Consider the following 144,179-nt stretch of genomic DNA (forward strand, 5'->3'; position numbering starts at 1 on the left):
TGCATTTCTGTCAATGTGCCGCCTGCAGTCTCATCCAGGGGAACATTGTCTTGTGAATCTTTAACAATATGCAGACCGTCTTTCATCTGCCCGTCCTGCAGTCTACAGAGGCACTCCTTTTAAAAGCTTGGACCAGAATCACACGCAGCACATCGAAGCCGTGATGATTAAACGCTGTGCAGCCGTGTTTGGGTAGTAATGCGTGTATCCATGTTCCCTGTGTATCCCTCATCCTGAACATTAAATCCTTCCTCCTTCCATTCACCCCCCCCCCCCCCCCCATCATGTGAGAAGGGAATACCATCAGCTTTGTCAGAGCCACAGAGAAACGGGTGCAATTTGCAAAGTAATGAAAGACAATAAGCAGGTAAAGGCAACTGAATAAGCTGAGCAATGTTGAAAAACACCAGAGGCTTCTGGCAACATTAGGAGCTCTCAACGTAATCAGAAGTGACAAAACAACAGTAGACTTAAGGATATTTGGTCATGGCCGCAGATGTAATACGCAAATACTCGCAAGCATGCGCAGTCACACACAAGCTGTTGACTTTACCATAAATACTATTTCAAGCACGTTGTATATCCAACAGCAGTCACCTCAGAATCAACTGAATTTGGTGAGGGGGGGATATTTTTGAGACATCGTGATACATATTTTTATGTAGTGTCAGCAGTATTCCATCTTCCTCTAATCAGAATATGTCAAAATGTAACTCTCCTCAGCGTGTCAAGGGAACCTTGAGTTGTATTCTTCCTGCTAGAAAATAGCACAACAAAAAAAATAAATAAATAAAATCTTGTGACATTTTCCCTTGCAAGCCATCAAGCCTTTGTGGCCCTAAAAATATCCGCTAGCTATGGAGTATTCACAGGCACATTTTCACCCGTCTCCAGCACCAGGAAAAGAAACCTGAAAACAAAATCCAATATGGTTGCTGGTGCCAGCGTCAAATCGGAACTGGGCCATATATCTTCATTACGAAATCCCAGGGGAGTGGGTAAAAAAAAAAAAAAAAAAAAAAAAAAAGAAGCAAAATATAAGCGTTTGAATAATGAAAATTCTTTTTGCACTTTGCACTGGAAAACACCATTATAAATAACACCCAAGTCTTCATGAGATCGCTCATTTCAACTCTAATTCTCTGCTCCTCCCCGGAGAGTCGGGGGCACAGTAATGTAGATATAAAATCCTGGAGATGCCAAGGGTGTTGTTTTGACAGTGTAAGGAAACGGGTGAGAACAGGGGGAGGGGTGCACGGGCTTCTGACACGGGGATGATAAATGTATGGCAGAGGTGGAAATGACTTCCACCTGATTTGATATGGAACACTCTGCCTGTCCCTCTTAATCTCACAGACCTGGTAACATATTCATTGGTACTGTCAGACACACGGCGTTACAGGCTAAAGGTGAGGAGTGTTGCCACATGCTCATCTGGGAAAAATTTCCCCAAGAACAACAAGTGGAACTTTCGGCATTGTAATGCAACACCAACAGGACGATATTGAACCATGCTGAGGGTTTTAATGCATGCAGGAGATGATCATTTTATTTGAATTCAAGCATTAATGCTGTTTATTCTTTTTTCTCGAGTCCAGTTAAGAATGTGACGAAACCAGAGTTGAAAATGAACACCCAGGACATAAAGAGGTGGCAGGCGGGGAAAGGTCAATACAATCTGATAACACAGATGCATACAAAATGCAACTTTGACCAAGAAAATGTTTCCTAAAATGTGAAAAGGTGATCCACAGTTGAGAGAAAAAAAACTTGGATTGGGTAAATAAGTCTGAATAGTAGCGTCGACTTGGGTAAGGCTCTATTCACTGAGGTTTTTTCCTCACTGTTCTCTTATCCTTACCTGTGGTCTTTTCAAGTCAACAGTTGTCTATGAGGTACTTTGAGATTATTTGCACGACCATTGATTGATCCCTTATTCATCTCACAAACTGAGCAAATGACCACTGCTAACGGAGAAAAATTAGATAACCGTCATCATAGAGCACTGCAGAGATAAAATCAGAAAAACCCTTGTTTATGTTATTTTATCTATTAGCAGTTTCCTTTTGGAGTACATGTGTACAGATGTTTCTTTTGTAAAATGACACCTACAGTCAGGTTTTTGTGTAAAACAACAAAACACAGACGAGCATACATGAAGTCATTTTGGGTGTTGAGGATGAATGTAAGTGTGCTTCATCAAATTATGGGCAACCGATCGAACACATCACATCAAGCTTTTTACACGATCGCCTCAGTAATTGAATAACTCAAGAAATTGAATCACGTTCACACATCTAGTGTTCATTCACTCATTGCTTTACAGTTTTTTTATAAGCTGCAGAATATTTTGTGTTTTATGGAGTGACAAAAGCCTTTGCCATTCACTCTTCATTCTGCCACCTGCGTGAATGCAAACACCACTAAACTAGAAAGCCACCAGACTTGATGCATCAGTCATGATTCACTTACTTTACATAAGTTTAGGACCATTACTTTTAACTGGACTTCAATACGTTTAGTGTGATGTGATCACAAATGTCAGAGCTCGCCAAACTTGTACAGTTGGATTAAGGAGTGTTCTAATGAATTTGTAGTTTTCTGTAAGAGAGACTGCAGGTGCTGTTTGGTAGGTTGCAAGCAGACTGGAGGTTTGAAAACAAAACCAAAGGCTCTATTTTAACGGTCTAACACACAGCGTTAAGGCCAATGCACGAGTGCATTCAAACAGACCGACTGTTTAAGGTCCAATGATGTGGAAGAGAAGGTTTTCAGTTACTTTCTGGACATAAAACTGCCGGGCGCTGTATAAATACTGTGGGAGTATCAAAACACTCAGCCCTTAGAGAAATGCATACAGCCACTTTTTGGTAACTGTGCGATGTAGATCGGCTAGTTGGACCTCTGTGACGTCACAGAGATTTACTCATATACAACCCACCATATAACCTTTGATAGAAATGGAAACAGTCATGAAGCCAGCAACAGAACAAGACCAAAAGTAACCTGCTCTTGGTCCAAGCGTGCAGTGCTCACAAAGCAGACTGCTGCACACAAGAAAAAGCTTCTTTGATAGCAATGTGCCTGTAAGCTACAGATACAAAACAGTGTGTTCTTAGCAGAGCTCTAGAGACGGGCTTAAGAAAGGAGATGTAAAACTATATTGGGATCGTTTTTTGCTACTTGAAACCACAGAAATATCTTCTGATGTGTATCAAGACTGAAAACAACAGAAAAGTGCGGAATGTGGGAACTTTACAGCCAATCAAACTATGTGGTTATAAAAAGTCGGGCATAAAGAAAGACTGTCAGCCAGAGAGTCCCTATTTTTATATCTATGCCTGCGACTGCATAGATTACTTACATGGACACATGCACAAACACAAACCCTCTGCATCGTGCGAGCTGGGAAAGCTCCTGCTGCCAGTGAGAGAGAGAAAGAGAGAGAGGGAAGCTGTAGAGGCCCCAGCTGACCTGGGCACCGCTGTGCTATGAATATTTTATCACATCAGACCTGCAATTGTTACTTTATCCTCTCTCCCCTCCCCGCCGTCTTTCCCCACCCCTCGCTTTCTCATCATCGTCACACTGCATAGAGACCCAGCTTTAGACATGGTTGCTGTTGACGATACTTTAGAAGAAACAAGGAGTTGTACGCGTAATTTCCAGAAGTGGATCAAACTCCATAAGCTCTTTTACCGCGTCTAATCCAAAACTCAAATATATTGATGGCAATCCTACTCCTGGAGGAATGGTGTCCTGCAGATTTTCTGAACGCAATAGACGGATCGTAATGAAGCTCTGCAGAAAGCCTGATAACGAACCTCTCATTGCAGGTTGGGGTGTTGACACAGGAATATGATGAAAGTGTTCAAGGCTGTCTGTGACCCACCAGGACCCATTACTGCTGCTCTCATCTTACAGTATTTGCTTTACACAATAATCTGACATGCCTCCTTTCAACCTACACAAATTATGAATTAAAAGTGTAGCAGTATTTGCTAACTTGATTCCATTTCAGAAAAATCTTTTCTTGACAGACGAATAAAGCATATCTGTTGGAAATATTTACTCATGAATGTTTCGAGGCCATCTTGTATATTATATATATCATTGTATAATACAAAAGACTATGATTTCATATGTATTAATACAGAACCGTACTCCGACAATGAGCAAGTGCAGATGTATGTCACACTGCAAGGCAAATAGTTTTAATTCAAACGGGCTCAAGGTAAATGTACATAACTCCTGTTAAACTCCACCATATGTCTCACAACACCCCCAATGTCTGCAAAGGATGAATGTATGTAATGCACCTAAAAGAGAAGGGAACCTTAGTGTATTGTCTATGGGAATGTGATTGGGTACGACATATTTGGAAAAAAGTCCTAAAATGTTTGTCAGTCATGTTTCATGCAAAGAATACTGGCAATTCAAAAATATGTGCTTCAAAAAAATTCTCCAAAATTCATGTATTTTTGCAACAGTATCAAGCGGTGGACTTTGGACTCCTTCAGGCTGTGAGAGCTATTGAACTTTGTTGGAAGAGTATGGCCCTCCCACATGTGGACGAGAGAACTTTCCAGAAGCACTGGACTTCAACAACCGACGCACATTAGAAAGGAAAAGGTTTTTTTGTTTTTTTTTAAATTTTGAACATCATTGTAGAAAGATGATAAAGAAGTCATCATTATGAGCAACTGCGAGACAATTTCTTCTTTTTCTTTTTATCTAATCTGAACATAGTAGTCTTTGGAATCCTTCTGAATCAGATTAGAATGAGCTCTGCCACCTTCAGCAACAGCTACAGGTCCTTCCTGTTCTCTGTACGCAGTAGTAGGTTGGACGAATTCCTACGGCTGACTGTTCAAGAACAAATCAAGAGGTGATGAATGAGACGAGGCTGTTTCAGCTTCCTCTCCGAATGGCCTTCACCTCATGTCAGATGTTTGTAGTTCAGCTGAGGTCAGCTGAGACGTGAACACAAAGGAATACAAAACTCTCTTGCCTTCTCCATTTCCTCATGATGTATGCAGAGGGCAGAGTTAAGCAAAGAAACGAAAAATGGATGCGAGAAAAAGAAGGGATTGGTCTGAGGAGAAAAAAGACCAGTTGGATTTCCAAGCCTCTGCTTGTTTTCTGTGTCTCCAGGGCTGGATGGAAAGAGGAGAAACAGAAACGGAGAACGGGGGGGAGTTGACAAGCACAATAAAGAGTCACCCTGCACCCAGGCATAAACAGCATAAACACTCCGGCACCATCAACACAACCTGGGAGCTGCTTTCAAATTCAAACGCCTCACTTCTTAACCTGCAGTCATTCCCCAATCGCCGTCAGCCGGCACCGTGGCAGTCCGGAGAGGTGTGCCGTTCAATTATCCCTCCCTTTACAGGACGAGTGCAGCGACCTTGGCCACCCCGGCTTAACTTTAAATGAATAACAGAGGGGACTTTTATGTGAAATGTGAAACAGTACGGCACATGACAGGCAATTACTCTTGGTGATGTCAAGTCTGTCGAGAGGTCACTCCTGCCGCCATTGTTGTTATGCGCTGCTCCTCCTGTTCACCCGACTTTTGATGGACATTTCTTTAGACTTTAGACCAAGTGTTCCTGGCAGTTTGTGGCTCTGACTGGACAGAAACTCAATATGGGCCAGAGCTTGTATGAATGAACTAGGTAGGAAGAGATTGGGAGGAGGACGAAGAGGAAGAGGAAGGCAGTGACACACCAAGAGAGAGATTTCATAAAATTAGACTGAGAATAAGCTTTTTTTTGGGGGGGGGGGGGCTTGTAGCAAAAACAAAATCATGATTTATTCATGCACAGTGTCGTAATTTCTATTTACATGCATAACATGTTTTTCTCACATTTGCTACATCCAAGTCCTCTGAGAACTTGAGTGACAGTGGAAGACGATGGATAATTTCATAAGCGTCTCATCACTTTGGGAGAGAAAACACAAATAAATACAAACAAGTCAAAATATAATCTAATAAGTGCACAGCATCCTTTGTGAAATCTAGTCAACGTAACCTCAACTCATTTCTCTATTGGCCATCAGATTGGTGTTCACCACTTCTATAAAGAGCTGAGAGAATGTCGAGAAAAAAAAGAAAAGCAAAAGAAAAAAAGGGAGGGGTCGTATTCCCCTGGGCCCCAATTAGAACTTCCTTTGGCAAAGTGGCAGCTTTTTATCCTTTGCCGTCCCAATGATCCCCCCCCCACCACCACCACCACATCGCTTATAAAACTGCAGGAAAGAAGCTGTGAAAGCAGGCTTTTAGGCACCAAGAGCCAACTGAGGGAAGAAGGAGGCGACAAGATAGGCAAGACGACGGAAAGAGCAAGAAAGCTATTAGTCACACATTAGTCAGAAATTATGGAATTATTCCAAATGCTAAAACTCCATATCTGGTATTCAGAGACATTATTATACAGTTTCCTTGAATCTTGGGGACTGACTGGACTGCTTATGTAGAACAAGAATGACAACTTTTGAATTGGGAGGGTGTTATAATGCGGAGAAATTAAGAGGCCTCTTAAGTTGAACTTCAATTAAGTATTAGGAGTATACGGTTAATGTGGGATGCAAATGGAAAATGTGCACACGGTTGTGGTGAAGTTCTGTGTTTATTGCTGATCCTGGCAGATATGAGACAATATTTATATTCACAGTTGGAGTTGAAATGTCTTGCCCAGTGTGCTTCACAGTGTGGGGTGGGCTTCCAATGGGGGGGTTGACGGAGGGCCGCAAAAAAAATTTAATTAAAGAAAAATCAAGGAGTCCTTTTCACAGCATGACTTTTCCCTTTTATCTTTAAAAATAGAGCAACAATTAAAAAAAAAAAAAACATTTGTGATATAGCATTTAATGGAAAGAATGGATACCACTTAAAGCTAAAGAACAGACTTCACATAACTTCCCAGATATTTAAATTGAAGGCATCTTACCAGGACCAGAAATGTTACATCAACTGTTAATAAATCCTTCAATGTGAATAACATCAGGAAGTTCAGTATTCAACATTCATGACACGGTTTAAGTGGAAATGGATATTTTCTGTTGTGCATTGGGTGTCCAGTTGGAGTCAATTAAACACGCCGCTTTTTCAAAACCAAGGTGGAACTTTTTGAAAACGCTTTGACTCTGTAAAACGGAGGGGGGGGAAAAATTCCCACGACTTTGTGGAAAGGGGAAAACACAGCTTTTACGAAACACTGCTACTGTGCATGCACACCACAGCCATAGTAAATGTTCTTCTGCATGTAGACCAATAATTCAGAACAACATTTTCTTCTAGAGTATCGTGACTCCTGCTGCAGTGTACTTGGAAAAACTTTTCACAAAAGATTATTCGTTTTCACTCAAAACGTGATTGCATAAACCGGGGCTTTAGAAATAGTACTTTATTTACTCTGCCACACTTTGAAACGCCCCCCTTCTCTTGCAGGTGTCTGCACGCTGGCCTGCATTTGGACGCACACACTAAAGCTGGATAATCTTCCACAGTTACACATCAAGCACAGTCACAGGCAAAAAATCCCATCATGTCTCTGGTGCTTTGATGAAGTGCAGTGCACTGTGCGGTGATTAGTTATGCTTGTGGGGTGTGGATGGAGAGATGTTTCTGCTTTTGGTCCCCCCCCCCCCCACACACACACACACACACACACACACACACACACACACACACACACACACACACACACACACACACACACACACACACACACACACACACACACACACACACACACACACACACACACACACACACACACACACACACACACACACACACACACACTATCTCTGTAAGCCAACAGCTCAGCTTGTTGTTTCTCAGAACACAAAGTTTCCATCTGGAGTGCGCCATTGGATTCAATTAACTGAGCACAAAGCACAAAACAGTACAAAACCCTCAGCATTGAGTAACAGAAAATTAAATATGAATATTTAAAAAGCAAAAAGGGAGGAGGGGGTGGAGGGGTAAAAAATCAGTAAAAATACTGATTGATTGCGTCCTATCCTGCTTTTTAGTTTTGTGTGCAGCAGTCTAAAGACCTGAATGAATACAGACCCATCCGCAGTCATGTCGTCATCCAGGTAATATTTTGTCCCTGTGAACCTGCTGGAATTGGCCATAACTTTAATCAAGGGAATTACAAATGGGGTTAGAAAGGTTAAACATGTTGTTACAAGCCTTGTTTATGGCTATGGTCATTAACTTCATGCCAATGTGCATCTATTGTGAAATAATTAAATCCTTCCAATTTTTAGGCAGTAGCATCTCAAGCAGGATTTAATACGAGAGATTTAATACCGTTTTGTTTTTTTTCATTTAAACATTTTTTCCCTTGTGCACATTTCTGTTCACATTGAATATTTTCATGCACTTGATGCAAATATCATCCATCTAGCTTGTATACTGCTTTGTCCAATTGTGTTTACTCTCTGGACAGGCCATCAATCCATCATGCAGCTAACGCAGAAGGAGACATGCTCAAACACTCAAAATGACATGTACAGGCCTTTGAGGGTCAATAATTGACCACGGATGCATATTTTTAGAGTGTGGGGGAAAACTGGACTACCAGTACAATTGATGCGCGCTATAGTTTGTCTGGGCTCCCAGATTAACATTGCTCATGTCACCCAACTTGGTCATTACACATCTTAGTTTTTTGTTGGGTTTGTTTGTTTAATTTTCTCTTGCATTTCCCCTGCATAAACCTCAGTAAAACGTAAACCGTTTTAAAAAGATTGTGTGAAATTAAAAGGCTCCAGCATTGAGAAATGCCACAGAGCGACGCACCAAGGTGAAAGGAGTCCTCATAACCAGAGTGATTCAGCCGTCATGCCGTTGCATCATCCTTTGTGCCACAAACGAGGAGACGTCCTGGACAAACCCATCAATCAACGCAGAGAAAAGGTCAAGCACAATGTAGATGAGCTTCCACAAGTAATATTCTACGATTAATGGTCATGTACGTGAAATATCAATCACCAGTTACATTTTTTTTTTCACGCTCGGCTTGGACACATGGATTTCAAAATAACCCAGAGTTACTGAACTTTCCTTCATCCATATCGCAGCTTCCAAATGGTCCCGAGTAGCGACGGACAGCATGTAAGCACTATCAGTGAGAGACTGACGTAGTAACGACATTGATCCACAACTATTTCATTGCAGCACAGATAAGACAGCCACTGCTGCTACACATAAATGAAATCAGGGACCATATCTCACGCTGGGACATGACGCGTTATGAAATATAGAGGCAACCATGCAAACTGGTTAGTTGCGTTGCCAGCGAGGGTTTGTGTATATGTGTGTGAGGGTGTGTGATGCAGGGGTAGTGACAGCAGGGATCAGATAGCAGTGAATGCACCCCAGACTGGATTTAGAGTCTGTCTGATATCGGGGTGAAAAGGGGAGATTGTCTCAGATATTTATTGACTGCAGTGCTTGGGCAAGCTGTGGCAGTGCTGCGAGGAGCAAAGGGAACTTTCGTGTTGCGTTTCTTCATCTCCAACACACATTTCACACAATTCGATGAAATGAAGATAGCATAGCGATAGTGAAGATGGCCGTGTAAAGCCCGGGCCGCAACACAGCGCCCTGCTGTATTGAATTTTCCAAACAAAAACATGTAATCATATTTGAAGCTTGAATTGACTATTCTCTTTCAAAGTCTGTCCCTTCGAGCTGCTGATTTGCAACCTGTCAGCACGTAATTACTGTTGTCAGAGCCACACTCGATCATGTCAACAGCAGTGCCACCCATTTGCCAAGGTTGACCAAAGGGCGTTTAAGGACGTACGGACTCTGAATCCTGCCACTTCAGATTAATCCACGCTACTTCAGTTTGGCTCATGAAGGAACAAGTGCACAGACAGTGTGGCACGGAGAGATGGTCAGATAAGTAAAACGGAGAACATGATTATCAAAGGATTAGGTTAAGTCCGTTTATATGGAAACTGAAAACAATGACAATAATGTAGTTTTCATAGAGGCCGCCATTGTTGTTATTGTTCAACTAATCATGAATGTGCAGAAGAACTATTTGCTACAGCCGGTTCCCCAGAGACTGAGTAAGTCGAAGTTGCGTTTTCATTGGCGTCGAGTATCGTTGTGTAAACAGACACCCACAACCCAACTTAAGTTTTCCATTTTCAGTAGAAAACATTGTCGTTTAAACAGGGCCTCAATCTGTGCTTGCCAAGAGTTATAAGGCAGTTCAGGGGAATTTATGTCCCCAACAAGTCTTTGTCTGGAGTGAGACAGAGGCAAAGGCCTTGCATGGAGCAGCAGCCTCGAGAGAGTGATTAGCAACAAAAGGCCAAGCCCTTTGCAAACCTTTCTCAAGACGTTCTTTCCCATCTTGCTCAGTCCCTTTGCTGAAGAGCCTCAGGTGTTCACTTTCAATGTAGAATAGTCCTCTCACACTGAACACCATGGAACGTTGCAGCTTCATTTAGAAAACACATTGCATCACACTCACCCATACATATATGTATGCATACAAACAGCCCTGCAGGCATGCATTTCCTGATTTGCCATCCCTCCTTGGTTTATTTCCACATCCTGCCGTTTGTTAGCTAGGAAAATTGCCTCCAAGTCTAAGTGTGGCCTGTTCATATTACCATCAAGGTGCTTCTCTGCAAACACACTTGAGGAAGCACATGCAGTGCAGTGCTCCACTGCATTTGCATGAGGACAAGTTCATCCGTTCGCAACCTCTCGTCACCCCCTGATTTCCTCCCCGGCTGCTCCTATTACCTCCACCAACAGGAAACCCGCTACACGTCTTGACAGTGGTGGGTGTTTTCCGATGTGCTGTGCAGTAAATCGCCAGAATACTAAGCAGGTTTATGCGATGCTTCGATATGGGCTTGGCTGCAGAAATAGGACTGAATTATACATGCATTTGGAGATCACTGCGAGTATGCGTGGGGAGAGGAAGAGGCGGGAAGGAAAACAAAACTGCAAAGGTTGGAGTTCCACTGTGTGGAATCAGCTGTCAGTTACGATAGCCTCCTATTCATCTGCTCTTCAAGTCATCTTGGGTGCTTTTTGTCAACTGCACTTGTTGAATTTGGATCTATTATAGTTTGCCTCCCCTCCACCACCACAACCACCACCACCTCCCGCACTCACTCAGTCCCTCTGATTGCAATCGCAACTCCAGCCTTCCAGCATTAACTATGCAAGCCTTGCACCATGCTGTGCATCCACTATCAGCAATCAGCCAATGCCCATGTCTTACTTTTTTTTTTGTCAAAAAAAAAATTTTTTTTTCCTCTCACCACATCTAAAAACCTTGAACTCTCACTCGTGAAGTTACAGGTGGTCTCTGTTCATTAGCATTTAATTCTGCTCAGCCCTTTTTCCACAAACAATTGGGATTTTGGGTCTCTCCACACCATCTCGCATGATTACAGAAGTGCAGCACCGTGTTCCTTGATGAGATCAGAAGGTTCCTGTCTAAACCTCTTAAAGAAGAGTAATGCACCCGGAGAGATTCTGCTGGTTTGCCGAGATTAAAGCTTCAGACAGATGCATGTCGTCTGTCACTTCATGAAAACATCAGTGCCTGTAGCCTGCTTTTATCTTGAGAACAGGTCGACGTCACTAATGATCACAGCTACATACCAGAACAAGCTGTAGAGTTCTCATATATACACACACAACTGTCAGTGCTACAGTCAAACCTATATTTCAACAATGATGTTTCAAAGTAGCACGGATAAGTACAGGTTGTTTATTTGTTAAAAACAACTCAACTGTATGGCAAATACACAGCATGAGTGGTTTCAAAGTAAATAGATACTTTGATATTATCAGGGATGGATAATACTGCTGGTGACAGGCTATCTGATGTTAACCATGAGAGAGAGACACAATTGAGTGAGACAGAAATTAGATATCCATGTGTCTGATGTAATTTGAGATTTTCTAAATTGACAACAGAAGAAAGTAATTCAAGAATATGTTGACAACAGAAAAGTTATAATATTTGAGTAATTATCCACATCTAACCTTGTATCAAATGGTAAGCATTACATCATGACCTTTCTTCACAGTGACATTTTAAATCACTGTGTACTCACCATTGTTCACGCTCATACTGTATATTTCTCTTCATTCCATAAGCAAACATTAGCACCAGTGCCTGGCCTAGTCAACAGGGCTTAAAGCTGATAGTAGAAACTCACAGAAATCTGTGCCACTGCACAGAAATGGCTAAATGTACAATCACCTCATCTAATTGTCAGACAAAACGCAAGTAATAGCATTCGCAAATGCTCAAGAGCGCTCCTTTAAAACAAAACAGCATACACTCCAACTCCAATGACAGTATTGCGTTGGATTGACCCGATTAGTTCTTTTGAACTTCTATCTGACAATCTGTGCCGACAACCTTTCATCTGTGGAAAGGTTTCCCTGTTACATCTGAGTATCCTCCTCTGCAGCATGTGTGAGTAGCATGCAGAGGCCTGGCGTGGCTCCCACTTTGATCTGCCCACAATGGTGGAGTAGCTTAGGGATAATGGTGAGTTCACCTCTCCAAACCCCCTCTCATCTACGTCCTGGAACATAACTGGCTGTAGTCAATGAGCAAAGCATTGTGCTCAGAGTCAATAGTGGAAAAGGGCAGCACAGAAAAGAAAGCCTTATTGAGTCAATGACTTGACCATTACTGTGGGATTAGCATTACTTGAATTGCACGGTTCAATGTCGAGTTGAAACGAGGACCGTCGCGGAGAAAACAAGGTTGTAAGTCAGCGGGAGGAGCATTTGTTGTATGATGCAAAAGAATTGCTAATGCCTTTGTTTTGATTAGCAGCTTGACCCCAGAGATGGACTTGGCTTGTGTGTTGTCAGCGAGAGACTAGAGGGGAGTGTTGGCATTCAGTCCAGATTCTTTGGCAGCCGTTTCACTCAGCGGGGATCAGCTGCCTGCCAGAATAGATTACACTGGGGACACTGACACCGTCTCCAGAGAGTGTTTTGACAGCTGACCCTAAAAAAGGTGATCTCACATGGAAAGCATGGCATACCAGAAAGGAGTGTGGTTAAATCTAAGCATTTTTAACCATGTTTAGTGGAACTCATGAATGAAACCATTGTGAAAGGAGTTTTAATATTAAACAGACATAATTGAAGTTAAGGTATCGTGAATATATTGAGTTACCTTAATATAGTTCAAAACTTTCTAATGTCAATATCATATTGACTTTTCTCTCGGCAATCATGTCCTTCTGAAGTCCAACAATAAACTAAAGATTTGAAGCCACCAGTGTTTGCCTAACCTTTTTTAGCTCTTGTAAGAGAAGCTTCAGGCCCCCTCTACTACCTGAGATTGTTTGCATTTGGCTTCTACATAGTGTTTTCGCCAGATGCATGTTCTGTCATCCAACATTCAAAATTGGGAGATGTCAAATTCAAAGCAGTTTCCCAGATCTGCATGAAAATTTGTCGTCAGAGCAGGCAAATCCTTGGGCCCCAATGCCCCAACGACTCGAGCAAAAGAGGATTCACTTTGTCGTATATTTTAGGATATCCTATGAGTCTAGCATGCAACCAATGATAAAAAACGATTGAGATCACTTGTAAAAATTACTTTTTTGGTTGATTATGCAGGCATAATATGATATTTGGCTAGAGTCCTGATTGATCAAAACATAATGCAACAAGAGAAATGCACATTGAATAACTTGCCTCATTAAAAATCAGATTCTAAATATCCTTCAATGAGTCCATCCAAGTTTGAGAGTATTCATATCCACATTACTGTTGTCTCATGAGTACCGTTAGCTGCTACTTGGCCGTTTCATCACTCGGCATGGCTACAGAGCTGAATTCGAACAGCCAAACACAGACTGAGAGAGATGTAACAAAGAATGAAAAACAAAGTGCTGGACACACCTGTCTACTTAAAAGGCGTGATGCAAACTGCTAATGAATAGACAGCTCAAACACTGCCAATTAGTTGCAGTGCTTGTTAAAACAGCCACTTAATACATGCTGTGTCAGGATAGATTGGCCTTTCATGGCTGCTTTGGGGCTATTGACATGGTTGCTTGACAAGTGCATTAAAAAAAAAAAAGAAGAGAAAAAGCCCGGGGCGTAAGAAAGCCCCCTTCTTCCACTGTAGTATTCTCATTTCTGGGGGCAAATAAATGAGGGTCAGACAGATAAACAATAAGAAAAATAAACAAGGACAAAATCGTCCATCTGCCACTTGTTCTGCTTTGAATTCTTGTCTTGATTTGAGTTTTATGAGAGAAAGAGGGGCCAGAGATGGGGAAGAAGGAGGAGGGAGGACAGAGAGAGAAGTAGACCAGTGAATGAGAGATCGGTGGGGTTCGAGGGTGAAGCTGTGAAGCACTGCAGAGCTGCAAATCCACGGGAAGGTAGGGGGGGAAGATGGTAAAGAAGCAGCTGAAGTGGAAGATGAAAGCTGGGCTGAAAAAGAAACAAAAAACAAGGGAGAGAAAAGAAAAGAGGCGAGCCAGAGGGTGTGATCACTGAAGGCAAACTCGCATGCAAACAACAGAGTGACGTTGGGCAGATTTGGCACGGTGAAGGCAGTGCTGTGCCGAGGTGCCTTTTGGGAAGATGACACATATCTTATCCCCTGGAGAGTGATGGAGAAGGGCCAGACAAACCCCGTTGACTGACTGGCGGTGCCTCCGCCTGTCATTCACCTGCTCACACTCATCAACACTGGCCAAGCTCCCAGCGATGACGCCAAGGGCAGAGCGCGAGCACTGCACAATAAACTTCAGCCATATAAAGCCCTTCAATGCCCAACAACTGCGCCGCATAAAAGGAGCTTTTTAAAATATGCAACTCCCCGTTCGCCAGCGCTTCTTCTTTCTACCAGTAAACATGGACATTTTTCTGGCAAGACGTGAGCGCTCCGTCAACCGCTTCTGATATAAACAAACAAGATTAAAGTCACTGGCATTGCAGCAAAGGTGTAAGAAAGAAAGATGCACCGTGGAGAGAAAAAAACAACAACCAAAAAACAATTCTACACGCCAAGCCAAGTTGCAGTCACAATCACCTTTTCACAAGTTAGGTGGGGTCGAGTCAGAAAGAAGTTGGCCAGGCTCCATTTTCTGTCTTTGTCTCGAATGTGTGGTTATTCATTACTGCGTGGCCTCTGCTGCTGAATCCCAACATCCTGAGTACAGTGGCAGAATGACTCACCAGACTGGCGCTGTCCGAGGTGCTGCCAGAAAGAATACATCACTCTTCTCAACACCGCAACCCAGCAGTGGCACGCGAGAGGAGGGTGGATCAGTGCTGCACTCTGGTGGAGATGGAAGGTACTCCTGACATATTCCTATAGGTCTCCAGCATCATCTGGTGGGGAAAACGGAGAATGCATGTTCATTGTTTCTTTTTAAAGGTCTGGTGATGAGGTTCAGTGGTTAACACACAGGGGCACAGAGGCTTTGTCTTCTTTAATTCAATATGGTTCAATTTTATTTATACAGTGCCAAATACAACACACTCACCTCAAGGCACTTTTACAGAGAAACCCAATCAATTCCATATGTGTGTGATGTTTGGGGTATCTGAGATTGCAGATTTTACTTTAGTCAATTTGCACGGCTTAAACTCAGCTCTACTACACATTCAGTCCCTGAGCATCACCTTTAAACAGCAATGTCCTAGAAAGAGGATGGGTCAATGTGGAAAAATATATTTATAAAGATTAATAACGTGTGACTAGTTTAGTAACAATCACAAGTGCTGTATTAAAATAAATGTCAAAAACTCAAAGAAAATATAAAATATAAAAACACAAAATTAAGAGCAAAGTGTGCAGCTGGGTCAGCAGTTAAGGAGTAAAAATTGATTTCTTGAGTAGTTTTATAAAGGCAAAATGTGCAGAAGTGAATGGACTTTTCTTCTCTTATGCTTCAACAGTGTGAGCAGTCCCAAAGTACTTTACATTATTAATCCCATTCACAAATAAGAAGGTTGCAGGCGAGGCGCAGTCACTTCATTGGGGTTCAGAGGACACTTCGGCAAGTAGAGATGGGAATTGAACCTGCAAACAAGCGCTCTACCAAGCAAGCCATGCCGCTCTAAGAACAACAGAGAGGTCTCTGTCCACTCTGAACTTCATGTTGGTTCGTCTTTGTTCCTCCAGGATGACATGATCAGCATGAGGCACCGAGCAGGAGTGTGTGAACAGAGCAGCTCAGGGAGGTTAGACAAGGGAAGAGAGTCTTAAAATGTACTCCAAAGTTCACAGGCAGCCAATGGAGCAAAGCCAGAGTAGGCCTGGTGTGCTCCAGTTAAGAGACCAGCAGCTGCAGCCTGACCCAGACAGGAAGATTGACTGACTTTCAAAACAAAATGCATTACAGTAATCCAGCTGAGACGCGATGAAGGCATGGATTATCGATTCAAAGAGCAAGAGAGGGATTCACCTTTACAAGCTGCCTGAGCTTAAAAAAGCTTGAGTTGAGCACAGATTTAAAACCCAGGTTCCAATATGTTGACTAGTTCACATACTGCGCCAAGGAGCCGGTGTCAAGGGGTGGTTAGACAAAAATACAGACTTGGGTTTTTTTTCTCCCCTTTTTGTTAAATTTTAACATTTTAAAGCCGTCCAGACTTTAATGTCATTGAGACCGAACAGAAGACGTGTGATGAAGACAGCGTCTTTCTTTATCAGCCGTATTAAAAAAAAAATCTCACGGTCAGCAGAATAGCAGTGAAAAGATGTATCATGTATTCTAAAAATGGAATGAAGAGGGTGTTAATGATGGCAAGAACAGACATCACTGTACTGAGGAAGACTCTTCAAAAAGTGACCTCAACTACATTGTCCAAGAGCGAAAATGTCATGAGATCCAACTTGTCAAGTACAGTCTGGCAAAGGGCAGAGCTGGAGGCTCCAAGGCAGCAGCTCCAGTGGAACAAACCTTAGAAATGAAAAACTACTTGAAGTCATTGTACTTTTCAGCTTCCAAACACAAAGACTGGATTATTTATGAGGGCATTACAGTTCTAACAATAACATGTGTTATGACGGTTTGTCTGTTCATCTTTAACGGGTGTTTTATTTTGTCTTATTTCAACATTACTTTGGTCAAACTTCCAGGAATCCTTGAAGATTTGAAGAGACACATGGAGCTAAACAACAAACGTGTTTTAAAACCCACACAAGACACAAAACATGTCTATTCTACTAAATTCAAAATCTAAGATTACTGTGATGGAAGTTCAGAAACAAAAAAAATAAATTGATAAACTAAAAGGCAATCCATCAAGTTTTGGCTGAAGTATCACTTCAAGTAAGAAAAAATATATTAAAATAAAAAATATATGACAATAAATCTGAACTTCATGCATTTCATGAAGAAATCGAATGACTCGTCAAGATGCAGACTAAACTTTTACTAAATGAGTCTGATTTTGCTCGTTTTTGATTTAAAAATTACACATTTAATCAAAAAAAATGTTATGCAAGTGGTTTGAATTCCAGAAAAATGTCCAATCCAAATAAAATAGTGTCATATAAAGACTTGTGATTAGATTTGCAGAGGTAAATCAGAACAGGAAAGTTGGCACAATCCAGTTTAGAATCCGATTCGAGCCAGCGTGAACAGCACATCGATTGGTTTCTACTGACGGAGCTTTGTTGATATCCAACACCAACATGCTACACTTTGCAGTGTTACACACATACACACACATTATATTGGACAAATATGTACACGACAATAGTAATATTGTCCATTCTGGATGTAATGAAGTCGATAATGTAATAAATAGTAAACAATCTTTTACAACCATGACAGAGTGTGGATTAGCATGTGTGCTCAATGAATCTGATAAATTACTGTAAACTATGCCTGCAAACTGTAGAAATCCTGCCAAAAAAGTAGACAATATTTCCAAGAATTTGAGCCCTGGTGATGAATTATAACATTTATAACTTTACTGGCTGCTATAATCAAATTTTAATCAGATATTTGAAAGCTACTTAAATCATGTAAGAACTTATAAGAATATTGGTCAAATGTTGTGATAATGGATCCAATATTGTTCTGAAGTTATGGGCTTTATCACATTAAAAAAGGTCAAAATGTATATATTACTGGTTGTTAAGAGAGACTCTGCTGACGCTGGCGTAAAGGTTTGCAACAGTCCATGTCAAGAAGAAAGAGTTCAATCAGACAGGTATTGAAAGAAAGTTGTGTGTGTAAAGACATTACACCCCAGATTTCAGAGTCAAGTTTAACTCCCCCCCCCCCCCCCCCCCCCCACCCCCATTTGTAGCACTTCCCTCCTCACGCTCACCATTTGTCATCTTCACATTCATCATTCCCAGAAGACGACACTTTCAATGTGACAAATATCCTACTTGCAAATCCCCCCCCCTCCCTTCCTCATTGTCGGGTGAAAATTGATAATTTCCTTGAGTGTAGACAACCTTAAAAGATGCTAAATTCCACTTTGGAAATGAAATGGTTTTGCTCTGAAGCAGCGGAGAACGACATGCACCAGCGTCGCCTGTGGGGAGCCGCGGTGCGGAAATACGCCGTCTGCATTCGGAGACAATTGATCAAAACAGACTAATTAATGTATGTGTTTTACATATATTCATTTCCGTATCAAATATTAATGAAAATAAACGTATTTGTTTTTCAAATGAGCACGAGGCTATCAAATATTTCAGACACACCTCATTAAAGATACAGAGCCGAGAGCGAGCATGCATTTTTAAACGGGCCACGATTCACAATGGGATCTCGCCAAGCTGGCTGCTCAGTGCCGCGGCCGAGATCAACTATTTAAACATCATGTCAAAGACTTCTTGTGTGATTGGCTTCACCTCGTGGCTATATGAAGAGGATTCTTAGGGGAAGATTGCGTTTTAATCCACTCGGACGGCTTCATTTGATTTCACCGTCAACAATGCTCCAAATGTGGAGGAGAAGTTATGTTAAAAGCTCCAAGTCAGATAAAGGCCCTAAAAGCAGCTGGACAAATGTAAAATTGCGAAAATGTGTAAAAAAAATTGTGAAAATAAGGAGTAGAAACATTTGAAAATCTGATTAAAACAGTTAAAACTGAAACAGTTATAACACGCTGAAATGTTTCACATGGCCAATACAGATATGTAATATTTATAAAATGAATAGCTTTCTGATCTGTGTTTTGAACATGTTCTGTGTGATCCAAATGACTTTTAATTGGAGGAAGTGGTAAAAAAAACTATTTAGGTCATTAAATAAAATGAAATAAAACATCAGCAACACATCTCAGGTGTATTGAGGTTTGCAGTTTATTTGCTTTTATTTGCTTTGAGCCCAACCTCCCATCTCTGGAAATCACTTTTTTCAAAGAAACTCAATGAAAAAACTTCAAATTGTTAGAAAGCGTTGCAATACGATTCAGTCTAACTTTAAATTTAATTGAAAAGATTTGCCCCAAGGCAAGGCAAATTTATTTATAGAGCACCATTCAAAACCAGGGCTTTACAAAGAAATAAACATTTACCCTTTCTGCCTAAAAAAAAGCCTAAGAACCAATCTTCCATTTCAATCAGATGTGTTGGAGCAGAGAGAAGTCGACGAAACCTAACCTGTGTAATCCATTTTACACATGGTTTCACAAATACAACAAATTGAGTCACCATCAGTCAAGCTAATTTGTGTTTTTGCACCAAAGTGCCTCATGCACAAGAAGAATATCTACTAGATATACAACTACGAGACCACAGTGAGGCCCCAACAACAAGCCAGCACCATGAAAACATACAAATGAATGACAATGTTGTCATGGCCAATAATAAGCCACTCCTGAAAAGATAATATTTTCAGAAAATCATTAGATCAAAATAATAATACATTTGCGGTGTCAAGCCATGAAACATTTACTAGGGTTTCTCCAATTTCCGACTTTTCTCGAAAGTTCCATTAACTAAAGAGAATATTCAGATGCATTTCATCCAAGTCCAGTCAGTCATAAATGGAAGAGAGACTAATATCACTTTTTGGTGTAAATTTCACATTTGCAAATTAACAAAATAGCAAAAAAAAGAAGGAAAAAAACAAACATTAAAAATCATGTAAGACAGAAAGAAAAATAACGTTTCACTCACATTTCCAAGCACTGGAACAGACTTTCTGTAGGTCCCCTCGAGCCCAAGGCTCCGTGGGGCCCTCAGCAAAATGTATTTTGGGGCCCTCTATTTCTGCCAATAACATTGATTGTTGGTCAATCACACACCTGCTATAATTATAAGAGGTGTTTTGCAGTTAACTTACCAGATAAATCAGTGGGTTCAGTCACAGAGGTGACAGTGGGCAGACAATGGGGGCGTGTGAGAGTGCTCTCGGGTGGAGATGGACCCAAGCTGAAATACATACACGCATACGTATTAATGAGATACCTTACTAAATTAATTTCCCTTCAGGTGTAATTCTTATACTTGGAAATTAAAAGTATACTGTAGGGCAGGGGTGGTCAATTCCTGTTCCCAAGAGCCCCAGCCCTGCACGTTCTTTTTCAATGTGTCCTCACCTCAACACAGCTGACAGCAATTAGTGGCTCCTTATCAAGCTTTCTGCAGAGCCTCGCCATGATAACTCAGGTGTGTTTGAGCAGGAAAATGCCTAATACTTGCAGGGATGCGGCCAGTGTTGCCAGATTGGGCTGTTTTCCGCCCAATTGGGCTATTTTTGTTTACATCAGGCGGGGGGAAAATACATTGGGCAGGTTCATGGCAGGCGCAACTTCTTGGTTTGGGCTGATTTGTATTGGAATGGGCGGGTTCTAAGATGTGATTGGGCCGGAAACTGTCAATCAGATCTGGCAACACTGGCTGCGGCCCTAGAGGACCGGAATTGCCACCCATGCTGGTGACACTTGACGCGTCCCTCACGTTTCAGTCTGAGGATGTGGACTGGCACAGGGCGGATTCTGTGCCTCCAAAGTATTATAACAGTGCTCCTGGGGAGGTGTCACATAACATAAAAGAATGTTTATTTTATTCACACGAATTACCATTCTCTGCTGCAAATGTCTCACTGGTAGCCTGATGCTAATACGTATTGCTGGCGCCGCTTGAGCGAGCGAACAAGGTCACGGTTTTATCAAACTTTGTGTTGAAGCCAAGAAAACCATTTATATAGGGCCAAGAATCAAGTCAAACTTCTGCTTAGTATAAGCATGAATATTTCGCTATTTGATCGGCCAGTTAAAAGATCGATTTCTCTAGTTTTTAAACGATTTCGCTATTTAGCCATTAACGGCTACACAAATCTCTTACTACCGAGTCATGTAAACATACCTTTAGCTTGGCTTTTTTTTCTCCTCTGTCACTTTCTTCCTCTTTATTTTCTCTGCACCTGAAGGATCTGTCTTTTCGCTGGGTCCTCGTTGTTCACACATCTTCAGGTGTTTCATTCTTCCCTTGTTGGCTGCTGGAGTTTTGGCATAGCGTTTTTAAAGTTGTGCCGCGTTCCTTGTCTTGTCCATAAACTCTTTGACAATGAAGTTCACAGAAAATCCATGAGTATTATAAGAGAGTAGTGTACGAAAGAAAGAAAGGCAACACTGTACACAATCAGAGGGACATTTTCCGCTACAAGGCACACGTGCATATTGTCAAGATAGATTACTTCTATGGTGCGTTCATGGTAGTAGGGATTCTGAGACTTTTCTTTTTAGGGGTGGCGATGGAAGCCTTCACTAAACTATACCTAAATCAACATTTTATTCTATTTTTATTCTATTTCCACACCAGTCATTTTCAAAATGACCTTCATCTCTTGGATTAAAAAAAAAAGTTTTTTGTTTTTTTTTAAAAGGCACGATAATTAAACTGTGGAAAAGAAATGTTCTAAAATTACTAGAATTTCTAAAAAGATGAAGAAAAAAGACAAGCAAAACTGCTTAAAATAGAGATAAAATTGTTCAAATGTCCTTCCTTCTTGTGACCATCCGACTCCATAACATCTCCCCAGTTCATTTCATCGTTTCTGTGCTTATGTTAATCAGTTTTAAACAGTCAGTGTTAAACACGTTAATACTTAAAATATTTAAAATGAATACAAAAAAAAAATTGGTTTCAAAACTATATGAAACTATAGAACCCTTGTGAAGCTCATTGTAAAACTTAAACACATTTGGCAGTTCCAGGTACTTTTGATTTTGTGAAAAATCACAAAGAATGGCTGTTTTTGGTCATATAGGTTGCAGACAAAGGTCTCGACTCAACTTGATCTGCTTTGAATAACTGAGGCTTTTAGAACGAATCAAACAATTAGGATAATAATGAGAATTATTATTATTATTGTTATTATTATTACTGCTACTAGTACTACACAATACTGACCCCATGTTGATACACAAATAACATAATCAACATTAACGTCAAAACAACCTACTTTCACAGCAATCAGCTTCATTTTTCTCCATCTGAAATGGGATTTCTCCTACTGCCGTGTTAAGCGCATCATAACAAATAATCCCTGAGATAGTTGCATGTATTTTACTTGTGATAAATTCCGGTTATCTCGGGATTTCTAATCGAGAACTATGGTATTGTAGAAAAAATAGTAATCCATTAAAGTTGTGGTCAGTGTGGACACTGAAAGCTTTTTTGGGGGATATAAATTAAAAAAAAAAAAAAGTCATAACACTGAATTAAATCACAATCCACTGTCAGTTCATACCCATCAGGGAAACATTGTGGCAGAGATCAATAAAAACTACCAAACGCTATAAAAACATAAATAAAATGCTGATTATGCTACTAAACTTGGGCCCCTGAAGCTAACTGGGAACTACAGATGGTCTTTTGTTATATCCAGTGTGACAACATGGCTTCGCTGCCACAAATAAAATTCGTATTTTCCCAATTTATACTTGAAATAATGGTGATTTTGTCCATTTTTTTTCTTGCAATCATATCTTTGCCAAGTTATCTTCAACATTGAGTTTCCTTCCATCTTTCTCAGGTCCATCTAAACTATATGACACACAACAGCCTGCAAAACTTACACTGACATTTCATGTTTAATTGCCCTGAGACATTTAATCTATTATATTTGATGTACCGTACATGAGGGTAGAAAAGGCAATCACTGGCTTTCGAACTGTGATGAAATAAAGTGCCTCCATCCACAGGCATTAAAAAAAGAGGACTCCGTGTGCTTTTGATTTATTCACCATATCAAAATGTCTTTAGAGACATTGCTTTGTATCTTTTTTTATTATTAGTTGCAGTGTTGTACGGATGCTCTGCACAAGCCTCAAAATGGAACACTGAATATAAAGTTGGATGCAAATCAGTAGTTTTGTTCTGTCGTGGGTTTCCATGTGAGTGGTATGTTCATAGTATCCAACGCAGGAAGCATTGAACTGGTAACATGAACTAATTTGTTTGCGGTTCTGCTGGATTGTTGCTCTGGCAAGCTTGTTTATCAGAAAGTCACGAAAGGTTGATCAGATCTTTTTTTTCTTTGCTCAAATTCAATTTTGTCATCTCTTGCTGTAATATGTTGAGTTTCTACAAGAACATAACTGTTCCTGACGTGTTTTCAGTAGCCGGTGGGTTGTTACAGGGTTCAGACAGCAGGGGGAGCTCTTTCAATGGGCTAAAGGTATTGGCAGGAGTCGTGATCACCAGTTGAGGCTGTGACTCATTTCTCAGTAGCATGATGTCCTGTGCCTTCCACGTGGTGCTGAGTCACGCTCCACTGGGGAGAGAGGACACGCAGTGCAAGCCTTTGACTGACATGTCTCACAAGTACAGGCCGTCTGGGAAACACCAAGCTTTTTCTTTTCTTCGCCCAAATCACCCAGAGCAGGGTGACACCACTTAAGATCAGTAAGAGATACTGGCTGAAAATGACATTTGCAGAAGTAAACGACTGTAGAGGTGCAGCTCATCCAGTCATGTTTAATTGTGGAACAATGAGATCTAAAAAGAAATTAGTTTTAGTGACACTGAGGGGAGTTAAATAGTTTGGGTAATCGATGAGGCGATGCCCTGGGATGTCTGGAGAGATTACAGCATTCAATGGGTATTTATGGAGTCGAGTTCCAATAAAAGAGGAAAACATTAAGCTCTTTCAAATTATAGTCAAGTTACAAGACTTCTTGGCAATTAGTTTACAGTAAAAATTAAAATCTGTGAAAGATCCAATGTGGGAGGAATTAATCTTGCCATAGCATTAATATAGAAAGCAACTGTGTAAAGAATCTTGAAGGAACAAATTATAGAAACTTCTATTTAACGGGTCATCGTTCTAGTGTTTTCACCAGCCTTATCCATATCCCAGGAAAAAAAAAAAAAAAAAAAAACTACCACATAAGTTGAGGACCATGGAGTTTCAGGTGTGAAGACTGATTAAGCTGGAAAGGAAGAAAGAGAAAAAAAAGGCACAGATATGCTTTTTATTTCCATTTATTTATCTTTAAAGAACCAATACGAATTGGGGATGTTTTCAAAATGGGTACAATGATAAAAAACTGACCATTTTCATTCTTCTCTACCTTGTCTTTCAGGTTGGATCGCAGGCTCGGTTGCACGAGTTTAAATATAACGGGAGGTCCTACCATTGTATGCCCGTTACACAGTGAATGAAAGCAGGAGAAGTACCTGTTGTAAGCAGTTGTTTTTTTCTTCCTGTATGACTGCGTCAGAAATTTAACCGCGTGTGTGTGTGTGTGTGTGTGTGTGTGTGTGTGTGTGTGTGTGTGTGTGTGTGTGTGTGTGTGTGTGTGTGTGTGTGTGTGTGTGTGTGTGTGTGTGTGTGTGTGTGTGTGTGTGTGTGTGTGTGTGTGTGTGTGTGTGTGTGTGTGTGTGTGTGTGTGTATGCCAGTGTGTGTGATGCTCTGCAGGATTTGATGGGCTTAACTGAGGTGGATTGATTATTGCACTCCAACAAGATAAAGAGACAAAAAAAAAAAAAAAAAGAGAGAAGACATGGCTCTCAAAGGATAATGACAAAATATTGGATAACAAAGTGTCCTTGCCCCTGCAAAACTCTGTCACACATATCTTGTGAATAAATATTGCAGACATACTCAAAGTCAGTGACCCCCCTAAAATTGAAAGTGACTCTAAGCAAGTGAAGAGTAAAAAGGGAGAAAAGAAAAGAATTACTGCATTTTTCAGGTGAACCTTTGAGTTTTGTGCAAAAAAGAAAGACAGTCACAATGTGTTCAAAGTTTAAAAATGTTTTTTCTTCCAAAAAAAAAAAAAAAAGGGTACATAATCTTGGCCTAATCATAATATCGATGAGAGGAAAAACAAATTGAAATGGTACAATGCATCTGTTTATCAGCATGTTTGTGTTCAAAAGAAAAATTCACAAGAAAAAAAAAAAGAAAAAGAAAAGAAAATTGTTATCCCATGATTACAACTAAGAAAAAAAAAAAAAACAGGATGGACTCAAGTTGGTAAATTGTGGCCCGTGGTTGAAGAGTGTAACCGGGAGGCGGGCCCGTCTGTGTGCTTTAGACTTCCATTCATTGGTTCGGCTGGCGGATCCCCACATCTGGATTCATTCATTTGATCACTCGCTTGCTCTCTGATCAATTAACCATGACTCGGTGTTAATAAATCATCACAATAATTACTGATAGCACTCTTCATTTTTTTTCCCTCCTTTTTTTTTTTTATTGTTGTCGTTTTCCAAAAAAAAAACCTCCCCATGCTGGGAGATTTCCCCACTTAGATGCGCACGAGAAAGATGCACTGGCGAGTGGCCTACTGCACGCAGCAGTTGTGGCCGTTGGTATCCTTGAACCGCAGACGCATTTTGGATCTGTATTTCTCGAGGTAAAGTAGCTGTTTGGAGTTGAAGGCTCCACGTCTATTCCTGGGGGGGGGGGGGGCAGAAAGAGGGGGAGGGGGAAACGACAGCGAGGAAAGAAAGTTAAAATAACGCTGACGACTGAGGAGCAAAGTCGCGGTGTTGTACACGGTTACATTATACCAGATTGTCTGGTTTCTACGAGCGCAGCGACCAAACGGATGAGTGTTGGAGTGAATCTTCTAATCTCATCACAAGTGCTTACATGACTTGTTTTCTAACTGCCGACACGTTTATATCTGCAACAGAAATGCTGTATATCGCTTAATGGTTAGTGGGAAATAGAAAAAAAATGTATTCAACCTTAAAGTTGTTTATTTTTTTAACCTGTTCATACTCAAATATGTCTAAAAAGAAAAAAGAAAAAAAAAAGAGTTTGCCTGTGTATGAGACCTAGAATATCCTAATCTGTTTACGACTTGATTTTACAAATAGAAGGAAAAATGTACATTTTACAATTTACAGTTTCCTATGTTTTAACAGCTTTGTGTCGTTTCTGAAGGCTTTAACAGGAACGAACCATATAAACACCGCTAAAGTCTCGGGTAACGACGCGTTTATGACATCATGAATTGGAGCAATAAATAAATATGGACGAGTACTTACTGCCTTATGAACTGAACAGCGTCCTCATACTTCATCCCACACTCGATGAGGGCTAAGGCCACCAAGACTGGAGCTCTGAGAGTTGGGGGAGAAATCCAACGGGCCGGGAGATGCATCGGAGGAGGAGAGAAGGAGGACAGAAAAATAAATGGCAAGTTTCACATGGTGCCATAGTAATATGGTGGTGGGGGAGGAGGGAGGGAGAGAGAGAGAGAGAGAGAGATGGGGGTGTTTCAGCCTTGGAAACGGCCTGGGAAACCAACGGGGGGGGGGGCACAAGTTCACTGTTGCCCTGCTGGGGCACAGCGCTCACACCCGAGGCCTCAACGCTTAGAAACACACACGACTGCGATAGGTTACGGTCAGGCAGCCTCCTCTTTTCTCAGCAGACGAGATAGGGTGAGAAAAGATAAACGCCAACACTCCGGGGCATCGCTCGGCAGGACGGGCCTCAGTGCTGACGGAGCGCTTCCTTCAGCCGCCGAAACAAGCGTCCGAGACTCCTATTAAAGAGAGGACGAGCAACCAAAACGAGGCGCAGAGCTGCCGTATGGCGGGGTGGAGGGGGGGGGGGGATCTGCGAATGCCAGTCTAACCAATAGTGGGGAATTACACAACCTCTGGAATGCCACAGCAATGCAAAATGCTAGAAGCCATTGAGAACCGATTGGATAACTGTGCTCTTGTGGTCAGGAAAGACATTTACACACTCTTTTGCCCACGTCAAGCATTTTTGCCTTCTTGTTTTTTTGTTGGTTTTTTTACCGTTGCCATTCAGCATAACTTGTTTGTAATTCAGTGTCACGCCACTCGCTGGGTAATTAAGGAGTGCCCACATTTAACCAACAGATGCGCCGTATGCAAATGACACGACTCTTTACACCCCAACTTAGACAACCGGCTGGATAAATAACCCATCATTCATTACAACTGGCTTTTTACAGAGCTTGAAACAGGCAGGGAGAGTTGGGTTATTATATGTGGTGACGATGAGCGGCAGAAGCTGTGGGATCAATCAAAGCACTGCCGGGATGATGTACTTCTGTTGACCAACCGCTTGTTCCCTCAATAAAAATTTTTTTTAAAAAGTGGAGAACATTTTTCCTCGTGGAGACGGTTGCAGAAAACTGGATTATAGAGTCATTTAAAGTCCCTTCCACTAACCATTCAAATGGGATTTTCTGTGTTTACTTCTTCAATGTATTTCCTCTTAATGGTCGATTAATCCAATGACCCAGATCTACACACAGAAAAATTGTGATTCTCATAGTTTGTGTGAACATGGCTAAGCTGTGAAGCTTTACTACTTTGGGGTTGGCTTGATTACATGACACCTTTTAGAGTAGTTCTATTCACAGGACATTGAACCCGATGCACCACCGATTCCAGCAGTACTCCAAACTAATCGAACAAGGGAACAGCAGCAAGGTTCGGAAATGGGAATTCATCAGAACTAATGCAGCTTGCAATTGATCAATGCTGGTGTGGGGCCTGCACGTCCGCTGTCTCAGACTGTCTGGACTTGCAGTGATCTGGAGAGGGGGGGGGGGGGATCAAATGAAGCCTGATCTGAGCAGCAAAACATCATCACACTAACCAGATAATGCCAACAGGAAGGGGAAACAGGAAGACCTGATTAAATGGACTGCGTTACACAAGAGAGAAGCTGGACCAAAACGTGAACGAGCAATCTGCGAATGAAGCCGTGTGGATACGCTGATTATGTTTAGCTATCGGGAGCTGACAGAGAGATCAGGAAGAAGAGGTTTAGATCAAAGAGAGTCCCATAGCGGCTCCTACGTACCGGCCGAGACCTGCCACACAGTGCACTGCGATGCAGCAGCCGGGTTCCTCTCTGAACTTGTTATTGACCAGCTTGAGCCAGTTATCCACGATCTGGGTGGGCGGAGGGGCTCCGTCGTCGAAGGGCCAGTCCTTCAGCGGAGAACAGCCAAGTTAGAACGTCAACAAGGTAAACCAGAGAGCACAACGTTTAAATCCCTGCAACAAATGTTCACGTCAGTTCTCACCAGGACTTGTATCCCCTCTTTTTCTACCGGAGCCTTATCATAGGTGGCATCGCACACTCTCACCAGAGTGTTCACCTTGAACTTTTTCAGCTCCTGGAAGGCACGAGATAAGAAAAGAGTTTAGGATTTAAGAGTGATCGCCAATTAAAAAAACCCAAATATGAAGAAATAGATCAACAAGAGCGTACCTCGGTGAACTTGTTTAGCGTGGCATTGGTGGGATTGTGGGTGATGAGGAACCTCATGCACTCGTAGGTGATCTCGACTGCAGCAGGGCGGTTCATGTTGGCGAGACGGCTTTAAAAAAACAAACAATTGCAATACAAAACTCTTACAAAACAAAAAGCGACTTTTGGCTCAGAAGTCAGCAAAGACTGCGAGGAGACTATTCAGGTGAGGGGAGAATAAATAAGTGACATGTGAAGACGGATGGTCGGGATGACGACAAGACGGTCACTACGGGATGATATGCACAGAGACGGGGAACAAAAAGGATCGACTAGTCCTTCGGGATGTGGGAAAAAAAAAAAATTCAATGAATACAAAAAAAAAACGTAAAAGGGATTTAAAAAAAAAAAAAAAAAAAAGATGAAGAGACTATCCAGGAGTCATCCAATCAGTTTACCCCATTCAGGAGAGCTGTTTGTGATTGGCTGCTTGAGGAGAAAGCGGAAAGCGAAGATTATTCGTATCGGTTGGGGGGGGGCCGGGGTGGAGAGGTCGGGCCGAGGACTACGCAATATCCCAGCAGGCCTTTTCGAAAAGTCAGCAGTTCCTCAACGTGTTGCTGGCTGTCAGGGGGGCTTCTGGGTAGCGTAGTCCCTCAGGGGGCGGCCGATTCACTTCTCCACGGAGGTGAGGTGCTGTGCCTGGCAGAACTCCACGTTCACACACGCCATATAGGTACGGCTCAAGTCAACACAGAAACCCTGCAGGGAGAGAAGAAACAAGCGGTGAGCACCCACACAATCAACTGAACCACTTCGTCCAAGTTGGCGTTTGTATGAGGCAACAGAGAGACGGACCAAAACCTACAGGCAATTAATATCATTCTAACAAAATTACGAACGAGTGTGTAAAAACTTGCAACATAAAATCTTGTGGCTTTTACCAGCGCACTTTGACCGGGCTTGCCATAAATTTGCACAGCTGCCCCTCTTCACAGCCATATTTCATCTGTTTACTACGAGCCATGACGTACATTCGAGGTTGATTCGTCTGGTTTGCTTCCTGGACGGACATAAATGATCGCAGAATACATTTTGCAAAGCTGCAAGTACGTAGTTTATCGAGACGTGTGAACAGAACAATATAACGCAAGGCGTCACAGATGGCAGAAATCAATGCTGACCTTTAAAACAAAGCGAAACACTTCTATCCCTATTCAGTCCAAGGAACCAATATCCATTGTTTCCACATAGCTAGGTTTGGATTACATCACGGTCAATCCACCACCTGTCACCACAGTGGAAAATAATAACACACGCGTTTCATAAGGGTGTCTCTCAGAACAGGTAATGTCTGGTTTGTAACTGGCCAGGGAGCAGCCTGTCCGAATGGTGCCAAGTCCTTGACAGTCTAAACCCAGCCGCCGCAAACTGGCTGGAACCGTCTCAGAGCAACAACACGGGAGGGATGTGGGAGGGAGGGAGGGAGGGAGGGAGGGAAGGGGTGGAGGTAAAACGGTAGAAGAGAGCTGGCTATCACTACGCCGACTACGCACACAAGGCAGTGGGCGGTGAATGGAGGGAAAAGGGCTCGGACTTTAGCACCGTGTCACAGGCAGCAGTCACAAGGTGAGGATTACAAAGTGGGCAAGGCTTCAAACAGCTCCAGCGTTTCAGTCCCACGCTCCCTCTTTTCACCTACTTGAGAACGACACTCTCTGTACTTGCCATTTTCCATTCCAGGTTATTCAACTTAAATTTACGGGCCGTCCTCAATTTGTCTCAACGAGACTTGAAAACATTTAATGTCAGAAACCCGAAGCCAGATCTTTCTTTTTTTTTTTTTTGCACTCTCACTCTCTCGCTGTAACTTAAGCCAAGACGATGCAAGACGATCAACACATTATACATTGTGAACTTCTCTCCTATTGCTATTTTTTACAGCTGGCAACAGCTACACGGGCACTCAAAACAGCCTTGACTTTTTTTCTCCTCGTGTGAAGTCAGAAATTTTCTGTAATGTCTTGAAAAGCAACTGGATGGTGAGCGGTTGCTCAAGCGCAAAGTGACTTCATAAAGTCTGTGTGTCCGTGTGCAGCCAGTGGAAGAGCAATAGCAAGACAACACAATGAGGGATTGATAAAGGGAACATCTGAGCAAGGTGGAGGATCCTGAGCAAAACGTCCGAGACGTTTCCATTAAGTTGAGTGCAATCGCAATTATACTGCTTTGCACTGTGAGAAGCTCTGTCAGATAAACCAAAATTGTTACTTGACAGAATTGCACAAAGAAGCAAAGAATGAGATTGAACCTTTCCAGTCAAATGATGGTAAACTAAGCATTTTGTGATTTCCACAGGTTGAGAGTTCAATTGTGGCTCAGCATGGAACATTGACATATTCCTGTCAATGCAGACTATAAGTGATACTATGAATCCAGATATTCAGAGTATAAAACAAGATCCATTTGAAGACTAATCACAATAGTCATAATATATTGGATTTTAAATGCTTTCGTAAGAAGCTCAGTGCAACACACACACACACACACACACACACACACAGACACACACACACACAGACACTACTCTGGAGGTTATCATTTGGCCTCTCAGCTAATCGTATTCTAGCCGACTTCCTGGAGCGTTTGCCTTAAACAAAAGTTAAGTAGGAGCATGTCTTGTGGACCGATTGTCATGATTAGCTTCTTATCCTGCCGGGTCTGAAAAGATAACACAGCTCAACAACATCAAACACGGCCGGGCGTAGCTCGCTAGCATTGCTAGCAGCCGTCGTTCAGTGCAGGTTAATGTCCAAAGGCTTGGGTTCAATGTGAAGGTGCATTTCTTCAGTGGGGTCGTTGCACACTGTGGAAAGAGACAGTGGCTTGTACAAAATTGAATTACTAACCAAACTATATAGTGATGAGGTGGAAGTTGAACCGTTATGCCAATGGGATGAAAACGCCCATATGGACAAGTTTAACCAGCATCAATCAAGATCAACCTTAGGAGTTGGTATCAGATCCAACTCTAATTGATTGTATGATAATGATCTGGCTCTATCCAGCCATCCAAAATGTGATATAATGATCCCGCAGTCATTACCAGCAGTAACACAGCAGAAACATAGCTTCTGCTGGTCCGTGGGGAGGAGATGTTCTTGGCATTTCTTGCTATTCAACCAGAAATCAAAAGAATAAACAGACTAATAGTAGAGGCTCTGCCCAACAACACCGGTTGCTTACATATGCACCAATAAATAAGCATATAAATCAGTAGACGAGTGAAATGTTCTTCCCCAAGAAGCAAATAAGCGGTGGTAACATCAGACAAGCGCAGCTTTCTACCAGCCGGTCTTCACAACACTGCTGGGAATGCATGCAAATCTCTCTTGAAATTTGCAAACTAGTTCTGCATTTACACACGGCACAGACGCAGGAAGGGCACAAACACACATGGCGACACAAACCAAACCTGTTTGTAGAAGCAGAAATATGCTTAACCACACAGGAAACTAGCAGAAGTGCCTTCAGAAGCTTTGAAAGCAACTGACTCGAACATAATACTTCACGCCAACCTTACTGTACACGGGCCAAATCAAACATGCTCAGCTACAATTAACTACTACTTTTAATATCACTAAAGCTGCCGATTTATCACCCCAGTGGCATTTTAATATAACTTCAACAACAACTTCAAACACACTTCAACTAAAGGTTTTGAACCAACATTTTAAAGAGCCCGTTCTAAACGTCTGGTGTGTTTCCCCCACTCCAAAATTGACTGTGAAAACTGTTTTCATGCCAATTCTTTCCACCAAGCAGCCATCATACTTAATCTACTTGACTCGGGAGTGCCACATCTTCGTAGCTGTCTTTACAAAGCCTCATTTGAAAGTTTTAGTTGCCCGTTTGCATAAGTTTACATTAAAGTTCTTTTCACCTTCACTTTCATTTTCTAGGGGTCCAACAGAGCAAATATAGATGAAAATTCAATGTTAAAAAAAGTAAATTGCTGTATCTTCTTAGTTCCAAAGAACTGGGGTGCATGATCTTGAAACAAATGACAAAAAGGCCTGCATTGCAGGCAGCATTAAGTGCATGTATGTCTATGTACAAACATATATTCTAAATTGGGAGAAAGGTCAGCGAGTAAAGGCAGAGGCCCACGCAATGGTCCAGAGAAAACTCCCTTGGTGCTCTGTTCGACATCACGTGTTGGGCTGTTGGGAGTGGAGCTGCAATGGGAGAAAGAGAGGCACAGATAGAAAGTGATCGAGACAGAAAGAGACTGACTGAACAGATATTAAAACTGTCCCAAATCAGCTGACCCCTCCTAGAAAGCTCTCGCTGCGAGTAAGGCGAAAGAACAGAGGGAGAGGGATGTGGTGTGAAGGAACAGGGAGTAGCGCCTCGGGCTGATAAGGGTTGCGGTATCAGAACAGAAAAGTGCATACAGACTTCAACAGGTGGCAAGAGAATGGGAACTAGAGCAAGGGTATCAGGAAAGTGCTGACATATAATTTTCAGATGAACTCTCTGACTGGCAAAGTATAAAGTGTTGTCTAATAGACTGAACAAAAGGTGATTTAAAGAAAGAGATAAGCTTTCACAAAGCTCAGAGCATCTGCAAAAGACAGAACACTGTGGGTGGAAGTTGTAAAGTCATCACAGCGTAAATGCATGAAGGGAGAGTAAACTGCTACAGTGAGGGAACAAATTGAAAGCCTTTCATTGTGTTAAGGCTTTTTAGTGCTGTGGGACTACATAAGATCAAAGCTGAAGCAGTGGGCAGCTCCAGCTGACACCTGATAGCGGTCAGGTGGGTCATCTGCATGACTTTCTCGGCACTACTATATACAGCATGCGCACTATGTACACCATGTACATAGCACAGATAGCCACAGGCTGACCGGCAAAACATTTGCCACAAGAGCGAGGGGTGGGGGTTGTTCTAAAATTAGAATGAAAAAAAAAAATACATACACACACATACACAACAGTGAGCTGTAGTGTGCAGACACAAAATATGCCAACTGGAAAGGCTTGGTGGACATCAGACTTTCACACTAAACGTGGAATGTCTGAGTGTGACATAGTCTCCTTTTGCGAAAGATGTTGCATTCATCCTCGTCTGGTGGTTTGAGGTTGCGTGTCCTGCGTTGATGTTTTGTCTGGAGTCAGACTGGGCATGACCAGACTGTACTGCCTTGAAGCAGCTGGAGTGCTAATTCGGTGTGTGGCTTCCAAGTGGAGTGGCAGGGGGAGCGCCTGCCATCCATGGCAACAGAGACACGAGGCAGAGGGAGAAAGGAGGGCAGACCAGAGGAAGCCCTGTTCTGTTTGAAAGCAGAGGGTGCGACAGTGGCTCAAGATAGGCGACGCTCTCTCACACCTTTTACTTGAGGCGGAAGCTTTCATAAACGTATAAATACAAAGTGACAGCAGAGTACTGCAGTCTCCTTAGATTATGTATGACCTGAAACGCATTGATGACAATCCATGGCAGACGAATGACAGCTGTGAACAAACCTACAGAAGTGGTGAATCAGTGGGAATAGCGCCGAGCCAAGTGTCGCAGAGGCGTGTCTTCATTCCTGTGGCCTCTGTGGGTGCCAAATAAAAGATAACTGACAAAATGTCAAGGAGGATAGGGACAAAAGAATAGATTAGAAAGAAGAAAGCCGGTCAGATGTCACGAAGATCAGAAAAGCCAAGGAGGACGAAACAATGGATTAGCTAAAATAAACAAAGTAGAACGACAAGAGGGAAAACCGGGAAAAAGTCGAGAACTCAGACTAATGCCGAGACAAAAACAGAGGATCACACCAGCCCAATGGACCAGCTGGTTGCTTTCTTGTGACGTCAAATAGACGTCTGATAAACCCGAGGGGGGGGGTGGATCTCACTGCAGACTGAGACTGTACGCAACCTAACTGCGCTCACACCAACACCAAGAACAAAGAACAAATTAGCCACTAGCCGTTAATATCAACGAGGTGCTGTGAAAAGACAAAGTGGTAGGCAGGGAGACCTCAAAGACTTGGTGACAGCTTTACAGACACCTTCGTACAGGGCGTCTTCACACTTTAATGAACATTTAGATTGGGTCAGAATGAACGTTTACAGACTTTGGTTTAAGTGTGAAAACTGATGTCAAACTGGGCTATGAGAGCCATGTTTTATGATTTCCATCAGCATATTCAAGACTGCCAGGATCATGCCAATATCCCACTAGGTTACCCTTTACCACCACCGAGGAAATACTCTCGACAACACAAATATGGTGCATCAACAGTCTTTAACAAAAGCTGCAAGTACTGCAACTGTGGCCCCACCACTATCGTGAAGAAACCAAAAACCACTGATTGCAACAACAACATCTGAAGAGCATCAAGCAGCTGTCGTGCTACGTAAAGAGTCCTCCGACTAGAATGTCTAAATAAGACATCGCTCAAATAAACTCCCAACAATAATCACAGGAAGTGAGAAATTATGGAGGCGAGTTGGCGGCCATCACAATGCTCGCAAATCTAACCCTCAGGTGCTACACAAGATGAAAATATACATGTATATACCGATATATTCAGCATATGAATGATTCATATCTCAGTATTTTTTCCTCAAAAGAGCAGCATATGATATGAACTCAATATTTTTTCCTCGAAGTTGTCCCACAAAAATAATTCTAGTTTAAAAGTCACTAATGTACTACAACACAGGCACATTTACAAACCAGCAACTGCAAAAAAAATAATTCTCCAGATAAATGGGGGGAAAAAAGTGTCACGCATTAAAAAAAACAAACAAAAAAAAACATGTTTGGGGTTTAAGCCAGCTGTGTCAAACTCATTTTAGTTCAGGGAGAAGCTAGACGGTGCCAGACCAGGGACAGCATAATGATAAACAAACATCCACAAATCCAAATGTTTTATTGCAAATAAATATAATGCATATATGAAAATGTAATATCTTTGAAATAACTTCAATATCAGACCAATTTCAAACAGTGTATCCTGGTGCAAAATATAGTGAAATGTTTAATTTAATGCGGTTACAACTAAAAATGCAACAATGACTCATCTATCTGGATTTGCACAATCATCTCACAGACTGGACTACAGCCTCTGGCAGGCTGGCTTTGGTCCATGAACCAGGTCCGGGACTTCACCAAGTCAGATTAATCTTTATGACGGTGTGTCATATTTTTTTTTTTTTTTTTTTTTTTTTTTTTTTTTAAATCAATGAGAAGCCAGAATGAGATTACACATTATTGCGTGAGAATCGACTACTATTATTAATCCATATATAATTAAAGCACGCCCCATGTTTAATGTTCACCTGTGTGTTCACCCTGATCAGAGTTAAGTTTTTCTCAGGCAATGTTGAGCACAATGACAGAAAACATGAATAGCATACTCCCGAGCCTGTCGGAGGCGCACAGCTCTGAGGTGGCAGAATTAATTTATCGTGCTCAAACTTTTGGTGGCAAAATCTTTTTTGCATTCTCTGCTCAAAGTCAGATGTGTGAAACCACCAGTTCTTCCCCTTTTACATCATCCTTGTCCGTCGCTATGCCATCTGTCTGTAAACTCAAGACATTCGCGGCAGTGAATGCAGTTGGGGGCGGGCCCGTAAGAGCAGCTCGAGAGAGGCTGCAGGGAGTGTGAGGCATGCAGACAAAAAAACAGGGACATGTCGCGACTCGGGAAATTTTTTGTATTGTTCAATGTACAATTTTGGGAATTTTAAAATACCGATATACCGCCCTCTCCAGCATATACTTGCATCTCTGGGCCTACGAACCATCAGTATATCAGCATTTAAAGGGCAAAATCTTGATGACCATACCGCCTCGTGAATGCCCGATCCACTCAGATATGGGAAGCGAAGCGAGGTATGGCCTGGTCAGTACCTGGGTAGGGGACTGTGAGGGAACACCAGGAAGCCTGGGTGAATGCAGTGTGAGAGGTTGGTGGTGGTCGGGGGGGCCGATGGCACAGATTGGCAGCCTCACCTCTGTCAGTCTGCTCCAGGGCAGCTGTGGCTACATACGCAGCTTGCCACCATCGAGTATGGAGTGAATGAATAATGCAATGTAAAGTGCTTAGAGTCTCCAAGAAAAAAAAGGTGCTATATAAAACCCATGCATTGTAATTATCATGAATATTTGTTGACCCAGCAATTCACAAGGCAGACTACATGTGTTTGTTAAAAATAGTCAAGTTCCTGCTCAGAAATCTGTACAAATGTAACATGGTGTATTCACACTTAACATACTTCAACTTTCTGAAGACGTTGCTCTGTAGCCTGTCGGGCGGCCGGCGTTTCCATTGCTGTAAAGTTGCCTTGTACATCTGTTGTTTACAAGCAAAGGAATGAACATTAAAATTGTTCAGCTCGACTAACTGCATAGATCTCAAGTCAAAACCACCCCACAAAAATGTATGTGTTCCTAATTTAGCAATGTTTAAGAGCGAAGCCTTTCCTAAAGAAGGTCACTTTATACCGCGTAAAGGGTGCATTGCACTCTGAGGACACAGTCCAACACTGAAGGGAGCCATCAGTGAGGGGGGTGTCATGACAGGTCACCACACCATTTCAGCAAACAGGGCACACATAAAAGAAAGTAGTGTGTGTGACTCTCCCATTCCATCAATCATACTTAAAGGGGTGAAAAAGTGGGGCAAGCATGCACCCTCACACACTGAGAAGCCGCTCAAGTTCAACTACTTTTCTTTTAAGCTTCACCAGTTGATCTAGTGTAACAAGCAAGACACACAAATCCCCAGGCGTGCCCGGACAAGATGGCTTTGAGCGATTGAAGCGTGTATGCAAAACTCGACTCCCGCAGAGTTGCTGAACTTTTGTGGTGCCTCTCATGAGCTGTTGGGAATTAGAAAGCAGGAGGCTCAGCTGAGTGACATTTCCCGTCAGTAAACCCTGCGTGGCTTCCATGTTTTGTTGACTCGATACTGTCAGTGCTCATGCGACTGTTTTTTCAAGAATTCAAAACTTTTCTAAGAACACGGTCTTCACTTCACCTGCAATTGGGGGCTGGGACCATGGAGTGGAACAACTCAATTGTAGCTGGGCAGAGTGTGATACACCTGACAATCAACCATCTCTGCCATTTTCACATGGTCTCAATCATTTATTCCTGTCATATCTATGTTTTATTGCACAAAACCTCAAACAAAAAAGTGCAGACATGATAAAAAAAAAAAGGCTGAGAGAATGGTAATCTTATTGAGTGTTTTTTACGAGAAGGCAGATTTAATACAAGACTACCTGCACTTTGGACCTCATCAGATAATCGGAGCCTTGTAATTGTGACATGAGTCAGAGCTGGTCATGTCTGGGTTTACCTGTGTCATTGTTGAACCAGGCACAGACTGTGTGACTGACGGTTGTGGTTGTCTTGATTTGACATGCAAGATGACTTTTGAGAAGGATCATTTCCAGCTCTCCCCCCTCAAAAAAGAAAAAGAAAAAAAAGTACAGAAAAAACGGTGACAACTACGAAAATCAGAGCAGATCATATCCTTCACCTGTGTCCATTCAAAATGTAACAAACTACAGCTGAGTGAGAGTACCACAAGTATGTGGCATTATCGTAACAGAGAGATCTTGCATTGGAAATGTATATTGGCTTTGAAAAGCACATTCCTTTAAGACTTGCTTGACTGCAAAGAACCTACGCATCTCTGCAATAGGCTGTACGTGGGTGGACAGTGTGTGACCAGGCCTAGAAATAGGTAGGGGGGTAAATATAACACTCCTCCCTCAAAAAATATCTTCTGCACTGCCCACAAGTTGGCTTCTTACACTCATGCCGACAACTCAACTAACCATGCTCACAATGATTAATCCACTTCTTAGCATTCCGTTTCTTACTCAAAAGAAAGAAAAAACAAAGAAGACAAATGTAAAATGACTGCCAATGGCGTCAATGTTTATGTAAGGCTTGTGAAAAGACACCATGTATGACATATTGCAAGGTTAGGACAAGAATAACTTGACTCTCTTGTACCGTTGGCGTTTTAGGGCAGACGAACTTAAAATATTAATATGCTTTGAAGTTTAGTGGTGGTTTAACTGGAGGACGCTTTCCACGAGAATGACTCATGTCTGTCGGATGGTCTGAACCATAAAAAGTAACTTTCATTCAGAAGTTTGGGATGGTAGACTGCAGTGTTTTCTTTAGAAACCATTCAGTCGAGTATAAATACAGTAGTGCAAAAGCTGCTTGACTTTTTCCACATCAGCTAAGATTGCAACCAAAACACGAACAAACGGTAGAATGCTGCTCAATTTTCCCCAAACATTTTTGTCCCAGTTTCTACATTAAAGCAAGTCATCTACATAATATACAAACGGTGACAGCAGACGCACAATGAAAGAGGATACTACACACCCCTGAAATTGATAAGCAGCACTTATCATTTACGAGTACCTCGGACTGGGTGTGACTTCAAACTGGGCCGCAATATATTTCTTGTGCATTTAGCTGCTAGTGGTTGTGACATTATTACAAACTGTTGTGAACTACTGACTGAATCTAAGACAAAACAAAAACATAATCACTTGGCAGGAAAAAAGCCCAGGTGTTTGGACCAACTGAAAAAACAAAAAGGCACGTTTCTTTTTGACTGGCCAGCTGGATGTTGTTGACATGATAAACGGACATCCTCTTTCTATCTCCTGTTAAGCGCAACAGGTTGCATCTTTGTCTGCTCCCACGGGACAGGGGTTGAGCTTTCTGTGGAGGACTTGTTGTTCTGGCTCTGCGTGTCAGTATAAACTGGGCAAGAGAAGGGAGGTGAGAGAACATGTAACACCCCCCCCCCCCCCCCCCCCTTATTTTTCCACGAACAGAAAATCCCCCCCTCCCTTCAAGCACACACACACACACTGTGAAGCCCACTTATCACACTGCTTTGCAGCCTCTGAGTGAGCGCAGATAAACAGTATGACGATCAAAGGCCTCCGATAATGCTTCGGGGGTGTTGGCGAGGGGTTGAGGGGGAGACAAGGACTGATCCGTCTCTGGAAAGGACTAAAAGAGACCAGTACCTTAGAAATAGACGTGAAAACGGGGAAAACACACAAAGGCCTTTTCTTTCTTTCGTGTAGCTGCCATAGCAGCACTTTCAATCACACACTGCGCAAAATTAAACAGGAGCATCTGAACATCAGAAAAAGGGAAAGTCTGATTTTGAATTCAAATGATGCAAAGAAATACAAATTCTTTGTCGACGTTGAACCAACAAGTATTTCTGCCAAAAGGTACTTCAACAAAAGGTTTAGTAAAATATCACACATGGACAAGTGCGTTGCGAGCCCAGTAGCATGCTGAGCAAAAGCTTATGGGAATTCTCTAAGGACTTATTTTTCAAAGGCGTTTCAATCATTACAGTCAACCAGCTCAGTTAGATATAGATATCATTGACATTTACAGATCCAAGTTAATCCAATCTCTGATGAAAGCACCTCAAACACGAAGCAGACGAAAACACGAGTCACTGGATGGATAGGTGATCAACAGATTGCTTCATAGGAAGTTCAACCTGTGTAGGAAAACTCATTAAAGCCCTGGGACGTCAGTCCGAACCGCTTTCGTGACGTGAACCTTTAGTAATTATAGATTTGGGTTTGTTTTGAACAGTGTACAAAACACAGCCGTTCTGCTCAGCCATCCATCCCTCTTCATCCAGGCATGACTGGAGCCAGTGGCTACAGATGAAAAACTAGTACAACAAGTTGGAGAGAAATGAAGAGACCAAAAATTTTACACTATCGACTCTTAAACATTAACAATCCCTCCCTTGTGATGAGGCATGTTGCATGTGACTGAGGTGCAGGCTTGATACAAGTATAGACTGCTCTTCCAGCTATAGATGTACTCTAAACGGCTTACATGCTGGATATTAGTTGATGATAGCTGGACAGCAGGATAAAGCTTTAAGTGTACTCCATCAGATTAATGAGTGTCTAAATAAAAACAGCTTGAAAAGAGTAAAAACATTTCTCATAGAGTAAGAAAGAGTGATTATATCTCTGTGCAGGTTGGCCAAGCACAGCTCTTGTAAAAGAAACACAGCACTCTTAAAGTAACCCTGCTAATCCTTAAAAAAGTTCAACTATGACAGCACTGCAGTGGACAGCCTTTGTTTGGGAACCTTTGAACTTTTCATAATGTTTCAATGGTTCACTGAATGATTACTGAAGGCTCATCGACTGAGAAAAACTCGTTCTTAGATAAGACACATGACGTGCAGAGCCCAACCGCGTTAAAAGGTTGTTTGCTTACCTTAAAAAAAAAAAAAAGCAAGGGCTTGTTTATGCATTGAGAATTGAAACAAAGCAGGAATTCTACTTTTAAGAGGAAATTGTTTCGCACATGTTCATTGAGGGAATGCATTAGTCGTGGTTTATTCACATTGGAGATGTGCACAGGAACTAAACATTTGTTTGGTTGAAAAATATTCACATTCAATGCTTTAATGTGTCAAAAGTACTCCCAGTTTTTGCTCAAATACAGACTTTGGTGAGGTACCAACTCAACTCTTACATAAATACAGGTTACTGAAATAAGTAAAAATTATTGTTTTCATAATGGGTGGGATTGTTAAACACATTTTGAGTGTACAGTCAAACACAACTATTTGTACTGTCATATTATCACCATCGATACACCTGCTTAATAGTCAGTCATGACAAAGGTCAATTTAACTTGTATCATAGTATTGAAACAGAAACTCGAATATTTTTTAACATAACAAAATCATGATAATGTACTAAGCCCTGCCCCACTTCATTGTTGTTACTTAGACAAGCAGTCACAGGCTACATCTGACTGCATGTTATGATTGGCTTTTCTTAATGTCAACACTGTTAGCCAGAGCCACTGGTATCAAAACAGCTAACTGATCAACTAAGCCATTGAGATTACTCGTAACTAGGTAGCTGGTAACGTAGCCGCCGCAGGCTAGAATCTGCGGTCGCTGTAGGTTGCAGAGCCGGGTCTCGCCTTCAAAGCTAACAAAATGTTGCACTTAAAGGGTCCCTGAAATAATTCTATTAAAATACACCAGTATTTAGCATTATTTTCCCCCCTTTCGAATGATATATGACACACCAATGACAATCACACCACTATCTTGCTCTTGAGCGCCGAACGTCTAAAAATGCCTTTAAATCTCCCGCCCTGTGAATCTGACCTAGTTTTCCCAACTTGCCGTAGTTTTGCGCTGTGACGTATGAGGAGTTATTTACTTCCGCCCACAACAGCTGATCGTAGTGTCTTGTTTACATGTGCTCTGCATTATCGCGTTATTTAGCAGTTTTTTAGAGTCATGCCTAAGCGTTGTGTTGCGGCTGGGTGTTCCCAAATGCCCAGTCCGTCTGTAAGTGTCCATAAATTCCCAAAAGATGAAACTTTGAGGAGATTATGGACAAAACAAGTGCAGCGCACTCGCTCCAACTGGACACCAACAGAGGCCTCCTATCTCTGCAGTCAACATTTCACGGATGACTGTTACGAAACAGCACCCGCAATCCGAGAGTCACTTGGTTTTGATGTGAAGAGGAAACGTATCCTGAAACCTGGTTCTGTCCCCACCATTTTTAAACGGCTTTTTAACGGATTTTTAAACCCAACCTTCAGTAAGTCTTTTTAAAACCTGCTAAAACTTAAGACAAATAGACCAATAAACTTTGCAAAACACCCACTCTGACACAAGGGTAAATACCCGGTCACACACAATATGTGCACACGGGTAAATACCCGGTCACGCACAATATGTGCACACGGGTAAATACCCGGTCACGCACAATATGTGCACACGGGTAAATACCCGGTCACGCACAATATGTGCACACGGGTAAATACCCGGTCACACACAATATGTACTCACGGCTCAAACATGTATGGTTGAACGCCTTGATTTTCTTCTAATTCTTCCTCCGATGATTCCTCTCCTTCATCTTCGTCCAAAACCAACGATACGTCACTTAAATCTTCGCTAACATCGCTCCTAGGTGCTTCTGTATCGCCAAACCCCTCCATTCTTCAATCAGCTGATGTTGTTTTGGCTGGGACATATAACCCCTCGTACGTCATATCCGGTCTAGCTCAGGCGGCTCACATTTATGGCCCGCAAATATACCGTCGTCTGCTGCATCATGTAAAGTCAATTAAAAGGGTCGGAATTCGGACTTTTATCTGGGAATGTTATATACCTTTCGAAAGCATATTTATTCTTCTTTCTAAAGATGAAATCTGAAAAACATTTCAGTTACCCTTTAATATAGACACAATGATCACTAATGGAGGCCGAGGAGTAAGAAAACATCAAGCACACCGAGCAAGAGAACGAGGCAGGAGGAGGACAGGGCAGAGAAGCAATCACCGAGGCTAATGCTAAGCTAGCAAACCAATTCAAACAGTGAAAAGGAGCTTTTATCCTTTCATGATACCTCAAATTGCTGTTGCATATGCCCCAAGGACATCATTTAACCATTTTTGCATGTTTTGCACAACATTAACATTTTAAAGCTATTAAAGACCTCACAAAACAACAGTGTCGACAACTATAATGGTTTTCTATGGAGAGAATGTCCGAGTAGGCGTTTCCAGGCAATTGGTAGGTGAATGCCATTTGCGTTCAGGGGCAGAACCTAGCCAATGGTCCTTTTAGAAGAATAAATAACTAAGAAAACCTGTAGCTTATTTCAATATGAAACTTAACATTTTAGATTCAGATAACATAAACAGGAAGTCTTGATGAAGCTTGATGCATTTATGCAACTTGATCGCTCTTGAATTTGCAAACTTTATGGACGGATAATAAAAATCATGAACTACTTTGACCATGTCACTCCGAGATTCTCAAGTTACAATTACCTAAAATATTAGTCAAGTACAGTAACAGTACGAGCATTGGTGCAAAGGGTCTCCCCAGACGAGACGGCAAAGTTTCCAGCTTTAATGGGGAATATGGGTCACAGGACTATATCCAGCTATCTGAGCTTCTTTGATAAGTCATAATCTCATGTCACAATCCTAAACCGGCTCCAGGACAACATCTCCCAGGACACCCGAGATGAGCCACACCTCAACAAAGTTTGCCAGTACATCAGTTCCACATGAGTAGCCAAGCGAAAACTAGCTGAAAAATGAATAAACAAACTGCTTCATAATGTCCAACCAAGGTGTTCCTTTCACATTCCAGCTTATAAATCGATTCAACTTTGGCAAATGACTGACAGGTGCGGCACGCAGAAGTTACCTCTATTGTTGTTTAAAGAGACAGCCGGTTATTGTTTAAAAGTTTGTACTGTCCACTCATATTCATGTTTCATGAAAAACTAGAATGTGCAGAAAACCTTGTGCAAAGTTCAAGAGTTGTCCAAAATGAGACGTGTTGCAGTTCAATCGGCCGATTCTTGAGCCAGAGTTCAGCTCCACATTTTTGCTCGGAGGTGCAGAGTCCCACTGCAACATCAATTCTTCTGACATTTGAAAACCAACTTTGCCTTCAGACAGCGGCATCAGGGGATGCCTGTTGCCATACCAACGATTATCTCTGTGGTGGCAACAAGTGCTCCTGCAGGGAATATTGGTTGTCCCTCGTGAAGTGTTGAGAGAAGAGCAATTGTGTTCTTTTTTTTCCCTTAAACATCACAAAGCAAAATTTAAGTGGTACAAAAGTACCAGTGGGCAAAAGTCCAGTATAGGTAGTTGCACATTTACCTCAACTGAGAAACTTTAACTTATGAACACAAATGGCACCCTCTGATCTTAGATAAGCTCCAGGTTGCAAATCCATCTTTTTAAGGAGTACAACTGCAATGAGTACATTAGTTGGAGGCTGTGTTGTGAGTGGTAGTCACACTTTTCAAGGGTTCAATAAACCCCTTAATGAAATGGAAGGATTTTTTTTTTTTTTTTTTTTTTTAATCAAACAAACTCCCGGGCAAACAGGAGTGTTTGCAAGCAGTAACCAGGCTTTTTTCTGCACCAAAACAGCATTAAATCGTTCCTGAATCAGAAAAGATCAGCAGTCATAATCTACAAGCAGCAGATTCTGTAACAATAAAGCAGAATTATTTTTTTTTACGGTTTCCCCGCTGATTGGTAGCTCAAGCGAGACATAGAGTAAAAACACCAATGATAGAAGATGCTAATCCTACCTGTTGCTATAGTTTCACTCGGCAGCCTTGCAGCGGCATCAACAAGTGTCAATCTGTCAGACACTGCCAGCGCAACAGAGCCTGTGTCGTTCCTTTATCCCAACACTGTGGCAACAGTAAACGAACACTGTGCCGAGCGGTGCATGATTCATTAACCAACACACTGCATAACAAACACACACACACACTCACAAAAGGTGCCCATGGCTACTAATGTATAATTACATATGGTTTTCTCACAACGTCTTTGAAGGTGGACAAAAAAAGCCGTTGTCAATCTAATCCCAATTTCTACTTCAAACAGATTTCTACTCGGCACAATTTCTGAAGTAAAAAAGAAGAAAAAGAAAAACAATGCTTGTGATCCATTCTCATCACAGCCAGACTACTCGGGGGGGGAAGAAGCAGATTTTAAATTGACCAAATCCGTTAAGCCAGTCAGTGTGGAATGAGCCTCTTCAACCCAACCTTTCAACACTCGCAGTCACCCTGTGGCTAGATGGGCTGGATGCCAGCAGGCTACAACATAGGTGTTCTTCTCCCCCAGTAACCCTCCTCGGCAGGCTGGCGTCGGGTTACTGTACACTGGGTTCACCTTTCACAGTTACGGTAACCAAGGCTGAGAACTTCCCTGCTTGTCATTAAATGTATTTTTCAATGTGGTCAGCTCACAGAGGAACCACTCAACTATTGGTGGAAAATATAATGCAAGTCAAAATCAACCAGCGGAACACGCTCACAACACAATCCAACTTTAAGCAGAACTTGTCATGTGTGTTGTGATTCTGGTCAGGGAAAAGAGAGCAACAATGTAAGCTATGCAGTTTACAAATGAACACTTCTCATTGGGAGTGGAGCGACAGGTAGTCCTTGAACGGCATGTAACTGCAGGATGTGCTGTTCTGAGGGGAGAATACATCCCCTTTCACCACGAAATATGAACAGAGTATAAAGATTTCGAGGATTAATGGGATACACCTGTATTAGTTGTTTCTAAAGACTTTAATTTCAACTCTGGATGGCCCGGGCCTTTGGTGTGTTTTGATAACTACAATAGCAATACTCATCCCCTCTACTCCAGGGAGGGAATTTAGGTCACCTTGCAAGTGACTCATGAGCAGGAATGTATAATTAGCTTACCTGTTACACCAGTTTACCCATTAGCTCATCCGCCCCTTGCTGATGAGTGCTTAAACCTGGCCGTTTGTATCAGCCGCCCACAGTGAGAGGAGCGTGGAATCACTGGAAGGTCATAAATTGAAAACTGAGAGGCATGGGAATGGGCCTCGGCCTTTTAGTGTCACAGCTGCTCCAGTCAACTTCCTCCCCGAGTGCATTTCCTCATTTCACTTCAGCCCACATGGCTAAATGCTCGGGTGCTTTCCGTTTTAGGAAACCAGAGGAGGCTAAATTACAGAGCCGTCTAACCCCAGTGTTAGTTACATCTCGGCAAAGGGAGATCTGAGGAAAGTCAACTTGAGTTGGCAACAGAGATAGCAGATTGAGATTATTTACATTTGAGCAGATAAAAAAAAAAAACACCGATCAGATTGGAAACATAAAGAAAATAAAGTGTAAACTGAGCATATGGCTTCACAGAAACTGGTCAGCCATGCCGTGGCTCAAGACTTTAACCACAAAGGGCGGAAGGAGCCGAAGCTAGCATGATCCAGTCACCACCAGCCAAGCTTTTCACAACTACTGACGTCTGTCAAGACCAAAAGAAACAACAACACTCGAAATCCCAACAACATATTGTACAGCTCGGAGATCCGAGGACAACACAAGACCCAAACTGCACCGGATCAGCGGTTAAGATGTTAATCAAAACATTGGTAAAACGTTACACACCGAAAGCTAACGTTACCTGCACCGACACATCAGTAGGTTTATAGTAAAACGCCAAGTTTGGAACGCTAACGCCACATCCATCAACACAAATCGAGATCCGTTTATTATAAGGACGAATGAACTGAATAAATCCACCCACAGTATCCACGTCAGTCAGCGATTTATTTATTTTCTGTTATCAAATAATGATAGCGGCGACAGCTAGCTTGCGGTGCTATGCTAACTAGCAGGCTAGCGTAGCTCCGCACCTCGCTTCGAGCGGAGATACGTCAACACTCCACTAACTTCGAGGCGACTCCCTCCGACTGGAGAAATTATGCTTTTTAAAAAAAAAAACAAATACATAAAGACTGCCGATAAAGGACAGCACTGCTCTCAGCAGTATCAAAGCTCCTAACCAGCCGAAGCTTTGGAAGCTAACGTGAACGTGGCTCCACACTGGCTCCGTCTGCTCTTGGTGCAACTTCGCCTTCCAGCTTCGTCTACTTCGGCCGCTCGAACCCAACTTTACACGGGGCTCAATCACACCAGAGACGTGTTTTCAGAACAAGCCTGTTGCGTTCGTTTTCGGCCGAGTAAAGTACTTACGAAGAGCAGGCTGAACATTGAAATCCCGTGACTACGCCGGAGAAAGTGGAGGGAGAGCAGGAGCCGCTATCAGGTCGCCTTTTTGTTCCTCTTCAATGTGGCAGCCTGGATTCTGGTCGGAGGCTGAGAACTGTAGGGGAGGAGCCACACGTTCAAGGACCCTCGAAAAATAGATTTCAAATCGATGGAAGACAATATAGTGACTTTATTGCTGTTTATGATTGCTATTTACACACTTTAATGTTTGAAATATATTCTAACTATTTCAAACGTGTCAAACAAGAGCTTCGGATTCTCGCTTTTTGTCTAAAATCTGTTTAGCTGATAAGACCCTATCGAAATTTCAAGTTAACCTTGTCAATTGGTTTGACTTCGATTGTTTTTCCAATACCTCAACGAGTTCATCACGAAATTATAAAACATAATCTTCGAACGCAAACGTATGCGCAATATCGTGTGGATACCTTGAGTTTAAGATTTCCGGGGTGCATGGAATGCAGCACGGTGTGTGGCGTCAGTCGGACGTAAGAAGAATCCGGGAGCACGACGGCCGCGCGCCATCGTGACGTCAGTTCCAGAAAATAATATGAATGTGCTTAATTTAAAATCTTATGACACGCTATCAATTCAGTGAACTCTCAAGACTATATAAGCTATATTAACCAACCCAGGCACATGTATGTTGATGTGGCCACGCAGTAATACAAAAGGTCAATCTTCATGTTTGTTTACATATAGTTGATGCCCCTTTTTTATTCCACTTCTGTAGTGTTTACTGTGGTATAGTCATGTCTTTAAATATCTTGTAGCATCGCATAAGTATATGGATATAAATATTGTTTACATCCCCATCATTGGTCAGATTTCAGAAGTCTGCTTGAACAGATCAGGCCATTGTCTTCAAAGGTCAGAAGTCTGGAATACAGTTTTGCTTAAACTGTATAGCTCCCCCTTGTGTACAATGAGTTTGCCTGCACCAGATTTTTACTCCAAAAATATATCCATACTTCCTTGTCCAATTTAGGATTGCAGGGTGGTGGAGCAGATCCACTGGTTGCCATTCATCCCAGAGCAAGCACAGAGAGACAGACAGACACTGATTTCGCCTCAAATGCATGTGTGTTTATTAATTTTTTTTTACTTTGATATGAATCTGGAAAATTGACTTGCTACAATGCAAAAGTACAAAAGAAAACACAGAATAGCTGACAGCAATTGTGCCATGCATGAATAAAACCTCATACAAGAGCTACTCAAGGTCTGGTCTGACAGATGCATGCATTCCTAATGAGGCAATTTATTTAATAGGGACCATTGCAGCAGGCAGAGAGCAGAAACGAGCCTGACGCCGACATACAAGAACGTTTTTATTGATGTGGTATCAATACAATCAAGTACTGTAGATTTTGTATAAGCAGACAAACATTTTCAATCAAAAGGAGTGCATTTTATACCCACATTCTATTGTATAGAGTGTAGGAAATAGCCATTTATGACGACAACAACAAAAAATCTATATGTTGATACATTGTACAATACAGAAATACAAAATACAAGTCCACAAAAAAATCCTTCACAAACAACTCTAGAATGCTAACTACATGTTGTAAATGCTCTTAACTCATCAATGCTGTTAAATACAATTTATATGTTCTCGGCTTCGGTGGTCGGTTTTGGCATCCCTATTAAATTAGCATAAATGTATAAATACATCTTCATTAATTTCATGTGCAAATGGGAAAGGCCGTTTGTATTTATTGAATCTAAAACAAACAAATATCCCTTAATGACCGAAGCAAGGATTTTGTGAATCTGTCTTTTTTTTTTTTTTTTTCTCCTTTTTTTTTGGTTGTTTATCTAGTTTTTATCAAGAAGAACAGAAAACCTTTTATAGCCATTTGTGATGGAGGAGGTACATGGATCTTATTGACACTTGATTTGTGATTTCCAGGTGGGGGGCAAACGTAGCAAGCAAGTGACATTGTCTAAGAAAACACAAGAGTGTAATAGGCACGTGTAACTCTCATCACCATTTCATATGTTCAAAAAATAGAAGGTGACATAGAAAAAAAATTAAGTAACATACAGTACATAACGAGCCTTGGACTGCCTTTTACACTCATTTTTTTTTAAAATCCAAAAAACAGCGACGCAGCGACGCAGAGCAGTTTCATGTTAAGAGACAGGAAGGTTGAGTGTAAGTGCATTACATGGGTGTGAAATACTGATTAGGCCTCATCTTTGCACTAATGTTCCAGAGTAACCTGGAGATGTATTGTTCATGGATCGTGATATAGCGTTGCAGATGGTCCGTGAAAGTTCTAGTAAATCAATGAAACAGTATACATTCATTCTAATCGCAAAGCTCAATATTTGGCACAATCTTTCAGTATAGTGAAGTGTAGTGATTCAGTGTAATATAGATTTGCGTGGCGTAAGTAGGGAAGTCTGAGCTGAGACACAAAAAGGCACATAAGACAGTAAAATAAGCACCAAGTGTTCATTGCTTACACTTTTACCCAGACCTCAATTTGTTTTGTGAAGATTTTCCACACTTTGCTGTCAATCTTAAGATTCTGCACAACTCTGAATGATTGCACGCTGATCTCATTTTATTTGACTAATATGCCGACTGTTCAGTGTCAACCAGTAATGCTGTCATTACGTATCCCCATTTGATTTCAGCTATCTTTACTTCCATGTAACATTTATCCTCTATCATTGCATTTTCCCTTACTTCAAAGGTATCATTGGAGTGCTGTAAAGTGACCTATGTGAAGGTTGCTCTGTATTCAAACATGTGAATTCTAGAAATGTATCATGGATCAATAACTCTTCCTACATTTTTTAACTCTATTCGAGTTTATCATTATCTTTGCTGAAGTGCTTGTGACCGGAATGCCAAGGGGGCCAATGTGACACGGCAACACACTCATACTCACGCACTTACACACATGTACATGTTGACACAGTGGCAGACAGAAGAGTACGCCTTCGAGAACATACAAGCGGAGGAGTGTGTCTTTAATGCTTCACCCAGCAGAAATGAGTAAATACACAGCATTCAGCTCTGACCTGGCACCTCTCCCAGAAATCTGGCAGGGATTTGTTAAATGTTACACAACCTGTGTTTCACAACCTGCGGGCCCAAAAGTCAGTCCCTTTACATAGAGGAAATGCAAATCAATTCTCATTTCCAGCAGTATACTTAGAGAACATTCACTTCTGAAACACCCTGTTGCTGAAGCTAAACAGTATAACTCAGCTTTTTCTTTTTTTTTTTTTTTTTCTTTTTTTTTTTTTTACACACACCACACGGTGGTTTGGAAATGAATAGCAAGTCATTTCACTTATTTCTAAAGCAGATTCAAAATTGCTTGTGTTTACCCAGCAACAATCACAAGTCACACACAAACTGGCACTGAAGAAACACATGGGTGTGTTTGATTTGTCAATAGAATGGCGATAGAATTGGGCTTTGTGATCATAGCCTGTGCATATTACTTTCCTCAGATGGGATCATTGTTTATTAATAGGTAGTATGCCATTAGAAATAATGTGATCTCTTGCTCAGACATTGGGGAAAGGATGCCTGTAACATGGCAGATGGATTTACAATGCAAATGGGAAACGTATGATCGATACAGGGATACGGGCCATTGATCCAACTATACGCGTGTTCTATCTGTCCATTTGCAGCTGCTTTATGTATATTTTCAATGGCATGTAAACATTGACTGCATGCATAAACATTTTTAATTCATATCATTTAAAAAAATGTCTTATACTTGCATGATACTGTAGATTTTATTGAAAAGGGTAAGCTCATTGTTAAACCTCTAATACTGTAAGGTCATATATATTTTTGGGTTGGATTTACTGGATTGCAATTTCAATAAAAATGTCTATATATTTAGAAAAAAAATAAAAAAATACTCCACATTTTAAATGGTTGGCTACTAAATACAGAAATAAACAAAAAAAAAAGAGCACCCAAACGAGGCTTAGGCCAACTATAAGTCAAAAATATATATCTTATTCTAAAAACAACTATTTAATCCCGTTAATAGTTTTTAACATAACAACTGTCTGAAGTACCAAAATGGTCAAGCAAAGAGAAAAATGAAAAGTGATAATATAACAGCCTTGTTTTGCCATGTATGTTAGAATACTGTAAATGCTCATTGATGTGTTGGTTTCTTGGTTTTTAATGTCAGTATGATGGTTCAAGGTATTAAACAATGAGAATGTGACTGCAGCCGGGTAACCAATCCCCCCCTGTTGGAGTTTGGTGATGGCGTTGTTACATCAGAGTTTGTGGACAGGATGTGCAGTCACATGGGAGGGTCTGCTCCTAGCACATTACAAGGAAAAGGCACTTTGTAGTCTGACTCCAATAAACAACAGCAACAATGATGACACGGACCAAATAATAAAAATAAAATTATGACAAAATAATAATTAAAATAATATACGCTTAAAAAAAAAGACACCAACATAAAATACAACCCAAAACACACATTTGAAGGACATTGAAATAAAGAACACAGTATCAAAATCCTTCCCCTGCCTTTAAAATCTTTTCCTATATTTCATTCACAAAGTTAGTTTTTCACTGATGTTGTTGAGGGAGTGACGAATAAAGATGGAGCAAAAAGTGTTGAGATCTTTATGGGCTTTGTGTTTTGATTATGGCTACAGGTTATTTAACTTTCGGGCTACTTTGAGGTGCTGATACAGGGAGGTGTTTCTTTGAGAAAGGACAGGGTTATGTGGGACAGAGCAGGAACCCTGAAAAGGAGGAGTGGATGTACTCGGTGGAGTAGAGGCCGTTCGCCTGATCCGAGGGCATCTGGACGTATACCTGGTCACCCTCCTTCAGCTCCAGGACAGCACTGCCGGACGCCTGGTCCATGTAGCCTTTCTTGTATTCATCATAGGTGTAAGTAGCCGGTACATTGTTCTTGTACAATGCCACCCACAAGCTTGTTCCCTTTACATGCATGTGGTACGCAAAGTAGTAGACACCAGATAACGGAGCAGTAAACATGCCAGTGGAAGGGCTGTAGGCATTTTGCCCGTTGTACAGGGTCCTGTCGAATTTAATTGGCATGCCAGAGGGAGGAAAAGGTGTAGTGAGAATGGCAGTGAAGGCCGGTGCTACAGAGGCGGAGAGCGGAACTTGACTGTATGCGGGCCCCTTTCTGTCGCCCGGTACTTCATCCCCTTCCAACTCTGAATCTGTTGGCCCTGCAACAACGGTCTGGCCATTTCCTGAGGGACCAGGAGGTCCTGGAGGCCCGGGAGGCCCAGGGACACCATTGAGCCCAGCAGGACCTGGCTTCCCTGGAGGACCCTGAGGACCTATAGCTCCCGTCTCGCCAAACTTGCCTAGCCCTGGAGACCCTGGAAGTCCAGCATCGCCCTTTTGGCCGGGAACACCTTGTGGGCCCATCGGTCCCATAGGCCCCTGAAAACCAGGAATGCCTGACTGGCCTCTGGGGCCTGGTGTCCCCATAAAGCCAGACTCTCCTTTAGACCCAGGGGTACCTGTCATCCCTGGGTTTCCTGGTAAACCAATATGCCCTGCCTCACCTTTGGGTCCAGGTTTTCCAATAGCACCAGCAGACCCCGGGAGGCCTTTGTCTCCTGGGATACCCACTTTCCCAGGTGGTCCATTGAAGCCTTGGTCCCCCCTGAGACCAGGCAGTCCTGGAGGGCCTTGAGGCCCCAAGTCGCCTTTTACTCCTGGAACTCCATATTTTCCTGGGAGTCCCATTGGGCCTTGAAGCCCTGGTGGTCCTGGCTGTCCATCAAGACCTTGCTCTCCAGTTGGGCCCATCATTCCTTGATCTCCTTTATCCCCTGGGAGACCAGGAAATCCACCATGACCCTTTTCTCCTTTTGGGCCACTTAGACCTGGTTTTCCATAGCCAGGAGTTCCTGGAATTCCAGGAATACCTCTCAGTCCTTGCTCCCCTTTAGGACCCAGTGGTCCCGGTGCTCCTGGAAATCCATCTAACCCAGGTTTCCCTAATCCAACTGGCCCTGGTAGACCTTGTAGACCTGGAGCACCACCTTCTCCCGGTTGTCCTCTATCCCCTGGTAGTCCTTTGTCACCTTTAGGGCCAGGAAGTCCAGGCAAACCTTTCAATCCTGGTTTACCATTACCTGGAAGACCAGGTGGTCCTGGACTACCTTTTAGTCCAGGAGCACCTCTTAAGCCTGGAAGCCCTGGCTTTCCATTTCCATTTTCCCCATTTAACCCACGTTCGCCCGGTGGACCTGAGATACCCTTTATTCCTGGTTCACCACGAGATCCTGGTGGACCTCTGACACCTGGAAGTCCAGGTTTACCATTCAGAGATAATCCAGCTGGACCAGGGAGGCCTGGTTGCCCAGGAGGACCACGTGGGCCAGGTTCACCACGGGGGCCAACTTCGCCATTGAATCCTGACATACCTTTTTGCCCCGGCTTTCCTGGAAGGCCTGGAAGTCCAGGTTTACCAATACCTGGAAAGCCTGAGGGCCCTTGAGGGCCTGGCTGGCCATTGAGGCCTGGTTTCCCCAGTCCAGGTTTTCCTTGAAGACCTGGCGGCCCAGGGGAGCCTCTTGGTCCAGGTTTTCCTTGGGGACCTGGAATCCCCTTCACTTCCATCATAGGCGGCATATCTACAAAAACAAAAAAAGAAACATGGTTACATTGTTAATGTAAAAACATCAAAAACCAAATATATGTTGATATAAATCCCAAAAGGATATTGAAAGAGATAAATATCACATAACTATGGGGTTTGAATCTGTGCTGCACTCATTTGCTAGATGACCAGTTTAGATATGTTTGTGCTCTTGTGTGAACTTGACTGCTTCAAAGAAATTGTCCACCACCGATTTTGACTCGAAGTTAAGCCAACAAAATATCTGACAAAAGGATTTGCGGTTGAATGAACCAGTAGTCTATCAGAATTAAGAAGAAAATGCACAAATTGAGGAGTGATTTTCAAGCAATACCCGATCACCTCACTGATACGTCCCTTCACAATATCATGATTTGAGGAATCCGATTCTGAAGTCAAAAGTCTCAATAAAAGTTAAAAAATTCAGACTGTGTTTCATCAACATAATTTCAGAAAATTACCAGTTATAAATCTAAAGAAAATGAAGCAATAAGATCCATTAGGATGCTGGTTAGATGCTTGTGATACAAGTATAAATATAGAGACGTCTTTGGTGAGGCTCCACGCCGTTTCTCTGATGAGAAACAGGAGATTATTCAAATGCAGTATAGCAGCTCTTATATTCTTAGTTCAATCGAGCTCAACTGAATTAAACTTTCTGTTCCCGAATGGACTGACCTGGAAGTATCATTAGACTTGATGTTTGTTTGTGTAACATGAAGGAATCTTGCCTGAAAAAATTTGCCACGTCTCAATATTCTTTCCAAGAACAGTATAATGTCACACACACGAGGCCAGAAGAGTGGAAAGACAAATCCGGTCTGAAAGAATTTGTTTCCAGTTTGAGATGGCTTGTTGTTCCTCTGTCTCATCGTAGCCACATACTACTTGTATATCACTTTCAGGAGAACATCTGGTTTTCTTTTTATTGCATTGCAAACATGACAAATGCCAATATATGAAAGTGTGCTGTGTCCCCAACAAAGTGGAATGTCACAGCCGTTGGAGTTGGAGAGACTTTATAATGTTTAACCTTCAGTTTTGAAGAAATCCAAACCTATTGACTCATTTGGTTTTGTCAGTAATTTCAAGGTGAAGCCACAGATTCACTGCTTCTCAAAAGGGACATATACACGCACAGCCGCACAGTGTTAATCTAACTATGGATCCACACTGTCCCCTAATGGCAGCAAGGGAGACATGCAGCCTTTACAGCTTCTAATTACTCGACAACAGTCCAGAAACTGCAAACATTATCTCAGACTAAATGTAACAGTATCTAGGTTTAAATGTCATTTTCAAGATTTTGGTGGTTGTGTTTGTTGTTTCGGTCAATATAGGGATTACTTCAACATTTAATAATTAGGTGCACACCAGCAAACAGCAGCCGAAGAGTGTAACAAGCAGAACACAAGTGGTGAGTTTGGAAAAAAAAGAACAAATAGGCTATGAATACAATAAACTATATACAAACAATACATTTGATGTCGTAGGTATAATAGATACAATTTACAGTCTTGCTGTCAGGGTGACAATAATGTGACATACGCTGGGAAACATACACAAAATATGTGTTTAAAGGCTGAATGAGTTTCCCCCCAGCTCTATTCTAGTCTTATCTTGACCTCTTTTCTAAATGACAAAAAAAACACACTTATTGAATGTGTCAATACTTAAAAATAATTTATCCATGCAGATGAGTCAGAAGTACGCTCTTTTTTTTGCATTTGTAGTACTAATGAGTCCTCTAACCTGGTGAGTTGTTGGAATAAAGTATTGAAGCTTGAATAGGATTTTAGTGCATAGTGGGAATAGTAGACATAATCGAAAATGGATATGCAAAAGTTAATGTGCAGTGTCCAACATCAAATATTATGTCAAAGAGGATGAACACATAGGTTCAAAGTGTACCTATTTCTTATATAATTAAATATAGAAAAATTAAAGACAGTGAAACAGTGTAAACATGTGATCACTAGGTGGCAGTAAAACATTGCAAGCAATGTAACTGTCACAATCCCCCCTCTTCCAAATGTAAACGACAACTTGTGCCACATGTTTTGTGATCCTATTCACTGAAAGCATAACCTCAGATTTGGTTTTCTGTGGAAGATGTTTGATGTTTCTGTACAAAGCGTAAAAATGGGTGAAAATCTCAACACTATATTAACACTCTGTCTTCCTTAGGGTTTCGGTGGAAATTCTCGAAATTCACTGTGAATAAAGCACCTCTTACATAATCCAGAAATTGCAGCTAGTCACATTTACGAGAATGATTGTGCTCCTTGTTTGCCAAGTCCGCCTTTTATTTGATCGAGTTCGATTTCCTTCACACGCTCTCCCAAGGACTATATGGGGTAACGGCATCCATATGGAGAGAGGAGAAACTACCTCTGCAGAGTTTGGCATACAGTGAGCAATCATGCTTTATATGCCCCTACTGAGAACCTGCAAAATGCTGTCGCCCAAGACCTCGGACGAATAAAATGTGTTGAATCTGTTTAAAGTGAGTATTTATGCTTCAAGCCATCTGACACCAAGTGTGAGTAAACCTCTTCACCTGTAGAGTTGCTGAGCGTCTCACACAGGGCAGGAATAAAACATTAAAGTGACACACTTGCGCTCCGCCTTCGGGGAATACTCACCGACATAATGCCCCTTTCCCTCTCGAAAGGGGGGCCCAATGGGGCCTTTCATCATGGGCTGCATGTACTTCATTTGTGGCATTGGGGGATAGCCTCCAGCCAGAGCACGCCCCCCGAGCATCAGTAGCACACAGACAGGAGTCAACAGCATGGTCACCAGCATCCCAGGATTCAGAAGTCAAACGCAAACAACTGAAGGGAGCAAAAAAAAAAAAAAGAGACGAAAACAGCATAAAATTCACTGACCATTACACACACAGTGATTTGACTCCTGTAAACCAGACTGGTTGGTGCAAGGTTAAAAGTTCACCAATATCTTAAACTGTGTCATATCACATACAAAAATACAGCAAAGTCATGCACTGGTATTAAATTCCTTCTGTTTTGATGACCCCATATTCTGTCAACATCATCTAGTTTATAAAACAGGAGGTCAAACTCGTTTTAGTTCAGGGGCCACAAAAAGCCATGTTTTTTCTCAAGTAGGCTCCAATGATAATACACCAAACCTGTGTTGAACAACCTGAAAATCTCCAAATAAAAACAATCGGAAATCTTTTGGATTTTCTATCAAAACTCGTGTTGGCTGCACCTGTCGCTTCCCACATGGCACCAGCCTTCAAAGTGAAGACATGTTTTCACAAACTCTCACAGTATGGATTGGATTCTCACACAATGTCGCTTGCAAAGATAGATCGTTTTTACATCAGCATTTTAGAGCAGATATCTGATTAGTTCAGGATCTCGGTTCTCAGCCAGGTTATGTCTGCTACTCTTACTGAAACCTCAGTGGACTTACTAAGGAATGACGTTGATGTTTTGTTTTTACTGTAATTTTAACAGGTTGCCATTAATGGACTCTGCTGGTCTCAAGACACAGAAAAAAAAAACATAGGGACAAGAACAGTTGGAATCTCGCTGTACTGTATGTAATGTAATGTATACATTTCATTTATCCAAACTCTTTTTTTTGACATTTTCTGGAGGATGAGCTTGATTTATGTGTACAACCTTGTTCAAACGTTTCAAAGCACAATATTAAGTTGGAGTGCTCAATAAACCTGATGCATGCCTTTAAAATGTGTCTATTTTTATTTTACTCTTTTCATATAGTGAAACCTTCTTTCCCTGTGACCCTCGTGCATGCTCTGAGCTGCTGCTCAGGTGAAGTCTGTGGTCGGCTCCTGGCTGAGGCTGTGTTTGGCTCAGATGTTCCCCTGAGGAAGTGCGACAGGCACTTCTGTTGACTTTAATGTACTCTGGGATAGAAACGACAGAATCTGTGTGAAGAGGAAACCACCAGAGGACAGTTTGTGTGTTTGCGTATCCTGCAAGCGAGCGGCCGTAGGTGTGCATGACTGGCTTCAGCTCTTGAGGCAATGTGTGAAAATAGCACATATTTCCACTCCAAGAAAGTGGTTTTCATCAGTTTGGTGTTTTTGGAAGTGATGACTGACGGCTTTTGGGAGTTTTTCTTTTTGGTGTTGATGTGGGATGCAAAAAGAAAAAGTAATTTCAGGCACTGACCGCTCACTGTTAAATGCCAGCCACGTCATGCGTTTAATAAATGTGGAAAATCTGTGAGGACGAGAGATAACGTTACATGGCTATGAAAAAGTATATCCCCCAAGTTTCTACCTATTAAGTGTGTGACATCCAGTGGCGCTAAAGCAATGCACAACGGAGCATTTAATGATCACTAGAATGACTGACAAATAAAATGCGTAGAGAGAAAACAGGCTTCAAAACAAGCAAGGCAACTGAGTAATACAGTATCCTGCTATTATAGAAGGTTTAATCTGACAATTACCACATTAAAGCTGCATTGAACCTACTGTGCATAACATTTAGTCATATCAAGCACTCAGTCTGGGTAAGGGAAAAAGCAATTTATGCCCAATCTAATAAAATCATCATTTTCATTTCACTCTGATTGGTTTCACTGTCTGGAATGCTCAGTGTTGTTATTCTCGAAGATTATTCTGAGGTGCAGCAGTTACGCGAACACGAGCTGACATTGTCTAATTTGAAAATTGCATTACATTACACAATGCACTTAATTGGCAGCAGGGTCTGGAGTAATCTGGGAGTTTACAGCAGACTTTAAATCACTAGTATTTAAGAAGAAAAAAAAAGAGGTGTGTTCATTGCCTCCATATGTGCTGAGTTTTGGCTTGTTTTTACTGCTCCACTGTTGCCATTGTCTGTGAATGTTCCGTAACCACATAGCTAGATAGTCAAATTCTTGTCTTAAAGCCATTTACCAAAGTGTTTGTGAGTTAGATTATGTGATTAGCAGCGTCTGTGGCTTTTGCCTGTTGATGTTGTTGCTTGCTGTTGAAGTCTTTGCAAGAAGGCATCGAAGGTCTCATCGGAGCTTATAACACCATGTATGAAACAAATGAATAAATAAAAGCACGGCCAGAGACATTAAGGGACGTAAACAGGGGAAAGGGAGAACAACGGTGTTTGGCCGACTTTCTGGCTGGCTGGCAGGGATTTTTTTTTTTTGGTGCAGATGGAATTTAACAGTTCTGGATGCCCACCACTCTGAACAACACTGACTCACAGACGGACCTGGATCAGTCACAGACGACTGGTTTGCAGACCTCCGCCAACTGTTAATCGAATGTTTTTGTTGAATAGTTCTCCAGACAAGGTAGAATAAAAAAAAAGCAAAAAAAACCCCAACAACCTCACAATCCTGTCTGGAAGGCCACCGCGATGCCACTGCTGGATTGAGAGCCGCGCATGCTCTCGCACACGAGAACACCCACGTAACAAAACACTCACTACTGGTATGCATGAGAACACAGTATACCTCTGGTAAGTGGTTAGCCAGGGTGTTTTGAAAATAGCCACACTCGTTAACTCTCGCCCACTTTCACATAATATCAGTCATAACAGAAGCCCGAGTTTGAAAAGAGGAGACGGGTGAAAATAAGTCTCTCTAAGTCATTAAACACAAGCAGCATGCAAGTAAAGACAACCTTCATCTGTCAAGACGAATGATTCCTTATATAAAACAGATTAACTGAAAGAAAATCACTTCATGCACCAGATCCATTCCCAAGACAGAACAAAAAAGTGGCATTAATGAAGAAAAGACGGGCGGTTTGACCATTGTGTGAAGGGGTACTGACAACCCAGTTATACTGTACATCTGATAGTCATCTTTGGTGTGCTCACATCCAGACGGCTGCTACATCATTAAGCTCTATCGATCACACAAACAGCTACAAACCTGAAAAATATGCTGCTGGGAGCTGTTTTTGTATTCTTTTTCCTTTCTTTAAGGCAGTGTTGTATCTACCGACAAAAGTTTTTACAAGGTCTTTTTGAATAGCTAAAAGATGTCACAGTTGGCAAATCCGATTAAAATTTACCATTCAATTATCCATCCATCCATCTTCTATGTTGCTTTGCCTAATGTAGGGCCACATGGTGCGGCAAAGGACATAGCTAACCCATGCCCCGTTCCAGTCCCCACTGGATGATGTGTAGATGCATAATTTAGAAATAGGTTGAGGGGTTTCCAACATAATATCCATTCATCCTGTTTACCACTGTATCCGATTCAGTATGGCAGAGCATTGGAGCCGATAGAAGCAGACAGGTCATCAGTCCATCCCAGGAAAAACCACTCACACTGTTATTCCTCCTACCACTTCACCTTATACACATGTTTTGGAATGTGGGAGAAAGCCTTTGCACCCACAGTGAAAACATGGAAACTCACCACAGAAAGCCTCGAACTGATCCTTTGAAGCGAGACATTTTAGAAACTTGAGTTCGAATCAAAGCTGACTCCTCCCTAAGTAAACCTAAGTAAACCTAAGAATTAAATAATAATAGTATGTTCATTAAATATGAACATGGTGTTATATGACTAAATTTATGACTTTTTTTTAAAGTTAAGCTTGAGAAATCTCAGGGAGTTGAATGTACAGCATAGGTTGGAATCTAAAAGCCCAAATGTGTCTTTCTTCTGTGCTCAGTACATGAATAATTTGATACATTTCTAGAGCTAATGGATGCATAGCATACAGAATAATACCACTGATGACCTGTGGGGGCAGTGGTGTGCAGTATCGCTCGCGCAACCAGTGAAACAAACTAAGAAGACAATAGAACTGGGAGGACAAGAAAAAGAGGATCCTTTCAAGGAGAGACCGTAGATGCAAGCATATTTATGTCAATACCTCGCAGTTTATAAAGATGAACATATAAGGAAACAAGTATTCCCTGGGCCAAATATAAATTTAAATGCAACATTTGTACTCTGCTGGATGTATTGCTTAACAACTACGCAAGGTATGCATGCAAGAATGAAGGTAGCCTCCCCAAACAATGTTTGAAATGCACATACCAATGTATGTGCATAAAGGAAGCATATTTGGGCCTCAACCTGGGCCTTCTCTCAAACAGTAGCATCCTTGTGCTTTCTTAGCACATGATATCTTAGGTGGTTAGGATGGGTAAAGTTGCATCCTAAGGCTTGCATAAATAGAACTTCAATTCGTTGAAATGGGCAGTTTCACAATGGAACTTTTTCACACTTTGTCACCTTGAAAACCACAAATGTGTTTTGTCCAGAACCAACACGAAGTTTAAGTAAATAATATGTGGTTTGCAAGTGTTTTTACAAATAAAAAAAAAGTGAAGAGTGGCATAGAGCTGCTCGCATAGCAGCTTCATGAAATATGATGTGTATCTGTATTTGCCCTGTGATGGACTGGTGAGCTATCCTCTGCTTTCACTCATAAGTCGCTGGCATTGGCCAAAGTGCCCTGTGACCCTGAGCTGGACAAAGTGGCAACCAAGTTGGACGGATGGTGTTGTGTTGGCGCAAATGTTGGCAAGTCAGCCCACATCCTTAGTTACACTTAATCTCACACGTCTGTCTCTGAACCACCTGGCGATGGGAAACTTGCAATCGTTGCCTTTCTTGAACATGTCTTGGAACTGAAAAGCTAACCCGTGAATGCTGCGGGTCGCCAAAGCAGACTTAGCGGCCTCCAAACCCAAATTCAGCTGCATCTCAAGTAGCCTCTCCGAGACAAGCAAAAGAGACATAGACAACCCTGCTGAGCTCCAGCCAAGCGCATACTTCCCTGCTTTTCTACCCTTTAATGAAATCAGCAGCGCTGGGGAGGTGAGGTTGGAGGTGCTCTCCCTTCTTTTTCCCCAAAAGCTGCACATGTGCGAATCCAGACTGCCAGACGTTTCCTAAACCACGTGCCACAGAGAGATTATAGGTAGACCGAGTGTGAGGATTCGGTGTCATGGAGGGAAGAGGAGGTGGTTGTTTTTGTGGTGAACATTCGAGCCGCTCCCTGAGTGGAGGAATCATCACCTTCACATTGTGTACTCTGTCATGCCAGCTTTTTACAAAAACACCCAATAGTTCAGCAACAACTGAGGTGCACGTGGGTTGAATAGCTGGGTTTAGACCGCAGGCCTCGCCGACTACTGCTCTTAAAACCCCACCAAATGTTTCAGCTGATTCGACCAGTTTTGACAAACCTTTGCCACAACCAAGACCATAACCACTCCTCGCTGCAGCTACGCACCCACATGGCTGCTCAGCTGTTCCAACCACAATCACTTCTCTCTATACCAAATTCCTCATTTTTTCTAATTTAATGAGCAAATGTGGGAAACTGAACCACTGCAGAGGAAGAGAGGTACTCTTTTATTCTTCACTGTATAGATTTGTGGTTGCTTATTCAATATGTCGTCTAGACATGTGAGCATTAAGGAATTAAACAGATTTCTACTAAGAACACATGTACCTGTAGATATCATAACAACTTTTTTAGAAGACATAAACAGACACAAAGGGCAAGTATGGTAGCAATATTAACCGCTGATCTGTAAATACACTTTGTTGTATACATATACAGAGAGAAAGTGAGCTAAGCAGCAACACAAGGCTGCTCTTCATGAGTCTGAATGTGGTGGTGTCTGTGTGTGAGGAAATTGAGCGTGCAGAATGAGGTAATCCCTTCATCATCCCAGGAAGCCGTTATAGGTGTCAGCTCACAGTGTAATATTTGACTGGTCACAGGTTGTGGTATCTTTGAACACACACTTTTACTCAACAGTATGCAAATAAGACCTGGGGAAACAGTGAGGCTCTTCACAAAACACATAGCTGCATGGATTTGTGGAAGTAGCTGCAAAGCTCCGGCATATATAATGAGACATTAACATCTGGTATTTCAGTCCCTACCGCCTGGAACGTGTGTTGAGGGTTGTGTTCTGCTTGTGATCTCAGATTTGTGTTTCCAGTGAATCGCAAATGAGTTATAGTAGAGTGCATTTTAAAAGTCTTTTGACAGAGGCAAACCCAAAAATCAGTTATTTCAGGAGAACTGGAGAAGGTTTGAAGAAAAGCCTGACGTCAGTTCAGGCAACAACAAAAAAAATCAGAATGTATGTGGAAGATGGAGGAAAGGAGGAGAACCTATTCAATTCAAGGAAACGGTACCTGTGGAGCAACACTGTTTTCCTAACATCCCTGAATGTTGGAGAGGGTGAGAAAAGTGCCAAGAGGCATTCAGAGAGGACGGAGTTTATGTTGATGGAGTGTTTAAAGAGGGAACAAGCAAAAGGAAATGGAGGGTGTAGGTCGTGTAAAGTGCGGGGGGAAAGGGAGACAGGTTGCGGGGAAGGAAAAAGGAGGGAAGAGGTCAGATAGAGGCTTTACATTTCTTTGCTGACTTCATTCAGGGGAACACGTTTAATACCCTTGAACGTGTGTGTGTTATGCGTGTATTAGTCTCATATACACTCATATACAGTCTCATATACATGGGATCTTTTCATATGTAGTTTCATGTGTGATTTACAAGGAACCCTTATTTGCTCTTCCACCTCCTCCTGTCATGTCAGTGATAAGAGATCCATTACAATACATTGGCCAGATTTCCTTCAGCTTTGATGATGCTTACTTTGATCGCCTCATCTTCTCTGTGCGAGCATCATTGAAAATGAATCCCGGTGAGAAAGGGGAAGGGGGTATATAGGCAGACACAGACAGCTATAACTTTCTCTATGGCCTGTAAATGCACCCAAACTCAATATGAGTAGCTGATTAGGTAATCCAGGAGAAAAAGTGGAGGGGGGGGAAAAAAAACCTCATAACGTGCAGTCTGGTTTAACCTTTCCGGAGTTTTACTATACATGTCCTGCTTTTTAATGCATCAGGACAGCTCACTGAAAAGCACACTTCCACCCTCTCAAAAACACACATTGCTAGAATTTCTCATCCTGTAAAAAAAAAAAAAGAAGAGAAATATACACAATGATGTAGATTTATGGATTGGGTTATATAACCATAAAGGGAATTGTGTGTTAGAGGGCACTGGTGAGATGACCTCATCTCAGTAGGGAAACTTCGAGGACACCCAGTAATATAATCTCCTGTAAATCAGAATGATTGTTCTGTCCCTCACTGCCTCGCAGGTCTCCACTGGCAAACTCAGCTCTTTTCTTTCCCTTCCTGAAGCCTCCTGCTCTCTGTGGCGCACTTTGCTTGTGTGAATGCCTTTATTGTTTGCTGCCAAACCGAGACCAAGCAGGGCGAATCTTTCCCTGCTGCTAATACAACAGTGTGCTACAGTTTTCGGGAGAAGAGGAGAAAATTGAGATTGAGTACTTCACAAGAGGTCAATGCAAGATTAGCTACCTACTAAACTAAATACACCACTGAAGTAGTGTATTTTCTCAAATATTGGGCCTGCAAAGATACATGTTTCTCTTTTTTGCTGAGGATTTTATTGGCAAGAGGATAGATTTCCTTGAAAAGAAAAAAGGTCTATAAAAAAGACTTTAACATGATAATAGTACAGGACTGCTGCATGTTTGAAGAATGGAAGGAAACAATTGGATTTGTAAAAGATGAAGTTCTGGCCTGAGGCAGCACAGTGGTGCAGTGGATGGGCCTGCTGTCCTGCACCTACAGTACACCTTGTTTGAACCTTCTAACCAACTCGATAGCTAAATGGTTTTAAATTCAGCTCAATGAATCAAAATGCATTCATGTAATTTGTACTACTTTGAAATGCATTTCAATACATAGTATTTGTAGAATAATTGCAATGTATATTGGATTGAAAAATCATAAAATAATCTTCTTCCTTGCAACACATTGACACTTCATGTCATTCACAGAGGTTTGCTTTGCTTTGCAAACCTCTGTGCAGTGTAGCTGAGTTAGCCCTCCTATGCTCCAGCCTTTAGTGACCCTAGTCTGGACAAAGATGGTATAGAAGGAGGATGGATAAATGCTCCAGCACAATGCCGGGGTTTTTCCAACATAAAGTGTAACCCTGAAATGATCAAATGAAATGCAATTAATAAGTGGGCCTCGGAACAAGCTGAAGGTAGAATTATGTTACTGTTGATTATTTTCACACATGCAGTTTCATATGCATTATTTTAATTTGTCTGAATCGTATCCTGAATGCTGCAAGACTCTCTGAGTTTCCAGTAGTTATCCTCAGACCGAATAATCGCTGTAAAGGAGACAGACAGTCGTTCAGACAGCATGGTGTTTTGCAGGATCTGGATTGGATGCAGGACTCGGTAAAGCTCTAATGTACTGGGCAGAGCTCTCAGTCTGTGTTATGTCTTCCCTTTCTGTGACATGCTTCAAAATAGCTGTTACCTTGCTCCTTTCGCAGGGTGGGTGGCTTCTGCTAGTGCCAAATCGGAGCCTACACCGAAGCACACTTCAGGGAATGCACCGAAAACTCACGGACCAACGGAGACAAAGACAAGAGCTCTGAACATGCCACCACAAAAATGACTCATAATATTCCCCCTGATGAGTTTTGCAGTGAGATTTTTGCAACAGAGCTTCGTTATTTCCTGACCGTGTGTCAAAATATTCATGCCGGCAGTTCATCCAAAGTCAAAGACGGCTATGGCGAGTAGTCAAAGCCCATGTGGAGCGAGAGCACATGGGTCTATTTAGGATTCAGCGCATGAAGGTGAGAAATGTTCTGGGGATCTGAAATAAGGGGCCTAAACCCGGAACAATCACACACCATCAATTGTTCCATTCTTTATTGCCAGTACTGGAAAAAATCCCAAGCTGCACGTAGCTCGGGCTAACTTCCAGGAAGGAAAAGCCCAGAAAAACCCTCTTGTAGTCTGTTTTCGTCAAATAATTCAACAGTTTGATACTCCATGAAAATGCTGAGCTATCACAGATCCCACTGTCTATCAGCTGATGGTTCAGAGAGAATGAAATCTCTGACAAAGGATGAGCAAACACGAGGAAAACTAAAGCAACTTACAACCATAAACAAGATTAGGATTAAGAGAGGAGGCCATGGGGGAGACATTAGGTCATTACAAAAGGCAGAAAGAAAAACAGAAGGAAAGGAGAGGAGAAATGAAAAAGAAGGGGAGAAGTAAAAGCCTTAGCTCTTGATCTCCCTGCTGACCTACTTCAGATGCGTGCCCCGCCAATCATCTCACACGCTCCTTCCGCTGGCAGCAGGAAAAAGCTTCACACGTACACGCACTTGTCGCGCACCCACAAACACACACACACATACCAGTTGGCAGCCAAACAGAGAAGGAGGCCATATTTTTTCTGTCCAAAACAGAGGGAAGAACACAAAGAAGGAGAGGTAGAAGGGAGATTATAATTTAATAAGGGGCAGGAAATCTTGGTCAAATCCCCCTGAAGGAGCTGAAATGCCTCCGTGCTGGAGGCTACTGCGCTCTAAACTGACTGAGCTCCTACTGAATGGGCTCCTCTGGCTCAAGTAACCGAGCAGACAACCGAGAAGTGAAGAGAAAGGAAGGGAGAAATGACAGTTGTACACCGATACGCAATGTAGTTTGTAAATCCTGCATGATTTTGAGCAATTATGTAAGTTAACAAGGCGCTGTGCTTAAAAGTTGAAGTGTCTATTTTACAGCTAATTCAACATATACGTATGTACAGCAAATGTTGAATTTCTTTTGACACCATAAGGATGATCGCACTGAAAATGATCATTCAAATTGAAGAAAGTTGTCCTTCTCACATATAAATTTAATACATATAAATACATGTAAACAACTCTGGATAACAGCAGGATGAAGCCACGTCAAAAAGGAGCAAAACATCTTTGAAGACATGACCAAATCCAGGTTTACCTACATGTAAAAGATAGAAAGGACTGCAGTCAAAATGTCATATAAGGACAATGTCATATAAGGACACAAATAGATTCCCAACTATTCTCGGGAGGATCCATATATGATATTTACAGGAGAATACAAATTTAACTTTTTGAAGAAAAGGGTTGATGGGGTTGATCAGGGATCCAGACTTTCCTTACTTACTGTGATTATGTCCAATAATATATATATATATATATGTGTGTGTGTGTGTGTGTGTGTGTGTGTGTGTGTGTGTGTGTGTGTGTGTGTGTGTGTGTGTGTGTGTGTGTGTGTGTGTGTGTGTGTGTGTGTGTGTGTGTGTGTGTGTGTGTGTGTTGATATGGACCACTCTAAACAGCCATCCATACCAGACCAATCAAAGCTGTTAAAGCAACAAAAAAAAAACCCCAACTATCAAGTGCATCTTATTAGACATGAAATCTGCACTCTGATGACTGTGTTAATCATGTTTTAGAAGTTGCGTTGTTCAACCATAAAGCAAGAGTAAAACTAAATACACATGAGGAGAATGACTCAATAAGTGACACAAGAAAACCACTACATTTGAGTAACTGCAGGTTCTTGGATCTCACTCAGGCTAATATGGAGCCTTGAGGCATGGGTCGAAAAGCCGCTCTAGACATTCAACAATAAAAATACAAGAAATGCCGCAAAAAACAAGAACTGCCAGAAAAAAGCAGGTGAGGGCCTGTTGTTACTCCGGCACTATGATAGTATGAGGATGTTTGTTTGTTTGTTTTTTTTAAATGATGCTGTTGTTCGTACACCACATTGCTGCCTGTGGGCCTTTGCATAGCACCCACTGAATTGTTCTAGGGAGGCATTTGGTTGCTCTCACAGCAAAGACAAGGCTGGCCTCTAGGTTCTGGAGCTCGACTGTAACATCTTCCACTTGCCTCTACCTTTTTTTCACTGACAAATCAGAGAAATTCCTCTCAGTTCAGAAATAATTTTTTCACCAACCCTTGCATTAAACTGCCTTGAATCTTAATGCGAAATCATTCATTCCAATCATCCATTGGCTCCTGATCAATTGACTGCTGACCCCAACTGATTGTTTCAGGCTCCAGCTGTAAAGCACCCGCAAACAAAAAAACAACCCCTCACACGCACACATGCATATTAACCAGACCACCAGCATACTGAGCAGAATCCCCTCTGACTGTGGTCCTCGCTTTGGGCCCACCCCACCCATCAGGATCAATGCAAGTCTTTATTAGCTGCTGGCTGTGAAAGAAGATCCTGCCCGTTCTGGCCTCACACCTTTGAAAATCTACTGCTGGGCTGTGTAAACATGGCTGTGTGTGTGTGCATGTGCGTGTGTGTGTGTGTGTGTGTGTGTGTGTGTGTGTGTGTGTGTGTGTGTGTGTGTGTGTGTGTGTGTGTGTGTGTGTGTGTGAGAGAGTGAACATATGTGTGTGCATATACTAAGTGTGTGGACATGTTTTGTCTGTATCATTATAAAGATGGTGTCAAACTAAGATTTAAGCAAACAAAGAAAAAGATTTAATAAGCTGAGTTGCTGGGAGCAATGGACCATCATCCAAAACTGTCATCCCCTCTGTTTTATGCTATAATTTTTCAGGACACTCCAAGGAGTTCCTAGCAGCTCTTTGTTGAAACAACAGCCCGGCGTCGGTGGAGCGAATGTGTGATAAGTGGGATTTTTATTGTGGCCACATCTGTGCAGTCATAATCAGTCTGCTTTTCTAGTATGAAAGGCATAAAATAAGCTATTTGGCTGCTGAAATGCACATGCAGGGCCTTTTGAAAACTGTGAGAAAACCAAGTGATATGTGTCCCATTGGAGGAGTGTTCATCTGGCCCACACCAAGGCCCTATGATGGCTATAAGAGCCACCAGAGAGCAGTGCAGGTCAGACCAGGCTGCATTGGGAGATCTGCAAAGTGTCAGACACTCTGGAGAGGAGTATGACAAGTGGAGGGCTGGGATCATGCCCAGTCCCTTTTTACACTACTGTGTGTAACTCCACATCGGGTTAAGTTTGGGATTTTCACACTGACATGCAGCTTCAAACAGCAGTACAGGAGTGCATTGGGGGATATCCAAGTTCAAAACGCAGTTTCTCCCCTGCAGTGTGGAGTTTGCATGATTTATTTCTGTGATTGCCTTGGTTCTCTCCGTGTACTCCAGGATATGGATACATTTGTGCTCATTTCTAGCATCAATACTGATTTTAGCGAGAAGAATCTGGACAAATCACATAATATACAACCCATTTGTGTATTTATTAGATTAATTTGTGCAAAAAAAGACAAACACATGTGATCATAACATGAGCACATCAAGGCAGCAGACTAGAGTATGGAGGAAGGTTTGAATGTAGCATGGTGAATAAGTTGCCACACAGCCTGAAAACATCACTCAAAGCACATTCTCATATTTTAAATAAGACATCATTGTCTTTACATTGACTTAAGTGAATAAGAAACATGTATCTCTTTTTATGGAAGTATCTATATTAAGCTTTAAAGTAATTAAACTGATTACTTTACTTTAAAGTAATTACCGGTAAGCAGAATCTAAACAGTAATATACATTATATATTAGTTTAAAGATACAGCCACGTCCCAGATTTACGCAAATTGCCCTAAAACAGGATTTAGTTAGACATTCAGCATAGGATATTATTAGAGCAGACTGATAACGTTAACATTCACTGCTTACTTAGTCATTGCATGGCTGTGGATGTGGAAACAGTTTAAGAGTTCTTTCGAGTTAACTATGTCCAGAGCTTTAGAGCTCAGGTGTATATCAAAAATAAACCATACCCAAATACTGTGTGTATATTGTGTGTTTGCACATTTTGTTGAGGAAATGAAAAAATCCCTGCTGAATTGTCAGAAAGCAAAGTTACACATTCACACGCATATATGGCTCTCATGAAAAAAAAAAATCCAATAACACATGAGATAAATTCATTGAAGAACACCAAAAAATGCTGAAAATAAACACTATAGAGAGTGTTTGACTCAGACCGAACAGACAATTCTTTGTAAGAGTGTACTGCTCTCAAGCTCTTTCAACTAGAAACACACCAACATATAAACGTAAAAAAAAACGTTTCTAGTGACAAACATATGCATTTGACGATCTAAAATTCCCATTTGGATAATTCATAGTTAATAGCTTGACTATAAAAGGTCCTATACCAGAGACACATTGCACGTGCTGTTTGCTCATTTCTTTGTGATCTAGTGCAGCTCCCCAAGCACGTTTGTTAAACATCAAGGAAGGACGCCAGTTCGCCAGAAGCACTGCGTCTTGTTTCAATAATCACACTTTTAGTCTGAAGAGGGAGGAAAGTAAAAGGTGCCAAAAAAGATCCCGATCTGTCGACGGGCCAAGACAAATGCAAGCTTGAGGCCAAAATAACAGCAGGAAGGTTTCAGCTGACAAATACTGGAGATAACAAACTTTCTCTGAGCAGGCCAATTTGCTTCTTGTTTTTGACCAATCATTTCTAAATAGTTACAGGTCTGCACAACAATGGTCCAAAGGGTCACAGCATAATGATCCTCATCTGTCAAGCAGTGTGCTTTATTGTGTCTGTTCGGCTGAATTCAAGTGAATTAGGGACTTAAGAAGAACGTGCAGCGAATTGGATGATGGAGTGTGGGAGGTAAGAAGAAAGTAGAAGAAGAGGAAGGATAAATCAGCCCAATCATGAGAGAGGACAGGAGAAACGTGCCCCTTGGCTGCAGGGGTTAACTCAATGTTTCCTTCTAAAAAAAAAAACTTAAAGCAGATGGGAAAAAAAGAACACGTTTTTTTCTACTTTCTCTCTCTGTCTGACTCCATCGCTCCCTCTCCGATACTGTTTGTCCCTGTGACCTTCCCCTCCTGCGCTGTCAACACCCCTCCACTCTCTTGACACTAATCGCTATCTGGGTGACTCCCTGTTCAGTTCCCCTTTGGGTGATTGATTACATCGGGGCTCCTTTTTATATTAAAACCAGATCTCCTCATTCCTCCACTCTTATCTCCTCGGCCCAGTCATCAGGAGGTGATCAGAGATGCACACAGGAATGTTCCAGTCGCTGCGAGACGAGACATGATGACGAAGATCAAAGGCGGCGTCAGTCCACATTGTCAGTCTGGGACAGTCAGGGAGGATGGAAAGCTTGCCATATGACAATTCAGCACACTTATGCAATTTAGATGTAACTTCTATTGTTTGTATAAGATCTGATGGCTCTGTTGGCGTCACAGTATACAAAGGCCGATTGACTTCAGCACAAAAAGGTACTTTTTGCACAGCTGTTAGTGGATAAAAAAAAAGAAAAATATGAATTAAGTTAATAGTTAATGGTCTGTTAATGGGTCTGGTCTGTTTCTCTGAATGTCAAGCATGTGCACTGTTCGCTAGGAAGAGAGAGGGGGGAAAAAAACAAATTAAAAACAACAAAAATTCGGATAATTGTGTAGTGGTGAATGAACGCCATTTCCTCGTTCACCTGCCTCATGGAATTCCTGCAGTTCTGCCAAGAACCAATAAAATGCCACATCCAACTTTTGCGTGGCCAGACACAATAATAACCCTCTCATTTTACATTATGTAGCAAATGGTTGAAATTAAGTGGCAATAATGAAATGCTCAAGACACATTTTCTTTGTTTTTGAATGGTGGGATCTGTGCTCGGGGCTTTAATCAGATTATATCGGTGTTTGGAGCCCAGTTTGGGAGGTTGTGATAAGGTGGACGGAGGCTACATCAGTCCACATGCATCTAATGGTTCATTAAAGGGTGATTCTCAAGATCAGATATGTGTTTATCTCAGATCTGGCAGCCAGAAGGACTGGACATTCTTGAGAGTCTGGAGTTGGTTTAGATTGATGGGCCCTCGCTTAGATAATCACAAGACCAAAGGAGGGCTGAAGCAGCTTCTTTGTCTCCACTTGGCAGCTGGGTGGGACAGGAGGATTGGTGGGAGGAATATGAGAGTTAGAAAGGAATAAAACTTACACCACAGACAAGAGAATGAGACACATCCTTGGATGTGGGAGTAGCAGCAGGGGAGAGCGGCGAAATGCTGGGAGGCAGTGCAGGGCAGACTACTGAAACGGAGCCCATCCAAAACAAATAAATCAAAACAGAAACGGGCAATGTTGTCTTTATAGGCGGCACAAGGTGCACATGTTCTGTAGAAAACAACGGAGGCCTTTAAAACATCTGGATTGTGGACACGCTGCTCTATGTAAAGTTTACAAGTTTTCTCCAGTGTTGAATTTATACTGTGTACTAATGGTCTGATCACTTTGCCTGAAGCAGGTTGGTAATTTATACAGTTTTTATTTAATTTTATTTCTATAATGCATGTGACCTTAGTCCTCGGCCGCAAAAAAAGAAGCACACACAAAAGTTAGAAAGTATAAATATGCATTTACAGTGCCTAAAAGTCCTTTAGGAATAAATTAGCAGAGTTTAACAAAGACGACTCGAAAGAAATGTAATAGTTCTTGCTGCCCCCTCGTGGCCATTAAACTTCAACTATACTGTATATCAAAAAAATATAAAGAATTTAAAATAAATAAAAAAGCTCAGTTATAATGTGTTCATTCAAACACAATACCTCCTCTGTGTAGTATGACATGAAAACAGTCCAATGCGTAAGAGGTACACCTTCATGAAGTCATATTCAGGCCTCCAAATGAATGAGACCTTGCCACGACATGTTATTTCTCCAAACAAACCAAAATGACCCACTCGCAAGACGGATGAAAAGGGGATTTGAGCGAGAAGTGGGTGTTGAGTGGCATCTTCCACCAAGTTTGTTTGCATGCTGTCAACTGGCAAACAAGTGCGGTCAGACTCATCGACACCGGGGAGAGTGAGTCAGGTGAAGTGGACTGTGCGATCGTGCTCTGCTCTGGCAGATGCCTCCATACCTACGTGCAAGTGTGAGAGTGAGATCATAGATGAGAAAATGTGGCACTTCCTTCGGGATACACCCTTGTTAATGATCTGTCAAACTTAACACACAGCAGACTTTATGTTCTGTTAAACACCTGACACTTTAACGGAGGCGCAAAACAGCTGAATCAGGCTTTCGGTGGTTTTTCTGACATTTTCACGATTTCATGCCGAATTAGGACTGAAGTAGGGCTGCAGAGAAAGACAGCAGACACGTCGAGCCGAGGCCTTTTTTTGACTGTCACAGCAGAAAATATAATCACAGACCCATTTGGAATTGTGGGACAGCTTCCATCGAGCGCAACAAAGTCCAGACGGACTTTCAGCCTTTGACACAGCAGCAGCTTCACAGGAAGGACACTGAAGAAAAGAGGAAAGTGAGGCAGACAAAGAGGAAAAGCTGCTGACGTTATGACAGAGAGCAGGTTGCTGCGGGAAACCTCAGCTGCCTCATCCACTGTGGTCTGTGGAAATAAAAAGCTCCATACCGTTTGATCTCCCGACTTGAATATGTCTCTTAGCTTCATGAAAAAAAACCCCCAAAAGAAAACACAACCTTGGAAGCCATATTCCTCAATTATTTCCCCTATTACTTTCCCCTACTTTCTACCTCTCCCCTCTTTTCTTCCTGCCAGTCCTCCCACATTAGCAATCCTGTCTTTGATATCAAAGTGGAGTAGAGATTAAAGTCTGGGTGAGAGGGAGAAGTTGTGGCGGTCCGACACTATTCGGGGGCTTGATCCAGCGAGTTATTCGCCCTCTGTCTTCCCACTACGAGCTTGATTCAAGTGAGTGAGGAAACAAAGAGGAGGCTTATGGTACCTCCAAGATGACGTACCAGCTTTACATCTCAAATATATCCATTAATCCAAAATCCTACATTTCTCTCTAATTTTCGACCCCACAAATCTATGAAGGAAACTGTGAACTACGAATGGGCAGAATGTGACTCAGCAGCCCTGCAAAAAGCAACAGTTTCTTTCTTTTTGAGCCTTCAGCCTGCTCTCATTCTTCACTTTTATCAACCCACCATCTGACCACCAGCTAAGCACCTGTCAGTCAAAAGCTACCGGACCATCACTGCCTCGCAGCTTCCAGCTGTGCATGCACTGTGGCCCGCGCTGACCTCGGAAATGTAACCAATTATGAGGTACTTGGCGTGTTCAGCGGGTCAAATCTCATGTCAGCCACTTTCCAGGAACATGTTTGTTTCCCTTGTCACTCAGAGGACTTGTGTCATTTCTTACAATCTTAAACTTTTATGAAATTTCACCAAGATGTGTCTAAAATCAGAAGTAAACATATGTTTCTGATCATTTCCTTTCTAAGTCTTTGATTGACTTGTTTCACTGAGACCAAAAATAGATGCATTAATCAAAGGAAGTCTCTTTGGATTTGTGTTTATAGAATCTCCCACTGACTAACTGCTGTCAATCATGTCTTCAGTTTCATGCATTTTGTTCTTTTCAGTGGTCTTACCCTAATTGGAGACAGGATTTGGGAAAGCTGAATCACAAACATGCTGCCGAATGCCACGGCATGTGCTGATGGTTGTCTGTCATGGTAGCACATCTGTAAAAGCCCCATCTCTGACCACACCGAACAAGTTGTATGAACAGATTGACAACAGTTTCTCCTCATTACTAAGGCTAGGGGAAGCAAAGGGGATCAAGAAAACCCAGCCAGAAGAAGAATAAAATCCCATGTCTACAAAATATAATCTATTAACGTTAGTTGTTAGACGTCTTTCACATTGACAGAACTTGACAATTAAAGAATATTACTCAAAACATAGTAAGACAAATTAAGAAGGTTTTTATGTACTAAAGCTACGAGCAGAATATAAACTACAGCTACTTTACCCATGATGCATCAGGGTACAACGGTGGTGATTTCTTTGGAAAATTGTACATTTTAACCCAACAATAAACTTGAAGCAAGTTGTTCATGCAGAGTGGGATTACTGTTTGTTGCAACATTGACAAAACTGATCACTGAAGCATGTATGAAACATGGTAATGACACATGAAAATGTTGAATTCACTACAAGGCCATTTGTGCAGGATGAATAAAAACAACAAAACAAATAAAACGCGTAAACTGGGATCTGGAAATAACCACAAGAGAATCTAAGTTGAGATGGTGTGTTTGTGCAAACCTTTAGATCTGTGAAAGCCAAGAGACAGGACAGTACTCTGAAGTTTATCCTCTGGATACCTTGGATAAATGTTTCAAATGCTCGGTATAATCCATCTAGAAGTCTCTCCAGCAAGGATCAGCATTTGGACAACTTGAAGCATGCGCTTAAAATAAAACAAAGCAATCAAAGGGCTATCTTCAGAATAAGTAGTATATCACTTGAATATTTCATCCTACATTGGTAGATATTTAGAAACAAAAAAAGAAGGTAATCTGGAACACATGCATTTTGCTTAATCGTGACAACTCAGTCCACACTCACAAAAGGCAAAGGCAGCATCATTATTCGTGATAACTACTGCCATCACTCAATTCGAACAAAGGGGGCAACAGGGAGAGTGTTTACATCAGTGTAAAGCCTATCTTAATCCCCTAATGTGACCAGGCCCATTTCCACACCGCATTCTGACCTTATAAAACCTTTAGGCATATAGCAGTTGTGAAAAACAGAGAGAAAAAAAGTTTTAGGGAGAAAACCCACACATTTTTAAAGAGATTCAATTGGCAATAAAATGTTTCATGCACATAAACAACACATGCTGCAAAATCCCAAATGTAGTTTTTCTTTTAGGATATTTATGCTTTTGTATAACAGTGACAATATGCTGACATTGGACAATCGATGTATATATACGTGGTTTCCACATGGACATGGCGTCATCATTAATTTAAAGCACTCTAAAACTGGCTCTGTAACAGCAACAGAATTTCTGTAAACTGTGTTTTCTTCTGTCAGATCAGCAACTATGTATATTTGCCACATTTCTTAGAGAAACAGGAACCGAGGAGATCAGCTTCTGGGAGACTCTGCTGAAGATATTATCTTGTTCCTGAAAACTGCCGTTTAATGGAAATCCTAGGCCTTGGCCAAACTACACGCCTGTCTTTAGGTATGAACCTCCAAATGTGCCACGCTCCCTTTTCCCCCTCTCTCATTCCACTAAATATTTTCATAGGACATCTGACTTCTGTGGCTTGCTATTAGTTCCACAGGTGTGGAGAGACAAACTCCATTAAAACACCCTGGGACATTCCGCCACTGCACTTGCCATGGGCTCAATACATGCCATACCTTCTCCCCCTTCCATGTCATGCACTAATCCTCATGCTTTTTCAATAACTGCTCATTCTGTGACTCCCTGAATACAGTCAGTCACCAGATGTCCAAATAATATCAGTTTTATGGTTGAAGTCCTTGATTTCTGCTGTATGAACACGTGTCTGTGTGTGTCTGTGTGTGTATGTGCAAGTGAGTATGTTTATTGCCACAGTAGCTGGAAATATGCACCCAGTCTTCTTGACTGTGATCTGTTGTTGTTTTAAGCCCCTTGGAGGTCTCTGTATCACTCCCAGTCACGCGGGCACGAGATCCCAAACTGCAACCAGATGGAAGGCTTCTGCCATTGTCTTTCAGTTTAGTACTACATCCCAGTGGGCAACACGTAAGGGAGGGAAATGTGGACGTACATCATCAACCAAAGCTAGACAACACCTGAGAGGGAATGTGGCGCACAGTGAAAACACCTCACACTTCTCTTCTGGCTGTATTTTTCCTGCCATCTGTTTATGTGTCTCTCTAATTTTCTCCGACAAAACGTCTTCGTCTTATTTTCGCACTTACAGACAGTGCTCACGATGTCAAAGTAGTGAACAATCTCGTAAGAATAAAGGCCAACACACAGAGATGTGCTGGTCCATGCAGAGCTGGAGGAGTGGCTGCAGCTTGCACTTGACCCTGCATTGACTCTTAAGTCCCGCGTATGTAAATTGCCCACAAAACCTCTCCTTCCTTTCAAATCACTCATCCGCCGCTGGGAAAGCATAACGCCGGGCCCTGTCTGACGCGTCTCCTTAGCACCACTGTGTATGGTTTGGAAGGCAACATGTTTACTTTGGTTTGGAGAGGTAGGACTGAAAACCCCCAACACTGCCCATATGCATGTGTGTGTATATGCACGCCTGTGTGTGAATTAGATGGGAACAGGAGACGTCGACTCGTATTCAAACCGTGACAAGAAGAAAACGAAAGTGCATTAGAGGTGCAGGTGATGCCTGTCCAAGAGGATGGTTCTCTTTCAAACAAGTCTGCCATACAGGCAGAACAGCTTTTGAAAAGTCTGAGCTTTAAGATTTATGTGAAACTGGACTGTACGTTGGCATAGAGATGCATATACTTATACATGCCAACGTAAACATAATGACCATTTGTGACACTTATTTAAAATGTTAGAGTAAAAATCAAGTAGCTATTAGAAAAAAATGTTCACTGAGCCAGTTTTTAACCTTTGAAAAGCTTGTTAAATAGCGTTAGGATAAATCAAGACACATTGTGACTCAACAGGATCCATCAATGTCTGTAGTGGTAATCCATTCTGCTTTATTGGTATGTTATTGCCCTCTATCATTTCAAACCAATTCTCAAGAGGCAGGCACTTCTTACATTATACACTCTCTCTGTTGGCATTTGGACTGTCACATCAGTATATATCATTTTATATCTAGAAAAAGACTACATCCAGTTCAGCATACGTGACTAAAAAGCTTAACTTTCCTCATTACACACCTGATACAATGGAGGTAGAATGATGTGCAGAGCTGAAAATGGCCTGTCATCATTGCTACCCATAAGGATCAAGATCTTTGTCTGTAGATGGTTTGGGGGAAAAGCCAGGTGAGGTCTCACCAGGCCCTCGTGTGTCTTTGGCCCAATAAGTGGATTCATTTTCAAGCAATATGAGTCGTAATTTTGCTGACCATTTTCCTGAGAATCCTTTTTAATAACTTGCGGTTCAGGAGACTGTAAAATCACTCCATGTCAACAAGCTGAATCCGCAGCGAGGACATAAGTGGACAGCTTTGGAATAAAAGTCAAAGTAGGAGGGAAATTTGGTCTGTTTTTTTCTTTTCTTTGTTTGTTTTTTGTTTTTTGAGTTTTGTCTAATAAGGGAAAAAAATCAGCAGATTTTCCAGTTAAGCCCATCGAGTCGAAACTGAGTGAACCCTCAATATTTGATAACTGCACAGAGTTTTAGGCAAAGCTATCCAAATCTCTGCAAATGAGACGAAAATTATTGACATGGTGGGATTAATGCTTAAGCTAAGTGAGGAGATATGGTCTGGTAATTCACGTGAATTTGACTGAGAGTATTAACATGAAAAATGAGAAACAAAGATGAAGACAAAACAAAGATTAAGGCACTAAAATAAAGAGGGATGCAAGACAAAGAGCCAAAGAGCAGGGGTTATCCAACATCCCCATCGCCCTGCTCCATATTTGCACTCTTTTGGCTTTGCGAACACTGGCCAGGATCGCATGGTATGAGAGAGCTGTGTTTAGACGGCTTTTCACAGCTCCACAGTTGAGAACAGTGCAAATAGATGTAATGCCAAAATAACAGTCGTCGGAATGCAACGATGCATATGTGGTTGTTGGCCTTGGATGGATACTTCAGGTCATGAGACAGACAGAAACCCCCACCCTCAACTCCCCTTCTACACGTTGATCTGTCACATTTTTTGGAGGACAGTTGTCTGGAATGGGAGTCGCGGCAGGCTCTGGCTTATCAGTTATACATATCGACTTATGTAAATAAGTATCGGCTCTTTCAAAAGGTAGCCGAGTGCAACCGGGCGGAACATCTTGTGAAACCTCTCCTGGCAAAAGCCTACCCACAAGTGGTTGGTATTTGGAGGCTGTGAGCAAAGTTGCATCATGGCCCGAAGCCCACAGAAGAACAGTGGTGAGAAAAATCACACATTTTTGGTATGAGAAGAGCTAAATTTAATACTGATAAACTTGGCGAGTGTGCAAAGCCTTCGCACCTTCCTGCAATCACTAAATCTTTTTCCCAGACTGGTGAACTTGCCTCCCGCTCGCAGTGAAAAGCTGAGGGTGACATGAAAAAGATTCAAAGAGCAGACTTAAAAACAAACATTGTCTGACTCACTTTTCCTGCCCCCCCCCTCTCCACTACTGCTTCACCCCAAGCCTGCCCATGCCATAACTTTCTCTCCCTCTGTCTCCCCTGGACAAGGTATTATAACGGCTGCGGTTTTTTATTGGAATGACTTAAATGGCTCTTAAAATGCTGCTTGAATGATGGGTGCTGGTATCTGGTCTGTCTTTTCTGTGTATGTGCGTGTATGTGTGTGTGTCTGTGTGTTTATGCGTGAGTGTATCCGTGCTCCAGACTCGGTTTCCATCAGAGATGCCAAATTTCTTTCACCCACCCACCCACCCATCTCCTTTCAGTCCTCGGCCCCCGCTCCTTGATACTCACCACATCTCCCACAGTGGTCACACTCATTTTTTGCTTGTGCCCCCCCCCCTCCCCCCTCCCCCTGCCTTGGCTTATTTATCCACACTGTGGGGAAAAAACACAATTGCACTCTTACACTCATAAGGTAATGGCTATAATTTTCTTATCGACCGAGCACAGATGTGTGAATAAATAGTGTCTAGACTGATAGTGGGGACAAAAATCTTACCATCTGTGTTCAGAACTGGTTCCCCAACAAATCACGAGTTGATCAGATGATATTGTCAGCTCCCAAACACAGTTCATTACTTTGCCTGTCTGTGCCGTCTGTATCTTCGTCATATATGCTTCCACCCACTGGAGAGGCTTTGCGTTACTGCTTAAGCGCTCCTTGTTGCAGACACATTCACTGAAAGTGATTGCAGACACATTCCAGACGCCCTCCAAGGAGTGAGTGATTCTCCACTGGAGAATCATAGACCAACAAGTGTAGTACATAGGATGAAGTGCATCTGGGGTTACAGATGAGACAACTGTGTCTCTCTCGCCTCTCTGTGATTTTGAATATGTGCAGCAGCAGAGTCTGTGCTGCCTACATGGGATAAGTTGTTAAAAGTATTTCTTTTGCAAATGATGGGCAAAGACAAGCGTGTCGTCAAGCCGCCTCTTGACAATACACAGACAGGGCAAGTCTTCAAAACTACTAAAAGAAAATCCACATGGACTAAACTGAACTGAATCCTCCAACAGGCAGAGACTGTGGATATGTTGTTGTGTCTGGTGAGCCTGACAACTATTTGGACAATTTTGGGAACTGGCAGTATTTCAACTACTGCTCCGCCACGCCTCCCCCCACCCCCCTCCGTTGCCACCTCCTCTCTGAATAATCGCATTGCAAGCAGTGCCGGGACAAAAGCAGGACAAGTGTCACATGGAGAAGATTAGCAGATTAATGGATGTGGACTCAGTGGAGTGCGCTCCCTAATGTTGGTCTCCTGTTTGTTTCATCGACAAATTCCAGTGGTGATCAAGTTCCCCCCTCGGTCAGCTGTGGAGTCATTCCTTAACATTATAACTGTATTAAGAAGGTTTATGGATGTGGGAATAAAAAATTCCTTCAAGTATTATGGGGGTATATATTCAAGAGTTTTATCCCAAGAGCAATACTATAACTCCATCGATACATGCATCTTGTATCCTGCTTTATCCAGCTTAGAGTTGTGGAGTGCTGCCATGAAGACGGAGACAAAGACAGACAGCCACACAGCTTCATGCAATTCAGAGCCACCAATTATAGTCAGCTGAGATCATCTCCAGTGTCCCCAACAACCCTGAACTGGATAAAGCCAGAAAGAAGATAGTTGGTGGCTTTATTCCTTTCCTGTGTACGTAACAGCAATATTTTGGGAATTTGTACAAACTACAGTATGGTTTGTGAAAATATAACTGCTGTTTGATATTGATACACATTAGAGAGAAGAAACCACCTCTGTTACTATTAGTCATTGTACAGTAGCGTCATCTGGTACAACCCAAGAGGTATTTGTATTTCATACAGAGCTCTGGAATAATATTATCTGACTCTCATCACTTTTTTCGCACTGGGAGATACCTGTCGACAAGCGAAACTCCAGAGAAAGCAGCAAGACATTTTTGATCAACAGAATTATGCACAGGAATAGAAAGAGACCATGAGACAGGGTAAAATGTTCAAAAAACCTGTTTTTTGGATCTCACGCACGCACGCACGCACGCACGCACGCACGCACGCACGCACACACACACACACACACACACACACACACACACACACACACACACACACATACAGTATATAGCCCCCACAGGCAAAAAACCTTCAATTCATTAGGGCACTGTTAGTGTATACTGTGCTGACTTGGAGAAGATCTATGCACATTCCCCTCAAGTGTTGAAGGGATCTGGATTTGTCATTGTGTCCACACGAGTGTAGATGGCTGTTGTGCATTCCTCTGCTTCGTTACACCTGGCTTCTCTGGGCTGGACCTCCTCAGCATCCCCGAAGACGACATGTCTTGACTGATTCACAGAGAGAAAACTGCACAGGTCCATGCTTTTCCTTATGGTGTTTTCATCTTATTGCTATTTCACCCTGAGGGAGTTTTTTTGTTGCTCTTAAGGCATGACTCCATACATTGTTGAGACAAAAGATTAACAATAAAGACAAGATGTTTTGTTTCGGGAAACGCTTCAATTCCTGGTTGGCTCCATATCTTTTGAAGGCAATACCTGGATGACATCCAGCATAGACAAATAGTCATTCTTGTGTAATGATGTTGTATTTACCACTGATTCTGCAGAGGTGACATTACGTATTCAGTTATAGTAAGCCCAACTTTCTGAAATGCGTAGGAGGTCATACATTGCTAGAAAATATGTAACCTGCACTCACTGCAGCTCTGGATTTTACTAAACTGTATTATTTTTTGAATTGGTGTTGATTCACCAAGCAGTACGGAAACAGACCGGATTGGAGACGAGGGCTATGTACAATAACTGTTGCTCCTCAAAAGAACAGTACAAAGGAGCAGATTGAAAATGCTGGAGATCCCCAGACTGCAGTGGAACTGTAATTCCAATTAAAATATCTCTGTGGTTTTGTCACTATGAGTGCTCCCTCTCATACAACACATCATCATATCAATTGTGAGGAAAAACAAGATCTCCGTGCAGCTCTGCTGGATTAAACAGACACTTCCTTCCAAAAATCTAACCCTAAACAAGTGTCTCCGCTGACTATCTACTTCCAACATTTGGTTTGAATCAGCATGGAGTCATACAGCAGGGACCAAGCATTTAGGAGACATCCTCTCAGTCTAACAATCTGCTCTGGCAGGCCATGCCTGCATCCTCCTCCTCTTCCTCCTCCTCCACCTCCTTGTTATCCCTCCTTCTTCCTTCCAGACAATGAGGGATACAGAACATGCCTCAGCTCAATGATGGAAGACAGTGACTGGAGTGGAATGAATGGATTCTGTATCGCAGAACGAAATGAAAAATGACTTTGTTGCTGAACATAGTCCAGACGACAACGGCAGCAGTGATTCACATGCATGTATATTTTAAATCTTCCGAAACTGGCTAGATTTGAGCTTCCATAGCAGATTAATAGCAGGGAAAGTTTAGCTGATTGCAGGAGTTCCGGGGTATTACTGCGCTCATCACTAAACATGAGGAATGAGCAGACAGGGTAAACAAATATTGGAGTAGTAAAGAGGTTGCAGCAAGATGAAGCAGAGTAATACATAGAGGATTGATCTGTGTCTGGGGACAAACACACTGGCCCTGCCTGTTTCTGTTGACACTGATTCCAAGATCAAAGACACCACATGCTGCAAAATGGAGCTTATTTTCCCATTCATGTTTCTTTCACCTTCACAATGCATGCGTCGTCATCCCCTCTTCCCCAACTCTTGCTGATGTTTTCCATATCCCTATCACACTTTCACCACATGTCAGGAAGCCTACGGTTGGTGCGGTTTCTGCCCAGCATTGGGAGCGAGCCAGCTATGGCTCCACTGGGCTGGTTGTCGGTTCGGGTTGCGGAGGGGGCCGGGGCCCACCATTAAAAAATGACCACTTCTCTGGTTCAAATTAGTAATGAAGCAACTCTGCTGGCTTGCAGGGGAAAGAACCAAAAAAAGAAGTGGGGAGCAAGGCAGAGTGAGAGGGTGTATAGCCATCTGCAAACCACATGAAAGGGAGCAGTAATTGAGTCAAAGCCCTACCTAATTAAGTATTATGTTGGTTGGCCAAAGACCATCCTCCCAGAAGTGATTTTTCTTCCGTTGTGTTCATGGTCCAAACAATCACAGACATGCATGGTAAGCATCAGGTAGATGATGTTTTATTTCCACCAACTTATTCTGCATGCTATCATCTGTTCAACATCCAGGTTTTAGCTGAGGTCATGTCCATTGCTGAACTCTCCAAGACTTAAATAGGATTGTTAAACTTTGTGTAACTTTATGCAACAGCAGCTGTGCTTTAATTTCAGCATTATACCACTATAGATGAATCTACTTGAACTGGTTATTGTAATTGAGCTGCAGGGATACATGTAAATGTCATCAGTCTCATGACAGTGCTCTGAAAACCTATTTTCTGAGTAGGTTTTTTTTTCCACACCCGCTTGCATGCTTACTTGCTTTACCTACTTAAGTTCACATTGACAGACAAAACTAAGCAAATGGGGAGGAAAACGGACAAGGCTGTCATGCAATTAGTCTTTTGTTTATTTATCTTAGTCTTCACTCTACAGCATCTCAAATATTCCCCATGAAACTCTAAACCACATGTATCCTTCCTAAATGGCCGGCTGCGCAATAACCCTTCCTGTAAGCATGAAACACAGTAATTCTTCCTCAACGGCTTCTTTGAGCACAGAGGAAAGCTGCCAAACTGCATCGCCTCTGCTGTCTAGCTCAAAGAAAGCGTGCATATACTGTGGGGATAAACACAAACAGGGGTACTGTCGCGAGGAGCGTGTAACCACACACAATGTGGAGTGTGCTCGTGTAGAGGAAGACTCACACTGTAGTCACCTCAAACAAGTTGGAATGAACACAAAGTCGTTTTTTTCATTTTATCATTTTTCACTACTTTGCTGCTGATTACAGGAAATGATTAAGACAAAAGCCTTGAAGGGCTGGTTGTGCTGTATGCGGCGTAAAGCTTCTGAGCGATCCATTATGAAACACATGTTGCTCAATGGGCTCAAAACCTGTACAGAAAGGATTAGGTCTCTAAGCCAGGGTCAGTTAAATATAAAGTCTGGGTGAAAAGTACCCTGCACTGAACAATCGTGGGATACTGCAACAGTTCAAGCAAAATTTGTGTTTTTTGTCATATTTGGATTTTCAAATTGCTGTCCACATATGGGATTGGAGCCATGGTAAATATATAGCAAAGTAGGCAAACACTGTGTGAACCACTAGGGGTGTCACTTGCGCTCTTGAGATGCATAATACAGTATGACATTACCACATTTCCAGCAGAAACAACTAAAAGCTCATGGTGGTCCTTTGCAGGGGATAAAGCGCCTTAAATCCATCGTTTTGGGGCAACCCTGCGAGCCAAGCCAAATTTGAGGTGTTTATCTAGGCAGAAGCTGGCAACAGCTGCCAGTTTGTTTAAGGCAGGGAAGAAAGAGGGCTAGCAGATGTGTGTGGCTATGTAATGGGCAATTACGGTCACCTGCTTGTGAAAAGACAGCAGAAACACTGACAGCCTAATGTGTTATCATATCATGGTTTTAAAAAAAAAAAGAAAAAAGAAAAGCATTTGCCTTTATGAAGATTTGTAAAATTCAAAAGGAGTATTTTCCAATCTATTTTTGCAACTTTCATTTTTGCAAAAAAAAAAAAAAGAAAAGAAAAGAAAAGAAATACAGACCAATAACTCTTGAAGTGCTTTCTGGACTACAGCAACAATTGACTGAACAACTGAACAATGTTATACGTCAATGTATTCTTGCAAGAGCTGCGACCATGTTGTAATGTTTAAGATTTGGTTTGGTTAGTCTGAGTGAAACGAGTGATCATGGTGATGTCACAACAAGGAGATGCTGTTGGTATCCTTTGCTCCTAACTCTTCATGAATATGACCATAGATTGGTTTGTCAAAGGGTATTTGCTTGAATCGCTGGTGATTCCGTCTCACTTGGAGGACCAGTCACTTTTTAATGGACTTCTATGGTGAAAAGAAACAAGATATTACAAGCTGAACTATGAGGTAACTGTGGGAACATTGTTGATGAATGGCAGATATGAACGTGTTGTCTACTACTGAATAGCCGGAAGAAAAGATACATGTGCCATTTAGTAGGCTACGGATCCATTTCCTTCTCCAGAAAATCTGGCTCCATGAAATAAAATGCTTTTTATTATTCTGCTCCAAGGGGATCATAACACCACAATAACCCCAGTCTCTTTTCTCTTTTTTTTCTTTTACGAACACCTACGCACACGTCTAAATCAAGCTCAGACTGAACAAAAACAAAGTCTGGAGCTTTTCAAATAGTCTCAGAAGAGCTGTTTCCAACCCTTTCTCACTATTTACCCATCAGAGAGAGATATATCCATCCTGCATCTGAAGTGAAATAATAAAAAATAAACAGTTGGCTTGGGAGAGTATGTCGGTAACAAGATGAAAAGGAGGATAATGTAAGTTTTATATTAAAGAGTTGACCCCTGTTAAGAGTTGGCCCAGCGTCCCTCTTCTGGAAGTCCCAAACAAAACTGCTGCCAGACGGTGAACTGAGGGGCAATGACTGAGAGGTAGCTGACTCAAAAAAAAAAGAAAAGAAATCCAAAGGCAAATAAACCTATCCATATGCACTGTGCACACGTGCTCATTTGTACTAACTATCAGAACATACAAACACATGCGCTACACAGCTAGCCAAACATCAAGCAATCACCAGTTGGCTTCACACAGTGATATGGACCCCCACCCCCTCTTCTCTTTATAAAACTGAGAATGCTGTGTGGGTAAGTCATTCTCCTCGGGACATGCGGGGAAACTCTTGTTTTCTTCCACCCTGAGTAGATCCAGGGAAAACTCAGCTACAGCAGATCGCATCCCACTACCAGGAACAGTTGTTTTGTTGGATGAGCACCGAGGCATTCATTCCTGTTTGTTCCTGCTGGATCGTCTTCAAAAACATAAGCTTCCCTCACAGAGAAAAAAACCCCAAAAAACTCAAACAGACCTTTGGAAAAATATAGATCTGACTCCAGGAAGTATTGCTCAAAACACGTTTTGTCCATGGCTTACTTACTGCGTTTGATTCAGGCCTCGGTGACTAAAAGCAATGTTTGGCGTTGGAGACCAAGGCTGCTTCACCACAGGGGCTTTTAGTTTGAGTCCAGTAAAGAACTGGGCCTTGATTCAAAAGAATTTGTAGCCTACACCAAAGAAAAAAAAAATTAAATGAAAGAGAGGGGGAAGCAGGGGCAACTGGAAGAGAGTCAAGAGGCAAGATGTTTGAAGGAAAATGTGACATCGAACTGATGACCCCTTGCTGCTCCCGCCACCAGTTCACTGCTGCTTCTGTTTAGCTGAGCCTGTGATAACTTCCCTCTGATAGCCGAGGACGACATGTTGTCACTCGGAGCCCTTCGGAGAGAAAACCGTCGCTGACAGAGTCAATGGGAGGCGGAGAAAAAATAACAAGAGGCGTCTGCCAAGCCTCCCCACTGCTCGCTCTCCCTGTCTCTCTCTTTCCCCGTCCCCTTGTTGTTGCCAGGCCTATGGAAAAACTTCCTCTGGTCCAGACACGGTTATGAGAGAATGAGAGCGCAAGTGGGAGAGTGATACGCAGAGATGAAGGGGAAAAAGCAAAGGGATCAGTGACTGATGGTGAAAAATAAATATGTCAAGCTGCCAAAACTGTAATCAGAAAACAAAACCAGAGTTAAGAAAAAGATTTACTGTTCTGTTTCTCTCTCTCTCTCATTGTTCTTGCCTCATCGGGACTTAAGAGCTATAATAATGTCCCTAAATACAAGGCTTGATTTATGTCTTACTGCTCCATCGACTCCGGAGGGCTGTGTGTGTTTGTGCAGATTCACTATCTGCTATATAGCTGACTGATTTCCCCATATATCAGCTGTGTCCAGGCCAAGATGGCTAACAGGGATGTGCAAACAAGCTCAGACAGTGTAAACACACAAGGCAAAAGGAAGTAAAAGGGAGACAAGACGCCTTTTTTTGTAAATGCATCTGAGCGAGAAAATATGTTTGCCTTCGAGTGTCTGTCTCTTTCTCATTCCTCTTTTCACTGAAACAACAAATCCATCCCATTAATCTTGAATATTTTGGTCCAAGCCCTGATTAAGACCAGGGCCTGTATTCAGTTTCCACAACCGTTCGGCGCAATTCTTCATTCAGTATATCAGCAGTACCGGTTAGCATTCCTGAAGATGCATGCTGAAGAGCTTCTGCATTGCGCGCGTGTGAGCGTGTGCATGTGCATATAGGTGTCCTTGCTTTCAAGGAGAGGAGTAAAGGGTGTTCCCCTCAGCCTGAGAATGAGTGGCATTCGCCTTCATTTCCTGCTCGTACTGAAAGTAATAGAGACACATGTGTTCACACACTCTCAAACACAAATACACATGAAAGCATGTGCAAAACCATGCACTTAGGGGCGAGCATACCTTGAAAGTCTGCAGAGAAGAATGGGAGCAATGGGAGTTTGATAAACCATGGAAATATCTGACAATGCGAGATAATCTAAACATTAAAAAGAGTCCCAGTTAAAATATTTCTGTCAGATGTAATAACACTTAACATTGGCCGCTCAAAAATGAGCCAAAACAACAGGCATCTATCATCCTAAGTGCACAGTACCATGTCTTTGACCCTGTGTTTCCCTCTGAGAACTGTCTGCTATTCCGCCCCCTTGTGGTGGCAAAAAAAAGAGAATGCATCACTGTGGTGGTTCCATAAAACCAAATGACAGAGCCCACACTCATAAGTTTTTTGCATAAATGTGGACACCTTTGTCAGTCAAAACGACTAAGATGGGGCTCTTTTACAAGAAGGGTTACAATTTCCGTTGTCCTTGTCGTGCTCCATTTACAAGGATTAGAACAGAAAGCCAAAACTTTGCAAAAACATTTTGATGTTAAAGTAATAATGGGGGGCGGGTGTGGGGGATTCTCAAAAGTCTGAACGTCAACAGGTTCTGGCCGATAAAGTAACTGCAACGGGGCATGAGAAGCGCTGCAACAAACGAGCAAGGAGTTTGGCAGCATGAGCAGCATGGATATGTTCATCTGTTTGAAATGTGTATCTGTGCCTGTGTCTGTGAGGAGAGTTAAATCCATGGAGGTGTTTGCATTGCACAGAGCATAAAGTGTGTGTGTGTGTGTGTGCCCTTGGGTTTCCAGCGTGACTGCTGTTTGCGTGTGTTTAGTCACACTTTGGCACTTTGTATCAAAGGCTTGAATGGGCAGCTGGTGGAACCTGGTTACTGTGGTCGAATAATGTACTCCGCACACAAACACACACTCGACTTGCTCGTAACCACAAACCAAACTGCTTCTGACCAGTTGCCACCCACTGGAGGACAGAGTTCTGCGCAGGTCAACGTTGGCTGGATATGCCATCCCCAATGTTCCAGGAAAGAAAAGGTGTAAATCCTCTCACCTCGAGCTTCCTTAATCACATTTTGGGACATTGACTGGAAACTACGCAGTCTACATAAAGAGACCCGGACTTTATGAGCGACTTTAAACTGTAAAAGCATACGCAGTGGCGAAGTAGTGGTGCACGCTGGCAGCGATGAGGACCTGTGAACTGTCGATGAGGAAAGTTCACGCTTTGGTGCGTATCCCTTCACTCCACTCGCCATGACGATTGTGTAACATACTTTAAAGCTCGCATTCAGTCATCTCAGGACATGCATGTGGGAATGCATGTGAACAAACAAACACACACACACACACACACACACACACACACACACACACACACACACACACACACACACACACACACACACACACACACACACACACACACACACACACACACACACACACACACACACACACACACACACACGTAAACAGTTTTCTTGCTATAAGCCAGTGAAAAAAAGGGATGCTGCCAAAAGTTTGGGGAGTTTAGATCTCCAAACCACTGTCTTTTCCAGACCCCCCCCCCCCCCCCCCCCACACACACACACACACACACACACACACTCCTCTTCCTCTTCCTCTTCCTCTCACTCTACACCTCTCATACCTCCCCCCTCTTTCCTTTGCAAGGAAAGCCTGCTACTGGTGTAGTGAAACACATGTGATCAAAAAAAAAAAAAAAAAAAAAAGTCCTAAATTGTGAAACATTTCAGAGGTTTTGGAAGACTTCTTCTATTTTCCCTGTTATATATTCATTTAGTTTTAACTAATTCCTATCCATCTTTTTTCAGGCCAGTCAGTTGTCAGTGGGTTCTGCTGGATAATCACAGAAAAAGACTCACAACCGTGTGTTTTTTTTTTCTGTTTGCGATGGAGAGATGTCGTTACAAAGGAATGCAGTGTCGCTTGCCAGAGGCGTCACAGTGGATGGACAGAGTGAGGCGACGGGGGGATGAAGGGAAGGGAAGAGAAGAGAAGAGAAGAGAAGAGAAGAGAAGAGAAGAGAAGAGAAGAGAAGAGAAGAGTGATACACACAATCTCATCAGATATGTCACTAAACTGACAGTCTGCGTCATATGAGTAGCAGTTACATTATACACGCATGATGCATCCACATGGTGGACACTCCTGCTATGTTAATAACCTGGCACCAGTCTGCCCCACCCCGATATACACTCACACTGCACACCACTCCCACTTCAACATCAGCAACAAAATTCCCACATGCATGGGTATGAATGCATATATATATATATATATTAAAAAAAAGGAGAATCTAGTCACCATCGTATTTCATTGTGGTGAGGTCTGGATAAATCGTATGACCACTGATGAAACAATGAGAGGACACAGATCTACAGGTTTAATATAAGTCTTGATACTGCGTCTCTGGAGGAGCTGATTGAACAAACTGTGCTGGTTCTTTCTAATCTGGAAGTCGTTATTCTGTGCTCTAGCTTAGGACTGAGAATTATGCAGGTCTCATGACTGAGATATTAAATCCTTTTTTTCTCTCTCTTTTTCTTCTTTTCCTGCTCTCTCCTTCTATTTCTTTTGGCAAAGTTTGCCACACACATGTGATTAAAAAATAAAAAATGTCAAGAGGACACGAGGATGCTGACAGAGGCTTGTGAGGCCAGGTGGGACTCACCTTTCTCTCCGCGGAGCGTTGAGGGGCAGGAGGGGGGTGCGCTGGGCGAGGGTGGGTGGAAGGTGTGCGCTTCAGGTGGGTCTCTCTTCTACCTCCCTCCTTGTTTCAGCCACGCGTGTCTCCCATGGGATTCAAGGGCATCAGATAGTCAGCAAACATTCAGCCAAAACTGAGGAGTGGTGTCCTCCCGGGCAAAGAGCGGGCACTTTGAATGGGTCCAGTGCTGCTCACAAATGTGGGAGGGGGAAGAAAAAAAAACAAAAACACAAAAAGCAAAAACAAAGTTAAAGAAAAAGAATCGTTTCAACTGCAGGTTGAGAAATCTGTCAGTTCAACTTTTATTTTTCTGCCTCCGGCAAAAAATTAAAAAAAAGGTCCATCCGTGTGCTTTTTGGCAGAGAGGGTAAAAGTGAGTGATGGGATGAAAGCGCAAGTGAGCGAAGAGGGAAAAATCCTCTCTGTGCCTTCTTCAAGCTGTCCAGACGTAGGTCTGAGGAGCACCTTCCCAATCTGTGTGCTCTCACTCTCCAGGGTGGAAAGTAGGAGGGAAGGAGCAAGGGAGCAGGACAGAGAGGGAGAGAGAGTTAGTAAAAGTGGAGTGAAACGCAGTCAGTCAGGTCAGTCAGTCAGACAGGCAGGCAGGCAGGCAGGCAGGCAGCAGAGGCAGTGTGATTCCGAGCTCAAGGCTGTGGGTCCAAGCAGGTTGCGCTCCCACTCCCAGGACTTATAACCAAGGGGCTGCGCACCTCGCTGCTGCAATCTCGCTGGTTTACTCGGCGATCCCTCTCCCACTGGCTTATTTTGGGTAAAGACAGACGGGATTGTTGACGGGGTTAACCCCCTTCATACAAAAACCCAAGTGTCTGTGGCTGGCTGCAGTGAGGAAGGAGGGGAGTGGGTGGGGTAGCAGCCGCGTAGAGAGGGGTGGAGTAGGATGAAGAGAAGGAAACTCAAACACATGAGGAGAGGTGTCTTTTCAAACTCAAACGGAAGAAATCCCGCTCCTCTTTATTCTCTACCTTTTAGTGGCATGAAACAATCTCAATCAAAACGTCTCGTCTCTGTTCACTTTGAGGCTCCAAGAAGAAATAATTAATGTTAATATCTGACATAACCCTGAATATGTGTAATACATAAGGGGGCAGTTTACTGTCATTTAAAAATCCGCTAAGGTTTCAGAATAACCATTACACAATCACGCTCTTGTGGGTAATTACTAGCACTCAGCAATAAATTGTATCCATTGAAATGTTGCGGCCATAGCACAGCTATTTGCTACAAGTATCAAATAGACCTTGCGTTCATAATGTGCCAGCGCTTGTCGGGAAAAGGCGTGAATTTGAATCAATTGGAAATTGGACGTGACCCGAGAACTTGGAAGGACCGCAGTCATTCCTTATCATTTACCTGGTAACATCCTACAGAGCCGAGGGTTGCTAAGTCCAGCATACACCCAGCTTTCAGTGTTTCATTGGCAGTTTGCTAACTGGCCCAGTGCGAAGGTAGTGGACCTTGAAGCGCATGCTGTTCTTTGATTCTGATTGGACGTGCTGGAGGAAAGCTGGCCTAGCCTTTTCCTGAAAGACCGACTGGGACCGAGCCACTGGCTGTGTTAGAGATTAGATAGAGGCCATGATTCCAAGAAGATCTCGAAACACCAGGGTGAGAAGGGAAAGAAAGGTGGAATGACTCAAGAACATGTTTTATCTGGTGTTCCCAGTCATTATCATTCAGTCCCTGCAGGGGTCATATTAAAAACTGTCATCTCAGCGGCGTTTAGTGATTCATTTCGTCAATCACGGTCTAATCTCTAGTTCTAAAAAGCTGCCAGTCCTTTTTCTTACTCTCTCGTTCATGTTTATTTATGAAAAGTAAAACATGTCCCTAGACTGTATAATCTCACAGCCATTAGAATCAAAGTTGGGCAGAAATCCGTTTTTCCTTGCATGAGAACATTAAGGGTCTAAGCAAGGGCATATTTAAATTATATCTATTACATATAATGGAACTTGCTGTTTGAAGTTGTCGTTTGGAGCACAGATGGAGTTTTTATGCATTTTATTTGCATTCTTTTGGCAAATTCCAACAATATCAAGACAGCAAAGTGGTTAAACACGCTTTAGAGAAATAAACAATGTGATTAGTTTGATTTCTTTCCTTTTACACACAATTATTAAGGACTGATGAAAGGTCATAAACTCAGTTTTGGCAATTGCGCCATCCAAATCGCCTGAAAAAGTAGGTTGTTCACAACTGGAGTCGACCCTAAATTGAATAATCTTCGAAAAATAAGCAAGAGGCGTCACGTCTGTGAAAGAGCCTCGGTGTAGTTGAGGTTAACTTAATGGGTCTCTGAACATGAAAAGGGTGGAGTGACCAGATGCCCAGCAATGATGTCATCAATGGTAGCCCTGTGTGGTAGTAAGGCCCACCATTCATCCCCCCCTCCCACCCCCAGGTGTGTGTTTCTGCATGACCATGTGTGTGTGTGTGACGTTGTTGAGCACACGCCACCACAAAAAGCAGTGGCTGCCTGTGGCTTGATGAGGCAAAAAGCGATTGGCGGAGGCTCATGTACAAATAAAAGGCAGCCTCCGCCCCTTCCAGTCATGGCTATGCTACAGTTGCAATGAAGAATTCTGCTTGCGGCTACTCAAAAAAAAAAGTCTCAACTCACCCGCTAATTCTTTCACACAACACACATTTCAGCTCACTCATACCCTTTGGTCAGTACACACCCATTGAACCCCCCCCCCCACAAAAAAAACCATTCACCTCAACATGGTACAAAAGTCCCCTCCCACCCACTCGCTTGCTTTTACAAGGTGAAACATTCTTGAGAAGAGGGAAAAAACACCTGGTCGTCATAAGTTTCTCTTTTTTCACTCCACTTTTCCCCTTCGCTCCATTCCATTAGTAAGAGTGAAAACAAACATTGGCCGTTTACTGACTGGAAAACCGTTGCGATGCATCACGCAGGTCCACTTTTCTCTTGATGTTCGTCAAAAGCCCCAAATAAGCTGTGAGAGGCGAGCTGGCGTCACAGATACACTGCACTCCGCACCACACCCAGTGTCACCAAACATAGAGCCACTATGTGTTAACGTATGGGGGTCTGTTCCACCCGAAGGTGGTGTGTTTGGGGTGGGGTGGGTTTGTATGGGGGTGCATTGACCATGGGTGTTCCTTGAGTGGCTTCTGTGAAAGGCAGGAGTGTGTTTGTAGGGTGGAGTTGTTTGTGAGGTTGATTGAGAATATATTTGGGTGACGCGATATGACCTTGTTTGTTGGAGTAAGTGGTCTCGGTCTCTGAGAACAGAGCTGTATGCTGGTGATTGATGCTTCGGCGGTATAAATGCGGTTCTTATCATGTTTAATTTTGTTAACTGTGATAGCATTCTCCGTGCTCGTTTATGTATAATTTACTTTTTCGGGGATAGGCCTCTTTTATTCAAACAAGCTATTGATGTCTAGCAGAGTTTAGAGGTGAAGGGTCATGCAAGGACAGCAGAGGACAGGTGTTCCTCTCTTCCGCCTTGGTTCTTTCTTCATTGCCTTTTTTTTTGGGAATTCTCTATCTGAGTCTCTTTCCCTTGGCGACGACTCAAAAGGGCTGTTTTCTCTCAGGTGATGTGGCTCACCTTTGTCTGGCCAAACCTTACAAAAGAATGCCAGGCATTCACCAGGCTGTATCTGCACAGGGAGGGCAGGGAAAGTTGGTGAGGGTAGGAAGTAAAAGACGGAGGAATGATACAGAATAATAGCTGAAAAATGAAGATACTGTAGGTAGGGAGAGTCCCAGGAGGGACAGAAGAGTATCAGTCTTTTCCTACACTGGATAAAACGTCTGAACTTCATATACATTTTCAACTAGGAAATTCCTCTCCGATGGTCTTGGGACTCTGCCGTGTATTTAGCGGGCACATAGATTGAGAGTGAGTGTGGGTGTGGCAACGTGAGGGTGCAAGAGTTGGAGGACCACTGGGAAAAATGGACGGATACGCGGATGGAGGAGCGGGTAGAGGAGGAGAGCGTTTTTGGCTGGACTCCCCTTGACTTACCTGACGCGTATTGTTCCAGAGCTCAGTTTCCCCCCCAGGTAATGATTTGACGCTTGATAAAAGAGGGGAGGGAGGGGCAGCTGAAGAGAAAAAGGATGACAGTGTTTCCACCCTGGGAAAAAGCGCTCTGTGGAGATTAGAGGACAGCTGGAGTAATTCTTCCGACTGTTCAGCAGAGTGGGGAAAAAGCACAACATGAGAAGGTGCTGCGGGAGACAATGAGAGAGAGAGAGAGAGAAAAAAAGAGGTTTTGAAAGGTGTTTGTTGAGTTTGCACACTTAGCACATGATTGGAGACAGATAAGGGGCATGCTCAATTTTAAGTGTTTCCACAGTCGGCCGTGCACAGCGCATGCACATACCTATGTGTGAATGCTCACGTACACACGCAAGACAGTGCTGCATGTGTAAATAAAAGAGTGGCGACTGAATGGTATTTTACCGCTTCTGTATTTATGACAGGTTATTTTGACCCTGGGTGGTCTCCGCTGAAAGACTACTCGGGTCGTTAATTATCGGTCGGGAATCAGATGTCAGGTGTGTGAATGAGAAGGGAGTTGGTCAGTAACCAAAGAGGAGCCCAAGCCCCGACTGTATGTACATTACTGGACTTAGAACCAGTGAAATGCAGAGGAGTGCATATGTGTTTGAGGTCAGCCTTGCGTACCAGTGGATATCCTAATCAGCTGAGCGGGTGGTGAGATGAAAGAATGTGAAGATTATTGCCTGGTAATTGTTTCCAGAGTGCAACAGTGCTGCCATATCTCAGAGAAAACTTTCACTGCCATGTGCACATCTAAAATACATCGAATGCAGCAGGAGTCAAGGTCGTGGGATATGTTGGAGAGCAGAATACCCAGTGGTGGGATTTCAAAACTGGTAGTTCTGTGATACATCAATTTAGTGGCTCCATAATATCCTGCTGTGCTTTTATGTTTCTACTTAAAAGTAATAATCTCCCAATTCATTCCCCTTTTAGTAGTTTTGAAAATATTTACAGAATGTATATGAATTAAAATCCTTTCAATTTCGACTGCTGTTTCCAGAATTTGGTTGATATGTGTCATGCCTTTTTAAAGGTTTGAACATGAATGACTTTGCTGATGAATTCACACTGAAAACAATGGCCATTTGCACGGAAAGGTTGTCTTTGAATTCCGGGGCTTGGTATTTGATCTCCAGTTTGCAATGTTCGTGTGTCAAAATGTCCTTGGACGAGACATTCAACTCCAATTCACTTGCGTGTCAGCACTTTGTTTGGCGGCTGTTCCCACTGGTGCATCTGTGAATGACTGTGTGCACAAATTGATGAATGTGACTGATCATGGAATGTGGGTTGAATGTAGTGTGTGCTGTCAGTAAAATTCATCTGTCACATGCATGCATATTTTCAAAACCTGAATCAAACTGTTTTAGATTCCTTGTCCATCCCTTTGTCATTTTCTTTCCTGCTTATCCCGCTGAATTGCCATTTAATTACTACCAAACACAACTATACATTTTTGACTGCAACGTCTTCCTCCACAAATGCAATGTATATCCTGCTAATCTTCTGGAATCTCACTCACATTTGCACGCAAACAATCAAAACAACCAGTTCATTGCTTGACTGATAAACTCACCACTCTGCCCAACTAGCCAATGACTCCTCTTCTATTTTCCCTCCCCTTCTCGATGACAGGCTCGTCTCAGCCAGCGAGCCCTGATGGGGCAATGAGAGAGACGATATTTCGCAAAACAAAGAGAGCGAGAGCGAGACAGAGAAATGTTTTGGTTTGTTTTGTTATCATTTTTAAAACCATTTTCCGTTTCAGGACCAGCAGGCAAAAGAGCAATTTCCTTCACAGCAGGAGCAACAAAATCCTCAAACCCAAACAATCAGGTTAGAATAAATAAAGTCAACTGCCAGAGTTTAGAGATCTCAGCAGCACATTCAGAAACTCCACTCTGGTTATATATATGAGGGGCTGGCACTGCGGTCCAACGATGAGCCAAGTTCATTCATCGATGTCCTAACCCACCAGGGTCACTGTGCACCCCTCGGTATAAGGGCTTCTCGATCGAGATGATCTCTACCACAGTCCAAGAAAGTGAGTGAAAGTGTTCACCCCTCTTGACATTACTTCATCACGTCATTACATCATTCATTATCTCATTATACTATAACTGCAATAAAAGTTGAACAACTTGCTATAGTTTAAGGTAATCAATTAGCCGAAAGTGTTTCTATCATGATGACACTAAAAACAGTATGACAAGAGATGCTATTGTGATCACTTGATTAATATCGTATGATAATTATAAAATGTCAAGAAACAAAATGCTCATTATGCAGTGACAGGCTGTGGTTGCTTCCTCTGACACTGCCAGCTCTGTCAGTTGCTGGTTCTTCCCTACAAAACACTTGAATAGTGTATTAAGGATTTTATTTTGAGGTAATGAGACATGTAGCCCATAAAAAATGATTTAAATGGATTTCTCGGGATAATTGGTTGCACAAAAGGCCTATTTGTTATTTCAAAGTAATTAGATAATGAAGTCCTGTTAGCCAGAAAACAGCCCGATATCAGAATGACAAGGTAATTAAGCCGTGCTCTTGAGATACCAGACTAAACAAACACGATAAGTGACCGTGGCAGACTTCCTGCTTTGAAAACAAAAGCAGGATAAGCACAGTGAGAAGACATGGCTGTAAACTGTCAAAAAGGGTGAGGGTCTTTCCCATTTAACGTCATAAAAACGGCTCTGACAAGAACCCATTCTGCAGCTCGGTCAAGCTTTATGTTGGACACAGTGTCGTCTGCGTGTAGAAACATACTCAATCAAGCAACACTATACGATTAAAAATACGTCCAATCGAAGCTTGTTTTGTCTGTGTGGTGTAATCCATATCTGAAATCCGTCATTATCAAACTACGCAGGAAAAGCTAAGGCTGCACATTTTTAGCTGCCAAACCATTACAAAAATGTCACGCAGGCCCAGATTTCATTACAGAAAAGTTGTTCGTTTACACAGCAATCTTTTGAAAAACCATGTCTCTTTACAATGCAGCAATGCTGACAATGATGTAGTTTTCATGTAGGGCCACAAGTAGGTGCTGTTGTTTGTTTTTGTAATGAAATCACATGCGTGTGCACAGAGAACAATCCAATATATACATTAACAATTCCAGTACACCGACATTCATATGGATGGACGACCAAGTTGGGTTATTATTACGAGTGACTCAACTATAAAACCACCAAGTCCCAGGAGAATATGGACTGGGAGTCACGACACTCTGGAGGCTGCCATTGTTGAAATTGAGTTACTACTCATGCACGTACAGAAGAACAATTTACTATGGCCATGGAGCACTTGCGCATTAGCAGCATTTTAGAAAAGTTCTGTTTTCCTCCACATCTACGGAAACAGGTTTGGAGCAATTTCAAAAAGCTCCACTTTGAGAAAGATTTTATTATACAAACATCTCTGATATTGAAGAGACCAATAAATATATATATGTTTGGGTTTAATTTGTTAAGATACTAATTGAGTTAGAAAAGCAGAACACTGAGTTGTTAGAGCCAAATAGTCAATAGTCGTAGTTCTTACATCTATTGCAATGGAAATGTATTGAAAATAGAATCATGTTAAAACAAAAAAAACACACACATTTGAAAGAGAATCAGACACAGTTTACCAGGAACAAATGAGGAAAAGTATTAATTTGACTATAAGGTAATACAACCTCCTTTCAAATAATGTGTTTGTTTTTATTTCTAAGCATTATAGGTTATAGTATATACTACATGTAGGCCAAGACAAATCAAGGTTAAGGTCATTATTTGGGAAAATGTAAACATAATTTCAAACAGTTAGTTTTTCCACCATGGGCGAACTTGAAACACACTCACCATCCACATAACGTGCAGTTGTGCAGTCTGAGGTCATCAAGTGCAACAGCTCTGCCATAAACTCAGGTTTTATTAAAGTAATAATGTTTAGTTTATTCTGAGATCACGGGAGATATTATATTATCACTGTATGATTGTTTGGACTAAATGATATCTGGAGGTGTATAACAGTCTGTAATTACGATATGGTAAATGTTAGATGTGTTTTCAGAGAATTAGACTTGATTGGCAGACGTAATGAGTTCAGCTTTACAAAAATGCTTTCAGAAATTGGGAAGGAGCTCCGAAGTAGCACTCCCATGAGACAAGAACCTTTCCAGCAATACTATGATTGCAGATCTTGCTCTTCCAAGCATTACAACAAACTGGGTTGTGAACTGTTGAGTGGCAGCAATCCTTTTCCCGACCTTTACCCTCTGTGTTCACACTAAGTAGATTCTGTGTTCCCGCTGCAAATGCCTCAGAAGGTCACCAGAGCTCTCTCAAAACTCCTGTTGTAAGTTTAGTCCTATTATAAAAAACTAATTTACTCACTTGACCACTTCCTGACCCTGTAGGAGCTTCAGGTATTGTTTGTTTGGTGTTACAGTCGTTAAAGACAAATAAGCTGTTTCTCTGTGAAATGAAATGGACAAAAAAAAAGAAAAAGAGGCCCACGCTCACGTTTAAGGGTCTCGCACTGCTGCCCTGTCTCACCTGGCTTCCTGTCTCACTTTGTCAATGTGTCCTGACCCCGGTGCTCACAGGAACCTCCTCCCTAAACAGCTGCTTCCATGTGTCCCACCACCCAGTGTCCGTCATACACAAGGAAACAGAGAAATCGCGGCGTAGACAGTCTCGGAGTTCAGTTCACACACAATCTGTGGCTATCACATCATGAATTTAACATTCTGAGAGGGTAATGTGTCCTGATAAATACATCTGGGAAAGTGGTTTGAATAACACAAAATTGGTTCTCAGTGAGACATTCAGAAATATTAACTGTCGGAAGGGATCATTTTCCCACTTTGATCATTCCGGGAGTATAAATAGCAAACAATATGACCTTGTTCGGCGTGGGGGGAATTAGCCATAAAGCACTGGTGACTGAGTGACTGTTTGATCCATAATGCACCCTTTGGGGAAGCACTGTTTTTTCATGCAAAATTCATTACGCTGACTTATTCCTGTGAAACTGAGAAGACAGGGCGGAGTGAGGATGGAAATATATGTGTGTACATTACACAGAACAAGCTGTCAGAATAGAGTATAAATAATGAGGCTGTCAACATGTGTGCCAGGGCTGTGCCAACAAACCACAGTTTATGTCAGAGGATCGGGGCGAGCACCAACTCTCACATACACCTACGGGAGAAAGGGGCAAGTTGGTCTTGAAGGCGGCGCGTTTGTGTTTTTCTGCCTTTCGGCTTCTCCACCCTCAGTTCTGTTTTCCTGCTTTTTGCGCGGTTTCTCCACGAAAGCCTGCAGATGTGTTGATACGCATAAAGAAAACAGGCAGCCGGCCTCCGGCTTTGGTTAGCATGGAGAGGCACGCCAGAAAAACAAAGACCCCTGAACTGTACAAGCACCACAGCACAAAAACTGCTGCAAGGACCACCCATGAAGGTGGCAAGTGAGCAACAAAAAAACCTAAATCCATTGCTGGGATGAGGGTGCTGGGAGATAAAGAGCATGATATGCATGGATGGGTAAAGAGTCAGGCACAGAAACAAGCTGTGTGAGAAAAAAAGAAGCGGAGACAAATGATATGATTGAAACTGTGAATGTGACTTTGTCCTTAATGCAGGCCAAGAATTATTTCCATTGAACTCAGGTGACTGTGCATCTTAAAGTTTATGTTCTGCTGTACGTTCAACCCAATGAAGAACAAAGTTAGAGGTGAGAGAAGTTGGCTGCTTTGTTAATTGTGACTAAACTGTGTTTTATAAAGCTGAACTTTGCAGCCATCACAACACACTTTACATGAACAGTCACATCCGCTCATTTGTGCATGCAATCCTTGTCTCACTCACCAGTGGTGAGTGCATGGTGCACGCATGCAAACAATTTGGGATTCAAGGTTTTGTCCAAGGACGGTGTGAAATCAAACTGCCCACCTCTGACTGAGAAACAAGTCCCTCTCACAACAGGGCTTCATGTATACAGCAATCTAACATCAACCAAAACTAATGCAAATAAATCAATATATGTGGCTGATTATTTGCCTCAGTGGCAAATTGTCCAGGGTTCATCTGCCCATGGGCTGGAGTGTGACTATGTCTAAACAGGGTGTAGCGAATGAACTGAATTGATGGATTGCATCTATAAAATATTTGATTTCAACCTTTGCATCTATAGGGATTTCAATCACCCGCACCAGTTTGTGGTGCAGGGATAGAACATGCACCACCACACTAAACTAATAAAATCAATGGGGGGAAAAGACTAATGTTATTATGAGAACCTTGATTTTTGTGCTATCATCAAACTCAATCTTAACAGCTTCCTTCATGCACAAAAACAGCTATCAAACCTCAGTTTTAGTGATTTTTTTTTCTCCAATGAAATAACCTAAAATTCACCAAAACCTGAATATCTTCCCATATATGTCTTGTCTGTTTGTACACTAAAGTGTTTATGTGCAGGAGACGGAGGCTTGGATATGTGCAGGATATCTACATTTTCTCCCTTAGATTTCCTGCTTTGGCTAGCAGCTACCGGCAGGCGTGTCTTTTCTTTCCTGAGACAGACGCATAAACATTATTGTTGGAGCTAAGGCCAGTAATGTGTATAGGGCAAGGTTGTGACTTTTGCCAGTTGTGTGTGGATGGTCAGGAGCGATACAATGAATGTGGCTTGTGTTTAAGCTAAAAAAAGAAAGCAGGCGATGGGGGAATTCCGATTAGATCTAACATTGCATTAAAAAGTACTGTTGTTGTTTTTTTTTTTCCCAATCAAGCTGCAATACATATGTCGCTCTATGCATCTTTTGTCTGTGGCTGACTACTGAAATTGTTCGGCATGCGGAGGCTGTAGCCGGTCCCAACAAAAGCACTGTTATCGCTTTGTCCATGTGGATAGAATCCAAAGTAATCCAATCCAGAAAAAAAAAATTCCAGGACAAACAAACCTTCAGACATTGCATCAAACATTGTGCTACACTTTTAACTGTAAAATGCAAATAACTGGTGGAGGCACCGAGCTTGGCTTGTGCTCCTTCCAGGCCAATTTCTCGTGGGAAGAGAAACAAACCCGAGCTGGAACATTTTGAAAAAGCGCAAATAATTTGTTAGTGCCGCAATTACAGTCAAATTGCGTGAAATTGTCACTAACGCAATCACTGTAATTTATGAAGTCTCAAAAAAGAAAAACGGGCAACGTGCTGGAGTTTTAGGATGTCGTTTTGCGTCTCGGTGTTTCAGAGTCTGCGCTGGATTTTGGGGGTGATTGAAAGTTGTGCAATATTTAAAAAAAACAAAAAAGGAATCAAAGAAAATCTTTCCATGTACACTTCATGACCTCTGAATCTGATTTATATAGATGTGCCCATAAATCATGTACGTGCCAAAAACTATTTTAAAACATATAAAGTAATGTATCTGATGATCTCATTGTAAAAAAAAAAAAAGAGCCTACAACTTTTATAAAAAAAAATATGATTTCTTTCCTTGCTTGGGGCTAATCTCTTTTTCTTCTCTTCTTATAAAGCTGAAGTCACGCTACTCTGGAAAAGATATTAGGCTGTGTTTTGTAGGAAACATAAAGCCACATCACTAACTTTATTTGAATCACTATTACCATTTATGGTGTAATTTTTGATAGTGTGTAATTCTCCTTTCAATTTATGTCCATAGTTGTTGGAATGGATAGCAGTTTGGAAAAAATGAACAAGGAATAAAAGTCAGAAGAACGACGTCGTACATGTGTGAATGTGGCGAACAAAATGTGAGAGCCCGCACTTATTTCTGAACTTTTGTTCGTCATCTTTCTCCCTCTTTGCCCTTGTTTTCCTCGAGACTCCAGCCCCTTTTGCCCTCCATCTTCTGCATATTTCTTCCTCGGTGTGCGTTTTAAAGGCTGAGCCTTCAACCCAACCAGTGGGCTGTGGTTCCCTCCAAAACCATTCACATGGAACTGGTTAGGAAGACATTCCTTCCATGGAGGGAATGTCTGGCACCAAGCGCCTGTAATACAGAAATCATAAACGGGAGGTCCAGCCTAATCACATCCCGTGGCACTCTCACCCTCTCTGAGCTCTCTCTTCCTTCTTCATCTTCCTTTTCGTCCTCTCTGGGGAGTTGTTTAGGAAGGGGAACGGGGGAGACGACGGACATTAGCTGATCCTATCTTTTCCTTTCTTTTTTAATGTGAGGATGTAAAACAATTGTGGATATGAAGGGGATCGCATTTTTGTGCTTGCTTATCTGATCGTCTGTCTTAACCATTGAAATAAAGGTGTTTAACCCTCACAGAATTTATTCCTTTTCAGTTTGTCTTTTGACTGAATCTGAAACCAAAAAAAAGGGTGATTGCTAACAGGTTGTGGTGGGAAATATCTGCTCAAAGAAAACTCTCCAGCCAGCATTACTATCGATGTTACAATCTCGTGGTCTGTAGTGAGTTTACACTTGTGTTTCGGGAGACGTTTTCAGGCCAGCTTCCAAAGAACCTTTCTCTTGATATTGGAAACTGCTGCACAGCTTTACTCTACTCATTAACATTTTCTTGACGATGAAGATGTGGGTTTGAATTGGGACAGGTCCATTGATCTTAGGTCTGAGAATTATCAGCCTCTGTAGTAATCACCTCACACTGAGAAGATTAAACATTCCTGGATCAGAGATGACAGGATCTCATGGACTATTGGCAGTCATGAACCAACCACCATTGAGGTCATCAATTACTGTACTTTTCGATGTGAGACGTTCGCCACCACAATTAGGACGTTGTATTAATATTGCACTTGCCTTTGGGTTTATGTAGATACATTTTTTGAAGGAAAGGGCAGGAAAATTCAGAGTTTTGAAGCCAAAATTCAAAAACTTGGCTGGAGAAGAATGGAACCATTTGCTGCGCAACAAACGCGGGATACAATTCATCGCTGCTTTTCTACTGGAAGAAAAACAAAGGGAGTTTTCAGCTTTCATTTGTTGAGAAACTGACATGGACAAAGCAAGATACTGGCAGCGAAATAAGATAAAATATACTAATATCATCATGTTTTGCAACAAAGTAGACAAAAACAACTTATTAAAATGAAACAAATGTACTGAACGTTGATCAATGACATTATCACCATTCTAGATTAGATGCAAAGTGCCACTTGTACACCGTTGTAAATGATGTATTGCCTCCCACATGTTCATCTAGATAATTGGGTCATTACTGTTTGTATTAGATTTTCACAGGAATTACAGGAATGGTTCTTTTGCAGATGTGTGAGTAGATGGGCAATAACAGCAATAACAGCCTCCAGAGTCATGACTCCAAGTCCAGATTATCCTGGACTTGGTAGCTTTATAGTTGAGTGTCTCTGTAATAGCAATCCAACTTTGTTGCCTGTCTATACAAATCTCCATGTACTCGCCATTGTTCATGTTGATAACGTATTATTCTCTGCGCAATTGTGTATGTTGTTTCATTACAAAAACCACAGAAGCTGTGAGACTGTTGTACTATGGTGGTGTCCTGTAGCTCTGCAGCCCTCACGAACCTGTCACACGCCTCTGTTCACTATGTAAACACTGTATATATAGCTTTTTACTGTTTGCCTATCTTACATTGTGGCTATTGTTACTTACTTTTCACGTCTATTTCACATTTGACTTCAATCTTATTCTAGTTCATCCTTTACTTTTCATATTTGTGGTGTCGACCGGGCAATTTCTCAATTTCTTGAGAGACACAATTTCTTACCAGAACATGCAAAAACGTGAAATGGTATAACATTAAAAATCCTTTTTCTTTATTTGTCCTCAAACTGTACATTTGCCCAGTGTGAGCTCCAACAAATCTCTTGTCAGTTTGTCTGGCTCAGTTTGGGGAACCTACAGATGTCACTGCCTCTGTTTCCTCCTTCTGTTTCTCCAATGCTGCACTTGGCTCTAAATCATCCTCTTGGATGGAGACAATGAGAAACGGGGCGGCAGAGTATTGCCTCCGTCCCAGCGCTTCATCCAAGAGCCAAGAACAAGCAATGGGTTTTCCATTTGACATATCCTCTCATGACCTTTGCCAATTGAAATCTTAAAATAGAGAACTTAATTTTAGCTGACAACACATAGTTTTGTAGAATGACATAACATAATTTTTTTAGGATATTTTGTTGAAAAGTGATGGACAACCATTACATGAGCTGGTGAAATGATCACTTATTATAAGTGTATCACTGTCATCTTTAATGCTATTTCTGGAGAAAGATATACCAATAGAGTTATTCAATGTGCAGTGGTTTACATCCTGCTTTCATAGGAATAAAAGTTCTGGTTTCAAGTGCACATTGGGGCCTTTCTGTGTTTGCATCATCTCCCTGGGATTGGATCTTTTTTTTTTCTCTCTCCAGAAACTCCAGATTCCTCCAACAGTCCAAAAACATGCATCTGAGGGTAATTAGTCAATTTAAGAAGGACTGGCAACCTGTTCAGGGAATATCCTGATTTTGTTCATACTTAGCTGGGATTGGCTGGAGACCTCCTGACCTTAAACATGACAAGGCAGAATAAAAGATGGAAGGATGAATGTTTGAATTGCCCAATTCAAAAAAGCATGCCCATATGCATGAATGTGACAGTCTGTACCGGTCTGGCCAGAGGCGAGTAGACACACAAACTGATACGTGCACTTTAAACGGTTGCCACCATCTTTTCATGACAGTGCATCCAATACGTTGGAATGATGATTACTTAATAGCACTGAATCCACCGGAGGGCAAAGCTAGATTAACATATTGGCCAAGTACCAAAAAGAAGAGCAGTGAGACAAATAAGAACTTCAATATAACTTACAGAGGAGGGAGCATTGGTGGTGATCTTGGGAAGAGGTGGCATTGCAGGCGGTGGTGGTCTATGAGGCCATTAAACACCTTGAAGCACGTCAAACATCCACATCCGCCAGACCTCCCAGCAATACTGCAACATTCCATTCAAAAAACATTCAATAAATGCAGAGTATGGAAAGATGGCTCTGTATAAATTAACTTTAAAGTGGTTTAAATGATGGAGAGATGATGGATGAATAATCATGCCATTGTTGAGAAACGTCGTTGGTTTTGTAAAATTGGACCTTAATGCTGACTTGTGCCAAAACGCTGGGAATAGGATCATTTATGTTGTCAAAGAACATAAACACACGACACCACTTTAAAAACCCTGAAAATGATACCTCGAAGAAATTCAGCATTTGCTCAGATTTTCAGACTCATCTATTTTGTCCGTCTTTTCTCTTATTTCAGTCTCAACACGGTGGCATCTCCACATCTCTCTTGGTTTGGGTTTCTAAAAGAAACATCGCATCATCGGACCCTTGAAAACCTGGCTGAGGGAAACAATGGTGCCCTTGAATCTCCCCTGCTCATTTTGCATGTAATGATATCTAGATTAAACACAATATTATTGTTGGCCCTTGCGAGCCAATCACGCTTTTCTCTCACCCATGCATCAGCGTATGGTGAATGTGGAAATAGGCCTTATTTCAAAACATCAGTTTTACTTACAGCTTCCTGATGGCAGTTTTCGGTAGAGGGGGTAAGGAAAAGGGTAATTACAGTGAAGGGAGAAAAAGAATATTGAGGCAGAAAGGGAACAAAAACGCATCTCCAAGATCAGCTATTGCACTGGAGAGAAAAACAAAAGCCAAGTATTTATGCAGGGTCACTCAGCACCAGTAGATGCCTTCTACATTTTAGCATAAACCATCATATCAGTGGTGCAGTTTGTGGTTTAAGTAACAACTCTTAGAAAATTGCACGTTTACTTTTTTGCCATGAAAATAGTAAGCACATGCATGCTTTTAGTGAAATTTGCAGTGTTTAAAATGCAAAACCTTATTATCAGTATTAAAAAAATCTGAGCTCTCCCAAATGCATGCGACTTCATGACTCAGTACTGTTTTTCAGTGGTTTCTCTTTGTGTATTTCTTTGATCATCCTTCATTCCTATTCAAACACTAACAACTTACAAAACCAAATGTAACAATTTGGAGCAACGTGCTCCTGAACTAGAGGAGAAACTCAACAGATCGTGTGCCCTGCCCAGATGACGTTGACTGGAGCCCACCACTGGAATCAGGCATGAGGGTTGTGTTTGCCGGCGACTGCGTCTTGTTTGGCACATGGAACTAACTCTTTCTCCTTCACATCAACTGTGTCATCTCCACCACCACCAAGCTAGAGGCATTTTTCCCTTAATTTCTCCGCTCTCATCCGTCTCTTCACCCGGATCCCCCAGGATAACAGAAGAAACACCGAGTAATCTGTCTGGGTCAGTGTGCTGGGCGAAGCACGGGCTCATGTTGAGGCCAACCTAATCACCTTTCGGATCAGCCTGGAGAACAGAGAAGGCTGTACCTTTTATCCCAACCCAAAGTCAACAAAGCAGGATTCTTGAGAAGCATTGCTCACATTCTTAAAAGCAAAAAGGAGGTGGAAAAAAAAAAAGAGGAGCCATTGACCTCTCTTTTCCAAATATAAGTGGAGAAAATGAGGACAAGACAAGACCATATGGCTTTTTGTGAAAAAATCAATCTGTTATTCCCATAATGCATCGTATAAAGTGATGATTTTGCAACTTCCAGCATGTTTTAGGAGTATACTTAAGAATATGGTTCATAACATGGACTGCCATCACTCAAGCTTTCATTGCTTGTCATCACATGTCACCGTCTGTGCCACACACGCTCCCAAGCAGGACCAGAAGTTTGTCCACCGAGCCGGGGTAATTAATAACTCTCCTAACTAGGTGCTGTTTGCACAGATGGACCTCCTCCTTCAGAGTTGGCCACCCGTTTTGCAGATGCTATTTCCTCTCTCCTGTTCGCCTGAGCTATCACATGCTGTGTAAACACTGACACTCGCTGAACATGCCAAGCACAGCAGCCCTCCTGTACGAGTTTGAATGTGTGAGCTCGTTCACCGAGGCACCATTCATGTCAGATTTCTGCCCTGAATCCTTTTTTTTTTTTTAATTATTATTATTCTTTATCTGTGCCCCCATGTTATTGGTAAAAGACGGTATTTGTTCTGTGAGTCATTGCAGCCACACTCAAAAAGGAGAAAGATGACAAATTTCGAAGAAATGAACAGGGTGAGACACGAGTGGTAAGTGCTATTGAGAAAGTCGACAGCAGTGGCAGCAGCAAGAGGATGGGATTGAAGACATTTTGGCCGGCGATGTCAGAAAGGAATCACTGAATACCTTGGCTTGTTTCTTTGTGGTGAGAACAGCATGGGCTGGAAGCTGGAGCCAGAGCCCACAATGTCTAGCCTGGAAGGTTCTCTCATTAGAGAGATTGGAGCATGCAACCTCCTGGGAACTGCAGCTGCAGAGCGCAGCAGTTGTGCGAGTCCTGGGAAATGTTCACTCTCAAAACCCGTTCAGGTACAAAATAATGGAGATGAGATTTATTTTCCAGTTGTTGATATTTTTTTTACTTGAACAGCTTGTCACTCTCATCATTTCTCTCCACGTACCATGCGTCTGGTGTTTGTGGCGGTTGCTGGGAAATGCGAAGTGAACATCCCTCCCCTGTGAGTTTGTCAACTGAATATGTGCCCGAGAAAATCCAACAAGACATGAGTTGAATCTCCGTGCGCCGTCTCCGTCGGAAGAAAAGTCCCCTTTGAAGGAGTGCAAAAGCATGTCCACGTTTTGCCTTTAAACACGGATTTTATAGCTTTCAGGGAAGCGAGTGGAGCTGATCGGCAGGAGAAATGACAAAGCACGGAGCAGGGGAAGGAGAGAAGAAAGGCAAAATGGTACAAATATTCCAGTGCAGAGTTCTTGGCGCGGCAGATCGTCAGACCATCTGTGGCACGGCCTCAAAGGCGGCCCTTTAATGTTACCCCATAAATGATTACAAAAAAACATTTGAACCTGTGTATTCAGCCGGAAACTATAAACCATCGGGAGGCCTAACAAGAGCCCGGCACATGTAATTGTAACAATCAAAAAGTCACAGGGATACGCGTGGAGGGGAGCGCTCTCTCCTAAATTAACCTTGGCATGTGGACCCAATCTCACGCCATAAACTACTTGAATATTTGCATTTGCAGAAATTCATGTAGAATTTCGCCCTGAGCATGCTGCCCATTCGTTTGGGATCAGGATAATGAGAAGACTCTCGTGAGTTCAATATTGAGTTAGCAAGTGAGGAATGACGTGTGCATGTGTTTGTGAAATGACTGAGTGTCTGATAGTCTGAGACGCTCTGAGCTGCTGCCCAACCTCTGCTAAAGCGCGCATGTGGCTCGTCGGTGGTTGGATTCAGAAACGTGTTTAGAAATACTTTTATGAGACGAGTGCGTGACCATGTCCTCATCTCAAGAGCTGTTTCATGGGGGATGTATAGAAGTCCATGCAGCTCTTAGAAAAAGTTGATGTCGAACATTTACAGCGAAGAGATTTTAATGGATTAGAAGAGCACAGGTTGTGACTGAGCAAGATCAGTTTGGACTATATATTTTTAGTTAGATTAGAACTTTTGGCATCAAGATGCCTGTGACAAACCCATTTCTCCACAAACACTGAATCTTACCATCCAAGGGAAATGTTTTTGACACTCGGGTGCAGAGTGACCTGCCAGCAGCTCTGATCTCTGCACCATTCAACCCTCAGTGAACACAATGTTAGGTGACTTGTGATAAACTTCCAAAATGTCCTTAAATCATCCAATTCTCTGAACAAGAGTGAGTAGCAGAGCAAGCTGTCAATTATCAAAGATGGTTAGGCTCATTTTTTCATGGGTGCTGCTCAAATACAAACCTCTGCTGCTCATCTCACAATGATTTATTTATTTATTTATTTATTTATTTATTTATTTATTTATTTATTTATTTATTTATTTATTTATTTATTTATTTATTTATTTATTTATTTATTTATTTATTTGTTTGTTTGTTTGTTTGTTTGTTTATTCATTTATTCATTCATTTATTCCTTACATTTATTTTCAGATCATTTAAATGGAAATGAACATTCTTCCCAACCCCTGATGTTGATAATACATTGTTCTATCGGTTATCACATTAGTAGCCTTACAATTATATGTAAAGTAAAAATAACTAAACAGTCAGAAATGATGGAAAAGGCATATTGATCCATGTCAAGTCATCAAAAGTTTCTTAAATAAACAAGGAAGTGTTAGTGTTGCATTAAAATAACATCAGCATAACAGTGCAAAGTGTGTTATATCTTGATTACGTTTTCTTCAAACTGGAGGAATTGAAAAAATCCACATGACCTCTGTGTGCCTTCTCTAATTGTGCATCCAGTGATGACATATTTTCACGGTGCTTTTGCCACTAATCCTAATGATCGCTGCGGATTAAAGGTGAATTTGATCAAGTGAGATCACGAAGGGAGCCAAAGTTGTTCCGCCTAAAGCCAAGAGTAAGAAACGTTGATGAAAATAAATGCTGCTCTCCGACATTAAGTCCCATTTATTTTGCATTACTAAAACACTGGAATTTCCAGGTTGATGACATTTCAACAGTGGACCTTGCTGTTTAAAGGTATTCTTTTTAAATACATTGAACATAACAATATAGGGTTATAAGCAACGGTTTAATTTTCTTTACTGCCATTGAAATGTGCTCGAAAGCCTTACCTACACTGAGCCTTAAAGGCCTTGGGAGAGCACTCTGGGGTGTTTGAGGCGGTAGTTATACATCTGGGCCTTTTAAAGCAGGTTCATTCTTTATTTTAACAAAGTTTTGTGGCTCGGTGTGAGCTTTCAGACATATGCACAGCTGGTTATGATTGAGCAAAAAGGCTGGAGTTTGAAACCTTGGTAGCACAGATGAACAAGTAATTTAAAAAAAAAAATTTTTTTACTTTGCGACCTCGGACCAATGACTCAGCACTCCTCATGCAGCGAGGCTCAGAGTTCGAAGGCGTGAAAAACAACAGTCGTCACGTTGGAGCTGTCGAAGAGGGCACGCGTTCAAACAAGTCAAAACTGTCACTGACATTACGAGAACAAGTAATGAATGCAGGAAACACTCACGACTCTACTTCAGCCACTTCACCCTGTTGTTTTCGGGTTTTTTTTTGCAAAATAACAGTCCGCCACGGCGTGCAGTTGCTACCCTGTCGTTTTCTTCTGCGTCAGTCCTCAAAGGTTAAGAGTCTGTTCTTTCCCGAAATATCCAGCCAGGAGCTTCCTTTAACATTTACCTCATCAGTTGTGTGAATAAAAGGCCTCTTGTATGGAAAACTTGGTGATTAATTTTGCCCCCAGCATCATAACTGTGCTGATTGTTTTCGTCCTGTAGGGACACCCGCCTAAGCTGGCTCGGTCTTAATAAATGGCATTTAATATTTCATGAGAAACTGACACGCTCTCCTAAGCAGGCTGCCAAGACAACATAAAAAAAAGTGTCTTTTTAATTAAATGCTTTTGACACCAGCGAGACCGGGTGCTATGTTCATCCCGAGAGCTAAACTGGGGCCCCTGAATTCTTTGGTTGCCTTGTTCACTAAGATGAAGCTGCTGCTTAAGCCCCCGATTACCGATTCCTAAATCATTTTCAAGACATTTCTCAGTGTTAAGAGTTTATTTTTCCAAACAGTTTTGAATGGAGACTTCATTCATTAAACCAGTCTTCATGTGTTTGTCATTAGCCGAGTGATTCTGACTCAAAACGTGACACTACTTGCCGACTCTTAATTAAACCTTTTAAGCATCTCAAAGTGAGTTCATTTCTGGAAGCACTTACATCAAATTAGCTGCATCTGGCAAATCTAATCTCAAGTCATAATCAGCTAAAATTACATATCATTACACTGCACATACAGTTGGTTTATGAATCAATCTATAGTCGAGACTAACGTGGCCATTCAGACGCCTTGAATCAGGACTTCTTCTTAATATTGCGAAACAAATTTTGTTATTTGCCCTTATCTTGATTATGTGTGATAACCACATCGATTGGCCCGTGCACAGAATTTTTTGGGTGGACCAACACTCGGTCCTGAACAAAATCCTACTGTAAATCCACAAAGGTCACAGTGTCATATGAAGAAAAACACTAAAAGGTCATCAGGGAACGAGGCAAGAAAATGTGCAAGTTGCTTCATTGCATTGGAACGTTATGTTCAACCACAAACTCCAGTGTTAGACAGAAAGGAGGCCAAATCAGTCACGCTACATTATTGATGTCAGATAGCAACTTATATCCAATACATGGACATATTTAAATGCATAATACTTGACTCATGCTTTCCCACTGTCATGCATTGATCCAGTTCGGTCTAGCAATAAAAATAAATGTTTATATACCCGGGTGACATGAGATGAAATCCAGTGTTGAACTAATTACGAGTTTGGGGTCCATGAGTTTGACAGAATATTTGTGTTGAAATAAAGTAGAGAAGGGAAGAAAATGAACATATGTGAAAAATATTGAAGCCAACAATTATTTCCATTACGCACGGAAGATAAAAACCCACATATGTGCCTAAGTTGTGTACAAGTGAACTTTCCACAGCCGTCAGAAGTATGATACAACATGTACAGAGAGATCTGCACCACCACACTGAGACCCAAGCTGAGACGTCGGTGATGCTGCCATGAAAGCAAGCTACCTCATAGTAAAATTCAATCTCGCATTAGTTTCACAGCCATGCTGTCAGAGTGAGTTTGTAAACACATGCATAACGCAACAGCTATAGGAGATGATTTTTGGACATTGGTGCTTCATTAATTAATGTGAGAAATAGTGTGAATGAACCGATGACACATCCTCTGACAATAAATGGTGACATAGTTATTCAAAATCACATCTTGTTCCACTCTATGTGCCTGGAAAACACTTCATATTCAGACCAAAAACACAAGTTTGCTGCCAAACCTTTGCACATGCAAACCAGACAAGATAGATGCCACAACAATCTAATTTCTTCCCCAATCAGTGACGCGGCTCTCTGGTTCACACATTGTGTGATCAGGTGTGTACTATCAAGTTTTCCTGGCCTTGAACACACCTTATAACGTACATCCTGATAAATCAAGGCGTCTGATCTTGCAGCCAGAAATTCCAGACTGCCTGGGCCACACCATTCAGATCCGTGAAATACGGAAACAGCGGCTCCACGCATCAAGAATTCAAAGAATGCCATTACAGTCCATTTGTTTTGTGCAGAGGTGACTCGAAGAGGGAGGTTATTGTGGAATAAAGATGTTTTTTTTTTCTTTTTTTATATTTTAAATAAGTGAAATAATCCACTTTTAACCACGGCCACATGTTGTGCTTGGGTTAGACCACACAAGAACACTAGAATACGCATAAATGAGTGCTTTGCCACAAGTGAAAACACTCGTATAAGACACAAAAGCGCACCGCTACAAAGTCGACAAGAGATGAATGAACTCCACAAAAACATGCAGCCACAAGTGTAAATATCCAACAACATATGTCACGTCGCAGAAGTAAAAGAAAAAGAAAAAGAAAAATGCCAAACTGGAGTTTCGGCTGCGTCACAAGTGATTTCTCTCAAGCAGCCTCCGTCCCATCGTGGTGCCTGCAGCCAGCTCATTAGTGGAGCCGGTGTTCTGTTACATGTGGAAAGACGAGGTGGGTGGAACACATGGGGAAGCTGCACAGCATCTCAGCAGGAGCGGCAGCCGCAGCTGCGGCCGCCACTGTAACCTTCATTCCCTCCGCATGTCTTCTGTGTGTGCATAGTTTCGGAAGGAATGTTCCAGGTGTTTCATGAGCTGGGTTTAAGGTGAAATCACAAAGGAGATGTCAAGCGACTTTACAACAATGTGCTGAAAACATACTGAAAAACTAACAGGCTCGGAGGTTTTAGTGAAAGAGAAAGGCTCTTAGACAGTCTTCCACATTTCTGAAAATGTGCAGTCAAATCTTGATTTATTTATTAAGGTGAAGCAGAAAAGAGTAAATGAACGTTATCACAGTTTCTTGCGCTAATGACCTTTTGTTGGAATGCGTGGTCTCTTTTGACCGTTGTCACATTTGTAGGATGAGTACTGTATGTAGAGTGCACCGATGAAAACCTCGCCAATCCCAAGCAGCATTTTGCTGTTGACCTTTTCTCAGTGGTTTGGTGGATTACGTGACTGAAGTCTGAAGAAGCATGACTTTTTGGCAACTTAACAACTTACAGCAGCCTATGAATTCATAATGGTCTGCTATGAAACAAAGTAAAACTATAAAATACGACTAAAACAGGAATTAAAAAAAATTATACAGAAAATCAAAACAAGAGACATCAGCAAGGGAAAGCTCGTACATAAATGTTCCTTGTGGTACCATTTAAAATGGGGGAAATCTGACATTGCGATGGTATGAGATTTGTTCCCCAGAAGCATTGTTACAAAATCTAAACCATCTATCAAACACAAATGTTCCTGCATAGTTTATGTGCTGATGTCTTAGTAATAGATCTGTTTCTGGGACAGAGTGTGTGCCTGCGTGTGGGGGACTTATTAGAGGAGACATCAAGGAAGAGTCACACGACTGGAATCTGCAAAGGGATGAGGTAAAAGTCGTTTCTAGTTGTCAGATGAAACGCTACAATGACAACACTTGACACCATAATTTGAGTCAGAAGCCCACAGTCCTGGACTTGGTTCTTTGTTGTGGTACCGACCCACTGCCTCGATGTCTTCAAATATTTTCGGGGATTAAAAAAAAAAAAACCAAACTAAAATAACGCTGAAATTTGACAAACTGTGAGTCACTTCCCACTGCAGAGGTTCACAAGGTGAGAAATGGCCTCAGTGCTGTTTTAAAATGGAAACGATCCTCAAGCCAAAGATGCGGTGGTTTAGGTGTTATGCTGTGTGTTGGTTGAGTTTCCTATGGCAGAAGAAAATAAAAATCATGTGTAGCTTCCAAGGCTGACTGCTGAGCTTTGTCCTGATCAGGTAACATCTGACCTGAACCTAACAAAGTCTACAATCTCTCTGCTCAAGCCAATTCCACATTAAAGAAAACACGATTGTCATCATCTTCCCTACTCTTTCACTACAACAGCTGGAAACAGAATATCTCCTGAATGAATTTGAAGATTCAAACTTAAAAAAAAACAAAATCCTCGACCATATCCTTATTTTCATGCTTGTCAGGCAACAGAAAAAGGTCAAGGGTGAAAGAACACATTTACCACCAAAGTTTGTTTTGTGCCTAACGTGACAAGGAGCCGTTTGTTCATTGAACAGCAGCTCTTGGGAAAGTGACATTTCTTCATAAGATTTTACTGACACATATACGTCCACGCCACACTTTGAAACAGGTGAAAGGATGTGAGGCCCGGTTTACGGGTCGATGTTTTCAAATCAAAATGGGAAACTGTTGATGTGAAAAAGATTTTGAAGGTGGAACTTTTCGGTAACACTCCGACTCCGTTTCAGTGAAAACTGGGGAAAACGCAACTTTAGTAAAGAGTTCTTCTGCACATGCAAGTAGACGATAACAACATTGGCCATCTCCAGAGTGTCATGACTCCCAGTCCATATTCTCCTAGGACTTGGCAAATCTTTATCATTGAGTCATTGGAATAGCAATGCTGGCGTGTAAATGCAAAATTTCTCTGTAACAAAAACAATGTGTTTTCATTTCAAATGTCATGTAAACGGGTCATAAATAAAGCAAGAACACATTGGATGGACTTCAGAGACTTCAAAACCTTAGAACAAGTCCGATTTAATACAAAATCTACTTTAAGTAACTATTTCAAACAGCAAAATGCATCCAGAATGGACGATTTTCAAAATGCACAGCAATGAAATTGACAATTGTACCGTATAAACAACACCTTAGTCACTGTAAAAGTATTTTGCAAATTTAACTCCACTCCATAAAGTAGCGCTGCCTCTTCTTCCATTTCCTTTCTTATTTTGTTGTTTTTATTGTTCGGAAAAAAAACAAAACAAATTAACTGCAGGCCTCCACTTGCATTATTAGAGAGTTGTTGTTATGTTTGTCTTAGATATGTTGGAATTCTTTCCTGTCCCTGTTCACATTTCCACATAAAACAATACATCAATCAGGATGAGATGTAGGACTGGATTATATTTTTAAGGAGAAGAGGAAATGAGGTGGGAAATTAGTTTTAGCTTAAGCCATAGTGTTGACTGGTGAAAGCTGGAGAGAAAATATGAGTGATCCAAGAGTTGTGTAGAAAATACATCACAACTACACGATGTTGCCAATGTAGGATGTTATACTAAATATTCTAGCAAGAATGTTTGTGCATTTAACACTACAAGTACGATTGCCATAAGCCTCTTTAAGGTATTTAAATATCTGATTACAAATGATACATTGATGAAACAACCTTTCCATATATGCTCAAGGTCGAAGAACAGAAAAATACAAACAGTGGCAATGCTACACCACTGGGTGGCAGAATAACAGAGAAACGCCTCTCAAGAGAGTCGTGCTCAGCTAATGCGGCGAAGTGCTGAACGAAGCAAAACGACATTGTAAATGTGAAAGTTTTTCACACGTCATGTTTATTACTTGTGAAACTGCCCTAGAGTTAAAGAGGAGGAAATATGAGTCATAATCGAAACACGGGCGTTTGAATGACACTGTTGAAAGTACAGAACGGACAGCACCAGGTGAAAGCAACAACTGAAATTATAGCACTTGATGACCAGTCTTTTCCATTTTAAGACGAAGGGATTGCTGCGCTATTATGACAACTGGAACAGCATTACAGTGTTCCTGGAAGCTACTTTTCCGGAGTTGTCCTGACCTGCCCTTAATCGTGTGGCTGCCACACACAATCATGCTGACACCGGCAAAATTCACATTTTAAAACACAAAGAAGCACCCAAGATATTGCTCTTCAAAAAGCCAAAACAGTCGAATGAAGCTCTTATATATTTAAACACCCATTACTATGCCCAATTCTCATCCACCATCAGGAGCATATATATTTGCAAATTTTTTCCCTTGATTAAAAAAAAAATCAGCTTTTTGTTGTGTTTTGTTATAGCAGTCACACAATCTTCTGAAAACAGTATTGCTTTTCCTGCAACATTTTGATCTCGATCACCACGCACGCTGAAATGCCACGATACAGAATATCCTATAGTTTGCATACCAGCCCACGAGCTGCACACAGAGAATGCTAACTGCTTTCAGGCTTAGTTTACATTAGGTTTTTTTTGTTTTTAAGTGAAAACACATTGTTTTTGCATTTTTTGTTTCAGAAAAGTTTCACATTTACACAGCAACGTTTAGAAAGCGACGTCCTATTACATGAAAATGGCAAACAATATGTAGTTAGCATGCCAGACCACGAGTGGCTGTTGTTGTTTGTTTTTATAATAAAACCACACTGACATGCAAGAAATAATAAGCTATGAATATTACCAATGGTGAGTAGGCGCGTAGGGACAGGCGATGAAATTCAATTGTTATTCTGTGTGACCGTCAAATATATAACTATCAAGTCCCAGGAGAATATGGGAGTCATGACACGCTGGAGTCATTGTTGTTCTCGTCAATCTACCTACACATATGGAGAAGAACTATTTACCATGTCCTTGGCGAAGATAGGCAGTACCAGCATTTCTGCCATCTATTTTCCCCAGTTTCCACTTAGAAGCATTCTCAGCAGTAGAAGCATTCTCCAAAAATGCCACCTTGCCAACAAAAAAACCCCAAAACGTGCATTTTCAAGGAAACATAAATCAAAAACTATCGACTGTGAATGGAGGGCACATGCACGTTACGTTTTCCATGTTCACATGGCGAGGGAGACCTCGGTGTTTTGAAAAATATTACACAGCCGTTTTCAAAGAGAATTGAAGCAGTGTCGTGCCAACAAATAGCCGAAACACAATGAAAGTTATTTAGTTCATAAACATTTGTAAATGGGGATTTATCGAACACAATTTTCTAAAGTTTTGCATCAAGACGTGTCACCGGATGCAGGAGGAATAAATTACTCTTCACTTTGTCCGAAAGTTGAGGAGGTTGTGTTTAAACCACTGTGCTCTGTGAAGTTCAGTAACGTTTTGACTAGCTTGCTCTTTAATGCTCTTTTAATGAAGTGTGGGCTCGGGGCCTGGTCTCAGTATGAGGCGATTAGTTTTAGTGTCAAAATGTCAAAACTGAGACTAAACTGACACACAATCAGCAGCTCAAGCACAATGCAATGACCAAATATCCGCCCATGCTTACACACACAGTGTGTTTCAATGCCTTTATCATTGGGTCATTGACTTACACTCATTTCCTGCAGACCTACACTAAACTCAGCTGTAATTATCGAATGTCTTCCCTTAAAACACCTTAATTTCCCTGATGGTGAACTCAATTTTTGTCCCTACAGTGACATGATGGGTCGAAGTCCCCACCAGCATAGAAGAATAAGGCCACACACACCCACACACAAGCAGGGATACATGCAAATGTCTGGCCAGGTGTATCCACTCAGGAGGTATAACACACCATAGGGTGCATTTTATAGGCCCTTGAAACTAATATAAGCTGTGAACCTTTCTGTGGCAAAAACCTTCCTGTTCAGAGCCTGAAAATTACACGTTAGGCATTAGATCACTTTGAAACAACGTCTACATTGTCATACTTTTTATTTGAGGTCTGAGGCCTATACGACTGAGCCTGTGCGTCAGTGGTCACATATAACCTGTGTTTTAACACGTTGTTATGGTGTAACACCCAGACGGGCTGCCTCTGTAAAATAGCGCACTTGTTTTTTATAACTTCGGAATGACCACCTTTTTGCCTTGTTTTTTGTGCCAAAGACACACATTTCACGAAGAATGCCAGTGTGGGCAAAGAATGCTGAAAATGTGGAAGAATTGCTCAGATGGTATCAGCGAGTGTCGGGGGGGTAAGACAGGAATCCACTGACAGTGATAGCATCTTGCTCAGAGCACAGTGGAGGATTACACCTAATATAATTCAGACAGCAAGGGCATCTGCAGTGCAACGTATTAGAAAGTGAGCATCCCTCCTTTGAAAAGGCAGAGTATAGTGTACTGTAAGTCCTTCATTGATGGATGCAGGTTCAAAAATTGAGATGCGAGTCCAGCAGCAAAAGATCACTTGGGGTTCTGCTGCACACTCCTCAAATGTCCCTTCCCTGTTCTGGGAGAGCGGCCTGGGGCTACTAAAATACATCTGACCCTTGCTGTGTGTTTGACCCGACTGTTAAAACAAACACACACGTCGGCTGTCTGAAAAGCTTCCCCTTTCTCTCTGGCCGGGCCAAAACTTCTCTCTTCGTCCTGTCGTCCCCTCGACAAATCTTTTGTTTTCTCACAATCACTTTGAATGTTAATCACCCCCGCATTATGAAATCCTTCACCGAGCCAATGATAAACAGAAAGAGAAACCTACATGAATCAATCGCACCTCATTGCTCAACCGATCCAGTTACATATGAATGACAGCTTCTGTTAAGCCGCTATTTCCCAGTGAAAAACCAAAAAGATGAATGGTGAGAATCATTTATCCCCCCACAATCCTGGCCGTACAAGGATTCCTGTTGCATCACAGCCTGCTGCTTTCACAACAGTAACTCAGTCGATCAATGTGCCTTTCCACTTCGTCCATGGATTTATTTAGGCTGCTATCGCTGCACAGAAGTCTAGACGTGCGTCTCACCGTGGCTAATTCTTTTAGAAATGAACGGAGATGGAATTGGGGGAAAGCAGAATGAGAATGACGGAAGCATTCCTTCCTATTCCTTAAAAGGGAAACTGCAGACACATATCTGCCATAGTTCACAATGGCAGACAGAAAGGTGAAAAACTAGATTTAGGGAAAAGGTATGTGTGTCGAAAGATGCTCAATTGAAGTATTTGCCTGATGAAATGAACATTGTCATTAATCTGCTTTGATTTGGCTCATGTTGAATATTTTGTGACTTGGAGAGAGAGGTTTTTAGATCAGTGATGAAGGTGTCAAATGAGACAAATCCATATTGGAATTAAGGTATTAGTATACCTTACTTAATCTGGGAGTGAATGAATGGCTTGTTCTGAACCCTTAACTTCAAATGAAAGGACATCCTCAGAAGAAACGGGTTGTAGTGTTCCAATTGACCAACCTATTGGAAGTCTGAAAATGAAGCTGTTTTTGTGCTAACTATTTCAGAGTCAATATATAAATATTATGCATTTTTGACAGTAGCCCTGCAACCTCATACCTTAATGCAAGCCTTATAGCAGAGCTGCACGTGTGAATCATTAGAATTTAGTAAATAAAGAAAAAAAGCGTGTTTAGAGTAACATCAGAGTTCACAAAGTTCCATCTCATTGTGGTGAATCTTCCACTTTGAAACCAACTGGAACAAACTAAGAGTATGTCCACAACTTATCAGGGAAGCCCATGAAGGGAAAGAAGACCTCACCGTACTCTGGCTGGATCTCGCCAATGCATAAGGCTCCACAACCCACAACTTTGTTGAGCTCGCCCGGCAACAACACCATGTTCCTGGCAAAGATTTTCACCCTGATCTTGGATTACTACAACAACTTCAGACGAAGAGCCACTGGTGGGTCAAGCACATTGCACTTGCCTTGACTTGAGAAAGGCATAATAACAGCTTGTACCATCTCAGTCATCCTGTTTTCTCTCACCATGGACAGGATGAAGTGGATTGCAGAGGTCCTTTGATGAGATCACGAGTATGCCAGCCCCCAATACATGCCTTTAGAGACGACATGAGTGTCACTACCACATCTGTGCCAGGCAGTACATGGATCAACAAAGGCCTAGAGAAGCTTATTACCTGGGCACGGATGAGCTTTAAACCTTCAAATTCTAGGTAGCGAGTGCTCAAGAAGGGAAAAGTAATGGACAAGGGCTGCCTCTCGATGCCAGGAATCACCATCTCATCCATCACAGAGCAGCCAGACAAGAGCCTAGAGAAGCACTTTGAATGCAGCCTCAAAGATCCTGCTTCCATTAAGAAGACCAGCAAAGAACTTTACCAACATTCCATATTGCCCCAGATCCTTTGGCTCCTGTTGGTGTTCATAGTCACCATGACCGTTCAACAGCGTTGCTGAAGAGTTCATGCTGTGCAGAACTCGGGATATGTTGCAGTACAGGGAGTCAAGGGATTCAAAGGTGGCATCAGCTGGTATCCAGGTGCGAACGGCCAGGAAAAGGAGGGCGGACAAATCGCAAACAACATAAACAAGTTTAGAGCAGCGATTCTCAACTACGAGGCTGCGGCTCAGGGGCTTTTCAGAACCAAGGCTGAATTTGGAACTATGTTCTGAATCGACATTGCCAGCAAGATCAATTATATTTCATGTTTGTGACTGCATGAAAACATAGTTGCCCGTGTTTCATTTTTTTTTTTTTTAAAGCTGACATAATTGAAGTAAAAGCTTTGTTTTTAATCAAAATGCAGCTATATGATAATTAAGGTAACTAAAGTTTCATGCAACTATTTTGATCGATTCTTCATCAGTTGTCTTCACTTTTACTGAGGTTGTAACCTCTTGCTTGAGGCTGTAACCTCTTTTCTACTTGGTACATCCTCACAGATGAACTCATCACGTCATTGACTCAAATCATTCGCTACAAAGAGTCAGTTCATTTGCAGCCTATAAATCTCTACAAGGCAGGTTTTCATATGTAATTATCTTAGTTCATTTCACTAATGATGAATCAGATTTATATTTTTGCCTCTCCCCTTGCCAGTTTTGACACCACATGCCGACAGTCCTCTTCACTTTGGCCAGTTACAACATATATGGTTAACGCTGCTCCTGTCCTCTCCCAGAGGCCCTGATCAAAGCCTCTCGCCGAGAAGCATTTCCACAGATCCTTTAAACCCATCAGCGTTTAATTCCAGAAATCCCGTGCAAACCCTGACCATGGCACAGATCTGAGCTTCCTCTGGACCGGCTGATCACACCACCTAGAGGCAAAACATACCCAAAGCTCAGAGCGGGCTGTACACCTACAACGACTCGGGAGAAAAATTAAATCGAGTGGGAATGCTAAATATTTATCCAAAGTCCTCAGTGTGCAGACGAGGGAAAAAATTACATGAAGGTCTGAGAGACAAAGGGATGAAGGCAGGGATAACAAGAGCTTGTCCTTGGGGGGAAAAAAAGTGGCAAAATGTATTTAATTTTTGCCATCATTGCGCAACTAAACCAAGCTTACTGTTTGTTTTTTTCCCCGCTTCCATTCTCGCTTCTCTATTTTGGCCTAAATGAAATTTCTCATCTTTACCCAAATACACAAGTGTCACTTCTCCCAATTTTCAATGTCTCCAGGAGGAGAAATGTTGATAATCTGTCCAAGAGTTCTCCAACGGCAGCAACCCCATCTCTTTCATCCGTCATCTCCCATTTATACACCAGCCCACAGCTTTGGGTTTAACTGCGCCTGTTTAAACAAATCGGCCAACGAGCTGTTGCACAATTCCTTAAAGCTAAGTAAACATGTTTGGCCTTCTTTTTCTTTTCAGTAAGGAATTATCAACAACACACACACACACACACACACACACACACACACACACACACACACACACACACACACACACACACACACACACACACACACACACACACACACACACACACACACACACACACACACACACACACACACACACACACACACACACACAAAACCCCCACTGCAGACACGTTTAAAGAGTCTGGGAAGAAGTAATCTAGAATCATGTTCCCATCCAACTGTGCAGGCAATCTCACATAAACATGTAACAAAACAACGAGATGAGAATTAGGTGTGCTTTGACTGGCACAGAGAACGGGAACGATAAAGTGAACTCCGCTGCATCGGGAACCACTTTGCTCTAATCGGGGTGTTTTTACTTATTCATGAAATGTGTTTCCATTGTTTTGTTGTTGTTGTTTTTTTTAATGTAGAAATTAGCATGGCGTTTCTTTTGAGGACAAACAAAACCACAATATTTTCCTTCCACAGCAGTTTCTTTAGGCTTGGCAGTGATCAAGGTAGCTTGTGGAGTTTTCTTGTAAACAAGCAAGTTATTTACCCATTCAGTTTTTTTTAAAAACCCTAATACTCTTTGTGTATTCTCCCAAAAATGTGTCTGTTTTCTTTTTTCCTTCCTTTTCAAAGCTGTATTTTGTCAGCTTGTTATAACCACAAACTGGTGATCAGCAGACTAATGCAAAAAAAAAAAAAAAAGACTGTAAAACTCCATATGTGTATCATTAAGTTCAGGTTGGTCCTTTCCTTTTCATCCATTGCATGTTAGAGCATGCCAACTCACAACTATTAAACCTCTGTCTTCTCACTTGAGTTCCTTAAAAGAGCAAATTGAGTACAATATTAAAGCATTTTCATTAAGTCTTGGAATAATTACCCACTACTCGGCTTCAAAAAGCTTCTTTTTACAACACACCACGCTGTTTAATAAGAGATTTGGCAGCAGGACCATGACTAATAAATCAAGTGGCCTTTTCAGCAGAGGCAGGGTTGATGCTCTCAGCCACCCACTTACAACTCAATTGCAGTGAAGAAAAAGCTTTCATTTTGGAGCCAGCGCCAGTGAAAAGGAAATAAAAAATAAAAGGGATAAATCCCTTTCAACGTTGTCACGATGGTTATAGTGAATTCAGACTCGAGACTGTAGTAATAGGACATTGCCGTGTTTGTGCCTGCTTAATATACTTGGAGAACATCAGATTTTACACCATGTTCTTGTTGTCATGCGACTGTACGATAATGGAAAATATGAGGGCGGCTTTATTGCTCTGCTGGCCTCGGGGATGAACGGAGGAGCCTCCTGCTGTGCAGCCGGACAGTGATTGATGATCGGGCTGAGCGAATAGTGGCTGGACCCTCAGACCTCCAGGTGCTCTGGAGTCTCAGGCGCCCGCTGATCTACAGTCGGCTCCTCCGCATGTGGCGGCCTTAAATCTCCCACATGCTAACTTCATATTACACAGGCACAAACACGTAGACACAATTAGACAAATATTGCAATAAGATAGGAAAATATGTGTCTCATACATACTCGTACTACACACGTATATGTGACTCAGGTGCTAATTGGTAATCCAGAAGTAGTTAATACTAATAGAGAGTATCTGGTAATCTACAGACGAAAAAGACGTTTTGGACAATTCTTCTTCATACAGTTCAGCCCACTTTATACGCCATATGCAAATGTGCACTTTATTGGATAAGTGCTGCTAAATTCATAGTCACTACAGTCTGATGGCTTTCACCTGAAGCTAAAATTAGTAATTTCGTGGAAAATATACACAACCACCAAGTTCAATGCGGTTTGACGACCGATCTGTCTCCGGCCCCAGCGTTACGACGGTGAACTATTTCTCAGTTCGTACAACTTCCAGGGGGTGAAAGGACTGTGTAGACGCTACGTACTGCCCAATGCGGACTGTAGACACAGTAGTACATAACAACTTTTACGCAAGACTTTCATTGGAGCTATGTGCAACAGTAGTTCTCAAGACACTGTCCATCTTTTTTCAATTTAGTTTGACGGAATGCTTCTTACGTCTCCTTCAGCTGGTAGCTATAGTATCAGCTCCTATGGGATCTGTGAAGACAATTCCTGAAGATGTATGGCTATTTTAAGGTGGAAGTAATACATTTTTTTGAGAGAAAATATTTGTTTAATGACTGATATTTTAGATGTGCTATTGAAATTGAATGTGCTTATGGGTGATTGTGTTTTGGTTTCAGAGAGCTTGAACCCTTCTCGCCTTCGGCGCGGACTCTGTCCGTGGGTAGCGCGGAGAAGCGGAGGGCCAGCTAATCATTTGCGGAATGTGGCGTGGATATAAGATAGGGCCAGATCGGGAATGTACGGAGCCAGAGGAATGGTAATTACTGTGGAAATCAAACACCATCAATTGCAAGGTTTTTCAACATTTCACAGTGTCCCTCCTCTCCTCTTCTCCTACCGAAGCCCCCCTCCTCTCCATTCCCTCCAACTCAAACGACCCTTGCTGCTACTCCCTCAGACCCTCGGCTGCCTCCTTTATTATTTCTTTTTCTACCATTTTCCATCCTAGTGCACTCTTCTTCTTCTTGCCTCTCGAACCACCCATTTATTTTCCTTTAATTTTCTCCACCTCACTCCACCCTCTCACTTTATCTATCTTCACTTTGTTTTTCCTGTCTTTCGCAGTACACCCATTTATACCTAATCCCTTGGCCAGATTCGCTTTGTTTCCCATTCTATGTGCTCCTCCCACACTCATTTGCACGCACGCACACATGCACAAGGGCGCTCATACAAATGACCACATAAGACAAATGACCCTCATCACTGTATTTCTGGTATGTGAAAACACAGAAAAACTGTATCTGAAGCATTTATCAAACATTTGAAAATGTTTTTCGAGACCTCTGCTTATTGTGCACTTGCCTAGCCCCCCCAAAAATCTATTACAAATCTCATTTATACATTTGTCAAGAAATTTCCTTACAACAAATGAGTTTGAATGTTTCATTCATCCCTTTGCTTGGCCTTGTTCCTCAGACATGAAACCACACACGTGCTTGTGTAACCTCAGAGCGAGTTGGAGGACCGGGAGGTGAAAGGTGATCACAGGTCAGTTACAAACTCTGTGCTCTCAGCAGGTATTCAGGTTGTTCGGTTTACATATCCCCACAGTATGACAGTAGCCAGCTGCGCTGCAATCAGAAGCACTTTCTGACAGTCACGCAGCCTGGCGCATGCCCACCGCGGCAGTTTGGTGTAAATATCAAAGCTCCGTTGTTACATAACACCCACACACACTTTCATCTGTCCTTCATCTCATCGTTCATTTTCCTTTTGACAAAGACCACATGTGGATTGGACAAATAGGACCTCTGTCAGGGGCGACTTCCAGTGATAAGGAGGAGAGGACCCCTGGGAGACAACAGTCAGAGGCCCGTACTTCATTCATCTTGTCATGACTTGAGCCCCCCCCCCCCCCGCACACCCACCACTCCCACCCCGCCTCCAACTCCACCCGACCCCCTCAGCTGCTTCAACACAGCTCGAGTTGGCTGTGAACACAGATCTCTCAGCAGTTAAGGCTCATATTGCCCATGCAGTATTGGTAAATAAGTTTCTTCAAGTGAGAAAATTCCTAAAGTTGATCCATTCAGCAAAAGCCAGATCTCAGAATGTGATCACGATCATCTCGAGACGTGGCGACGTTAAAGGGTTTTGTCCGACCTGGAAAGGCTAGTCGATATACTCTCTACATCTGAACTCAAATCCCCCTCCCCTCGCGCCAGCACGCCTATCCCCGAAAAGACAAATAGACGAAGGAAGCAGCGCATTAACGGGGCAGGAAAACTCGCACAGACTGCGACACACGCACACGCGTCTGCGCATTCGCAGGGTGGTCCAGACGCTAACAACGCTCCCTGCCAAGTGTCACCCGGGCAGTGTTTGTCAAAACATAGTACTCACGCTGTGCCATGGCAACAGGCACTTCCTGCTTCCTGCTCTCGCTGTGTGATGAGACAATTTGAGGAAATCAAATTTTGCTGCAATGGTGCAGAGCAGCAACTCAAACATGGAAAAAGTGCACGAGTACAACTGCATGATTTTAGGTGATACCGGGGGTGCTGCTAATAATATTTGAAATAGCATTAAGAAAAGACACAATGTGCACGTGCAGAGCATTTTTTTTCATTCCTAGAAATATTTACAGTGTGAAGGTGGCTTGTGAGCTACAACTTAGAGAAACTGAGGACAGCTGTTCCTTTACAACTCAACTAAACAATGAACTTTTCCATTTTCATGATCAGCAGCAACAACCCAAACACTTCATGATGAAGGTGCTTTCACCGCATTACATGGATCTGCATTTCGTCGCTTGGAGGAGAAAGCAAGTGTATCAAAGTAAATACCACATTTGCATACAATGCTGTGCAGGGGATGGGGCGGGGTGGGGAGGGGGTGTTGGGTTTTTGCGGAGGTCTAAACAAATCATAATCAAAATAAACCACGCTGTCGCTCTTGTTAAAATGCTTCCTGTTTGTGAAAGTGTGCTTATCATAATATCCTGTCCGCGCTCAGGCGCAAACAGCAGATTGGGCATTTAATTATACAAACATGTCAGAGGCAACGCTGCCCCCGAGAGAAAAGTGATCTCACTGCTCGAGTCAAATCTTGTGAGGGTGGAGCTGGAGGATGACAGCTTTTCAATGAAAGTGGTTAGTGTGGTAAATTATACAGGGCAAAAGCTGGAGATATGGGGGGGGGGGGGGGGGGGGGGGGGGGGGGGGGGGGGGGACAAGAGTTGATCTAGATCAGAATGATCTTTGAGAACAGACTTGATCACTAAAATACACTTTGGCTACTCGGTGGCCATCCTGTCTGCATTCAGGATTCAAACCAGCTACCTTCTGATGACACTCTCACTTCTCTAACCTCTGCACCACCACTGCCCTAAACCTGATCTGACTAAATGTTGCACCAAAACCATTATTTTTTTTACCTTTTTTTTATTTCCTTGTAAGTTTCAGTCTTTCAGCTATTTGTCATCACAGAGCAATTGACAAAACAGATCATCACATAAGATAGTTACACTCAGTTAGTGTCTAAATTAAAATTACTCTCTGGCCCGGGACAGTTTTCCCATATTTGTCTGATGAGAAATCTCCTTTTTGTCATCCACCCAGCTGGCAGTCGGCCGAGGCCACAGAAAGCGACAAAAGAATGTGCATATTCAAATGATGTAACTGACATACCTCATGGTAACGTAAGACCGTCAGTGTTGACTATCAAAACATTTTGAAATGGGAGGCCTTATTGCCACTGCTGCTCAAATCTTGCAATATGTTTTCCTACAGTTTTGTTGCTCATAGGTTGTGAAGTCATTCAAAACTTTCAATTTTTGTCTTGGATGTGATTGCTTCAAAAAGATGGTTTCAAACTGTTATTATAACACTATAAGTTGATACATTCACAGCAGCATCTTCTTCATTAAGTGCTGGAAGCACTGATACTGGAAGATCACTGATAATTAAGTCATTCAGTATCTAACCTTGGTTGCACTTGACCTTAATCATTTGTTGTCTTATATTTTTATTAACTTTGCTCGTGAAGACATAAATAAGTGTTCATTTGAGTTGTCTGAAGCTTCTTTGTCCCTATGTTGAGGCGAGGTAATGTTGTAGATATGTTTATATCAGTGAAGGAATTGTTATTTCTTTTGCTTTCTTCCTTTTTTTCCCCCCTTGGTTGCACATCAGCTATGCTACACAACACTGTCCCCACAGGTCAACCGGTGTATTACTCTACATGCTATGCATCCGTAAGCTCTCTAGAACCTTACAAATAGATCATGAAATTATTGCAGAAGACAAGTACAAAGTTTTATCTGTGTCCGTATGCGTATTTCGAGTCAAGTATACTTGGGCCTGAAATGTGTCAGGCTCACTTTAAAGTAAGGAAACTGAAAAATACCTTATTTAGAAAACACAAGGCTGTTCCTGCTTGAGTCCACAGCTGTGTAACCTTTCTCTGTAATCCTGAAAACAACTGAATTTCACCTGCTGAATCCCGATCATCTTCTCACCGCAATAATTATAACAATCTGAACTCGGGCTCAACAACTTGGGGGCTCGTCCGGGAAGGTGTTGGCTCAAAAGCACTTCAATCCAAACAACAGCAACACACTCGAATTGAAAAAGCACCAATCTTTTTCAAGTGAGCAGGGGATGATCCACCCACAGCTGTGATATGAATAATTAGGAGAATAAGTGCAAACCCTCTGTAAGACTCACCTAAAGTGAACTTGGACTCTCAAACATGCTCGTGCCCTGACTTCAGATGCCTCAGGCTATTAAAACACCAAAGTGTGGACTAACCACGGCTTGCACTATACTATTTTTCTGCGGTGATTGCTCTGCATTTGCACAGTCTGCACGAGGAGCCATGCTCCGACACGACACTCAACTTTTATGGATGAAATTCCACCGTTGGATTAATCGTCGAGGAAGCAAGCACCCGTGAAGCGACTGCACCCCGATGCACAGCAGCACGTGTGCTCTCAGACACAGGGGCAAACATAGTGGAGCTAATAAAGGAAATCAAAGCGGAGAGCTCCACTTGGTGATGACAGAGCGCCCGAGGCCTCCATCGTATGACCCCACAATGGTCCCGTCTGCTCCCATGGCAACGCCCAGCGGTCTGATCTCATCTCACTTATAAACAGCATTATATAGCCCCAGTAAATGCAAACACTACAGCCCTGCGTCTATCATCCAGTGGACATAACACACTCTTGATTTACAGTTCATTGCTTTGTTCGCTTGTTTTTGGGCGGGTTTTCTCGCCTTGTTTTAGTTTTGTTTTGCATTCCCAAGTTTGGTGTACATAAACATTTGAAAGCAGTGGCCTATTCTATGTCGTTATAAAAACCTTCCACCTGAGACTGACTGATATGATTAAAGTCAACCTCCTCTGCCATCAATTTCCATTTACTCAGGAGTTCCATGATGTATTTCTGTGTTATCAGCACAACTGCATGCGGGGATTAAAAAAAAAAAAGTACGTGCGCCTCCATCCCTCAGCTTCCTCTGCAGTCAAAATGAATGATTTCACTCATCAGTCCTCCCTTCCTCACAATTTATTCAAAGATTAAACAAACACAAACTACAATGTGTTTTCACATTGAAGAAAAAAATCTCTAACATTTTCGAATTTCAGCATCTGTTTAACGTAGAGATTAAAACAGATAAGAAAATACACCAAAGTACAAGCAGAAACATATGTATACCCATGCCCCATCCAGTATGCACTCAGAAACTGTGATCTCACTTTCATAGAAAAGCTACTATTTTTACACGTCTGAATGGCATGCAGAATTGTGGAAAGCAGTTGGTGCCCCATATAGGAGTTAGTGCAGGGCACTTTTTGGACCAAGTACACAGAGTCCTCTCAATTAATCTCAATTTAAATGTATAGAGTACCAATTCCTGCCACCTCGATTACACCAAATCACTGTGCTCCCCACACCCATTAATCACTGGAATCATGTGCAAGAAAGCACGAGGGATCATTACAGGAAACTCAATTACGTTTTATTTTTAGTCTTTTTTTTCTTCTTTTTTTCCCTCCAAGTCAAGTCTGCCTCATGTCTTTCTATCTTTGTTTCACCCACTTGCACAGTTTGTTTTGCCACGGGAGCGAGAAATGCTAGATTGAGGAATAACAGTCAACATGACATGTTAGAAATGAGACATGTCACACAGCACAGCAGATGGAAAACATGCGTCCAAATGCTTGGCATGGTAATAAATGTGCTGCCGTGTAGCGAAGCCCTCATCCGTAAATGAGTTTTAAATGTCAGTCTAACTGAGTTTGGCATGTTGCTGTATGGGACAGTCTTTGTTCTGCTCTTGTTAATGGTCTTCAGAATTTAACGCCAACTCATGAGAATGTACTGAAAATCATCAAAAAGTGTCAAAACAACACGTTATTTTCTTATTTGAACTAACACATTGTTCGCAGTAATGGTCATGGGCTGCTTTAACTCTTTACAGGCCAATCATGTAAATACCAGAAAATTAGAATATGAGAATAAAAACGTTTAACCCTTTAAAATCATCAAATGCAATTACTATATAGATTATTACACATTTAAAAAAACAATATTGGGTTAAAAAAATACATTTAATTGTGGTGATTGAAAAAAAATCCACCACTGTTTCATGGTTTGATAAGTTATTTACAAATATTAACCCAGATATGACTTACTGGATGTATTTGGCATAATAATGATTATTATTGTTATTATTATTATACATTTTATTTGTATAGGATTTTTCAAGATACTCAAAGATATTTCAAATAGCACATTATAAAATCAGCAAGAAGAAGAAGAAGAAGAAGAAGAAGAAGAAGAAGAAGAAGAAGAAGAAGAAGAAGAAGAAGAAGAAGAAGAAGAAGAAGAAGAAGAAGAATGCATTTTTATTATTCTTTATAAGACTTCTATTCTTTATAAAACTTGTAATCCAGTTATATATAGTTTTCCAGAAAGTAGTTACTAGTAATTTTCCAACTTGTTTTGGAAGAAATTATTAGTCACTGTAATCAATTGCTAATTTTCAGTAAGTTGCACAATAATTATTTTAAGGAATCCTTACACTGCTATGAAACTGGATACTGGTTAGCAGAGAACGCTGGAAAAAAAAAACTTAAGAAAATGTACACATGTTGAACGTTCCCAAACACAACCTTGAATGGTGCATACTGCCATTATACAAATGTGTTGGAGTTCAGTTTGTTCCACAAATGTATTTTAAACAGTAAAGTCTGTCCAGGAAATTGAGACACTTATTCATAAGTAAACACAGGAGTGTGAAAATTGAGATAAATTGCAGAAAATCACGCACTGGTGGTGCAAAACATGTCCCGAGTTCTACGAGAAAGCTTGAACATCCCACAGGGGCCACGCTGTAACAAAGCCACTCGCGCTGTTGTTTGTATGAAAGCGTTTCCCATATCGGATTAAAAGTTACCACATTTTTCAAAATTTCATGAAAAACAAACACAAGCAAAGTATCATTTATGGAGTCATATTAACAAATCTAAATTATCGGACGGACATCATCTGGGGCTGAAATACTGAGAACAAACAACTTCTTTTTCAATTTGGTTCATGCATATAATAAATATTTATACCTGAATTCAAAGCAAATACACGGGCAAAAAGACTATCACCTGGCTTGGCTCACACAGGCCTTAACGCCTGCCAAAGACTCCAAGCTTTTGCATGAGACTCTTAAAGTGTATGAGTTCTCTAAAAGCCATCGCCGCTGGCAGTGTCCTGCTTCTTCGGCTCAAAACAAGACTGCAACGTCCCCTTCGACCATATTAGCTGTGTGTTATTCCCTTATTAGCTCTCCTGGAGACGTGTGGAAGCTGTAGAGAAGTAGGGGTGACCGGGTTCACAGACGAGTGACATGCACCTGTATTCTACACGCGGCGGACGCATGCAAGATGCACATGCACACTCAGCCAAGCCGCAATTATCATTGTGTAAAGTTGAAACGCACAAACACACATGGAAAGACATGAAAGGAATCTGCCGATCCTTTTCTAAGTCGTTTATCCCATTCAGGGTCATTTTATCTTATATGGCATGGATAAACACACTCACACACACACACACACACATACATCTCACACAAAGTTGAGAACCAAATAGTGCAGACATTGCCTGAAGGAGCGCTCAGCTGCAGCACAGATGTGCTGAGTAGAGTGGATGGATGAAGTACAACATCCACACGTGCACACACACACACACACACACACACACACACACACACACACACACACACACACACACACACACACACACACACACACACACACACACACACACACACACACACACACACACACACACACACACACACACACACACACACACACACACACACACGTAGAGATGGAGAAGGAGGTTTTGGACCAGGTAAAGGGAGGGTAAGCGATAAGCATCACATTCCCTCTTCGAACCAGGTAAGATATTGAGACACTGTGATCAAATAGAGAGCGAAAGAAACAAAAGAAAACATCCCTGGAAAACAGCTGCGGGGTCAGGATGAGAGAGAGAGCGGGAGGAAGTTGGAATGAAAGAGAAAAGGAATGAGGATGGCAGCGAATAGAAGCAAAAACTCTCCGACATGCGGTTCAGATTATGACTCGCTGCCCCGAACATCCTAGAAGAAGAAGCTTTTGTGTTGATCCGCAAAAATGGACAATGTGTGGCTGGAGGCATTGGGGGTGTTTTGCTTTGGCGGTGGCGAGAGGCAGCGGAGCGTCACTCAGGTTCATTTCTTTAACACAACACGGCTTTTAATGTGGTGCGCTCAAAGACGGTGACGTTTGTTGTCTCACACAACGCAGCGGACCAATCCGTTTCCCCCTGTTGTGTTGTATGGGGCCAGTGTGCACTTTGAAAATGCCAGCTGGTTTTTGCTTCTTCTTCTTTCTTTCTTTTTTTAATGCAAACACCATACACACAATAATATGAAATCATATCAAGTTTCAACATCCAATCATGTGTAATCAAGTTTGGTCAATTAGGCAAAGGAAACGTTGTTTTCATGCTTGTAACTTAAAAAAAAAAAAAAAAAACAGCTCAGACACACCTCTCCCTGAACTACAGATCCATGTTTTTGTTCCTATGATACTCTTTGCAGCACCGATAAACAGGTAACAGAGATTTAGCACAAGCTCTCATCTTGAAGCAATCAAAGCGAATGAGTCTATGAATTTGTTTCTAATATAGGCCCAGTGTGTGTGTGTGTGTGTGTGTGTGTGTGTGTGTGTGTGTGTGTGTGTGTGTGTGTGTGTGTGTGTGTGTGTGTGTGTGTGTGTGTGTGTGTGTGTGTGTGTGTGTGTGTGTGTGTGTGTGTGTGTGTGTGTGTGTGTGTGTGTGTGTGTGTGTGTGTGTGTGTGTGCGTGTGTGTGTGTGTCTGTGTATATTACAGAGCCTGTTTCTGATCTGCAAGAAAACAAAACAAAAAATTCCAAGGCTGAGGCTCCAGCATCCAGAGAAGGACCACCAGCATCATATGGACAGACAGGAAGTTATTATTCGTGTGTGTCGAGAAAAAAGGGACAAGCACAAAAGAAAGCCACAGTCTTATTAAGGCAACAGACAAGTACTATTTTCCCCATTGTTATGCTTGAAAAAAAATGTCTTATAATAATAATTGACTAAATAATAATATGAGTGATATAACCTTGAAGTACAAGTAAGAATGTTATCATTTGTATTGGCGTAATCATGAGAATTTCACATTTCTTGTGACATACAAATGAATGTCCCCACAGCTGACACTGCAGATGAGCAAATCCTCAAAGAGCAGGGAAAAGGGAGTTACTTCACCGAAGAGATTAAGGTATAACCTCCGTATTCTGAAACTCATCTGCACCCCAGAGGGGCATTGAGGGAACCAGGCGAGGACAAAAAAAAAGACGCCACACACATTTGGATGGACCCCACTATCCCACAGATATAATCACTCCTGGAAGAGCCTCTGCTAGTCTGTTTCCCATTTCAAACCTCAATGAATCCCATCCTCATCCTTTAGAAGCACACGGACACACTCACACGCACACACCCACGCACACGCAAACGCACGCACACACACACACACACACACTCACACACACACACACACACAACCCGTGGCCTGGAGAGTCGGTTCCAGTCTATGTCGACTCAGTGGAAAATTTCTGAACCACAGAAACGAAGGCATTTGGAAGGATCGGGAAGCTCAACTTATATACGTACAGTACATTATATTGAGTGATTTGTCCTTGAACAGTTGTTGATGATGTCAAGGTTTCACGTATCGCGTGGAGGTTTGGGTTTCAGAGGCTCATTTGCACCCGATGTTTGTGAGACCAACAGGTCAATTTCCTGGTCATGACGCATTTTCGCTTGTTTGTAGGTCTATTCAATAGTTTACCTGAAAGATACAAAGCAAAGGAGCCTTAATCGTGCTTTATGGTATCATTGCAGTGTTGTTTTCATCACGGCTAAGCCTGAGCCTCTCGTGCATTGATCTATTTAAAGACAGCCATTAGTAGTAAGTCCTAAAATCCTCTGCTCTTTCCTTTTTCCATTCTGTATCTTACAAAAAGGGGAAACGTGTTTGTAAGTTGTAACATTCTCCTGAATGTGCTTGTTTCAAACACGGTCTTGGCCGGAGTCGTCTCTTTCCAGTTTGGGTTCTGAGGATCAAAATGGAAACATATTGAAACACCCGTACAGATCCAGCTCTCCCTTTTTTGTTTTACTTGTGTACATTCTTCACCACCAGTGAGCACTCCTGAATCAGAAGCAGTTGCATAACAAGGTTGCGAAACCGAGAATCTCAGGTCAACAGTTGTGACTTGTCACTTTAATTTCTCATCATAATTAAATCTTTGAGTTGTGAGAGAAGGTTTTGCATATTTGAGGAATGTAGGTACTGTTATCTTTCCCGATATTTTGTTCCTTCTAAGGAGCTTGTAGGATATAATCAAGGTCTGGACGAGGTCTGTGCCGCCAGTTTGGCTCCATGTATCCACAGCAACAGTCGGATGAGTTCTCCTCACTTCCCCATGTTTAATTGCATGAATGATCGCATCATTATTGTATTCTGTTTTCACAATTTCGAAAGGGACGGAAGCCAAATTGATCGCAGACTGTGCAACCACAAAGTGGGTCTGCTTGCAGGCCGATTCAGCTGAAAATAAAACCATACAACACTGAAACAACGGAAATTGAAGAGGTATAATGATATATTTACCCCCAAAAAACTGAAAACACGTGATTGTACTGAGACAATTTGTGCGGTAGGATGGTATGTAGGACAGCCGAAATGTGTCAAGATCTCAGCAAACAACATGATGAATTGTCCCGTATTTTATATACTGCAGATATTTACACTGCTCAGACAATGAAACCTACGATCTTCACTGATATCCTGTCTTTTCATTTAGCACCAGCAGCTCAATCTGATGTCGACCAATCTCTTTACACACCTCACCCTTATTATAAGGTTTCACATTTGTATAAATTGCCTTTGCTTTGAATTTTGTCACATTTACATTGCATGCTGAACGATTCAAAATATGGCTTTCCAAAATCTGTCTCTCAGAATAGCAGCTTTCTTCTAATAATTTTTACGTTTTCTAAGAATAAAACATGTTTAAAATTAGAATACAGGTAAAAGAACAATAGTATGTTTATTTCCATATAAAAACTTTCATTTTATGTGTGTGTGTGTGTGTGTGTGTGTGTGTGTGTGTGTGTGTGTGTGTGTGTGTGTGTGTGTGTGTGTGTGTGTGTGTGTGTGTGTGTGTGTGTGTGTGTGTGTGTGTGTGTGTGTGTGTGTAAGTCAAAAGGGTTCAACTAAGGATTACCACTTGGAGTTAACAATAATACATGAGACCTACATGTGGATCCTTTGTGAGGTTGACAGCTGACAATCAATACCTCCTGAATGGGTCCATGGTGACATCACAGTCTTGACTAGCAGAATATATTGCACTGGTAGCTAATATATGTTCAAAAAGTAAGGAAACGTGTGCTTGGTGGATTATTTCTTTGTATCAACAATGCATTTGGAAAGCAATATTATATATATTGGAAAGCCTGGTTATTTCCCTATTAAGTGGTGCCATACTTGTAAAGAGCATGCATTTGTGGGAAGAGCAGCAGAGCTGAACATGTGTATTTTGGAAAACTGAACATTTTGAAAATCTCTGGTAATACTGGCTCTTATTTTTTATTCTTGTTTTGAGCTTTCGGTCCTCTCATGTATTAAATGAAAAGATGGGCTGCGCTACAATGTTCAATTGGAATCTGCTCCAAAAATCATCACGCTACGTTTGACTTTGGGCCCATGTGGTAGGAAAACATCAAACTGGTGTTCCACAAAACCAAGTTGCATCGTTCTTTGACGGGAGCCAGAGGACCCTCTGCAGACTGAAGGCCAAAAAGTTCCTAACAACAGGAGACGTGAAGTGGGCGTCCCGAGGAGACAGCACCAAAAGAAGACCGTTACCTCATCCTGTCATCACTTGGGAACCATAGAAAAGGCTCCTACAGATCTGCAGATGGAGTCTGCAGGATGATATGGCCGACTGCTCTCCGTCCAGACAATACAGAGCCGACTGCATTCAGTCAATATCTCGTCGGTCTCACAGGGCTGCCGTGACTTGCCTGTCACAGCTCTGTACGGCTCTTCCACACACAACTGAGGCTCCTTGTTTGGCTATGAATATCTGTTGAATTGCTCAATTGTTCATTCATCCAATCCACCAAACAACATCAAACAAGTCAGACAGAGAAAAGCTATTTGGCATTGGCGGGGAAGAATTAACGACAGGAGTGCAATCAACATATTCAGCTCTGCGACTAATCCCGCAGACACATGCTCCTTACAAATGTCGCATCATTTAAAAAAAGGACAATCAGCTTTTCTAGTCGTTGACGACTTATTGCCAAGAAACATTGTCACAACAAAAAAAAATAATGGACCAAACAAAATGTCCATACTTTAGTTCTTAAGTATACAGATTGGCTCTGATTGTTTCACACTGCTAGCTGTATGATAACTAGCACACATTTCCATAATAGCAAGCACAAAGATAAGAATCTTTGTTGTGATAAATTGCTAAATCATTCACAGATTTGTTGTCAGGTCCCAGTTTAAAACGTTGCGTTGGGTCTGGAGTTACTCAAGTGTTTTGCCAATCATCATAATCTATTTATGCGTGGGATCTATTAAACCCAAACCATTTAAATGTGTAGACATGATGTCAGAGAGCGCAAACTGGTAATATGGTGCAAATTTGTTTGAATAAATGTTTTCATTGACGACATTTAAGGCGAGCATTACACATTTCTGGCTGTTACTTTTTCCAGTGTATAATGGATGACAAGCCTGCCTTTTGTCATACCCAGTGGTCGGGCTCAAAAGGACTAATTATGGCAATGAAGTTCAACGTGTGCTGCAGACAAAATGATTCAGGAACAAATTAGTTTCCAGATGGCTTCACGAATTTTTATCCATACCCCACTGGGGTTGTCTTCTGAAAGGCAGCATTTGCTGAATGTATCAGTTATTCGTTACGAACAGGGTCAGGATACACTTTTAAGAAAATTAGAAACATGTGTATTTGATATGTTACCTACAAATACAAGTCAACACACACATGGCAGTCTTACATGTGTCACTACAATGATACAGAGTCGTGTGTTTATTTGCACCCCGTAAGCCACCATGGTCAGCGCCAGCTCAGCATCTCAGAGGAGTTCAGCAGGTAGGGCAAATACTCTTTAATCGCCCTCCACTAAAATCTCGGGGGCTTTTCAGCGCGTCATTGGACCAACGCTTCAAAAACACTCCCCAAATCCTGGAGATCACCCTGAGAGGGAACATCTGTGGACTGGGACAAGCTGCAGATGAAAACACACCAGTACGTGCGTGTGTGCGTGCGTGTGTGCGTGCGTGCGTGCTGAACAGAGATCGTGGTGGTCTGTGGCTATGTGGCTATGATTTATGTCCAATACTGTTAAGACCATTGATGTTCGACATGTATAAGTTAGACTGCGGTAATCTAATTATAAGTATTACCATTGCTGCATCAGTGTGTGCACGTCTGTGGGTGGCTGTAAGTGTGTGTCATCAAGTGGTACTGTTGTGACTCCTTAAAATCCCACAAACATCAGTCACTAGGGTGAGTATAATCCATTGTGCGTATAGAATTCTGTAATTACAATTGTGTGTATTAAAACAAAAAGGAGTATGTGTGTATATGCATACTCATACATGCATGTATCGTGCAAACGTTGATACAGGTAATTGTGTAATTTGTTTATGGCAGCGTAATGCATTATGTTCACAAGTATATTTTGAAGAAATATTGGAAATTCCTTGTTTTTATAGGTGTACCACGTACATACATGTCTGAATCCATTTTCATTACTGCACATGCTTGGTTTTTTTTGTATTTACATTTTCATGATGGATTTTTAATTGGCCAAATGGCAATGTAAGTCAATGTGAGTCAATGTAAGTCAATGTGAGCTGTGAAAATTATACAAACTGAATGAAATCTCATGATCAACGTCATAATGTGTAGATATGGAACTTTGTGTATACAAAACTCCACACAAGATCTCTTTCTGTGTTGCATGCACAATTCACATGCACAGAAAGAAAAAAAAAACCTGTCAAAAACTTTTTGTCAGGTGACGGACAGCTTCAGCAGATGCAGTCTATCTGTTCCCATCAGGTGTGATGACTGGCGGACTGAGGGGGTTAAATCTAAAACTCCACTCTAAACAGAAAAAGGGTGTATATTTAAACAGGTCGCTGCCAACTAGCCAAGGAAAGCAGGACTTTGTAGCCACCTCAGCAAACGGCTCGATTAAAAGGATTTACCATTGATTTCTTGGTTAAGGTTACAGTGGAAATATTTGGACAAAGGGCCGCTATCAACATGAATTACCACTGACATGTTTGCACGTATGAAAAAGAAGTAAGAGAAGAACGGTACACTTGGTGAAACCTAAGAAAAGCAAGAAAGGAAGAATTGGAGAAACACAAAGAAGCACACAGAGATCAAGCGAAGATGAAAGTGCAGATTTTCAGAGTGGAAGGGGGGCTACAGACGTCCCTGACGTGTGTGTTTCTCGGTGGGAAGCGTGTTGGAGGCTGAGTACGATCTACTATGTGGTTTTCCCAAGGCCGATCCGAACCGGCCTGGCTCATCGCTTTTCTCATAGAGACATAAGAGTTACACGACTTGGAGGGAGGGAGAGCGAGGGTTTTCCTGTTCGTGTGGAAAAAAAAAAAAGGGACGATGGAAGGGAGGAATGAGTGGAGGAAACTTTAGCCGCCGAGGTGGCCCTCTGGTAGGGCCCAAATCCGACTATTCTCCTTCCTGAATCCCTGAGCCAGACACAGTGAGCTGAACACGTGGGGTAAGGCACTATGCATGCGCGATGGTCGGTGGGGTGGGGTCTGAACACTGCCAAAGCCTCTCCTGGTTTTTGACCACAGTTACATTACATACCAGTGGGTGTCTGGTTAAGAAAATAAAACAGTGCATTGGCCCCGTACAGGCTCGTATATAAAGCATATGTCTCCTAAAACAGGAATCCAAATTCCAAAGACAGGAATTCAGCAGAACACTTTCACACTACTCCACTGCTGTGTGAACGTTTTTATCAACCCTAAACAAGACGATCTTCCATACAAATTGTTTGAGGACTATAAAGCTTTTATCTGCAGCGTTGCTGGATATGAAACCTCCTGCTCGCACCACCATTCAGTCTGTCCTTTCTCCCTTGCTGTCCCTCCCTCTGGGGGACACTGTGCAGGCAACCCTCCGTATTACTGCTAAGATCCTGAAGAGGGCACGTCGAGGAGGGATATAGATTCCATAAAGCACTCAGCTCGACAAACGTCTCCCAATACACATTCAGCACCTGGGTAAATATTATCTCAGCAATGACGTGGTGACATCCTTAGAGCACTTGACTGTATTCACTGTGTCTGATTTTACAGTGACTGATGTGCAGCACATCAAATGGCACATGTGAGTATAGTAGTTGGAAGTTTTACAATTCCAAATTAATTAAATAGAAAGATTTCAATGCAATGCTTCCTTGGTCTCACATGGAAAGCTGGTCCTTGGGTTTCTGGGCCACAACCAACATTTTGGTGACTGAAGCCTTTGCTGTCAGATTGTTGTCAGCCGTTGTCAATTAAGTGAACAATGGTGCTCTACGTTGCTTTTAAACTGCAACGGTCTTTTGTTTGGATGTTAATCTACATGCCAAATCATGAAAAGGCACTTGATGACAACATATGTGCCAGATCAGGGCGATAGCATCACAAGGCAGAGGTGTCAAAGACACAACAAACAATAACAATTATAGTTTATTTAAATGCTGCTTCTTGTTTATGTTTTCTTTACACAAGCGTCACCACAGCAAGCTATTCCAAACAGGTTTCTCTTCTAAATGAGACTAACTATTTTTTAGCCATTTCAAAAGTGCCCCAGGGTTAATATTTAGCTGATGGACATAATGGGCAGTTCTGGTGAGTCTACTTCCCGCACCAGCCACAGAAAAGGCCGCTTCCATAAATGGATCCAGACAAGATTTATGAAGCGAAAAACGACAGGAGTGCATGACAGCTCATGGGTAAGTTAGTTTCTTTGTGTCTATAAAACCCCCATTCTGTTTTTTACATTACCTTAGTTTTGATGTGTTTCAGTGATGTAACAAGTGTGCAGCATATTGAGCCCTAAATCAAAATACACCATATAATGACGGCGCTTGGCCACTGTCCACGTGAAGCAAATAACTACAACAAAGGCATGTGACATTTCTGGCCTTGGAAACCTTTTCCCTGCACATGGAATGACTTATAGTCCTTGAGCCCTTTGCATGTTGAAGTACAACCACAGTCGTATTTTTGTGATTTTATGATGAGCCCATCTTCACCCAGAGACAGATCGAATTGTGAAATAATTACAGCAGTTTTATTTGAAAGGCAGTACAATGAAAAGCAGATATGGATCGAAAGAACGGGAGATGTTTTTTAATAAAGATTCACATTACTTTATTGTTAAAGAATCTATTAAAGTATTAAGGAAATTAATGACATGTCAAGTTGAAATCAAAGGCATGACCAGGTTTTGTTCCCGCTGCCTTGCAGCTAATCCAAGCTGGCAATAAATCTCATTTGAAGTAAACAGATCTCTGTCTCGATCCAATTTGATAAATAAAATTGTTCTTTTTAGCTTAATCACAAAACCAGGCTCAGAACTCAAACATGCTCATTTTTAATGGGCTTTGGCGGCTCAGAACGACATCAGAACGCTCTCGGGTTACCGCAGCTGCACTCTGCACGGTTCAATTTGGGAAACTGATTTGGAGGGATGGATCCAAGATAGAGATGGGATCCAGTGGACTCCATGCGACCTGGACTACCTCAGCCGGTGCACACTGACAGTGATGGAGAAGAAAAACAAAGGGCCAGAGGGAGGGAGAGGAATCGCAGAGGAAATGAATATCTTACAGTAACACATGGTGTGAAAGAAAGAAATGTGTCTCTCGCTGACCTCCTTGTGTTTTTCATTCCTACTCTCTCCCTCTCAGCCTTCCTCCTCTGCCTCCAACTTGCACTCCACGCCGATTGAAATATGCAGGCATAATAGTCGGTGAAACGGGATTGAGTGGTTTATAATCGAAAGCGCCAAACCTGCTATGTCACTGTAAATTATGTCCATGACCCATTGGTTAACTGTAAGCTGCGGGGTGGCATCGTGCTCAGTCTCCTCACCTCACAGTGAGATCATTGAGTTTGATTGATTTTGCATATCCAAGTCAAACACACGAGCTTGAAGGTAACTTGTGCCTATAAGTCGCCTTGGTAGGGATGTCAGTGTGTTTCTCTCTGTGTTTGCCCCATGATGGACTGGAGAACTGTTCGGGAAGTATCCTGCGAAAGAAAAGCTTGGTAAAGGAGGAGGTAAAGCAAGGCGAGTACTCAAGTAGAAAGTAGATGACTCTCATATCACTTCTACACCATCAGTGTGGCAGTGGTAAAAAATAAAAATAAATCCCTTTTGACCAGTGATAAAAGCTCTTTAAACAAGCTCACACATAATTTCAAGGAGCCAATCCTTCCTTGATTTTCAGTCAATGCGTAAATATTACTTTAGGTATTCTTGTCTTCAAAACTCCAAAATCCCAGCAACCTCAAGATCCGCCACAGCATACAATGTCCTCCTGTTGCACCTCAAATGTGGTGTAGGTATACAGGGAGGATTGTTGCCCCCTCCCTCTTATGCAGGACAGCTTTGTCTGCCTTCACTCATCCAGCGGGATAATGCAAGCCAATTATCTTGCGCCACTGATTTCATGATTACTTTGGAGGAATCTGTGTGAGCGATACGTTCCCACCATAGCTTGTCAAGAGACGCCAATCAAGACCCTATCTAACAGAGGACTGATGTAACTGCAGGACACTGCCAGATAACTATTTCACCTTGGGAAAGGACAGCGGAATTGTCACTGGCACATCCTCAAATGATATTTCTTATCTTGGGGGAAAATGTGTTTTATAACACGGGGTCCAAAGTCAACAACCTGTGGGTGTGAAAGAGTAATCAAATATGGGATTGATCAGGCTTTGATTAAACCGTAGCGTTCACTTGTTTTCACAATGCTACAAATCTATGATTTCCTAACCACACACGTGCGTACAGAGAACAATACATTGTAAACATTGACAATGGGGAGTACGCGGACGTTCGTATAGACAGACAACTAATTTGGATTGCTATTTCAGGTGACCCTGAATTACAAAACTCCCAGGAGAACATTGACGGGGAGTCATGACACTCTGGAGGCCTCCATCGTTGTTAATGTCCATCTGCTCAGGCATGTGCAGAGGAACTCTTTACTACAGCCACGGATCACATGCACAGTAGCAGCACTTCCAAAAAGTTGTGTTTTGCCCCGTTTCCATCTGTCTTTTTGGAAAATCAGAACTTGGGAGCCACTTTCACAGAATTGCATTTTCAATTGTTCCGAGCACCATTGTCATGTGACTGGACACATAAAATGCAACAAAAGCTTTACGTTGTCACTTTGCCGTGTAAACAGAGCCTAAATCAAATCTAAATTCTCTGCAGAAGCTGCCCATAAAGTCCAATATTCCTCTTTAGATCAAGAAGCAGACTGACTCTGCCCCAGTTCATGCGTCATATTTCCTTTGCCCTACTGACAGGCCACACCAGTGCATCCCGCTTCCTACTCCTACTGTGACCTCATCTGTCATCTTCAGTAGGCGTCGACGGCCCTAAAGCGGAAAGATCAGACAGGAAACACTGTTACAATTCCCCTGTCCTTTCAACATGCTAATAAAGTGTGTCCAATACCAAATGAAGACTTCACAGGTGCAAACTGCCACAAGCTACATGAATCGATGAACAATCAATTCATGTAATTGTGCAGCTTTTCTGAATTTGTCTTTAAATGGGATACGGCATTAAAACAGTTGATGGCGTGTCACCATATTAAAGTTTACAGTCTAATAACTCCAAAAATGCTAATTGGAGTCAGAAGTCCACAAACCTGAAGTCCAACGAATGGAACCAAATTTGATCCAGCTTCAGAGCTCCTTTGTTTTACAAAAACACTCAAACATTTTGTGAGTATTTACAAAATGCGTCTGTTGATGTGCATGGGCACATAGTAAAATATCTCCAAAGATTGTTGGCAAAGCTTTAATGATAATCACAGAACTGGACTGGCTCACAAAGTAACAGAGTAGGGGTATTCATCGGTTCATAGTTAAAAGAAATGCGTCCAAGTAAAAACAATTCAGCTCTGTGACGATTCTTCCTAGAAGTAGAAACAAGCTGAGTTGACTCACAACAACAATGTTAATGGAGGGAATGAGATCAAAACAAAGCCAAGACTAAAAGGTTAAGGCTTTAAATGTTGGAGCAGGTTAAGATCTCATATCGAGAGTCTTTCAATACGGTGAACAATCATACCCACGAAAAAGACACAACATCGGCACATGATGCTTTCCAGTGAAAAAAAAAATGATGTCATGGTAGCTCTTCATTATATTCAATAAATGCAGTTTGATCAGACCTACCTACCTGAAGCACTTGGTCAATTTTTTATTTTTTTTCATTTGTTTTTGACATTTTAAATTGTAGTTTTTTGGACCTGCGAGTGGAAGCCTGTTGCAGCTGACAGGGTGGGGCTACAGGTGGTGTGAGGTGAACACACCTCACATCACCGCCTTTTTGCTTTTGACCACGTCAGAACCACAAGTGCCCGAAATGGAAGAAATGGAAATATCTGATCCAGTTTTCCAAGCGTGCTACTTGCAGCTATATTTAGTTTCAGGTACACAAGTGTGTAAAGAGGTGCTAATGAATGAGTCACATTTCAAGGAACCCTTCAAGAGGACTGTCATTCTTTCCTTGCTGTGTCCACACCTTACACCAGTGAACACGGACTACAGTAATCCTGTTCTTTTCATCACTTCAGCCATGAATACAAGTCATCCTGCCCAGTCTCTCACTTTCAAACCAGGATTCTATATATAGTAAGAGAAGACATAATGTTGTATTATGACGACTCAATTATCCATTCATTCATCCATGTGTTTACTCTGTCAACTTGCCTTCTTTGATTCTTTCTGTGTTGAAATCACCAGTGGTTTAGTCCTGAGCTACAAATAGGACAAAAACAATCTAATCCTTTAAGGAAGACACCGTTTTTTGTCCATTGCTTCCTTCAGATCTTCCTTCAAAGGTAGAATGTTTCACATAAAAAATGTTGCCCTTAATTTAGCATTAGACAAAATATTGTTTTATTACATAGCGACTGTCAAACGGGGCCTGGTGTATCACAAGGAGCTCAGTGTAAGTCCTGTGGGCAGCAGTGAGGGTCAAAGGTCACGGAGGTGT

The 144,179-nt window shown here is 42.0% G+C and overlaps 2 protein-coding genes across 3 annotated transcripts; both read right to left on the minus strand.

Annotated features, from left to right (window-relative positions):
• Nucleotides 1-24,448: 24,448 nt before the first annotated feature.
• ptp4a2b (protein tyrosine phosphatase 4A2b) lies at nt 24,449-47,424 on the minus strand. Its single transcript, XM_080516350.1, has 6 exons — nt 47,318-47,424; nt 28,703-29,443; nt 28,515-28,607; nt 28,289-28,419; nt 26,485-26,559; nt 24,449-25,884 (listed from the first exon to the last, which is right to left on the minus strand). The coding sequence occupies exons 2-6, from the start codon at nt 28,796-28,798 to the stop codon at nt 25,773-25,775; spliced, it is 507 nt and encodes a 168-aa protein (XP_080372476.1). The 5' UTR covers nt 28,799-29,443; nt 47,318-47,424; the 3' UTR covers nt 24,449-25,772.
• Nucleotides 47,425-48,671: 1,247 nt separating this feature from the next.
• Nucleotides 48,672-90,912, minus strand: col8a2 (collagen, type VIII, alpha 2). Of its 2 annotated transcripts, XM_080515772.1 has the most exons (4): nt 90,803-90,912; nt 90,057-90,279; nt 56,640-56,831; nt 48,672-53,989 (listed from the first exon to the last, which is right to left on the minus strand). In XM_080515772.1, the coding sequence occupies exons 3-4, from the start codon at nt 56,800-56,802 to the stop codon at nt 52,086-52,088; spliced, it is 2,067 nt and encodes a 688-aa protein (XP_080371898.1). In that variant the 5' UTR covers nt 56,803-56,831; nt 90,057-90,279; nt 90,803-90,912; the 3' UTR covers nt 48,672-52,085. The 2 variants fall into 2 exon arrangements, with proteins under 2 accessions (XP_080371898.1, XP_080371897.1); XM_080515771.1 differs by having other exon boundaries at nt 90,057-90,876.
• Between the last annotated feature and the right edge of the window lie 53,267 nt (nt 90,913-144,179).

The sequence above is a fragment of the Blennius ocellaris genome, assembly GCF_963422515.1.
Source record: "Blennius ocellaris genome assembly, chromosome: 20".
Classification (NCBI taxonomy): domain Eukaryota; kingdom Metazoa; phylum Chordata; class Actinopteri; order Blenniiformes; family Blenniidae; genus Blennius; species Blennius ocellaris.

Coding starts and splice junctions, on each gene's coding strand:
- ptp4a2b (XM_080516350.1), bottom strand. CDS start 28,798: ATGAACCGCCCTGCTGCAGTCGAGATCACCTACGAGTGCATGAGGTTC. Junction 28,608..28,702: donor CGCTAAACAAGTTCACCGAG/GTACGCTCTTGT, acceptor CGTGCCTTCCAG/GAGCTGAAAAAGTTCAAGGT. Junction 26,560..28,288: donor TGTGTGGCAGGTCTCGGCCG/GTACGTAGGAGC, acceptor CCCAACTCTCAG/AGCTCCAGTCTTGGTGGCCT.
- col8a2 (XM_080515772.1), bottom strand. CDS start 56,802: ATGCTGGTGACCATGCTGTTGACTCCTGTCTGTGTGCTACTGATGCTC. Junction 53,990..56,639: donor GGGAAAGGGGCATTATGTCG/GTGAGTATTCCC, acceptor TTGTTTTTGTAG/ATATGCCGCCTATGATGGAA.